The sequence below is a fragment of the Salvelinus alpinus genome, chromosome 26, assembly GCF_045679555.1.
Source record: "Salvelinus alpinus chromosome 26, SLU_Salpinus.1, whole genome shotgun sequence".
NCBI classification, from domain to species: domain Eukaryota; kingdom Metazoa; phylum Chordata; class Actinopteri; order Salmoniformes; family Salmonidae; genus Salvelinus; species Salvelinus alpinus.
In genome coordinates, this window is record NC_092111.1 from 10370626 (window position 1) to 10491498 (window position 120873).

At 43.3% G+C, this 120873-nt stretch overlaps 3 protein-coding genes and 1 long non-coding RNA gene across 15 annotated transcripts; 2 read left to right on the forward strand and 2 right to left on the reverse strand.

Moving 5' to 3' along the window:
• Positions 1-11821: 11821 nt before the first annotated feature.
• Positions 11822-17404, reverse strand: LOC139555400 (apolipoprotein A-I-like). Its single transcript, XM_071369147.1, has 2 exons — positions 17352-17404; positions 11822-12494 (listed from the first exon to the last, which is right to left on the reverse strand). Exons 1-2 carry the CDS (start codon positions 17402-17404, stop codon positions 11822-11824), a joined length of 726 nt encoding a protein of 241 aa, XP_071225248.1.
• Positions 17405-29763: 12359 nt separating this feature from the next.
• On the forward strand, positions 29764-44771 carry LOC139554658 (bromodomain-containing protein 2-like). Of its 5 annotated transcripts, none has more exons than XM_071367649.1 (12): positions 29764-32028; positions 35213-35519; positions 35842-35979; positions 36311-36458; positions 36805-36992; positions 37251-37718; positions 38046-38174; positions 38294-38509; positions 38874-39133; positions 39295-39620; positions 39864-39992; positions 41901-44771. In XM_071367649.1, the coding sequence occupies exons 1-12, from the start codon at positions 31997-31999 to the stop codon at positions 42020-42022; spliced, it is 2463 nt and encodes an 820-aa protein (XP_071223750.1). In that variant the 5' UTR covers positions 29764-31996; the 3' UTR covers positions 42023-44771. The 5 variants fall into 5 exon arrangements, with proteins under 5 accessions (XP_071223750.1, XP_071223755.1, XP_071223751.1 ...); XM_071367654.1 differs by having other exon boundaries at positions 29764-30298; XM_071367650.1 differs by having other exon boundaries at positions 29765-32028; positions 39867-39992.
• Positions 44772-49249: 4478 nt separating this feature from the next.
• On the forward strand, positions 49250-53689 carry LOC139554672 (uncharacterized). 3 transcript variants are annotated; one of them, XR_011670876.1, is made up of 6 exons: positions 49250-50818; positions 51227-51310; positions 51426-51502; positions 53146-53188; positions 53303-53380; positions 53491-53689. It is a non-coding gene; the product is annotated as an uncharacterized lncRNA (long non-coding RNA). The 3 variants fall into 3 exon arrangements; XR_011670877.1 differs by having other exon boundaries at positions 49250-50153; XR_011670875.1 differs by having other exon boundaries at positions 49250-51310.
• A 231-nt stretch (positions 53690-53920) lies between these two features.
• On the reverse strand, positions 53921-100321 carry LOC139554670 (collagen alpha-2(XI) chain-like). Of its 6 annotated transcripts, XM_071367682.1 has the most exons (65): positions 99477-100321; positions 88872-89033; positions 87738-87948; positions 86871-87033; positions 85864-85986; positions 80642-81850; positions 78745-78864; positions 77060-77263; positions 76068-76121; positions 75808-75849; positions 75648-75710; positions 75441-75515; positions 75145-75231; positions 74851-74907; positions 74613-74666; positions 74326-74379; positions 73948-74001; positions 73602-73655; positions 73285-73338; positions 72991-73035; positions 72761-72814; positions 71988-72032; positions 71805-71858; positions 71568-71612; positions 71217-71270; positions 70911-70955; positions 70685-70738; positions 70540-70584; positions 69740-69793; positions 69396-69503; positions 69127-69180; positions 68959-69012; positions 68754-68798; positions 68473-68526; positions 68223-68267; positions 68055-68108; positions 67886-67939; positions 67605-67658; positions 67290-67487; positions 67112-67165; positions 66877-66984; positions 66652-66759; positions 66470-66523; positions 66279-66332; positions 66048-66155; positions 65883-65936; positions 65686-65739; positions 65395-65448; positions 65237-65290; positions 65021-65128; positions 64874-64927; positions 64612-64665; positions 63998-64051; positions 63786-63839; positions 63429-63536; positions 63177-63230; positions 62846-63007; positions 61409-61462; positions 61117-61152; positions 60539-60592; positions 58396-58681; positions 58003-58115; positions 57827-57895; positions 57318-57554; positions 53921-56859 (listed from the first exon to the last, which is right to left on the reverse strand). In XM_071367682.1, exons 1-65 carry the CDS (start codon positions 99592-99594, stop codon positions 56713-56715), a joined length of 6519 nt encoding a protein of 2172 aa, XP_071223783.1. In that variant the 5' UTR covers positions 99595-100321; the 3' UTR covers positions 53921-56712. The 6 variants fall into 6 exon arrangements, with proteins under 6 accessions (XP_071223783.1, XP_071223784.1, XP_071223786.1 ...); XM_071367683.1 differs by lacking the exon at positions 78745-78864 and having other exon boundaries at positions 99477-100320; XM_071367685.1 differs by lacking the exon at positions 80642-81850 and having other exon boundaries at positions 99477-100312.
• Between the last annotated feature and the right edge of the window lie 20552 nt (positions 100322-120873).

The window sequence follows — 120873 nt, forward strand, 5'->3', positions numbered from 1 at the left end:
ACTGAACCATTACTGAATTTGTTGTAGCTGCAGCAGCCTCATTTGCCATAGTCTATTTCAGTAAGTAAGATAACTGAAAAGGGTTTCCAATGGATAATATCACCATGATATCACATGATATAGTGGACCTAGTGTGGTATCCAGCTATAGTATTTTGATTGTCCTGATTTCTGACTAAGACACAGTGGTATTGTGCATTATTATGGATTTGACACCAGCCTTTTCCACCTCCTGAGATGACAGAACTTAGTGTTACATGCTTGGGTGGTGTCAGGTAAACTCCCGTTGTCTTGTTGTGAATCCCCTAGACTACCCTGAGGACAGCACTATTTTATTGGCCCTTATTGGTTCATCATCTTACAAGATGAGATGCAGTTTCCTGTCTCGTTACAAAAAATGTGAATGTGGTCAACTGGAAAGTCCTTTTGAGTGTGTTGAATTAAGGATTACAGTAGTTAGGGAGTTGCGCCCCACAGAGGTACAATATCTCAGCACACTGCTCTCACCACGTGATTTCAAAGAATTGAAACTGGGATCTGGAATTAGGTCACTAATGTTGGAGACAAGGGAACAAAATTCAGGACAATCTCAAGGGATAGTCAACTGCTGTTTTGGCTAATAAAAGACGGTGTTGGCTACATGCAAGAGTTGTTCTGCTTCAGAAGATTCCTTAGTTGACGGTTTCCTTAATTCCAGGTTAATCAGAACCTGATCCTTCCTTACTCCCATAGTAACTGATTATGTAATAGCAGTCCAATCATAGAACACCCAAAACTAATGCCAGGAGTTAAGAGGAACAAATAGATTGTATTTTCTGCTTTCTAGTGGATGAGATTGGATTTAGGCAAACAACCACATTATTGGCAACATTCAGCTACTTTTTCGTGACACTAATTCCGAAACAATCATAGAAAACATTTTATGTCATAGGAAACACATTAAACTTTAAAAAAAATATATATTATATGGTTACACTTAAAAATATGAAGAGGTCAAATGGGCTCCCGAGTGGCACAGCGGTCTAAGGCACAGCGGTCTAAGGCACAGCGGTCTAAGGCACAGCGGTCTAAGGCACAGCGGTCTAAGGCACAGCGGTCTAAGGCACTGCATCTCAGTACTTGAGGTGTCACTACATACACCCTGGTTCAAATTCAGGCAGGATCACAACCGGCTGTGATTTGGAGTCCCATAAGGTGGCACACAATTGCCCCAGTGTCCGGTGTAGGCTGTAAATTGGCTAGTGTAGGCTGTCATTGTAAATAAGAATTTGTTCCTAACTGACTTGCCTAGTTAAATAAAGGTAATTGCAGACTGCAATTTGGGGGGTGTTTCTTGATGTCGGCATTCCTTGATATCAGGAAACGTCCATTGATACCTGCCATTGGTCAGTTCTCACACTGCCCCACACTGCTTATTTCGAGGAGACTTCCCGGATTTACGATGTCGAAAAAACACTTGTTTTAAAGGAATGCTTTACATATGATAGGAATTGCATAATTTGTTTATACAGTACTAAGCGTGAATGTCTAGAACCAAACTCCAGTGCTAGCCTCCCTACACTGGCTTCCTGTTAAGGCAATTTCAAGGTTTTACTGCTAACCTACAAAGCATTACATGGGCTTGCTCCTACCTATCTTTCCGATTTGGTCCTGCCGTACATACCTACACGTACACTACGGTCACAAGACGCAGGCCTCCTTATTGTCCCTAGAATTTCTAAGCAAACAGCTGGAGGCAGGGCTTTCTCCTATAGAGCTCCATTTTTATGGAATGGTCTGTCTACCCATGTGAGAGACGCAGACTTGGGTCTCAACCTTTAAGTCTTTACTGAAAACTCATCTCTTCAGTGGGTCATATGATTGAGTGTAGTCTGGCCCAGGAGTGTGAAGGTGAACGGAAAGGCTCTGGAGCAACGAACTGCCCTTGCTGTCTCTGCCTGGCCGGTTCCCCCCTCTCCACTGGGATTCTCTGCCTCTAACCCTATTACAGGGGCTGAGTCACTGGCTTACTGGTGCTCTTTCATGCCGTCCCTAGGAGGGGTGCGTCACTTGAGTGGGTTGAGTCACTGACGTGATCTTCCTGTCTGGGTTGGCACCCCCCCTTGGGTTGTGCCGTGGCGGAGATCTTTGTGGGCTATACTCGGCCTTGTCTCAGGATGGTAAGTTGGTGGTTGAAAATATCCCTCTAGTGGTTTGGGGGCTGTGCTTTGGCAAAGTGGGTGGGGTTATATCCTGCCTGTTTGGCCCTGTCCGGGGGTATCATCGGATGGGGCCACAGTGTCTCCTGACCCCTCCTGTCTCAGCCGCCAGTATTTATGCTGCAGTAGTTCATGTGTCGGGGGGCTAGGATCAGTCAGTCTGTTATATCTGGAGTACTTCTCCTGTCTTATCCAGTGTCCTGTGTGAATTGAAGTATGCTCTCTCTAATTCTCTCATTCTCTCTTTCTTTCTTTCTTTCTCTCTCTCGGAGGACCTGAGCCCTAGGACCATGCCTCAGGACTCTCTCTCGAGACAGCAGGAGCGGTAGAGATACTCTTAATGATAGGCTATGAAAAGCCAACTGACATTTACTCCTGAGGTGCTGACCTGTTGCACCCTCGACAACTACTGTGATTACTATTATTTGGCCATGCTGGTCATTTATGAACATTTGAGTATCTTGGCCATGTTCTGTTATAATCTCCACCCGGCACAGCCAGAAGAGGACTGGCCACCCCTCATAGCCTGGTTCCTCTCTAGGTTTCTTCCTAGGTTTTGGCCTTTCTAGGGAGTTTTTCCTAGCCACCGTGCTTCTACACCTGCATTGCTTGCTGTTTGGGGTTTTAGGCTGGGTTTCTGTACAGCACTTTGAGATATCAGCTGATGCAAGAAGGGCTAGTCAACTGCATTTGATTTGATTTGAATGTCTGTGGATGCAAAACTATGAGCATTTAACATGTTTTACCGCCATGAAACAGCACTAATCAACTTGACATTTACACTTGTCCAACACCTCAAAATTGTATTGCATAGCCTACAACTACGTTATGTTTGTCTAACACTGACACAACTAAACTAAGACTGTGTGAGTATGTGAATTTCCGGCGGAGTGAGAGGCTATAACTCTGGTGTCTTCAGCTATCCTCATCTAGAAACCTCAAAATCTTAAAGCAGGATCTCTACTGTATATAAATATACACTGAGTGGACAAAACATAAGGAACACCTTCCTAATATTGAGTTGCAACATTTTGTCCTCAATTCGTTGAGGCATGGACTCAACAAGGTGTTGAAAGAGTTCCACAGGGATGATGGCCCATGTTGACTCCAACGCTTCAGACAGTTGTGTAAAGTTGGCTGGATGTCCTTTGGGTGGTGGAACATTCTTGACACACACGGTAAATTGTTGAGCGTGAAAACCCAGCAGCGTTGCAGTTCTTGACACACTCAAACCGGTGCGCCTGGCTCCTACTACCATACCCCGTTCAAAGGCACTTAAATATTTTGTCTTGCATATTCACCCTCTGAATGGCACACATAAAGTTTGAAACCCTTGGCCTATACAGTGCATTCGGGAAAGTATTCAGACCCCTTGACTTTTTCCACATTTTGTTAAGTTACAGCCTTCTTCTAAAATTGATTAAATTATATTTTTTTCTCATCAATCTACACACAACACCATATAATGACAAAGCGAAAACAGGTTTTTAGAACATTTTGCAAACAAAAATACCTTATTTACATAAGTATTCAGACCCTTTGCTATGAGACTCGAAATTGAGCTCAGGTGCATCCTGGTTCCATTGATCATCTTTGAGATGTTTCTACAACTTGATTGGAGTCCACCTGTGGTAAATTCAATTGATTGGACATGATTTGGAAAGGCACACTCTTGTCTAAATAAGGTCCCACAGTTGACAGTGCATGTCAGAGCAAAAACCAAGCCACGAGGTTAAAGGAATTGTCCCTAGAGCTCAGAGACAGGATTGTGTCAAGGCACAGATCTGGGGAATGGTACCAAAGAATTTCTGCAGCATTAAAGGTCCCCAAGAACACAGTGGCCTCCATCATCATTAACTGGAATCAGGGGAGAAAGGCCTTGGTCGGGGAGGTGACCAAGAACCGACAGAGTTCCAGAGTTCCTCTGTGGAGTTGGGAGAACCTTCCAGAAGAACAACCATCTCAGCAGCACTCCACCAATCAGGCCTTTATGGTAGAGTAGTCAGACCGAAGCCACTCCTCAGTAAAAGGTACATGACAGCCCACTTGGAGTTTGCCAAAGGGCACCTAAAGACTCTCAGACCATGAGAAACAAGATTCTCTGGTCTAATGAAACCAAGATTGAACTCATTGGCCTGAATGCCAAGCATCATGTCTGGAGGAAACCTGGCAACATCCCTACGGTGAAGCATGGTGGTGGCAGCATCATGCTGTGGGGACGTTTTTCAGCGGCAGGGACTGGGAGACTAGTCGGATCGAGGGAAAGATGAATGGAGCAAAGTACAGACTGGAGCGTAGGTTCACCTTCCAACAGGACAATGACCCTAAGCACACAGCCAAGACTATGCAGGAGTGGCTTTGGGACAAGTCTCTGAATGTCATTGTGGCCTAGCCAGAGCCTGGACTTGAACCCGATCGAACATCTCTGGAGAGACATGAAAATAGCTGTGCATCCAACCTGACAGAGCTTGAGAGGACCTGCAGAGAAGAATGGGAGAAACTCCCCAAATATAGGTGTGCCAAGCTTGTAGCCTCATGCCCAATGAGACTCGAGGCTGTAATCACTGCCAAAGGTGCTTCAACAAAGTACTAAGTAAAGGGTCTGAATACTTATGTAAATGTGATATTTCAGTTTTTACTTGTAATAAATTTGCAAAGATTTCCCCCCAAAATGTTTACTTTGTCATTATGGGGTATTGTGTGTAGATTGATGAGGGGAAAAAACATTTAATACATTTTAGAATAAGCCTGTAACATTACAAAATGTGGAAAAATTCAAGGGGTCTGAATACTTTTCGAATGCAATGTATATAAAGTCTATTTTTAATTGAATTCTGGGTTGAATTGAAATAATAGCTGTTGAGGACTTTGCAAATGCAATATACTGTAGGCCTAAATAGTATAGATGATATATGACATAAAGTATGGTTACATTTTAGTTGCTCTGTTAAACCTACCCTTTGGAGTGACTTCGATAGCAACAGTCAATATATTTATACTGAACAAAACTATAAATGCAACATGCAACAATTTCAACTATTTTACTGAGTTACAGTTCATAAGGAAATCAGTCAATTTAAATATATTCATTAGACCCTAATCTATGGATTTCGCATGACTGTGCAGGGGCGCAGCCATCAGTGTGCCTGGTAGGGCATATGCCCACCCACTGGGGAGCCAGGCCCAGCCAATCAAATGTGTTTTTTCCCACAAAAGGGCTTAATTACAGACAGAAATACTCCTGAGTTTCATCAGCTGTCCGGGTGGCTGGTCTCAGACGATCCCGCAGGTGAAGAAGCCGGATGTGGAGGTCCTGGGCTAATGTGGTTACACATGGTTTACGGTTGTGAGGCCGGTAGGACATACTACCGAATTCTCTAAAACGACGTTGGAGGCGGCTTAAGTGGAGAAATTAACATTAAATGATCTGGCAACAGCTCTGGTGGACATTTCTGCGGTCAGCATGTTAATTGCACGTTCCTTCAATCTGTGGCATTGTGTTGTGTGACAAAACTGCACATTTTAGAGTATCCTTTAATTGCCCCCAGCACAAGGTGCACCTGTGTAATGATTATCACGTGGGAAAAAGTCCCTTCTGCCTTTGCTTTCACTTTCACTTTAATAGACTTCACCAAGCAAAACAAGCCAAGCCCTGGGTCTTGTGACTTCTATTGAAGCTGTTATACACAATATCGCTGTTCAACAAGGACACCTTATCTGATTAAAATAAACAATAGGCCGCATTAGATTACATTACACAGACTTGCTCTGGTGTAGATATTTGAGAATAGTCTCAGCAAATGAAGCACAACTTCCTAGCCTCATCATCAGCATCACCTTAGGTAACCCATGTTGATGGTGAGTCACCACGGCGACCTGACACAGAAGAGTATATCAAACATGCTGATAAACAAACAGCAGAAGTGAAGTGCAATGTGAAACTAGAGAAACCAGTTTGCAGGCACAGAGGATGTGTTACACACCAAACCAATCTGAAGTAGGCAGATGATCTAAGATTTCTTCCTGTTCGGCCAGAGTTCATCTAAGAATAACACTTACGGTTGCCCTGTGTTAAACTAGACTGGACCATTACTGAATTTGTTGTACCTGCAGCAGCCTCATTTGCCAAAGTCCATTTCATTAAGTAAGATTACTGAAAAGGTTTTACAATTTATGATACCATGATATCACATGATATAGTGGACCTAGTGTGGTATCCAGCTACACTATTTTGATTGTCCTGATTTCTGACTAAGACACAGTGGTATTATGCATTTTTCAGGATTTATACCAGCCTTCTCCTGACACCACAGAACTTAGTATTACATGCTTGGGGGGGTGTCAGGTAAACTCCCGTTGTCTTGTTGTGAATCCCCTAGACTACCCTGAGGACAGCACTTTTTACTGGCCCTTATTAATTCATCATTTTACAAGATGAGATGCAGTTTCCTGTCTCGTTACAAAATAATGTGAATGTGGTCAACTGGAAAGTCCTTTTGAGTGTGTTGAATTAAGGATTACAGTAGTTAGGGAGTTGCGCCCCACAGAGGTACAATATCTCAGCACACTGCTCTCACCACGTGATTTCAAAGAATTGAAACTCGGATCTGGAATTAGGTCAGTAATGTTGGAGACAAGGGAAGGGAATTGGCACAACAACAAAATTCAGGACAATCTCAAGGGATAGTCAACTGCTGTTTTGGCTAATAAAAGACGGTGTTGGCTACATGCAAGAATTGTAGATGCCTTAGTTGACGGTTTCCTTACTTCCAGGTTCATCAGAACCTGATCCTTCCTTTCTCCCATAGTAACTGATTATGTAATAGTGGTCCAATCAAAGAACACCCCAGACTACTGCCAAGAGTTAAGAGGAACAAACAGATGGTCTTTGCTGCTATCTAGTGGATGAGATTGGATTTAGGCAAACAACCACATTATTCATCTACTTTTTTGTGACACTAATTCCAAAACAATCATAGAAAAACTATTTTATGTCATAGGAAACACATTTAACTTTTTGAAATGGTTATAATACGCCTACTCTTAAAAATATGAAGATGTCAAGGGCTTTGTTGTCTGTGGGAAACCTACAGGAAGCCACGTGTTGTAAGAGGAAAGAGAGGCAGCACAGATGTGGCTATTATTTTAGGTCACACACATCCAGTATGGTCTAATTGCAGACTGCAATTTGGGGCGTTTCTTGATGTCGGCATTCCTTGATATCAGGAAACACCCATTGGGGCTTACCGTTGGTTAGTCTATTGATACCTGCCATTGGTCAGTTTCCGCACTGTCCCACGCAGTTCATTTCAAGAAGACTTCTAGATTTACAATGTCAAAAAAGCACCCGTTTTAAAGGAACGCTTTATATATGATAGGAATTGCATGATTTGTTTATACTAAGCGTGAATGTCTGTGGATGGCACATGATGCAAAACTATTTATCAGAATGAGCATTTAGCATTTTTTACCGCTATGAAACAGCACTAATAAACTTCACATTTACTCTTGTCCAACACCTCAAAATCATATTGCATAGCCAACAATAAACATATTAGACCGTAGAAATAGTAAATGACACAGTCAACATTACTAATGTTTATTGAATGACCATTTCAAGTTGAAAACATAACAGCAGTCTAACTTAAAGTAAACTTAACTTAGACTGTGTGTGTATATGAATTTCTGGCATAGTGAGAGGCTATAACTCTGGTGTCTTCAGCTAAGCTAGAAACTTCACAATCTTAAAACACAGCCTCAATTCGTTGAGGCATGGACTCTAAAAGATGTCGAAAATGTTCCACAGGGATGATGGCCCATGTTGACTCCAACGCTTCAGACAGTTGTGTCAAGTTGTCTGGATGTCCTTTGGGTGGAGAACCACTCTTGATACACACGGGAAACTGTTGAGCGTGAAAAACCTAGCAGCGTTGCAGTTCTTGACCCACTCAAACCGGTGCGCCTGGCACCTACTACCATACCCCGTTCAAAGGCACTTAAATGTTTTGTCTTGCCCATTTACCCTCTCAATGGCACACATACACAATCCATGTCTCAATTGTCTAAAGGGTTAAAAATCCTTATTTAACCTGTCTCCTACCCTTCATCTACACTGGTTGAAGTGGATTTAGCAAGTGACACCAATAAGGATCATAGTTTTCAGCTGATTAACCTGGTCAGTCTATGTCATGGATTAGAGAGAAATAGAACAATGGCGTTCCTAATTTTTTTATTTAACCTTTATTGAACTAGAACAAATTCTTATTACATACAATGATAGCCTGCCCCGGCCAAACCCTCCCCTAACCAGGGTGATCCTGGGCCAATTGTGCGCCGCCCTATGGGATTCCCGATCACGGATGGTTGTGATACAGCCTTGGATTGAACCAGGGTAGTGACTCCTCTAGCACTGAGATGCAGTACCTGAGACCGCTGTGCCACCCGGGAGCCCCAAATGACGTTGATGACGTTATGACTTGCAACGAGTGCTACTATAGGATCTGGGTCAGAGGAACATAATACATACACACAGTCATAAACCTTAAAAACAGAGAGACGTACTTGGTTTAACCCAGACCCCCCAGACACTCCCCAAACCAAGGGTGGCCAACCCTGATCCTGGAGAGCTATAGGGTGTGCAAGCTTGGCAGAGGTGTAAAGTAAATAAGTAAAAATACTTTAAAGTAATACTTAAGTAGTTTTTGGGGGGAATCTGTACTTTACTATTTATATTTCTGACAACTTTTACTTTTACTTCACTACATTCCTAAAGAAAATAATGTACTTTTTACATTTTCCCTGACACCCAAAAGGTACTCGTTACATTTTGAATGCTTAGCAGGACAGGAAAATGGTCCAATTCACACACTTCCCTGGTCATCGATACTGCCTCTGATCTGGCAGACTCAGAAACACAAATACTTTGTTTGTAAGTTATGTTGGAGTGTGCCCCTGGCTTTCCGTAAATAAATAAAAAACAAAATTGTACCGTCTAGTTTGCTTAATATAAAGAATTTGAAATGATTGATACTTTTGTGTGTGTGCGTGTGTGTGTGTGTGCGTGTACGTGTGTGTGTGTGTGTACCTTGATCTCCTCCAAAGAAACCATGTTATTGGATAGCATGTATTCCTTCAGCATAGTGATGATGGGGTCACTCTTACTGTGCACTTCCTGGACCTCCTTAGGGGTACGCTGGTTCTTTGGCTGTCCCCATATGGTAACTTTTTTTTGTTCCAGGTAGAACCCTTTTGGGTTTCATGCAGAACCCTCTGTGTAAAGGATTCTACCTGGAACCAAATAGGGTTATTCAAAGGGTTCTCCTATGGGGACAGATTAAGAACCCTTTTAGGTTCTAGATATACCTTTTTTTCTAAGAGTGTAGTTACAGGAAGTAAAAAAAAGAAGGGGGTTTGACCTGATTAGCAGGGTTCAGCTCCAGCTCCGGCTGATGAGAAAGAGAGACACATAGCCCTGGAAAGGAAGGGGTGCTAGACTATTGGGATGCATCCCAAAACAAAGCCACACTACACTGAGGGGTGTCTAGACAGACTAACATAGGGAGTGAGGGAGAGAGGCAACACAAAGAGGTGGGTAAGGCTAAAACGGAACAGATTAAGGGAGGAGAGAGAGAGAGGAGAGGAGGTGTGGGGAGGAGTGGGGGGGTGGAGAGAGACCAGGGGTCAGGTGATGGTCACAGGTTCAGGGGTCAGAGGTCAGAGATCACGTCACACCTAACCCCGGGGTCGCTTATGCTGTGTCCATAGTAATGGTAGATCTCCAGCTCCATGACAATTGGACCCTGCCAGAGAGGTTTCCAAACCAAGAGGCTCAAGGTAGCCAAGGTCATTACACTACTGAATTGCCTGATCAGGGATTTATATTGGAGCAGCAGTTCCTCAGCATCTTCCTATATTCATAATCTTGCAGCACACCAGGAGTACCAGGAGTGGTTAAACTGGGACCAGTCGCAGCTCTGTGCTGGAGTCTCTTCCACAGAGTGTCTCTATGCTGGTCACAATAGCCTCCCTGTCAGAGAAGAGACACTAGTATGACACTAGAAGCTGATTGTCACTCTGAGATTAGATTGTCTGAGATAAAGTGATTCTTCAAGCTCTATATTGGTCCGCTAACACGAGCAAGGCCGGCCTGCTCATTAGGCAGGATTAGGCGGCCGCCTATGGCGACAGATGGAAGAGGGTAACATTTTCAGATGTTACATTTTCAGAGCTAAACTAAGACGCACCTCCAACAAAACAAAAAACATCACATAATTCTGCCCAAAAAACATATTTTTTACGCACCTTTTTCTCATCGCTGCCACGCCCCAACACGCTCGGGAGAGGCAAAGGTGGAGTTAGGCGTCCTTGGCCTAACCGTGACAGATCCCCCCCGGAAGCCAGCCTCACCAATGTGTTGGAGGAAACACTGTTCAACTGGCGACCGGGGTCAGCCTGCAGGCACCCAGCTCGCCACAGGGCGTCGCTAGAGCGCAATGAGCCAAGTAAAGCCCCACGGCCAAGCCCTCCCTAACCCCGGACGATGCTGGGCCAATTGTGCGCCGTCCTATGGGACTCCCGGCCACGGCCAGTAGTGGCACAGCCCAGGAATGAACCCAGGTCTGTAGTAACGCCTCTAGAACTGCAATGCAGTGCCTTAGACTGCTGCGCCACTCAGGAGGCCCCAGGGGTGCAACTTTCACTGGGGACGGGGGGGACATGACCCCTTCCACATTCTAAAATAGCATTCTAAAATAGCATGCTGAGTTAGTAGTATAACTAACATTTAATGTTACATAATGTTTCAGCCCCTCTCGACTGTTCAGTTCTGTCTGAAATGAACCTTTAACCTTTAAATTAACTCGCTAGCTAGCTAGTAGCTACCACACAGCCAGTTCAGCTCTAGCCCCTAGCTATCTGTCAGGTAGCAGTATCTAACAGCTGTCGTGTGTATGGGAATGTTTTGTAGCCTTTTTGTCCTGTTTCAACAGAAGTAAATTAACTTGTCTGGTTTTCTCCAGTTGATGTACCATTAGAGCTAGCCAAGAGTTGGCTAACGTTAGTAGCTAGCTCACTAACTTCAGCTATTATTTTTGCCTCAATCACACTAGACCCGAATCAAATGATGAAACCAGCGGCCAAACGATTGAAGACCTATATTCTGATGTTTTTTTGACAGCGCAATGTGAGTTTCTATTACAGTCAGTATAGCAATGTAATGTTATTGATCTGTCAGTTTCCCTAGTTAATTCCCTACTTTTCACACTGACACGGTATAAACAGCTCTACAGGCTTCACTGCCATGGTGTACAGTCAGTACACAACACTATGCTCATCATGTCTTAGCGGGACCAGATGGTGACAGATCTGCCAGCAGGATCAGACAGCCAGAGAAGACCAGTCTACAGGTGAATTTTCTAGTATACTATAACAATCAGTGAATGGATACAAAGTTCCATATTGAGTTGATGGGTAGGCTAGAGTCTGGGATCTGGGAACAATGGTCATGTCAATTATTGAACCATTCATTCTATTCTTGGATAATATAATGTATAAATGTACACCAAGGTAATTCTTTGTCATGCCTCATCTGAGCAGGATCAGATGACGACAGGAGTCTCAGCGGGGTCAGGCAACCAGGGAAGAGTCTGTGACAGTGCTGAGGAGAACTTTTGCAGAGTCTGTGACAGCGCTGAGGAGAACTTTTGCAGAGTCTGTGACAGCGCTGAGGTGAACTTTTGCAGAGTCTGTGACAGCGCTGAGGAGAACTTTTGCAGAGTCTGTGACAGCGCTGAGGTGAACTTTTGCAGAGTCTGTGACAGCGCTGAGGTGAACTTTTGCAGAGTCTGTGACAGCGCTGAGGTGAACTTTTGCAGAGTCTGTGACAGCGCTGAGGTGAACTTTTGCAGAGTCTGTGACAGCGCTGAGGTGAACTTTTGCAGAGTCTGTGACAGTGCTGAGGTGAACTTTTGCAGAGTCTGTGACAGCGCTGAGGTGAACTTTTGCAGAGTCTGTGACAGTGCTGAGGGGAACTTTTGCAGAGTCTGTGACAGTGCTGAGGTGAACTTTTGCAGAGTCTGTGAGTGCTGAGGAGAACTTTTGCAGAGTCTGTGACAGCGCTGAGGTGAACTTTTGCAGAGTCTGTGACAGTGCTGAGGTGAACTTTTGCAGAGTCTGTGACAGTGCTGAGGTGAACTTTTGCAGAGTCTGTGACAGCGCTGAGGTGAACTTTTGCAGAGTCTGTGACAGTGCTGAGGTGAACTTTTGCAGATACAACACTATTATCTCGGTGCAGAAAACACTGGACAAGCCAGAAGCTTCAAAGATTGAAACTATTTTAAGAGAGCCTACAAACCCCTAAAGTGTATTTCCAAACTGTATCAAGGGTTGATAGAGGCTTTTCCCATTGACACAAAACATGTCAAACAAAAATGTGAGGAAGACCTGGGAGACACTATTAATGATGATGAATAGATACTGATATGTTAGAATTCCCAGTCATGTTCATATAATCTCAGACATAAATTACTGCAGTTTAAGACGATCCATAGAACGTACTATATGCTAGTGAAACGGAATATCATGCACTCAGAAATGTAATTTCTCTGCTGGAGGTTTCAGGTGTAAAACACAAAAGGAGACATATTTGCATGTTATGCTCTTGTGAAGGCTGGCTGAATTCTGGTTCTTTTATCTCTGCATGTCTAGAGACTCTCTTCTCCCAGTTTTTGATTGCTTGGAAATGTTGATACTGGAGACTGTTATCAGAAGAAACTGTGTAACCTAGAATTTACAGAGGCTAAGAAATGCATTGCCATTAATTGGAAGGTTGGTTATCCAACCTTTATCACAAAGAATAGCAGAAATGTCACGTTATGTATCATTCGAATTGATTTATTACAAGATTAAGGGTATACTGTGCAACTTTCATAAGGTCTGGATGACTTATATGGAATAGAGTACGACAAAAGTATTGAAAACATGCCTACGTCAGAGGAGATACTTATTTAGGCAATCCCTAGCTGCTGGTCTGCTCAGTCCTGGCCCTGGGGGTCTGCCGTACTGTTGGTTGTCACTCCGGCCTTGGCCAATTATGAATGTTTCACTAAGATCCTGAAGCTGAGTGGGGTGTGTTGGGTTGGGGCGTTGCAGGACGGTGGACTCCAGGGCAGGACCGGGCGATGATATTGTGTGCAAGTAAAAAGAGCTCTACTGTACTATTAGGCCTATGTTATGAATTACAGTGCCCTCCGTAATTATTGGGATAGTGAAGCATTTTTTTCCTCTTTTGGCTCTATACTTGGAATTGAAATTTGGAATTAAAATCAAGCAATGACTATGAACTGACTTGCCTAGTTAAAAGAAATATATATGTATATATATATTTTTTAAAGATGAAGTTAAAGTGCCTGTCACGATCGTCGTATTGTGAAAGAGAGGAGGACCAAGGCGCAGCGTGATAGCAATACATCTTCTTTATTTGAAGACGAAACGAAACAAACACTTTACACACTAAACAAAACAACAAACCGACGACCGTGAAGCTATACAAACAATAAGTGCAGACACAAGCAACTTACACATAGACAATCACCCACGAACTACCTAATGAATATGGCTGCCTAAATATGGTTCCCAATCAGAGTCAACGATAGACAGCTGTCTCTAATTGAGAACCAATCTAGGCAACCATAGACATACATAACCCTAGACTACACACTGCCCCATAAACATACAAAACCCCTAGACAATACAAAACACATACATCCCCCATGTCACACCCTGACCTAACTAAAATAATAAAGAAAACAAAGATAACTACGGCCAGGGCGTGACAGTGCCGACTGTCAGCTTTAATTTGGGGGTATTTTCATTCATATCGGGTGAACCGTTGAGAAATTACAGCACTTTTTGTTCATAGTCTCCCCATTTTAGGGGAGCAAAAGCATTGGGACAAATTCACTTGTATGTGTATTAAAGTAGTAAAAAGGTGAGAAATTGGTCCCACATTCATAGCACACAATGACTACGTCAAGCTTGTGACTATACACATTTGTTGGATGCATTTGCTGTTTGTTTTGATTGTGTTTCAGATTATTTAGTGCACAATAGAAATTAATGGTCAATTATTTATTGTGTCATTTTGGAGTCACTTTTATTGTAAATAAGAATAGAATATGTTTCTAAACACTTCTAAATTAATGTGGATGCTACCATGATTACGGATAATCCTGAATGAATCGTGAATAATGATGAGTGAGAAAGTTAGACAAACAAATATGACACCCTCAAGACATGCTAACCTCTCACCATTACAATAACAGGGGAGGTTAACATTTTTGGGGGTTATTATATTTGTGCGTCTAACTTTCTCACTCATCTTTATTCACGATTCATTCAGGATTGTTCATAATCATGGACTACGCACTGCCACATTAACATGTAGAAGCCCTAGTTAATACGAAACATATTTTATTCTTCATGTTACAACCTAAAAGTAACCCCTAGAATGACCCCAAAGAGGGTCATATATAGATTGTGTAGAAATGGGCGGGGCGGTGCCGAATGTCAGCTTTAGATTTGCCCAAAAATTCATTCATGATCGGAAGGACCCCCGAGACCCCCCAGCACAGGTTGTTCATAGTCTCCCTACTTCTAAAGGAGCCAAAGCTTGTGCCCCATGCCACAAATATGTACATTTCAGTCGTCAACCAGGTGAGCATATGGGTCTTATATTCAGGTGAGCGCACGATGACTACGCCAAGCTGTGATAAGCTAGTGCCCACTTTGTCAAAGGCATTTGCTGGGCGCAAAATATTTTGCTTGTCCATTCCCAGCACACCTCTCCAGAGTGCTGTTGGAGAGACTCATCGCTGCAATGTTCCGTCAAAAAAAGCATTAAAAAAATCTACATATAAAGAAAGAGAAGCTTAGGCCTATCCCAAGAGAGAGAGAGAGAGAGAGAGAGAGAGAGAGAGAGAGAGAGAGAGAGAGAGAGAGAGAGAGAGAGAGAGAGAGAGAGAGAGAGAGAGAGAGAGCGAGAGAGAGAGAGAGAGAGAGAGAGAGAGCGAGAGCGAGAGAGAGAGAGAGAGAGAGAGCGAGCGAGAGAGAGAGAGAGAGAGAGAGAGAGAGAGAGAGAGAGAGAGAGAGAGAGAGCGAGAGAGAGAGAGAGAGAGAGAGAGAGAGAGAGAGAGAGAGAGAGAGAGAGAGAGAGAGAGAGAGAGAGAGAGAGAGAGAGAGAGCGAGCGAGCGAGAGAGAGAGAGAGAGAGAGAGAGAGAGAGAGAGAGAGAGCGAGAGATAAAGATAGGTCGGCAGCATGCTACGACACCAACATGCATTTCTTTATCCTTGTCAGATAGGCTACTGCCTCTGCTATACAGAAGTGGGAGTACAGAAAGAGGCTAATTTGTGAATTTCGATCAGATTTGTAAAAGTAAAGATAATAATTGCATTCGATTAGAGGAGAAACTCTGGTTGCCATAAAACTTTCTTCCTCACCTCAAATTCAACTGCCAGATAGTTGGAGCGCCGGTGATCACTGCCTTCATATCATATGCCCTCAGAATAATAGGCTAAAGTGTATACATTTTATTAGGGTAATCAGGTTGTGATGGTGTGGGGGTGCTTTGCTGGTGACACTGTCTGTGATTTATTTAGAATTCAAGGCACACTTAACCAGCATGGCTACCACAGCATTCTGCAGCGATACGCCATCCCATCTGGTTTGCGCTTAGTGGGACTATCATTTGTTTTTCAACAGGACATTGATCCAACACACCTCCAGGCTGTGTAAGGGCTATTTGACCAAGAAGGAGAGTGCTGCATCAGATTACCTGGCCTCCACAATCACCCAACCTCAACCCAATTGAGATGGTTTGGGATGAGTTGGACCACAGAGTGAAGGAAAAGCAGCCAACAAGTGCTAAGCATATGTGGGAAGTCCTTTAAGATTGTTGGAAAAGTATTCCAGGTGACGCTGGTTGAGAGAATGCCAAGAGTGTGCAAAGCTGTCATCAAGGCAAAGGGTGGCTACTTTGAAGAATGTAATATATTAAATATTGATTTGTTTAACACTTTTTTGGTTACTACATGGATCCATGTGTGTTATTTCATAGTTTTGATGTCTTCACTGTTATTCTACAATGTAGAAAATAGTAAAAATAAGGAAAAACCCTTGAATGAGTAGGTGTGTCCAAACTTTTGACTGGTACGGTATATTGTGGCAAACACAACATTATGGCGCAACAGAATGAAACAAAACATTTGCGAACTGGTTTAAACCTTCATAAAAGTTTTTAACTGGCAAATTTGCAGCAATTACCAAGAAAGGCTAGTGCTTACCCTACCCAACAAATGACAGCAATAGGCTAATTATATTTATTTTACAAACGGCCTACTAATAATCTATTTTAAACTAAATACCAGCACACAATTAAAAAGACAGATCGAATTTAATTTACCCTACAAAAATGTCTCAACAGAATGAAACAAAACAAGTTTTGCATATTTAAAGTATTGGTTTAGATTAATAAATAATAATAATAATAATAATAACAATGAAATACAATAACAATAATAATAATAATAATAAAAATGAATATAGATATTAAAAAATAGATAAAATGGTATCCTACCTGAGTAGGGAGATGCACATTAGTCTGCATTTGTCCATTTGTGTGGTATTAAAACATATTCTGCTAATGTCTTCTATCATATAAATGAAGTAGAATTGAATGAAATGCTTTTACAAAAGGCTGATTTCTTTTCCAGATCCTGCTAAAAAATCTTCCCCATGTGGTGAAATCCCCAAAATGTTTCTGCTCAACTGTATGTGTCACGTTCCTGACCTGTTTTCTCTTGTTTTGTATGTCTTTATTGGTCAGGGCGTGAGTGTTGGGTGGGCAGTCTATGTTTTCTATTTCTATGTTGGGTTTTGTGTTCGGCCTGGTATGATTCTCAATTAGAGACAGGTGTGTATCGTTTGTCTCTGATTGAGAGTCATACTAAGGCAGCCAGGGTTTCACTGGTGTTTTGTGGGTGTTTGTTTCCTGTGTTAGCGTTTGGGCCACACAGGACTGTTGCAGGTTAGTCACGTTTGTTGTTTTGTTTATTTGTAGTGTTTGTTGGTTTGCCATTAAAATCATGAATACCTCCTACTCCGCATCTTGGTCCGATCCATGCTCCTCCTCGTCTGAGGAGGAGAACGACATTGACAGCCGTTACAGTATGCCAGTACGCAAATGGCAGAATGAACGAGTTGTGCGTTCCATCTGGCCTCCGCATTCAGCAGCGACTTTTGTGCCTCACATATCACCTACATACGTAGAGTGGAATCTTTTTGTGCTCATATAGTTGAAATCATTTTGGGATGGTGATTTTATGGTGATATGGGTGCGTCTATTGCTTCGTTCTTATTTGGGAACCCATTGATGGCATCATGGCAAAGGGCACGCGTTTGGCACTGGAAGGGCACGCGTTTGCCTTTTTAAAGTAGGTCTTAAATCCTTGCATAAATCCTATAAGATTGTTTTTTGGATATGGTGTCTGAAGTCCCACCTGTTCTGGTCCTGATGCATTACGACCCTGAACAGCCAGTGAAGTTGGCTTGTGATGCGTCCCCTTATGGCTTAGGGGCCGTCCTTTCACACACACTGAAAGATGGGTCAGAGGCCAGTTGCATTTGCGTCACGAACGTTGAATGATGCAGAGAAAATCGACAAATCGACAAAGAAGCACTGGCGCTAGTGTGGGGCATCAAGAAATTCCACGCATACCTATATGGCAAGCGTTTCACACTGGTTACGGATCACCAGCCGTTGCTTTCCATTTTCAGTCCAAAGAAAGGCATTCCGGCAATGACAGCAGCCAGGTTACAGCGATACGCCTTGTTCCTTGCCAGTCATATGTATGACATTGAGTTTAAGCCGTCATCCCTCCACACAAATGCAGATGGATTATCCAGACTGCCGTGTACAAGAGAAAGACAAAGGAGTGTGGATGCAGTGGACATTTTCCATACCGCTCAGTTCGAGGCACTACCGGTCACAAGCACAGTTATCAAACAGGAGACAAGGAAAGAAGTGACCATGTCAAAAGTGTACACCTACACAATGTCAGGATGGCCAGCTACTGGCAGAAAGGAGCTGACTCCTTATTTCCAGCGGAGAAACGAAATTACAACGTACCAAGGATGTGTGATGTGGGGAATGAGAGTCATGATACCCCAGAAATGCCAATATCAGGTTTTGCAGCAACTACATGAAGGTCATGTTGGAATTGTCAAAATGAAGCTGCTTGCAAGGAGCCACTTCTGGTGGCCCGGTCTGGATCAAAACATGGTGAAGAACTGTAGCGGATGTTTGGAAAACCTTCACATGCCTGCTCCTGTCCCAGTCCACCCATCAGAATGGCCCACAGAGCCATGGCAGAGAATTCATGTGGACTACGCTGGTCCCTTTGAAAAGCATATGTTTCTGGTTATAGTTGATGCCCATTCCAAATGGCCAGAGGGGTTTTGCACTGACTCCTCCACCTCAGACGATAGTGTCTCAGAACAACGTTTGCACGCTTCGGATTGCCGCTGCAGCTGGTAAGTGACAACTCGCAAGCTTTTGTAAGTGACGAGTTTACAAGAATCATGTCAGTAAATGGAATCAAACACTCAACCTCAGCTCCGTACCACCCTGCCACCAATGGGCTGGCAGAACGCTTTGTGCAAACCCTAAAGCAAGGACTCCGTGCAGCAAAACGAGACGAAGGGACTTTGCAAACAAAACTGGCCAAGTTACTGGCCTCCTACCGAAACACCCCACATGCCACGACAAATGAAAGCCCAGCCGCACTGATGTTCGGGAGGCCTCTCCGCACACAGCTGGACATCATGAAGCCAAACAGGTGTAATGAAGTGCTCAACAAACAAGCCAAGATGCTCTCCGGTGGCCGGGAGCGCCATCTCCAAACAGGACAGGAAGTGATGGTGCGAGACTACAGAAGGGGAGGGAAATGGACAAGAGACACATACATACACAAACGGGACCCAGAACTTACCAGGTTCAAGTGAGCCCAGACATAATGTGGCGGCGTCACATTAACCAAATGCATTCCACAGAAAACAGCACAACAATCGAGAGAGAACAGGCACAGAGAGCTCCTGAGAGTGACACACAAGGAACTGTAGAGGATGGTGGAGCAGTAAAGAGACCCCAGGCTGAAAGAAGGGAACGTGTTGATGAAGGTGCTGCTATAGCAGAAGCTATAAGGGAGCAAGCACACACTGAGGATGTTCAGGAGCCTCCAGACAATCCTAGGCGTTACCCAGAACGAAGGCACCGTCCACCAGACAGACTGGACTTATAAACAAACAAACAAAAACTAACTGTTCAAGTTCAAATCAAAAGATGCAAAATAACTACAACAAGTTCTGGGAAATGTTTCAGTTGTGGTTTGGTAGAATTAACTCTGATTGTATAAGAGAAGGAATGTTATGTTCTGTTAATTACTGATGTCCCCTTTAAGAATGGAGCACCCTTGGTCATGCGCAGTGTTGTTCTATGGTATTCTGGTACTAACTCGTTTTAGTAAATGTGAAGCTCCAGTTCAATTTCTTGTATTCAGAGTCTTTCTTATTATATAAATAAGTAATAAGAGCTAAGACACTACAGGAATGGCACGCGTTTGCCTTTTTAAAGTAGGTCTTAAATCCTTGCAAAAATCCTATAAGATTGTTTTTTGGATATGGTGTCTGAAGTCCCACCTGTTCCTAAAAACGCGCTCTCTGCGAAATGCCGTGTGTGGCAAATCTTCAAACAGGGCAAGATCAGCCATCTCTCATTTGATTTCCCATTATGTCTTTTATAATATTTCAACAATGTTTTCACTTTCACACGTGCCTCTAATTTAACAAATTACATTACTTTATATATATTATTATCGTAACAAATGCACTGATGTGGTCAAATGATATAGCATGCAAACAGGTGTTGCATGAATTCACAATGGAAATACAATGAAATCGATTTTTTTATTACACTCACAATTTCACACATTTTCAACATATACAGTATTTATTTCCCCCATTCTACGAAGGACAAGCAGTTCCCTTATTCCACCACTTGGCACTGTGTGTAAGCATGGCCATGGCTGTGCATGAAGCACACTCTCAAGCATAAGTTCATACATGCCATGTTCCAGAGCCTCAAAACCGTGATGTAGCATGGATAAATTATGACTGACTGATCTACAACTGATAATGAGTACTTATTTATGTTGCAAGGTGATTTGTAGATCAGTCAGTCAGCAGTTGCCTGCAGTCATCTCGATTCTGTCAAACACAGCCATTAATAAATCTCACACTTTGTGGGGAAATGATCCCATACATGGTTTAGCACAGATTTGTGCCTACACATGAGGCCCCAGGTCATTTGGTTGTGCTATTAGATGAAGCACAGTGTATAAATAAAGTTGTTGTCTAAATACGAAATATTTTACATTGTATTCCCATTTGAACTTTATTTATACACATTTATAAAATATATTTCATTAAATAACAAAAACAAAAAAAGACACTTATTTGTTTGCCTAAGCATGACCATCATCCACATACCATTTAAAAATAAAAAATTACCAAACACTTTTTTGGTGTCAGCAATTGGACATTGTTCATAGAAGGGGGCTATTACCCCACGTTACCCTATATCACTCAACCCATGCATCCATAGCATTGAAATTAGATGATCATAATACTTTTCTGTTGTAGAATCAGTAGTAGGCTATTGATTATTTGCCCACCTACCCCACATGGCAAAACCTGGTAGAATCAACGTTGTTTCCAACCCATTTCAACCCCCCCAAAATCAATATGATGACATATATAAAGATGAAAAACTCTAGACCACACTTAGTCCACACAGAGAGACGCGTACAAATCTCTCCCTCGCCCTCCATTTGGCAAATCTGACCATAATTATATCTTCCTGCTTACAAGCAAAAACTAAAGCAGGAAGTACCAGTGGCTGAGTCTGTAATAGCTACATGTTTCAAGCAGACCACCATAGTACCTGTGCCCAAGAACACCAAGGTAACCTGTCTAAATGACTACTGACCCGTAGCACTGTAGTCATGAAGTGCTTTGAAAGGCTGGTCATGGCTCACATCAACACCATCATCCCAGAAAGTCTAGACCCACTCCAATTTGCATACTGCCCCAACAGATCCACAGATGATGCAATCTCTATTGCACTCAACACTGCCCTTTCCCACCTGGACAAAAGGACCACCTACATGAGAATGCTGTTCATTGACTACAGCTCAGCGTTCAACACCATTGTGCCCTCAAAGCTCATCACTAAGGACCCTGGGACTAAACACCTCCCTCCGCAACTGGATCCTGGACTTCCTGACGGGCTGCCCCCGGGTGGTAAGGGTAGGCAACAACACATCTGCCACGCTGATCCTCAACACGGAGGCCCCTCAAGGGTGCGTGCTTAGTCCCCTCCTGTACTCCCTGTTCACCCATGACTGCGTGGCCAAGCACGACTCCAACACCATCATTAAGTTTGCCAACTACATAACGGTGGTAGGCCTGATCACTGACAATGATGAGACAGCCTATAGGGAGGGGGTCAGAGACCTGAAAGTGTGGTGCCAAGACAGCAACCTCTCCCTCAATGTAATCAAGACAAAGGAGATGATTGTGGACTACAGGAAAAGGAGGGCCAAGCACGCCCCCATTCTCCCCGACGGGGCTGTAGTGGAGCAGGTTGAGAGCTTCAAGTTCCTTGGTGTCCACATCACCAACAAACTATCATGGTCCAAACACACCAAGACGGTTGTGAAGAGGGGATGACAATGCCTATTCCCCCTCAGGAGACTGAAAAGTTTTGCCATGGGTCCTCAGATCCTCAAAAAGTTATACAGCTGCACCATCGAGAGTATCCTGACTGGTTGCATCACCACCTGGTATGGCAACTGCTTGGCCTCCAACTGCAAGGCGCTACAGAGGGTAGTGAGTACAGCCCTGTACATCACTGGGGCCAAGCTTCCTGCCAATCAGGACCACTACACCAGGCAGTGTCAGAGGAAGGCCCTAAACATTTCCAAAGACTCCAGCAATCCTAGTCATAGACTGTTCTCTCTGCAGCCGCACGGCAAGCGGTACCGGAGCGCCAAGTCTAGGTCCAAAAGGCTTCTGAACAGCTTCTACCCCCAAGCCATAAGACTGCTGACAGCTAATCAAATGGCTATCCGGACTATTTGCATTGACCCCCCTCTTTGTTTATGCCGCTGCTTCTCGCTGTTTATTATCTATGCATAGTCACTTTACCCCTACCTACATGTACATATTACCTCAATTACCTCGACTAACCTGTACACCCGCTAATTGACTCGGGTACTGGTACCTTCTGTATATAGCCTCGTTATTGTTATTTTATTGTTTACTTTAGTTTATTTATTTAAAAACAAATCTTAACTCTTACTTTCTTAACTGCATTGTTGGTTTAAGGGCTTGTAAGTAAGCATTTCACGGTAAGATCGACAGTTGTTGTATTCGGCGCATGTGACAAATACAATTGTATTTGATGTAACCAACGTGGAAAACTAATTGGGTTTTCAAAAAGTAATCAACATTTTTTTCACCCAACTTTTAAACTAAATTCAATGACATTGTGAAATGTTTTGTTGATTTCACGTGGAATTCACGTTAGTTGACAACTCAACCAAATGCAAATAAAAACTAAACGTTGAACTGATGTCTGTCTCCGGTGGGACATGTAATCCTTTTGGTATACAGAATGCAGCACGCTAATAATGACCACTAGATGACACTGTAGCACTGTGTAAACGGAGCATGTCATTATAATTGTTTCTAGATGGCCCTGCAGTACACAGTGACTTGAAATTGATCCGTTCATGTCAAATAAAAACTGTTAAAAAATGGTGACTGCAGGACAGGGTACCAAAGGTAACATGGTATATACACCATTGTGTATATCATTAATCTAGTAGAAGTATTAGCAAGGATGGTGGATAAATTAAGATATCTTACTACCGTTGAAAACAATTGTCACAATTCCGGTCTGCTTAAGGGGGTGGCTCTCCTATATGCACCAACGTGATAGCAGCTGGGTCTGGTCTGCTTAGTTCATTGACTGTATATGAACCAGACTGTATATGTCAATTTGGGACATCTCTTCTTTGTATTTTGACTAACCCACATGCATACATGACTGTCCAGTCTGGTCTCATAGACCAGACGTAACATAGTAAACGGAAATCCGAAACACTCCATTTAGCATGATACAGTATATTAAGTTTGGTTTGGTTACATAAGACAGAAGGTTAAGGCTAAAAGAAAGTAGAATGGTTGGTCAGGGAGGATAGGTAGGCGCGTAACCCGAACGTCTAGCAACTCAAAGGTTGCGTTTTTTAATCTCATCATAGACAACTTTAGCATTATATCTAATTAGCAACTTTGCAACTACTTACTAATTTTGAGCTACTTTGCAACTACTTAGCATGTTAGCTAACCCTTTCCCTAACCTTTTAACCTAACTCCTAACCTTAACCTTGATCCTAACCCTAGCTAATTTTAGCCACCTAGCTAAAGTCAGCCACCACAAATTGGAATTCGTAACATATTGTAAGAATTGCAATCCGTAACATATCATTCGAATTATGTCTAACATATCATAGAAAAGGATGATGGACATCCACAAATGAATACATACCATATGAAATGTAAGATTTGTACGACCCTGGATTTACGTTTACCATGTTACGTCTAGCCCTGAATCCAGGTTGCACTGTCTGGCAAGTACTGGTCAAATCAACAATGAAAGATGTTCAGAATCAACACTATCTCAGTGTATCTTCCCCTCTGAACTGGTACCTCAGAGGGAAACCAGATTTTCGGTTGATTCACAACAGTCAACAAAATAGGGCAAAGAACTTACTTACCTTTTGTGAAAGTATATAAACACAGCAGTAGGTATAGTTTAAAAAAAACATATCTGAAAAGTCTTCAGACTTCTACTTTGACTAAATCTAGACATCCACGATGAAAACACCACTTCCTTTCTACTTTGCATGTAGAAACGCCTGAATCCCAATGGTTGAATGAGATGAGAATTGTTAAGGGTTGTTTACCAGTGCATTTACAGGCTGCTCCCTTGGTTTCAGTTCATTCTGTGGAGCCGAAAAACAGGGAAGGTGACACAATAGGATGGCATACCAGCCATTCACACCTCCCAGCCTGTTTGTCAACCATCAAGTTGAAAGTACTATCTTTCTGCCTGTGGTTTCAGCTAGCAGATGGGGGATAAAATAGTGAGAACAACCCTGAGAATCACCAATTATCCCTGAGAATCACCCAAGAAATCAATCATTGACCAGACCAGTGCACTGATTCAAACACACAAGTGCTCTGACATCATTCAGTTGTGGCTGCTTTGTGTGATGTATTGTTGTCTCTACCTTCGTGCCCTTTGTGCTGTTGTCTGTACCCAGTAATGTTTGTACCATGTTTTGTGCTGCTACCATGTTGTGTTGCTACCATGTTGTTGTCATGTTGTGTTGCTACCATGCTGTGTTGTCATGTGTTGCTGCCTTGCTATGTTGTTGTCTTAGGTCTCTCTTTATGTATTTATGCTGCAGTAGTTTGTGTCGGGGGGCTAGGGTCAGTTTGTTATATCTGGAGTATTTCACCTGTCTTATCCGGTGTCCTGTGTGAATTTAAGTATGCTCGCTCTAATTCTCTCTTTCTCTTTTTCTCTCTCTCGGAGGACCTGAGCCCTAGGACCATGCCTCAGGACTACCTGGCATGATGACTCCTTGCTGTCCCCAGTCCACCTGGCCGTGCTGCTGCTTCAGTTTCAACTGTTCTGCCTGCGGCTATGGAACCCTGACTTGTTTACCGGACGTGCTACCTGTCCCAGACCTGCTGTTTTCAACTCTCTAGAGACAGCAGGAGCGGTAGAGATACTCTTAATGATCGGCTATGAAAAGCCAACTGACATTTACTCCTGAGGTGCTGACTTGTTGCACCCTCGACAACTACTGTGATTACTATTATTTGACCATGCTGGTCATTTATGAACATTTGAACATCTTGGCCATGTTCTGTTATAATCTCCACCCGGCACAGCCAGAAGAGGACTGGCCACCCCTCATAGCCTGGTTCCTCTCTAGGTTTCTTCCTAGGTTTTAGCCTTTCTAGGGAGTTTTTCCTAGCCACCGTGCTTTTACACCTGCATTGCTTGCTGTTTGGGGTTTTAGGCTGGTTTTCTGTACAGCACTTTGAGATATCAGCTGATGTAAGAAGGGCTATATAAATACATTTGATTTGATTAAATTTGATTTGATGTAGTGTTGTGTTGTCTCTCTTGCTGTGATGTGTGTTTTGTCCTATATTTATATTGCATTTATTTATTTATTTTAATCCCAGGCCCCCGTCCCCACAGGAGGCATTTTGCCTTTTGGTAGGCCATCATTGTAAGTAAGAATTTGTTCTTAACTGACTTGCCTAGTTAAATAAAGGTTAAATAAAAAATAAATAAATCAAATCAGAGCAAACTTGAACTGTCCCTGAAGGAAAACTTGAGCTCCCCTTGAAAAAAAGATGTACAAGTGAAACCAGTACAATAGCATATTGGTGCTTTTCTACATTACCAGGTATCTTACACTTATTTTGTATGCCTGTGTGTCTGAGACATACAGTATGCTGCAAAACAGAGGGCTATTATCCAAGCGGTTTACAGTAGTGAGTGCATACATTGTCATACTTTTTAGTACTGATCCCCCGTGGGAATCAAACCCAAAACCCCGCTGCAAGCGTCATGATTTACCAACTGAACCACACGAGAGAAATCCTAAAGCACCTTAATCTTAATCTCATTTCAATTTGGTGATCACTAATGCAGAGCTTATCTGTGGCTGCAGGTGTAACCAGGGTCCTTTAGATCTTCAGTAAAATCCTCTCCCAACTGAGCTATTTAGACCCAATAGAATAGCAATTGGGGAAGCTACTCTGAAAATATAGTTTACCAAGATACCAATTACTTCACACTGGAAGAAGTTAAGATACACTAAAGCTACCCTTAAGAAAAATATAGTTTTCTTAACATTGAAAAAGTAGTTCACTACATCCAAAATACTTTGTGATAAATGATCATATCTAAATCTGAAATGTCATAGATTACAAATTGCAAGAGTAGATCACTCGGGCGTCAATGTTAACATAATGTGTAATTTAGGCTATTTAACACAAAAGCTATGTTTCAAGGGAGAATTAGGCAGGTTTGATGCTGAAAAAGAAAGTAAATTCTGGTCTACTTATATTTTCTTTGCAAAAAAGAAAGGTAGTGTGTAGTTAGCTACATTGCTATATGGCAAAAAAAAGTTATTAACTACTGAAAACACTACAAAGATTTGATTTTAGTTCAACCACCACCAAGCTACTGCAAAATGTACTAAAATTACTAGTTGAACTAGACGTAGTTCACTACTACAACACTGTTAAATAGTTTGAAAAAGTTTTTTGAAAAAGCTTTAGTGAACTGTCTGTTCCAGATTTGATTTGATTAATAAAATTTGATTTGATTTTATTCGAACACTCCAAACCCTGAGTGTTCTACTCCTTGGAGTGACCTTCTGAGGGAAGCATTCCGATGCTAATCATCATTCTTAGATGCTGCCTTCCTTTTGAGAGCATGAATGCATAATTACACAGCTGTTTTAGAAGCCTGGACACATTTGTACAAACCGTGCAGCACTACATATATTTAATGTAATTTGAGTATCAATTAGTTCTAAATTAGAATTAGAGTTTGAGCCCATGTTTCAGACACATGGCTGGTTTTGGGGATCCAGGTTAAGTCTATTCCCGTACTTAAAATCACTTTCAATAGAGGTTTCTCCATTGGGCATGCTTTTTAAGAGTAAGTTTAATCTGCACTCGAGGCTTTTCAATTTGACAGGCACACTATTTGTGCTGGCATTAGGACAGAACCATGTTTTAAACACAGGGTTGTCAAAACAACACATAGAGCAGGGTCGACCAAACCTGGGCCTGTGGGTGTTTGGTTTGGCCCGCCAAGTAAAAAAATTATTTAGGAATTCAGTCGGAGTCTCAGTTTACTGTTAAAAGTTAGAAATTAGAATACACAAGTTGCAATTTCGAAGTGTTCCACTTATTATGTCAGTCATTGGCAGTCACTCAATTAGCCCATGTCAGCTAACATTTTTTAGATTGCTAGGTAAGGTAGTCTCGCCAGTTATCTAAATTGTTTTGCCTGTGAGGTTGCTGGGGCCCCCCCAACCAAATCTCGCTTAGGGTCTCTGTGATGAGGCAGCCTTAGACTGGCTTAATCACCATTTTAAAAGGTCTTTAAAATGTATTTCAATATTACCAAAAAATGTGTGTGGTTGTGTGGTTTGGACAAAGTGCACTATCTACACGTTTAGGTGTTCCTGATCTTAATTGTTTGCTACCGATTTGGTTGCGCAGGTGGAAGCTAGGTGTGGTGAGTTGCATAATTAGCATGTAGTTCACCCATGCGTTATGTTCTATTTGATGGTACTGTAGCTCTGTCTTTTTAAACTAAAGTATGACTAAATATGGCAATTTAAACTAATGAATGCAATTAACTTAAATCATGTTTTCCACAGTGTTACCTGGTCTAATTAATACATTGAAGTTATTGTAATCAAATGCTCATTCTCATTGGTTAATAAGTGTGGGCAGGGTTGAGGAGTAAAGGGATGAATCCTGTCCTTTTCTCTCAGCTCAGGGTTGAATATAATTTTACAATGTGCTCCACAGCAGTGTGTTTGTTGCGTCCTGTATGTACGGCAGAGGAGGCTGGTGGGAGGAGCTATAGGAGGATGGGCTAATTGTAATGGCTGGAATGGAATTAATGGAATGGTATAAAACATATGGAAACCACACAGTTGACTCCGCTCCATTAATTCCAATCCAGCCATTACAATGAGCCTGTCCTCCCATAGCTCCTCCCACCGGCCTCCTCTGACGTACAGGCAGTTGATATCAGCTGTCCTGGTATACTCTCTTTAGTCCCAGTAAGGAGATAGTTAGGCTCTGTCTAGAGCTGCAAAAGGGGTTATGCTGTTTAACATTTAGGCCTAGTCTTAGCTACAGTAGGAACCCTATTGAGAGGCTGGTCTTTAGACTCACCGTCATCTGTAATTCTTGTGAGTTTTCGCATCCTGAATGTTGGTGCTATGGACAACTGTTTTTGAGACAAGCTATGTTTCCTGAAATCCTACATCTGCAATACATTGTTTTTTTACAATCATGGGTCCTCTTTATTCCCACCTATCAACTCCCTTGGCCACTCTGGGTCTGCTATTCTACAGGCGCTTCTGCCTGATGAGCTTCCCTGATGAACATAGAGCACTGCAATTACAGTAGGTGGGTAGTAGGAAAAACATTGGTACAATGACAGTTGGCCAAATATTTCCATTCCAGCTATTTTATTATACACAGCCACAAACAGTCAGTTAATGCAAGGGAGCTGAGGGACCAAATAAATCAAGTTAGAAGGTCTATTCCAAGTTTTATTAGGTATTCAATCAAGTCATAACATTTATGCCATAATGCTAATTGTTCATGGTATACATAGAATGTGAAAGGAAGGAGAGAGGGTCTCGCTCAACAAATGCAAATTAGGAAAATCATTTTCCATAGTCATGAACTGGCGAGCCATACTGTACCTTCCCTTGTATTTCCACACTACTCTGCTTGCATCGTCAGTTGTCAAGGGGGATGTTGCCATGGATGGCTCTCCAGTCGTGGTGGGGAGAGCTTTCCTAGCAACCACTTCCCCTGCTGGCCAAATCATCATGTAACAGGGCTCATCCACCGAATGCTTTGGTGACTCAGAGACGTCTTACTCTTGAGTGAGCGCTGTGAACTGAGGGTGGGGTGTGAGCATACAACTTCAGCAGCTAGGCCTATCCATTTGTCAAGTCCTGAGAAAGCACAAAGGACAGCTTGTTCTCTGTTGGAAGCCTGATTAGATCATTAACTACCCAGCGATGGCCACCTCAAGTTGGCCATTATATCCCCCAAATATGTCAGTGTGTGGTGCATAGGCCTACTGAGCTGATATGCTATAGACGTGAGGTTGTGGCAAGATAGTGGCAAGATAACAATGAACATTTCTTTGTAGTTTGGAGATTAAATCAATTCCCATTATACTATATGATCATTGCACTTGTGTCTTAAACAACTACCCACAATCATTTTTCCAAAATGTTCTGATGTTTAGCCTACTGTTACTTGAATTCTAATTTTCTTTCTTTCAAACATTTTATTTGACATTTTCAATACATTACAAATACTAATCTTCTGATAATAATCTTCATAAGAGCTGAAGGTAGAAGTTGCATGAGTGACCACAGATCTAGAATCAGATACCATCTCCAGGTCCTAACGAAGCTTCTCTGCCTTCTCCAAATGGAAAACTGACCCTAGCACAGAGTCTACTGTGTATAGAGGCAATATCCCACTTTCCACTGGCTCGCCCATATTTTACGCATGCGCAGCAGCTTGCTTTTGCTGTCGCAGTGGAATCCACTATGCTGGCAACCAAAATATAAACTTTGTCAAGAGAAGACCTGCAGTTATAACAAATATAAGTTTCGTGTCGATGCTAGAAATGTATATTGTCCGCTTGCATGGATTACTGCAGTTTTGTCAAGGAAACGTTTCAATCAATCCAATACGCACCACGTGGTTTGGGTTTGTCCAATTGGAGCAACGGTTTGATACCCGAAAGCGTGCCCTTTGTTCAGGATTTCGCCAAGTTATCAACAATATGGTCGAATTAACTTTTATACAGCAACATGTGGACAACGAATATGATTTGTAACGGCAAGATGACAATTTCTGGATACATCAATATATATTTTTTTTCCTGGGGCAGTGAGTGTGTAGCCTACAACTTTTTGGCAAACATTTTGCCATGAGCTTATTCATCACATGACTTCCCTTCCCCCACCCAAAGAATGATGAAGAAGTCGGACATGTTTGAGGGAAATGTGTTGAAAAAAAAAGTATCGTGATGGAGGACAAGAAGAATTTTGAAGTAAAGTTTTTACTTTGCATAATGGATTTACAAATTGAGATTTTTAATAGTTACATTTTATGTAACCCTGGGAGTCAATTAGCAAACTCTTTGTTGGTATTTACTCAAGATTAAGATAAATATTAATGTATGGTTTAATTCAAGTTTCATTGTATTTAGAAGCTTTCAAATGTATACTTTTTGTCCGTATATATTGAAAATCGCGAGGATTTAGTGGAGTGACATTGAAGAGAACGTGTAACCTTGGTGTGGGGGATGGGTATTATCGTTTGGGAACCATTTTGTAGAGCTTTTAAAACTACCTTTACGAGTTTTTTTTGTCGAAGGTTGGCATTGTGCTGATAATTCAGTATACTCTAGTTTGTTGCACGTGGACTTCGTCGAATGAATATCTTGGTATGATAGGAAATGGTTGGGGATTTAGTTGTCTATGTTAAATGTAGATATAACTAACGTTAAGTTTGGATTCTCTGGACAGCTAATGTTGACGACTTGTAAGGTTTATAGTTATGATTTAGTTGAACTGTTCAAATCGTGAATGCGGCCTACTTGGGTGTTATTGAAGTTGAGCAACTTTTCTCTAAAATTCTTAACAGATGCGACCTTTGCTAGAAGGTTCTCTTATAGTAATTGTTAAGTGGTTGTGTGTATATCCGAAATTCTTATCTGATTTGATAACCATTTCAGCAAGAGTTGAGAGAATTGCTGTGTCATACAATGGAGGGCAATTTCCTTTGCCACTTTAGCTTAGTTTGCTTTGTCCTCCCTAAGACATTTAAAACCTCAGCTTCAGTGTGTGTTAAGCTATTGTGTCCATCAAATGTTGTGCTATTAATAGTGTCAGGCCTTGGTTGAGTTATGACATTAGTAGGCCTCGGATAATGGTAGCCTTTCTTGTAGTTGTCAGAAATAATTATTCCTGGTAAAATATGTAGTTAGGTCAGACAGCACGTGGTTTGAAACTAGGCGTTATGATCATCGCCCTTTTGATCCAACGCAGGGAGTGGTATTACTTGTACATTTTGTGACACCATCATGTATGCACATGTATGCACAGTCAAGCTCGTGTGCACTTCAAGATGGCGCTCCGTCAACACAACTAAAATGCGGCTACTCGGAAAGAAATGTGTTTAAGCGCTCGGCCTACGTTTGGCATCTGATAGATACGTGTGACTGAACTCGCTAACCAATGGCTTGCTTTCTGTTTACTCTGGAAGTTCGCGCTGGAGCTCCAGCGACCAATCATTATCGTTGCATTGCCCACGCTGACGTAATGTAATTTGATAAGCGAAAGGGCGGGTTGTTGGATGTCGCATTTCGTAATCGACTACGTAAAATAACCAATCAAAGTATACATTTTGAGTGCTGGGAGGTCTAGCCAGTAATATTGCTATTGTAGTTTGATTGATAATAACAATATACAAATCGGTTGGATGGGAAGCATATAGGAAAACAAATGGTGTTTGGAGGTGTGGTTACCCTGGTTGACATGTTCAACTGCGAATAGAAAATCATAGGGCGTAGTCTTATAATTCGTATCCAATAGAATGCATGGTTGGTCTATAAATTGTCGGGCATAGACGCGAGATGCCATTTCGCTGAAGCAGTGATCAGTTGGATTCGGTGAGAGCTGGAGGAAAGCACGGGCAAAACAGGAACTTGAATATTGGTATTTAAACAGAATCCGGATCCATCGCGATGGAGACGGCCATAAACCCGCCCCATGACAGGTACCGATCGGACTAATTGAATTTAAATTTGCGATCTGAAAGCGTATTGTTGCATTAGGAGTAGTATTCACTTATAAACAGATGCTTTCTGATTACCGACATGTTCACCGAAAGTGTTAAACCAAGACTGCTCAATCGGCATAGAGCGTTTGTATAATTTTGCAACAAAAAACAATATTGGACAATTGTCAGGATGTGATCACTCGTCAATCTGCAAAATAGGACAATAATTATTTGGGACGCCTGTCGTTTAAATCGTACTGCACCGACGCCATCTTCCCAGCGTCTCGGGTAGCTAGTCCTTGCGTTAGTAGGATTGCCTAGCCCATCTGGCATGATAACAAGCGAACTAACGTTAGTTGGTGATATCGCTAAACTGGATTTACACGAGCATAACTGTCCTTCGCTTTTTATTTTCTCTTCCTGTTGGTTAACTGTTAATGGCTGGGTGAATGTTGGCATGTTAGCGAAGTTCTTTCACATTGTGATTGTTTGGTGGGTATATTATTGCTCGGTAACTGGCTACCATGGGATAAGTTTGCTGTGTCAGTTAAGTTAGTAGCCGTAAGTTAGCTAGCTAACTAGCAGACGGTCATTGCTCGCCGGGAAGTCTACTTTGTTACTTAGCTCTTTCCCGTTAACTCGAACTTGGCAAACTAATAGATATAAGTATATAGAATAGCCATGATTGTTTTCCTTACGTTAGCCATTGAAAGCTCGTCTAGTGAAAGCCAACTAAGTTAACTGAGCTGTTTTGGTAGTCACAACAAACAGTAAGTTACTTGTTAACGTTAGCAAGCTAATGTAGCTGCATCACCAATGTATTTGAGTAGAACGAGGTAAGCTGGGTTGGTAGCTAACTACTGGTTTGAAGTATTTGGTGAGTCTCGTTCTCCTGTATATGGATGGGGTGGGATATATTTGGCAAACAGGGTGGTAAACGTTACATGTCATGGCTGCATTACGGTTATGGATAGTGCTGATCATTTAGCCGTCATATAATTGCAGCCTAACGCCGGGTCATTGCAATGGTATTTATTTTATCAGCATGTGCAAGTCAAGTATCTAACTGTTGGATGGGAATAGTTTCCCATCAGGTCCTTGCAATGGTCTCACAATCCACCCACTACCTTTCCACTCACCAAACCTGGAAAATATTAATAGACATCTATTTTTTTTTGTAACCATTAGAGTAAAATGTAAATTGGATAATGTTCTGTGGTTAGTACGGTCTTCCCTTTCACAAATAATTATTTTTAAAGGAAATGTAGCTCATGTTGATGTTTGTTGCTGATAAGTGTCAGTGATGTAAGTTTTATGTATTTGAAAGCTTTTTACTTTTATAATAAAGTACACTAAATGTCAAATGTGTTTTCCAACTTGTATCATTTGAATACCAGCTGATATTAAGCTATGAGTAGAAGGGATATCTGTGACTTGGATTGTCATGGTCATCATAGGCTACAAAACCCATGTTTTTCTTCAAGAAACTGAAACAGTCTTCATTTTGTAGAGTTGGTAATGGGGCAAGTCACTACAGCATGGCTTCCACGTAGGTTACGTAATGGTCACGGTTTGCATCAGTTATTTGTTTGTGTCAAGGTAAGTTACAGGTGAATATAAAATTCTGTTCTAGTAGTCTTCTCTGGTGTTCACTTATGAGGAAGATGCAGCTCTACTGATCTAGTCTGATTGAAGGCGACATGTAGACACAGCCTACAGTATAGAATGGTTGGTAATGGCCTCTTTTTGATATTAACTTTTTCGAAATTGGTCAGTTCATCTTGATAATTTGAGTAGTGGGGATTGATCGTAAACATTTAACCCCTACTTTCCTGTTTTCAGAGGACCGGGCCCTGTTCCCTATCTTATGTAAGCACAAGACATGTCACCCAGTTGCATCACTGGCAACTTTTCCATATTATTTTAGATTGTCCCTATAGAGGAAGTTAATTCCTGGTAGCAATTATGAAGAGACCTAGAGTATTTGTCCATAAGTGGCTTCTAATTGCCAACTAACAGTGCACCTTTCAATACACATAGTTAATGTTCACAAGGCATGGAATATGAATACAAGCTATTTGCACAGTTTTACTAGTCTATACAAACTCATTCAGGGTTATGGTGTATAAATAAATCAGCTCAATTTTGTCAATGGTGCATTTGAACGGGGTCACCTGTGATCTGAGTGACTTGATCACTGCACTCTTTAACCCCTCCATTTATGAATCCCGTTAAAACACGCATTGTATCTGTATCACAATGCTAGATGCACAAACCAACTTTGTTGGTGGGGGGGTAGGTTCTAGTTACCATGTTTTATAACCTTCCAGCCAATGGAATGGAGTTGTTAGCTTTGTTGCCAGGGAGATGAGAAATGTGCAGTTAAAAGCATGGAGGTGTTGTCTTCCCTCATTTCTATAACACTGCTCCCCTCTAAGCCTCTGGGTGTTTTAATGGCAGGACTATGGGATCGTATCACCAGTATAATGGTCACTGCATTCCATTAAATCCACTGTTTCATTTAACAGGCTGCTTTTATGTAACATGTTATGTCACTTTATGTTCGGTATGAGTATAACTGTTGCTGTGTATGTCCAGCCAGGCTCTTATCACAGTTTCAACAGATAAAACTGTTTCTATTGAGACTACTTCTAACCCACAGATATTATCAGCCAGGGGCACTAAACCACAGTCAACAGAAAGGTTTCAACAGTCAAAGGGTTCATGGTGTAACAATGCAAACTGCTCAAAGCTAAATATACCCGTACATCCTTGTCATGGTGTATTGCGAAAGCTTTTGGCTACTTGGTGAACCTCACAAATGCCTGCCTGAGGCCAGCTGTCCAAGAACTCCTGAAACCACACCCATATGTATATTTTCTACAGTCTGTGACAGTACTGGTGGTCTGGCTAATCCTTTAGTTTCTGTCAATGCCAATGAGGCAGTTGTGACTCAAAGCTCAACTGAAACGTAATCATGGTGAGAGGGGGAATTAGTCACTATTGACTGGATATTTTTTGCTTACCTGTCATCTAAGACGTTTCGAGTGGGCTAGCTAAGTAGAAGGCTTGTTCAATGAGGACTGCTGATTCATCCAATACCTTCTCCTTTCTCCACCTCCCCATTTGTCTTTGTGCCCTATTGCTCTATGCTTATTCCCTCCTCCCTTTCCGTCAACAGCTCCCTGGGCGGGGTCGACGTAGGCCTGCATGGCGTCATGGCGATGGAGCAGGGCCCGCCGGGCCCCGGAAAGCGCATCCGGAAACCATCACTGCTGTTCGAGGGATTCGAGGGCCCGCCGTTGCTCCCCCACGGGCAAGCTCCCCCCTCTGGGTCACCACGGCCCCTAGTGCACGACACGAACCGGCAGGGCCGCGCCACCAACCAGCTGCAGTTCCTCCAGAGAGCCATGATGAAGTACCTGTGGAGGCACCACTTCGCATGGCCCTTCCATGAGCCTGTGGACGCCTCCAAGCTCAGCCTGCCTGTGAGTGTCCCTGCAAGCCACTGTTCCAGAGAGCCCAGTCACATTGTACCTTAGCCAAACTCAGACGGACAGCGGATATTTCTCGATAGATATTCAAATAGTGTTATTTAATCCTATTTGCGTATTAGGATGTCTCAGTTTTCAGACCTAATAGAACTAAGGAATTTAGAATATTCTTATGTTAGGTTGGGGACTTTTCAAAGTTTTCTAAAAGCCTTTCTTCCAAGCTTACAGACAATACAGCGCTGAATAGGCGTGGAGAGCGCCGTTTATTTATTATTAGCACGGCAGCGTTAAGTAAACGTGCTCCTCTCTGTCTCAGGACTATCACAAGATCATCAAGCAGCCCATGGACATGGGGACCATCAAGCGGCGCCTGGAGAGCAACTACTACCGCAGCGCCAGCGAGTGCATGCAGGACTTCAACACCATGTTCACCAACTGCTACATCTACAACAAGGTGTGTGTGTGAGACACAAATGCTGTAACCACAGTTAACATTTTCACTGTCATAAATGAGCCATTGACCAACTGCGGCTACTGGCTGGACACTAGAGGGAGTCAAAACGCCGTTTGAGTTTAAAAAGCTCAACATCGTATTATCTATTTATATTTGACGTCTCTGGAAACTGTCAGAGATACGGCACTAATAAACCCAGTCTTATAAACTGTCTAAAGATATCATCTATCTGATAGAGATGACGCTGATCTCACATCCTATTTTGAGAAGTTATGTGCCCTACATGTAATCTCCAGCCGGGTAACGCTTTTCCATGGTGACTGTCTCCCAGCCAACAGATGATATTGTTCTGATGGCCCAGTCCCTGGAGAAAGCGTTCCTTCAGAAGGTTGCCCAGATGCCCCAGGAGGAGATAGAACTGCCCCCTCCTCCACCACGGGGCAAACCGGGCAAGCCAGGCAGAGGACGCAGGGCCACAGGTGAGCACCAGGAGAGCATGTGGGGGTTTGTGTGATTCTGTTTGTGTGTGGTTAATGAATGTGTTTGATATTGACTCTTTCTGTCAGATAATGTGAATATGAATAATATCTACGTGTATATCTATCTATATTTCTATCTATATATCATATAATATGCAATTTAGCAGATGTTTATTAAAGCAACCTAGTGATGCATACATTTTTCTTATGGGCGGCTCCATCGGGAGTCAAACCCACAATCCTTGATGTTACAAGCGCCATGTTTTACCAACTTGGCGACACAGGACCACATGAATACGTGTAAACTCCCATGCGTAACCACTTTTTCCCCCTTAATTTGTCTCAGTACCAGGAGGAGTGACGACTGCTCACCAGGTCCCGGCAGTGTCCCAGTCCGCGTACTCTCCCCCCACGCCGGACACCCCAGAGTCGCTCTCAACCCCCCCACAGACGCTCCTGGCCAAGAGCCTACCTCTCACCCTCCACAGTACTCCTGCTATGCTAGGCTTATCCCCCACACAGCCCACAGCCAAGGTAAGGGCAGCAGGCCATACACAAATCTGTCTGTGCAGTGTTCACTTACCCCTAAACTACAAAGTTGTTAAACAATTTACCTGATGGCCTTAACTGTTTGTGCTACTTTAGAGTACCTACTGCAACAATGTTATGCGGAAATTGGCGACATCATCTGACATCGTCGTTTACTATTTTTAAAATATTTCTTGGCCCGTTATCCGAAATGGTAAGCTTTCAGCCAATGACAAGAGCCCCTGTGTCTCTGTCTCCCAACAGAAAAAGGGAGTGAAGCGGAAAGCAGACACCACCACCCCCACCACCATGGCCATGCCCATCACCGTGGGCGTTGGCGGGATTGGCATGGGCATGGCCGGCGGGCCCGACTCACCATTGACACTCACCTCGCTGGGGGTAGGCCATGGCCTGGGGCTCGGGATGGGTATTGGTATGGGCCGCGGCAGAGGCACGGCGGGCACCAAAGCACCTGCAGGGAGGCGGGGAGTCAGCGGGCGCCCTATCAAGCCCCCGAAGAAGGACCTGCCAGATTCTGTGCAGCTCCAGCCGGTGCGACGGGGCAAACTGGGCCAGCAGCTCCGGTACTGCAACGGGATTCTCAAAGAGCTGCTGTCCAAGAAACACGCGGCGTACGCCTGGCCCTTTTACAAACCAGTGGACGCCTCCATGCTGGGCCTACACGACTACCACGACATCATCAAGCAGCCCATGGACCTCAGCACCATCAAGGTACATGCCTCGCCACCACAGGAGGTCGGTGGCACCTTATTGGGGAGGATGGGCTCGTGGTAATGTCTGGAGCGGCATTAGTGGAACGGTATCAAATACATCAAACATGATTTCCAGGTGTTTGATTCCGTTCCATTTGCTCTGTTCTGGCCATGACTATGAGCCGTCCTCCCCTCAGCAGCCTCCTTTGCTCCACCACACAGTCTGTTTGTAAACCTCACACAATGGACCCTTGGCAAGGGCTGTATATCAGAGCTGCATCAAGCACCATGAAATTAGACTGTCAGTAATTCTGTGACGTTATCCTCCTCCCATCTCCCTCTGCAGAGGAAAATGGACAGTCGAGAGTACCGGGACGCCCAGCAGTTTGCCGGCGACGTCAGGATAATGTACTCTAACTGCTACAAGTACAACCCTCCAGACCATGACGTGGTAGCCATGGCACGCAAACTACAGGTACGGGTCAACACATTTTAAGCATGGAGATGTGTCTTTTCTTGTCTGAGATTTTATGCCTTTGAGCAGTAGTATCGTACAGCTGAGTGCACTGATCTGATGTCCTCCTCTCTCTCCAGGACGTCTTTGAGTTCTGCTTTGCCAAGATGCCTGACGAGCCCGCGGCCCCTCCTGCTTCCATGGGTGGGCACTCCTCATCTTCTTCATCTTCCTCCTCGTCCTCGTCTGAGAGCGACCCCAGCAGCGAGAGCGAGAGCGACAGCAGCCCCAGCTCGGACAGCGAGGAGGAGCGAGCACACCGCCTGGCCGAGCTGCAGGAACAGGTGTGTACACAGGTAGACTGACCCAGCCCTGCGCCCACCGCAACACCACACACACATCAACATTCAGACTACGTTACATCACAAAATTCCATTACATTTTAGTCATTTAGCAGACGCTCTTATCCAGAGCGACTTACTGTTAGTGCGTTCATCTTAATCCAGCTAGATGAGACAACCACATATCTGTTGTAGTAATACATTTTTCTTCAATAATGTAGTTGTCAGAAAAATCAAGAAAGTGCAGGTAATTAAAAAATATGTACAGTATATATATATATATATTTTAATTTTTAAATACAAAAGTATTTATGTAAACCTGAGCTGGAAGTGTTTGCCACAACAGTCACTGACCGTGTCCTCTCCACGGTCCCATCAGCTGAAAGCAGTTCATGAGCAACTGGCAGCACTCTCCCAGGGCCCCATCGTCAAGCCTAAGAGGAAGAAGGACAAGAAGAAGAAGAAGAAGCCCGAGAAGCATCGGGGAAGCCGGGTGCCAGTCGAAGAGGATATACCCATCCGGCCGGCTAAAACGCCCAAGGTCACCAAGATGCCGAAGATGTCGAAGACACCCAAGAGCAGCAAAGGGGGCTCCACACAGGGCAAGAGGAGCACTGGCAAGAAGAGCAACAAGAGCAAGTGAGTTCCCTCTACTGGCAAGCGGTGTCTATCGATTTTAACATCTCTGTCATGATATGATTTATTTACTCCATACTATAACCATTCCCAAAAACTATTCCTGACAAAAGCAAACTGTTAACCTTTAGGATTGAATCATTAAATCACACTCTCACACTCAGGTCCTCCAAGAAGTCTCAGGCAGTGACGCTCAGCATGCACCAGATGAGCGCTGCCGCCATGCTCCCCCACTACGACTCCGAGGAGGAAGACGAGGTATCGCCCATGAGCTACGACGAGAAGCGGCAGCTCAGCCTGGACATCAACAAGCTGCCCGGGGAGAAGCTGGGCCGCGTGGTTCACATCATCCAGGCACGCGAGCCGTCGCTGCGCGACACCAACCCAGAGGAGATCGAGATCGACTTTGAGACGCTCAAGCCGTCCACGCTGCGCGAGCTGGAACGTTACGTCATGACCTGCCTCCGCAAGAAGCCTCGCAAACCCTATGGTGAGGGAACTTTCCTGTGTAGCGCCGGACCCCCCCCCCCCCCCCCCGAATGTTCTCTGGCCCCTGTTACGTGTCCCGGATGGGCGCTAACCATAGGGCTTTTCTGTTTTAATTTCATTCAAATGTCATGCAAATTTCAAGGGTTTCACTGGGTAGCATCATAGTGACTTAGTCTCTGTTTACTGGATCAGTTGGTGAATGCAGACATTGCATCACCTAACCCCCTGGTCTCCTCTCTGTTAGCAGGGAAGAAAGGTGGAGCAGGGAAGTCCCGGGAGGAGCTGGCTCTGGAGAAGCAGTTGGAACTGGAGCAGAGGTTGCTGGATGTCAGCGGCCAGCTCAACTCTGGCAAGAAGCCTCAGAAAACCAAAGGTGAGTCAGAATAAATCTGCATCAGTGCCCAAAGAATAGACACAGCAGACATGACAACTACCCTGAACAAAAATATAAACACATCATGCAAAGTGTTGGTCCCATGTTTCACGAGCTGAAATAAAAGATCCCAGATCTGTGCCATAAGCACAAAAAGCTTATTTATCTTAAATGTTGTACACACATGCGTTTGCATTCCTGCTCGTGAGGATTTCTCCTTTGCCAAGATAATCTATCCACCCCACCTGACAGATGTGGTGTATCAAGAAGCTGTTTAAACAGCATGATCATTACACAGGTGCACCTTGTGTTGGGGACAATAAAAGGCCACTCTAAAATGTGCAGTTTGTCACACAACACAATGCCACAGATGTCTCAAGTTTTTAGACCCCGTGCAGTTGGCATGCTGACTGTAGGAATGTCCACCAGAGCTGTTGCCAGAGAATTGAATGTTCATTTCTCTACCATAATGTCACGGTGGTGTTGTTGAGAGACGGACCAAAACGCAGCATTTGGAAAATAAGCCATCTTCTTTTATTAACACCACGAAGATGAACACGACACAAAACACTATACAAACTAACCAAAACAATGAACGACCGTGAAGCTATGAACGTAGTGCACATACAGGCTACAAACGTATAACATAGACAATTTCCCACAAATACCTAAAGCCTATGGCTCCCTTAAATATGGCTCCCAATCAGAGACAACTATGACCAGCTGTCTCTGATTGAGAACCAAATCAGGCAGCCATAGACTTTTCTAAACACCTACACTCAACCATAGACTATACTAGACACATACACTAAACTATAGACTATTCTAGACACATCCACTCAACACAAACCCATACACTCTAACAAATCCCCCTAGACACTCCAAACCACCCAAGACAATACAAAAACACAAACCTAACCCCATGTCACACCCTGACCTAACTAAAATAATAAAGAAAACAAAGAATACTAAGGCCAGGGCGTGACACATAAAGCCGCCTTCAACGTCGTTTTAGAGAACTTGGTAGTATGTCCAACCGGCCTCTCTACCTCAGACCACGTGTATGGCGTCGTGTGGGCGAGCGGTTTGCTGATGTCAGCGTTGTGAACAGAGTGCCCCATGGTGGGGTTATGGTATGGACAGGCATAAGCTGACAACAAGCACAATTGCATTTTATCGGTGGGAACCTGAATGCGCAGAGATACAGTGACGAGATCCTGAGGCCATTGTCATGCCATTCATCACCCCATGTTTCAGCATGATAATGCACGGCTCCTTGTTGTAAGGATCTGTACACAATTCCTGGAAGCTGAAAATGTCCCAGTTCTTCCATGGCCTGCATAGTCACCAGACATGTTTGGGATGCTCTGGATCGACGTGTATGACAGCATGATCCAGTTCCCACCAATATCCAGCAACAACACATAGTAATTGAAGAGGAGTGGGACAACATTCCACAGGCCACAAGCAACAGCCTGATCAACTCTATGTGAAGGAGATTTCTCACTGCATGAGGCAAATGGTGGTCCCTCCAGATATGGTCTGGTTTTCAGATTTGTTTTTCAAGATATCTGACCAACAGATGCATATCTATTTGTATATAAGTCAGGAAATCCATAGATTAGGGCCCAATGAATTCATTTAAATTGCCTGATTTCCTTACATGAACTTTATCTCAAGTCTTGTTGCATTTGATATTTTTGTTCAGTATACTTTCAGAGCATTCACAGAGATGTGGAACTACAAGCCAAAATGTATTTAAAATACATTTTCTCTAATGTATGGCCCTATCCACCTTCATAGTGTTTCATGAAAGAGATCAGCTCAGGTCTTTGCAAAATGTGTAGGTTGTCTTTTCAACATTATATTCCAAGTATTTGACCTTGTGTGTATCGTTCTCTCTCTCAGCAGAGAAGCCCAGTGCAGTGGAGCCCCACGCCGTAGCGTCTCGCCTCAGCGCCAGCAGCTCCAGCTCAGACTCTTCCTCATCTTCTTCCTCGTCCTCCTCTGACACCAGTGACTCGGACTGAAAGCTCCAGATGGATGGGCATTGAGCCCACGAACCCCAGACAGGACAGAGCAGGACTGCCAACAGAGCTGCAGGAGGGTCAGACTATAGTCAGAACTGACCCGGAATTAAAAAAGATAGAGAAGAATCCAGTCCCAACAGAAAGAGTGGATGGAGAGAGAGTGGGTTTTTTCATTGCTCTAGAAACCTAGAGGCTTGACAGAGATGATGTGCCGTCTCATAGGAAAAAGAGCCAATGGCAGGATCTCTACTGGCTCTAGAAAGATGGCAGGATCTCTCCTGGCTCTAGAAGGCAGGATCTCAAGATGGCAGGATCTCTACTGGCTCTAGAAAGATGGCAGGATCTCTCCTGGCTCTAGAAGGCAGGATCTCAAGATGGCAGGATCTCTACTGGCTCTAGAAAGATGGCAGGATCTCTCCTGGCTCTAGAAGGCAGGATCTCAAGATGGCAGGATCTCTACTGGCTCTAGAAAGATGTCAGGATCTCAAGATGGCAGGATCTCTACTGGCTCTAGAAGGCAGGATCTCAAGATGGCAGGATCTCTATTGGCTCTAGAAAGATGGCAGGATCTCTACTGGCTCTAGAGAAAGATGGCAGGATCTCAAGATGGCAGGATCCCTACTGGCTCTAGAAAGATGGCAGGATCTCAAGATGGCAGGATCTCTACTGGCTCTAGAGAAAGATAGCAGGATCTCAAGATGGCAAGATCTCTACTGGCTCTAGAGAAAGATGGCAGGATCTCTACTGGCTCTAGAGAAAGATAGCAGGATCTCAAGATGGCAAGATCTCGACTGGCTCTAGAGAAAGATGGCAGGATCTCTACTGGCTCTGGAAAGATGGCAGGATCTCAAGATGGCAGGATCTCTACTGGCTCTAGAGAAAGATGGCAGGATCTCTACTGGCTCTAGAAAGATGGCAGGATCTCAAGATGGCAGGATCTCTACTGGCTCTAGAAAGATGGCAGGATCTCAAGATGGCAGGATCTCTACTGGCTCTAGAGAAAGATAGCAGGATCTCAAGATGGCAAGATCTCTACTGGCTCTAGAGAAAGATGGCAGGATCTCTACTGGCTCTAGAGAAAGATAGCAGGATCTCAAGATGGCAAGATCTCTACTGGCTCTAGAGAAAGATGGCAGGATCTCTACTGGCTCTGGAAAGATGGCAGGATCTCAAGATGGCAGGATCTCTACTGGCTCTAGAGAAAGATGGCAGGATCTCTACTGGCTCTGGAAAGATGGCAGGATCTCTACAAGCTCTAGAAAGATGGCAGGATCTCTCCTGGCTCTAGAAAAATGGCAGGACCTCAAGATGGCAGGATCTCTACAAGCTCTAGAAAGCGAGGAGGATAGATAGTACGAGATGATCCCAGAGTTCTGGACTATGTCTTTCTCTCCACGCTTTGTGTATATAGTATGTACAAATATATAAATATCTATTTTTCTTTTATAAAGAAGAATTTTAAGGAATCCCCAAATGTGGGGAGAAAGTAAAGGTGTGGACAGGCTGTCTTTAGTTTAACTGTTTTATGACAAGGAATTAGAAGGTAAAGTGTGTGTGTGTGTGTGAGAGAGAGGGGCACGGCCTCTCACAGTAAACACAGCCCTGCTTAGTTTCTCATCTTGTTGATGCAGGCGTTTGAAATAATTCTGCATTGTAAAGCACCTTGTTTCAGTATACATGAAGAAACTGAAGAGCATCAAGACTGCAACATACGCATGTACTTCTACAGCTTGAGAGGGGTGTCCATGGTACACAAATGGTTTAAGTGAACTAACTTTTTCCTACTTTTCACTCTGTAAATGACCTGTTTCTATCTTGTGACCAATCTGCAAATAAATTGTGAGGACATCTCTCCACTCAGCATTACCCACACGCAAACAGATTCTTCCCTTGTTTTGTTTTCTGTCAATTGGATATGTCCAGAATGTGTCAAGTGAAGTCTACAGACTACTGAAATGGTCACATCTCTCTTGCAAGACATTTTAACTTGCATGAGTAATGTATAATGACTAGATTTTGAGACTTCATTTTATCTGTGGAAAAAATCTATTTTTCTAGATGGTATCTTAGTAAGGTTCAGTGGGGTGGTTAAATGCCGTCCTTGTGTCCCCCAGGTCTGATTCCCATAGCGTTGCAATACCAATGCTTTATGGCACAAAACCACACTATTTATTTGAACAACTTGGCCTTTTAACATTTTGGCAGCTGAATGTTTTTTTTGTCTTCAATTTAGCTAAATCTGATTTGGGAAGAAGATTGTGGTGACCATTTCCTTGCTCATAGTTTGTTTAGCAGAAGTGGTATACGTACTTCATGATATTCCGAGGTACTAAACTGATTTAGTGATTTAGTTAAGAAGTCAAGCTTTTTTAAAATATAATTGTTTGAGAATTTAGATTTTGTACGTGTGATCAGTTATTTATTTGAGTGGACACTGAGACCAAATCGTTATTGCATTTACTTGAAGTCAATGGAGAAAGTTGCATATTGGTAATAATGACAAACTACTCAAACAAAAATGTGTACAGCTGTAAGGAGAAAAGGCACGGTTGAAAAAAGTTTACATTTTACAGTCACAACTTTGGAGCAGGTTTCTACCACTGAGGTTTCTTGTTTTGCTTTTGTTCTTAGTCATGTTCTTTCACCCCCTACAATTGTGAGATGGTTGTTTCTTGCTCTGTTTATTTTAGAAGAAAAAAACTTTGAACTGTCTGACTACAAATAAAGAGAGAGAGGTCTTTAACACTCACTCTGTGTCTGTTTTGAGCAATTAAAGTGGGCCCATGTAATGATTCAAAAGGAGGATGATAAGCTGTCACTGAAAATGGTCCTTAGTTCCAGTGAAGTGAAATCTACAGCATACAATGATATTCAAGACGATTCTGTGCTTCCAACTTTGTGGCAACAGTTTGAGGAAGGCCCTGACCTGTTTCAGCATGACAATGCCCCCGTACACCAAAAGAGGTCCATACAGAAATGGTTTCAAGATCGGTGTGGAAGAACTTGACTGGCCTGCACAGAGCCCTGACCTCAACCCCACCTCAACCCACACCTTTGGGATGAATTGGAACGTTGACTGCGAGCCAGGCCTAATCGCCCAACATTAGTGCCCAACCTCACTAATGCTCATATGGCTGAACGGAAGCAAGTCCCCGCAGCAATGTTCCCACATCTAGTGGAAATCCTTCCCAGAAGAGTGGAGGCTGCCCATGATTTTGGAATGAGATGTTTGACGAGCAGGTGTCCACATACTTTTGGTAATTTAGTGTATGTCTGGCAATTTCAATAAGGGAACATGTTCGAGACTCCATTTTGAGTAAATGGGCTATAGTAAATGTTGGCAGTAACTTTCATAAAGCAGCACAAAGTATGATTTGCCAGCCGGTCAGGTCTGACGTGAGATCCGAGAAGCCTCTGGAACGTCGGGGGGAAAGGGAAGTGTAGAACTGTGGAGAAAACGATGTTCATTAGAGGACTTTCAGATAAACCCTTTTTTTTCTAATTTGTTTGATTTCCAATGTACTTGGAACACACACAGCATTGTCTGACAACTCCAGCATTCACCTATTCCACTTCTATGAGTGACAAGTGAATGGTAATTAAACATGTTATTAATTAAACCACTCTGCATTTTATATCCCATTTTCCCACATATTTGCCCAGGTTGAACAGATCAGACAGAGAAGTCTTCAATGTATTCACAATCCTCCAACTCCTGTACCACGACGTACCCGTCTAAAAGACAGAGGAAACAAAACCTCGACCTCAGCAGGTTGCTCAAATGTCATGCCCAGTCTACTTAGGATATTAGAGCGTGTAGGTGGTCATGAGGCATTGTGCTGAGGTTGAGGTGTAGCTTGCTCTGTCTTTTAAAGGGGTACAGGAGTTAGAGGATGTTGGTTAAGAGACATTTTTGTATATTATCTGAGCATATTACCGTAAATATATGGTGTTATTTGGACTTATGGTTCATGAGAATACGTTTTTGAAAGGTTTTCCAAAATGTCCAAGATGGAGGAAAATCTATCCTGACGGACCTTATGGGTGGGTCCTCAGGGAAAATTTGTTTAGTGTAAAGAAAGACACCTACATACAAAGTTTCAAGTCTCTATGTCAAATGGGGCAACGGATATGAGGGTTTAAGTGAGACTGCTTATAACAGAGACCCCTATAGGCCAATTGTTGCCATTCTTTTTGACCAAGTTACTCATGGCCTCTTGTTTCTGTGGACTGAATTAGAAAAAAAGTTACCAATCTATGCTTGAGTTATTTGAACATCTCAAGAAAAAACCAACAAGAACAATTCAGGCAATAACAATAGGTGTTCACATATTCGCATTAAAAATCTGAAAATATTTGCGGACCATCTGCATTATCCCCGTGAACCGCGGGACACAGGTTGAAACCCACTGATATATGGTTGGCCTATTGACGTTGAATTGCGTTGTCTGAATGTTTGTGCCTAGGTTAAAATATAGGATTATATCTGTATTACCTGCTGCAATTAAAGTATAAATGGTGTAATGGTGTATTTTTGTCGTCACTAACTCTGCCATGGCTGGTTGGCCAAAGTCTATGGGGATACAAATGGGGTTTATGGAAGATTTTGGGATAAGCTCCCAATAAATAAGGTCTGTGGTAAAGACAGGCTTAGGAGATCTCATATGTTTTATTCAATGAGATTTTGGTGTATTTGAAGTATTTATGTCATCAAAACAAGCACATAAAGCACATGAAAGGTAATGTTAACAGTGATCTCATAGAACTAAACGTATAATATCTCCTAAGCCTTTGTTCTCCTAACCCCATTATTTTCCCATTAATTTCCCCCATAAGAATGGCTGAACGAATCAGAGGAAACTCATTTCCCTTTTTTAGCACTGCAATATGAGGACTCATACTACAAGCTGACGAGTCACAGAGATGAGAGGAAAGATGGCGGAAACTGATGTGGATTGTGAATCTAAGGGCGGTAGAATCAATGAGAATTGGAATATTGTAAAAACAAAATGGGAAAACGGAGCAAAGTAGTGTACAGTGCTGAGAATGTCCCAACGTGTCTTGTAGGATCGGATTACCAATATTGGAGAATCTCTTACAAAAAAAGATTGCAGTTTTGAAACTGCAGTAAAAGTGCAGTAACTGCAGTCACCTGTGGTATTTTGCACTCTAACTGCATTTACACTGCAAAATTTCAGAACTAAAAAAATGGTGTTATATTGGACGCAGAATTTGCTGCATACTGCAGTTATACTGCATTGTACTGCAGTTATAACTCTGACCGGAATTTTTTCCCCGTAAGGGATCCATTTGAGATATCCAAACTGGTGGAGGGAGTTCTGGGTAAAGTGAAGGCTGTAAGGATCACAAGAGAAGCGGGCTTGTTTAGATTCTTTGTACTTCAGAAGGAACGTGTGTTGCATCTCACGCGATTTGAGAAGTTTGACGTTTCGTGTGTGCCTCTTCGGTACAGGGCACCCCTCAATGGGGTAATATCTGGCGGCTCGTGGGAAGTCGGTGTTGAAAGATATTCCAGGAGGTATTGATGCATGTCGGATGAATCGTGTGGTGAATGATTCAAAAGTGAAGAGTATCTGTTCTTGTGTTGTTTGATATGGAGTCTCTCACTACTCAAGTGCAGTTGGGATATACACTGCTCAAAAAAATAAAGGGAACACTTAAACATCACAATGTAACTCCAAGTCAATCACACTTCTGTGAAATCAAACTGTCCACTTAGGAAGCAACACTGATTGACAATAAATTTCACATGCTGTTGTGCAAATGGAATAGACAAAAGGTGGAAATTATAGGCAATTAGTAAGACACCCCCAAAAAAGGAATGGTTCTGCAGGTGGTGACCACAGACCACTTCTCAGTTCCTATGCTTCCTGGCTGATGTTTTGGTCACTTTTGAATGGTGGCGGTGCTTTCACTCTAGTGGTAGCATGAGACGGAGTCTACAACCCACACAAGTGGCTCAGGTAGTGCAGTTCATCCAGGATGGCACATCAATGCGAGCTGTGGCAAAAAGGTTTGCTGTGTCTGTCAGCGTAGTGTCCAGAGCATGGAGGCGCTACCAGGAGACAGGCCAGTACATCAGGAGACGTGGAGGAGGCCGTAGGAGGGCAACAACCCAGCGGCAGGACCGCTACCTCCGCCTTTGTGCAAGGAGGTGCACTGCCAGAGCCCTGCAAAATGACCTCCAGCAGGCCACAAATGTGCATGTGTCTGCTCAAACGGTCAGAAACAGACTCCATGAGGGTGGTATGAGGGCCCGACGTCCACAGGTGGGGGTTGTGCTTACAGCCCAACACCGTGCAGGACGTTTGGCATTTGCCAGAGAACACCAAGATTGGCAAATTCGCCACTGGCGCCCTGTGCTCTTCACAGATGAAAGCAGGTTCACACTGAGCACATGAGCACATGTGACAGACGTGACAGAGTCTGGAGACGCCGTGGAGAACGTTCTGCTGCCTGCAACATCCTCCAGCATGACCGGTTTGGCGGTGGGTCAGTCATGGTGTGGGGTGGCATTTCTTTGTGGGGCCGCACAGCCCTCCATGTGCTCGCCAGAGGTAGCCTGACTGCCATTAGGTACCGAGATGAGATCCTCAGACCCCTTGTGAGACCATATGCTGACACATGCACATTTGTGGCCTGCTGGAGGTCATTTTGCAGGGCTCTGGCAGTGCACCTCCTTGCACAAAGGCGGAGGTAGCGGTCCTGCTGCTGGGTTGTTGCCCTCCTACGGCCTCCTCCACGTCTCCTGATGTACTGGCCTGTCTCCTGGTAGCGCCTCCATGCTCTGGACACTACGCTGACAGACACAGCAAACCTTTTTGCCACAGCTCGCATTGATGTGCCATCCTGGATGAACTGCACTACCTGAGCCACTTGTGTGGGTTGTAGACTCCGTCTCATGCTACCACTAGAGTGAAAGCACCGCCACCATTCAAAAGTGACCAAAACATCAGCCAGGAAGCATAGGAACTGAGAAGTGGTCTGTGGTCACCACCTGCAGAACCATTCCTTTTTTGGGGGTGTCTTACTAATTGCCTATAATTTCCACCTTTTGTCTATTCCATTTGCACAACAGCATGTGAAATTTATTGTCAATCAGTGTTGCTTCCTAAGTGGACAGTTTGATTTCACAGAAGTGTGATTGACTTGGAGTTACATTGTGTTGTTTAAGTGTTCCCTTTATTTTTTTGAGCAGTGTACAAACTACAGAGTCAGAGCATTTATCCCAAGACCAATGCAGTGTGATCTCTGTAAAGCTATTGGACATGTTTCAAGTGTTTGCAGAACGGAGAAGCCAAGATGTCCAAGTTGTGGATAAGATCATGTCATGTTTTAAAATGGATGAAAATGTGGCATGTTGCAACTGTGGTGAGAACCATGAAGCCACGTCTTTGGAACGCCCAACCAGGGTAAAAGAGAACGAGGTGGCCAAAGTCAGGGCTGTCCAGAGAATTTCATATGCAGCGGCTATTTAAAGGGTTGAGGGTTTGAATGGTGCTCCTGAGGAATCCATGGCGGTGGATAGGCCTTCACTGCAGGCTGCAGGGGTTTCCTTTCACCAGCAGGACCCTGATATTTTAAAGGTTAAGAAGGTGGACTTTGTGGCCTTTATAGCTATGGTGATTAATGGCACTGCCAAGGTGGAGAGGATGTCCAGGAAAATTAATATCAATGTGGATGTGGCAGAGCGGTTCCTGGGACTGAAAGATTTCTCGGCGGAGTTGCATGGAGTTGCATGGAGTATTGTCACAAGTAGTACCACCCTCTGAGGCCCTAGAGCCCGAGAAGGGAGATTTGAAGGAAGGAATAAGTGGGAGTTTTGGTTTGGATTTGTAAGTATATCATTATTATTTGGGTGGATTAAGTTAGTTTTCCGTATCACATATGGGTTTTCTTTTTACCTTGTTTTTCAACCCATCCAGTTGGTGGCGGCAAAATACACCTTTTTCGGTTGTAGTTCGCCATTAAACCAACAGAAGAAGAGGAGTCACAGAAATGATGGCGAACAAAACCTGTCCTGTGGCTCCCTCTCCTGGATCAAGAGAGAACGACTCAATCTTCATGCCGGCCACAACACGGCTCATATCAAGGTTGACAGTTATCATGGGTTAGTGTCGTCTTTCACGCCTCGTCGGCCTTTATATGCAACTTAATACATATGTAAAGTATGTAAATATAACTGCAGTTCTCTGTAGGGAATTAGTAGGGTAGATGTGCTTATCTAGGCGCACTATCTTGTGGTTGCTGTAGCTAAACCTTGGGCTAGTTGTTGGGCATGAATCGTTTTATTTCGCTGCAGTGCAATATTGTAGCTAACGTTCTTTGTAACATTGCAACATTATAACATTGTTTCAGCTATGCTACATCACCGTTACGGTGTATCATCTTGCAGACATTTGTGAGCATGTTTGCTTTGAAAATGTTTTGTTTCTGTCCTGTGGTAATTCAAGAGCAACATAGCAAACTGATTTTAGACGGCTAATGAAACCTTAATGACAATATCCCATTTAAATTCACTTTAACATACACTCTCATTTTCTTTATAGTAGGCAATATTTATTGGACATAAATGCAGTTGTCTTCACCTTCCCTTTTGATGAGGGACAAAACAATTGAATACATTTTAGAAGAAGGCTGTAACGTAATAAAATGTGGAAAAAGTCAAGGGGTCTGAATACTTTCTGAATGCACTGTAGATATATATGTAGATATGTAGATATTCCTGAAAATGGAGGACGAGGACTTTGACAAGGTTATCCAAGTCATCTAAAGGTATGACCCTTTGTTCTTATTGTCCTGACCGGAATCTATTGATACTGAACAAAAATATAAACACAACATGCAATCATTTCAAAGAGTTACATTTCATAGAAGGAAATCAGTCAGTTGAAATAAATTCATTAGGCCCTAATCTATGGATTTCACATGACTGACTGGGCAGAGGTGCGGCCATAGATGGGCCTGGGAGGGCATAGGCACACCCACTGGGGAGCCAGGCCCAGCCAATCAGAATTTGTTTTTCCTCACAAATGGTATTTATTACAGACAGAAATACTCTCTTTAGGTTCAGTGACACTTATGTTGATACACCCCGAAATCAGAGAGTTAAAATGTTAAAGTAAATAGTGTTTCTTACCCTCGTATTCTACAAATCCTTCTATCTTTCCCTCTATCTCCCAGGCTACATTTCTCCTGACTCAGGCTGTTGGAAAGGCTCTGGTTGCCAGTGGAGCTCCTAAACGCTCCATCATTACTGTGGGCAAGGTAAGTCTGACAATTTAACTATTGGCCCTCCAGGCATAGGTTATTAACTTTCAACAGACTTACATTCATTCTTGCCATTCTTTAATTTTCTCTTTGTGTTTCTGCCTGTTACCAGGTGGGCAATATTGATATCCAAATATCCAAAGCAGTTGTGGAGGGCCTGACCAGAACTGCAGCCAACTAGCTGAGCAGGTGAGGCACATTTTGGTTGTGTTCATTAGGGCAAACCGTAACAAAATGTTTTGAAACAGAAACAAAAATGTGCGTTTCATATTAAGTTGAGATGCTACTTACCCTTTTTGGGCAGTTTTCTTCTGTGTTGTGCCTACTGAACACAACCCTGCATTTGATTTCAACACCCCAAAACTGACCCATTCACCAATAGAGAGAAGATAAATAGGCTATAAACATTCTGTAGTGAACAGAGCCCGGTTTCCCGAAAGCGATGGAACTTAGGCTTACGAGTGTTTTAGCAATCCATCGTTCCTACGGCTGAAGATGTAACATGCGTTTCCCAAAACACCAGGCAGAAATAAAGTTTGCTAAGTACTTTGTTGGAGCATGTGTCCATCTGATAGGATGGAAGAAAGGCAGCGCTGCTCTCGGATCAGTTTTCTCCATTCAAATCTTACCTTAACATTAGAATTAGTCCACAATACTGACGATGGATCAGCTCCTAGAGATATATTATCACCTATATGGCTGCAAATATTGAGTTGGCTTATTGTAATGCTTACACTATAATAACTTAATCACAGATTTGGCACATCATTGCGCACATGTTGTAACCATCATGAAATTATAGACAGTGGGGCCTACAATTAGCAAAATAGAACTCAATTGATTAAAATATACAGGCCTATGTAGCCTTTAAGCCTCCTGTATGTTTTTTATGCCGTCATCTCGGTGTTAATTTGAAGCATCTTTTATCCTTTACTCGTTTGTAACAATTGCAAAGACATTGGCAACTTTGTATTTGTAGCCAACTCCGTTCTGAAGTTATTGGCGTTCACAGAGAGACACAATCAAGCGGTTTATTTATGTTTAGCGGAGATCTTCTGTGTTAAAAGTGACTCAGAAGGGGGCAAAGAAGGCATCCAACAACCACTTATCTGTTCTATGAGTGGTCTGAGGCAGTCGGTAGATAACAAGTGTTTTAGAGTGCAACTTCAGTAGCGAAGCTGTTTTGGGAAACAGCTCGGAGATTTAACAATGCTCCTATGAAGGTTCTAATGAACTTAGTCTTAAGATGTGTTTGGGGAACCGGGCCCAGGGTGGATGGAAGTATGGGATGTGTTTGGGGAACCGGGTCCAGGGTGGATTGAAGTATGGGATGTGTTTGGGGAACCGGGCCCAGGGTGGATGGAAGTATGGGATGTGTTTGGGGAACCGGGTCCAGGGTGGATTGAAGTATGGGATGTGTTTGGGGAACCGGGTCCAGGGTGGATTGAAGTATGGGATGTATTTGGGGAACCGGGTCCAGGGTGGATTGAAGTATGGGATGTATTTGGGGAACCGGGTCCAGGGTGGATTGAAGTATGGGATGTGTTTGGGGAACCGGGTCCAGGGTGGATTGAAGTATGGGATGTATTTGGGGAACCGGGCCCAGGGTGGATATGATCTATAACTGCTCTCTTTCTCCAGATGTGGGATCCGGTGTGACTGTGTTTACCAGGGTTCAGAACCACACCCATGACTGATAAAATGCCAGAGAAAGTAATCAGTCAGCTACGACTGAGTTCTCCTTTTATATCAGATATAGAAAGTCACCCCCTGAAATGTTTTTTGTATAGAAGTGTGTATTTAACTTGCTGTGTTTTGTTTTGTGTCTGCAGCTTACGTCCATGGTGCCACTGGGGAGGATGGGAGAGCCTGCAGGTAGGAATACTGTATACACAACCCTCTATGCTATAGATCACATCACAAATGCAGAACTCGGTACCTTTTATAGTCAAGCTGTAAGACCTAACCATTCTCCCTCTCTGTGTATAGAGGAAGCTGATGGATCCTAATGCATATTTCCAGTAGAGGACTCTGGCTACATCACTGGAACCAGTATTGAAGTAACAGGTAATGGACCCACCTGAAATACATTATAATGATTCATGTTTAACAGGAAATGCCTTTTACGTTACCCGCTGCTGTCCTGTTAACACTTTTTTCCCCCTTCTCATCTTCAGAGGCCTTTTCATTGGCTGAGACAACTTTCCATCATCCTCATGAAGATCCCATCTAGGTCCAGTAATTGTATATTGATTCAACGTTCACACTGTGCCTTCGCGTGTGATAATACAACTGATTGGGGATTAATCTTGTTTTGTAAATCTAGTCAATATCTTAGTGTAAATGTGTTTGTGCAATAAATTAAAACCTGTGTAACTTTTGTTGTGGCGAGAGTTCACGAGACGGAGTTGAGTGGTTTCCCAATGTAACCGAGTTACGTCTCTTAACCCTCTACATTTAGGTGCAGTTACTATCATTTCGCTAGTGAAACTTATACCAGTCATTACTAACACGGTTGGATTTAGATGTTTGAAAACAGTAAAGACTGACGTCACACATACAAAGACACAGGAATACAGTATGAATACAGTATGCACACAGAGAAAATGCGTTGGCATGTGGTTTAATTGGAGACGTTGAACAGAAAACAACAAGCCAAGAACAAACCAAGACAGTGAAACTAAAGCAAAACAAAAACTAACAGAAAACAGAAGGAAAACAACACTGAGCAGTGGACGGTAGAGGGGAAAAGGGTAGGGAGAGGGAGCCAGCCATAGATCAGAATCAAACAGGTGTAAACACTAGAAGTGATTTTTTGGGGGGGGCTGGTGAGGTGATATAGTGGAAATAAGGTTGGGATCTGACTGGTTCTGTGTTCACACACAGGTGGTAAGTTCACTGGAGATTGTGAATGATGTGGTTATATTCAGCTGTCTGAGCTGCTGTATGCAGAATGAAGAGAGAAATAAAATCATTACTAGCTATTGTGTAGCTCTGGGTAACATGCAACACCAGCCAGTTGAGAGAGGATGAAACAGAGGGACTAGGAAAAAACACAAGGGAGTCAAGAAGCTATTTTTAAAAAGATGATATATTACAGAAACAAAACATTTAAAATTACTTACATTATAAAATAATACTTTTTGTCTTTTCAGCACCATATTTTGTTGAAATATTTGTTTGTCTTTAACAAAAAAACAAACCAATCGATGTAATTTTCTCTCGAGAATCACCTCAGGTTTTAGTTTGTCAATCCCCCCTTCTCTACAATATCAAAAGAAAAACCCAACCAAAACAGACAAACCAAAATACCCATAATGATATACAACCCCATAGCCACATTACATTACTTCTAAACAAAATATTTGTAATATTTCCCCAGGTGGTTGCTAGAATTTTCCATCCCTCCCGCTAGCTGTCCCCTGCCCGCTGTATTCTCACAACCGTAGAATCCTGGTGTCTGTTTGTCGCCCTCGCCATACTCCTGCAGCACAGCTCAGCCAAGCAGTGGCAAACCGCAAAAGAGAGTCACCATTTAATCATTACAATAGAAGCAATCATAACAGCACAGTACAGTCGATGAATGCTAAATGGTTACAATGAGATATGGCCACATATGTTCGTTTTTCCCCCCACCAGAACTGTTGACATTCATACACCAAGGGGGGTGTGCACAGATAACTCGGTTTAGTGTTAGTTTAATATGTATTTAATTGTTTTAAGACCGTCAAGTGAGAACTACGGGAAATAAATACAAAATGAAATACCACATTCGACTGTCATATTTGGTTTGTCGTTGTTTGAAGCACCCTGCTTGTTTTCAATAAATACAATAGAATATCACTATGTCTGTACAAATGGATTCGATTGCACATTTCCAGTCGGAGAACTGGTGACAACATCGTGTGGCTGTGATGGAGACAAACTTGAATTATTCACGCTGAATATATTAACGCTTTGGTATAATTAGCACCTTGCCACAGTTTTTGAAAGCATGCATTTATTCACCGCTGTAAGAGAGAACGTTTGGTCGTCATCTATTGAGCTCATATACACATTTAACCCTGATACCTTCCCTGCTTGAAAAGAGACGGAATGTCACAAATCCTGGGATGTAACCCTGTGTTCTACATAAAACAATAATGAAATTCCAGGCATCACACCTGTAAGTACTGGACTGGTTTGATGGCATTCTGGCCTATTCGCTTGTCTAGGAACTACAGTTCTGGCCTGTCTGACAGCTGTGACAATGATTACAAATAAATGTTCCACACATCAAGTTCAGTACAATTTACAAGGTTAATGGCTTTTGATTCATTGATACTTGGAGAAGGCATAGACACCCTTCCGTCCCATTGCATGCAACATTATTGGCCCAATAATAAACAGCCATACAGTTCAGAGACAGTACGTTGCTGTTAGGACTATATTATTACAGTATTGAGTAAAGAGCTGTTCATAGTCACACCTTAGGTTAAAGCCGCGTTAAAGCTAGAGATCTCACAGCTTTGCTTCCACTCCATCTCCACAAAGCACCGTAACGTTTCTATTCATCCGCCTGTATTGTATTTGACCTGCTTTAGGATAACTGTGATGTTAGTCGGCATGGTTGGTTTGTTTGGTATAGAATTTCCTTGTGGAGATGATGAAGAGAACATTCACTTCGCTAGACAACATGGACGTACAGTAGACTTTCCTGGTCGTCTCTGATCCGCCAGGCCTTCGTGGAACTCCCATTCCTTCATTGGTTTCCCCTTAATGCGGCGAGGCAGAAAATGAGGCGTAGGATGGGGTGGGGCTTGGATGCAGGAGAGGTACAAGTGTGTGGTGAGGGCGAAGCAGAGAGGTAGAGTGGCTGAGACAACTCGGTAGAGAGACAGCGGGAAGGAGAGAGGAGTGAGAGGGGGGTCCGCGACAGGGGGCTCTGGCGTGTACGGAAAGAGGAGACGGGTCTTTGACCCAGCTGTTCGTTGGAAAAGAACACTGTTTTATTCTGTTGACGGTCTGAACGCCATCTCTCATTCTTGCAATCGATCTTTGGTCTCCTCTTTGCGAGAATGTTTGCGTTCTACTTTTCTCTTGTCGTCCATTTCTAATTGGGAGATGTTATCCCCTGGGCATGTACTTGAGTGAGTGCATGTCCGTTTCACAACAGTATTTGTGTGTGTGTGTGTGTGTGTGTGTTTGTGTATGTGAGTGTGCTTGATGTCCTGAAATAAATGTTCAAATTACTGGGCATGTACTGTATATTGCCATGTCTATGTAAATGTGTCAATGTTTGTGTTAAGTGCATGAGTGTGTGTGTGACAGAGTGTGTGTGTATGACAGAGTGTGTGTGTGCATCAGTGTAAGTGTATATTCTATATGTGTAGGTGTTTCTCATTTCTCTGCACGGTGTTTTAGCCCAGGAAACAGACAGGTCCCACTTCAAAGCCGAATTTCTGGTTGCTCTCCCCAAAGTCTGTGATCTTGAGGTCCCGCAGAGGAAGCTGCTCCACCTGGGGTGTGTTCACCTCCACCACTGTCCTGTCGAAGCCCTTACGATACTGCAGACAGACAGAAACAGAGAGACAGGTGAGATCACTACATCTGAGGCAAGAGTATCTGCCTAGGATTCGATATTTCACTTTTATTGTGTGTAATGGAAAAATACAGTTCCATTGTAATACTTTTTGTATGGGCATTTATTCTTATTGACTGCTGAGATTAAAAATATTAAATTAGCCTACATCAGATTGAAAATAGAGCAACATTCAGAGAATTCTGACAAATGTTCCTTTAAAGAAAACTAAGGGGGGGATATACCCCCAGAGACCCAAAATCTCAGGTTTCTTAGTTTATTTTTGAGATACTCGAGGTACACATCCATAACTTGAATGTCCGCGCACAGAGAGGTGAGTAAACTAGAGAGATTACTTTTGGTTCCCATGATTCCCTGAAAAACACTGCCGATTTTTACTGAGTGGACCACACTGTTTAAATAAACCAATTCAATAAGACTCACAGAGCAGCCGTCGACCAGGGCCTTGATGTATGGGCTGGTCTCGTAGCTGAGGTCCTCATCGTTGGCGCCCTGGAAGTGCAGCGCCCTCTTGTGGCCGTTATTGGCTGTGCGGTCGGCCCAGGCCACGGAGCGGTGGCAGTGGTAGGTGAAGTTCTGGCGGGCCTGGACACTCAGCAACCGCAGGAAGCCCAACTGGACCACGCCGATCGGCTCGCCATTAGAGTCCACGTACGAAAGCTGGGGGGAAAGAGGATATCCCATGAGATATAAACTCTGATGAAGCTGGTAGAGGTGAACTCTATTATAAGCAGAGAGTTAGATATGTCCGCATGACGTTAAATAAACACTTTCCTTAGTGGCAGAGCGTTATGATAATGCATTGATAATTTTTCTGATTGACCTTTATCTTCACGCATTTGTTGATATCCAGGTCAAACATTGCACACATATGGACCATAATGAATGTCCCTCTGGGATTCTGCACGGTGGTGTAATGAACCCATACTAACCTTGCTGCCAGTTGTAAACTCACTGTACCAGGAGCCTGGTTTCTCCGTGGTCCAAGAGTTGAGCTTTACCTAGGAAGAGAAATAGAGACAATTAGATGTATAGATGTTTAAACACAGCTACTTCAGGGTAGAGTTAGTGTGTACATTATTGACTGATGAGCTCAGTCTCTTCTCACCGTGTCCACGGTCTTACTGGGGTACAGACACGTCTCCCCACCGGCGGTGAAGTTGCAGAACACCCTGAGAGAGTCGCGAGAGCAACCCTGGTTGGGGTCGATCCAGTACTCTCCTACAGTGGGGAGCAGAGAGATAAGGCACGATTTAAACACCAAGAAATTCAAATGCTTTTAAAAATTTTTTATGGGTGATGAGCTTTAATATTGCAGATAGATTTTAAAACAATTGTTTATGTCAGCTTAGTAGAAACCCAGCCCCGGCCCGTAGACTTTAGTTAAAAGTGAACCTCATGAATGTCTTCGTAAGAGTTCCTCTGTCTCTAACAAAATCCTTGTGTAAAGTCAGAATTGCCACATTTTTTGTGAATAGTTTTACGCCTGAAAGCGTCGTACCGTCTTTGAGCTCTGGCTGGCTGAGTTTGAGGTCCTGGCAGGTGCGTGCGGGGCTCTCCTTGGTGCCCAGAGGGAAGCGCATGGTCTCGATCTCCTGTCTCAGCGAGTTCAGTGAGCCGAAGATCTCCTCCATGCCCTCACTGCCTGTCAGGAACTCTGTGCCTGTGGCGTCGGCTGCAGCCGACTCTGCGTCTGTCTCAAACAGCATCCGGCTGGCGTCGATGGAGCGCTTGGACTTCTTGGAGATTTGGATGGGCATTGGCTGGATGACTTCACCTGGAGGACCCTGATTGGAGGAGGATCACAGAGAAAGATTATTATTGGTTGATAATGATTAATGAGATTCATAGGTTTATGAAACATTGAACTTATTTATGTTTGAACTGAAAACTTTTAATATACATACAGGGCATTCAGAAAGTATTCAGACTCCTTCACTTTTTCCACATTTTGTTACGTTAGAGCCTTGCTCTAAAATGGCTTAAATAATTCCCCACCCCCCTCATCAATCTACACACAATACCCCACATTGACGAAGCAAAAACAGGTTTGTAGAAATTTTTGTAAATGTATAAAAAAACAAAAAACAGAAATATCTTATTTGCATAAGTATTCAGGCCCTTTGCTATGAGACTCAACATTGAGCTCAGGTGCATCCTGTTTCCATTGATCATCATTGAGATGTTTCCACAATTTGATTGGAGTCTATCTACGATATACTCAATTGATTGGACATGATTTGGAAAGGCACACACCTGTCTATATAAGGTCCCACAGTTGACAATGCATGTCAGAGCAAAAACCAAGCCATGAGGTGGAAATAATTGTCCGTCGAGCTCAGAGACAGGATTGTGTCGAGGCACAGATCTGGGGAAGGGTACCAAAACATTTCTGCAGCATTGAAGCTCCCCAAGAACACAGTGGCCTCCATCATTCTTAAATGGAAGAAGTTTTGAACCATCAAGACTCTTCCTAGGGCTGGCCACCTGGCCAAACTGAGCAACCGGGGGAGAAGGGCCTTCGTCAGGGAGGTGACCAAGAACCCGATGGTCACTCTGACAGAGCTCCAGAGTTCCTCTGTAGAGATGGGAGAACCTTCCAGAAGGACATCCCTCTCTGCAGCACTCAACCAATCAGGCCTTTATGGTAGAGTGGCCAGACGGAAGCCACTCCTCAGTAAAAGGCACACGACATCCTGCTTTGAGTTTGCCAAAAGGCACCTAAAGGACTCTCAGACCATGAGAAACAAGATTCTCTGGTCGGATGAAACCAAGATTGAACTCTTTGGCCTGAATGCAAGACATCATGTCTGGAGGAAACCTGGCACCATCCATACGGTGAAGCATGGTGGTGGCAGCATCATAACGTGGGGATGTTTTTCAGCAGCAGGAACTGGAAGACTAGTCAGGATTGAGGGAAAGATGAATGGAGCAAAGTATAGAAAGAGCCTTGATAAAAACCTGTTCCAGAGCGCTCAGGATCTCAGACTGGGGTGAAGGTTCACCTTCCAACAGGACAACAAACCTAAACACACAGCCAAGACAACGCAGGACTGACTTGGGGACAAGTCTCTGAATATCCTTGAGTGGCCCAACCAGAGCCAGAACCCGATCAAACATCTCTGGAGAGACCTGAACATAGCTGCGTAGCGACGCTCCCCATCCAACCTGACAGAGCTTGAGAGGATCTGCAGATGAGAATGGGCGAAACTCCCCAAATACAGGTGTGCCAAGCTTGTAGCGTCATACCCAAGAAGACTCAAGGGTGTAATCGCTGCCGAAGGTGCTTCAACAAAATACTGAATAAAGGGTCTGAATACTTATGTAAATGTGATTTATTTTATTTTATTACATTTGCAAAAATGTAATTTTTCTTTTATTGCTTTGTCATGATGGTGTTTTGTGTGTAAATTGATGACCGAAAAAAAACGATTTAATACATTTTAGAAGAAAGCTGTAACGTAACAGAATGTGGAAAAAGTCAAGGGGTCTGAATACTTTCCGAATGCACTGTAGATATATGCTATGCTCTGAAATGATGTAAGCAACTGCACATAGATCTAAACTGGACTAAACTGAAAAATGGGGGTAAAATTTAATTGGTTTCATGGAGTAAACTGATTACGCAAAGGATGGGTACTCACTGGAGATCCGGGGGGTCCTGAGACACCCTTCTCTCCCTTGGGACCAGCTCCTCCCTGGAACACAGAGACAGGAGGCATTAGAGATTAAACAATACACTGCACATGGAACTCAATACACTGCACATGGGACTCAATACACTGCACATGGGACTCAATACACTGCACATGGGACTCAATACACTGCACATGGGACTCAATACACTGTACATGGAACTCAATACACTGCACATGGGACTCAATACACTGCACATGGGACTCAATACACTGCACATGGGACTCAATACACTGCACATGGAACTCAATACACTGCACATGGAACTCAATACACTGTACATGGAACTCAATACACTGCACATGGGACTCAATACACTGCACATGGAACTCAATACACTGCACATGGGACTCAATACACTACACATGGGACTCAATACACTGCACATGGAACTCAATACACTGTACATGGAACTCAATACACTGCACATGGGACTCAATACACTGCACATGGAACTCAATACGCATTATAATATTGAAGCAGATAGTACACTACAAAGAGTGTTTGAGGAAAGGGTTCTACTCACTGTAGAACCCTTAGCTCCCTTCACACCTTCGGGACCCTGTGGAAGAGGAACAGGAAATGAATGATTATCATTCAATAGAAGATAAGTATTACCATTGTTATAAAACCATTGAAAAAAAGGAGAATCTAATTACTAGTGACATAACAGAGTTATGTAAAGTATAAAAGGCATGGATATGTTCATGCTGAAATCTTTCTATGTTACAGGTTCTGTTTTGAGAATACCAGAAGCTTGATAGAGGATGTTACATGATATACTGATGAAAGAACCAGGATGTAGAACTGGTACTCACGGGCATACCAGCAGGGCCACCAGGACCGATGGGCCCAGTGCCTCCAGAAACACCCTAAAAACACAGTTAACACACAACAAATTCATCAGCATTGAACTGTTTGTTGAAGGGTGACATAGAATACAAATCAAATCCAATTGTATTTGTCAATTGAGCCGAACCTTACCGTGAAATGCTTACTTACAAGCCCTTAACCAACAATGCAGATCAAGAAATACAGTTAAGAAAATATTGACTAAATAAACGAAAGAAAATAAAAAACAAGTAACATAATAGAATTACATAACAATAACGAGGCTATATGCAGGGGGTACCGGTACCGAGTAAATGTGCGGTGGTACAGGTTAGTCGAGGTCATTTGTACATGTAGGCTAGGGGTAAAGTGACTATACATTGATAATAAACAGCGAGTAGCAGCAGTGTAAAAACAAAGTGGGGTGGGGGTCAATGTAAATAGTCTGGGTGGCTTGGGGGTAGAAGCTGTTAAGGAGCATTTTGGACCTAGACTTGACGCTCCGGTTCCGCTTGCCGTGCGGTAGCAGAGAGAACAGTCCATGACTTGGGTGACTGAAGTCTTTAACATTTTTTGATCCTTCCTCTGACACCGCCTGGTATATAGGTCCTGGATGGCAGGAGGCTTGGCCCCAGTGATGTACTAGGCCATACGCAGTGTATGTGTGGAGTGCGATTGAGATTGCGTCATCTGTGGATCTGTTGGGGCGGTATGATAATTGGAGTGGGTCTAGGGTTTCCGGGATGATGGTGTTGATGTGAGCCATAACCAGCCTTTCAAAGCACTTCATGGCTACCGACGTGAGTTCTACAGGGCGGTAGTCATTTAGGCAGGTTACCTTCGCATTCTTGGGCGCAGGGACCATGGTGGTCTGCTTGAAACGTGGGTATTACAGACTCGGTCAGGGAGAGGTTGAAAATGTCAGTGAAGCGACTTGCCAGTTGGTCCGTGCCTGCTCTGAGTACAAGCCCTGGTAATCCGTATGGCCCCGCGGCCTTGTGAATGTTGACCTGTTTAAAGGTCTTGCTCACATCGGCTATGGAAAGCGGGATCACACATGTTCAATAGGGATGTGTCGTACTGACAGAATAACAGTATTTCCAGTGTGTGTGTGTGTGTGTGTGTGTGTGTGTGTGTGTGTGTGTGTGTGTGTGTGTGTGTGTGTGTGTGTGTGTGTGTGTGTGTGTGTGTGTGTGTGTGTGTGTGTGTGTGTGTGTGTATATCCTTAGAGAAAATATACGGTATCTTTACATTTGAGTCATTTAGCAGACGCTCTTAGAGTGACTTAGAGGAGCAATTAGGGTTAAGTGCCTTGCTCAAGGGCACATCGACAGATTTTGGACCTAGTCGGCTTGGGATTCGAACCCGCGACCTTTCTTTCAAAGCTCTATAATGTCAGCTAAGGAGAGACAGGTGTCACTCACAGTCTCTCCCTTGGATCCGTGTGTCCCCTGTGGACCTGGCAGTCCCCTGTCTCCCTTCTCTCCCTGCTCTCCGGTGGGCCCAATCAGACCAATCAGACCCGAGTGGCCCTTCTCTCCCTTGTCACCGCCCTCGCCACGCAGTCCTGGCAAACCTGGCGGTCCCTTGAAGTTAGAGAAAGAGAGAGAGATGGTACTCCAGCTTTATCGATTAAGGACGTGAGTATCTTCACTTGAAGCATCAATATAGCCCTGTATGCCAATAGATCAACACGGTGTGGAAGATACAATCTATTATAGATATATTCATGTAGATATCAGTGTCTTATCTCACCAGCGGTCCGGGTGGTCCCTTCTGGCCGGAAAGGCCCGGAGAACCTTGCTCACCCTTGAAGAGATCATCAGAAGCAAGTTAGTGACAAACGCATCAAACAGCTCCGTTACACTGAAGCTCATGGTAGTAGTGAGCAGCCTAAATTAGGCCCTATAGAGCAGACAGGCAGACAGACAGACTCTACAACAGTAGACTGAACCACAGACTGAATAGCTCAGTCTGTCCATGGAAGAGTGGGCTCATCTCCCTCACCACTGATCCAGGGAGTCCTCTCAGACCCTCAGTTCCTGGTTTGCCTGGTTGACCCTGAGGTCCGACGGGGCCTGTCTTTCCTGGAGGTCCGTTGGCACCTGGATCTCCCTGGGAAAAAAAGAGAGCAGAAAAAAACCATCAGACATTGATAAACTCCAATATTCCAAATCCCCAATGAGTGTCGTGAGCGGAGCAAATTAATATATTTGGAAAATGATTGACAGCAGAGAGAGCTATGTACATTTGGTTTCAGGTCTGTCTGGCATGGCCTGTGACTCACTATCACTAGGATAGATAACGATCCACAGGGTTAACTGCCAGTGCCAACACATTGAACGATGACCTTTGAACTCTTACCTTAGTTCCCTTCTCTCCCTGTCGTCCCTCTGGTCCTCTCGTTCCAGCAAGACCCTAGGAAAGATGCGATGTGTAATATTATCAACGTTATAACGTTTTTATGATTGGTTATAGGCCACCTGTAGCATCTATCAAAATGTATACATTGAAAACCAACAGATATGACTGTGGATGATAGTTGCAGTTTGGCCTGGTGCGGTGAACGATCTTACCCTCTTTCCTGGTCCACCAGGAGGTCCGTTCTCACCAGTGGGTCCAGGAGATCCCTACAGCAGAGAGCATGAGCATGATTAGAACACTTCAGTGACCTTAATGGGTCAATATTAACTATAAAGAACTGAACCAAAATATACATACGGGTAGCTGTTTTTTTGAAGTTACATAATAATCTATATTCTAGACAGGCCCTAAGGGCGATCTGCTAGGAAGGACATTAACTTTAATCTCGCAGTGTCATCTTATGTTTCAACAGGTGCTTCAAGATGGAAAATACACTTATCTAGGGCTTTAACTGAGATGGTTTAGATTTGGGATTTGCATACTTATGGCCACGATGTCCCCTAAACTCTGACCCCGTTACATTGCCTAAGTTTGAATTATTTTGGGAACATCTTAAGAGGATGTGCTCGACATTACAAACACTACTCTTGAATGCTGCAGGGAGCCATTTCGCATAGGAGCGATCGTGAACAGACAATATATGACCCAGTAACATCCAATTCATCAAAGCACTTGATGAAGGAGAGTCCTGGAAGAGCCCATGTAGTAACTATAGCAACAGTGAAGGAATAAAATGAAATAGATGTTGGAGTACTAGGCCACCTACAGCTTGTCCTTGTTCACCGTCCTCTCCTCTCTCTCCCTTTGCTCCGTCCTGACCCTGAAGAAGACAAACAGAGTTATCAGAGATATGGTAATTGCTAAGATGGTGTAAAAGTAGATACTTCTTGGGGTTTGTTAATAGAACAAGACACTCAATCATAGAAACACCAGCGGTCTGAAACGCTATGAACACACAAATTGGAATATATGTTACCACAACAAAACAGATCAAATGAAACGTGTGTGATAAGCGTTTAGATACTCACTCCGGGACCGAGTTCACCAGGGGGACCGGGGTCGCCAGGGAAACCAACAGGGCCCTAGGAGAGAGACACAATGGCATAAAGTCAGACACAAAAACATTTAGTGTGGTCAGTATTACTAGATTTATCTGTTGAGTATATTTGACATACAGGGTTTCCCTTGGGCCCGTCGTCTCCAGGGCCTCCTCTTCCACCAGCAGGGCCAGAAGTACCAGGTTGTCCCGCCTCTCCCTTGTCTCCGTGTTCTCCACGTGGGCCCTGCCATTGGACAACAACACTGTCACTCGCAGTACAATGCATCCACGTATAGAAACAAATACGTGCGTATGGGACAATACAGTTTGAACCAAAAGATCTATGTCTCACCTTCTTTCCTGGCTCTCCTCCGATTCCAGGTGGTCCAGCTTCGCCAGGCTCTCCCTGTCAACACAATGTTTTCAGTTCTCAGAACATGTACACACAAACGCATATTCTAACGATTACAATTGAACATTTCAATCAAGTTAATGTGAATTTATGTATACCTTATCTCCCAGGTTTCCAGGGTTACCCACACCACCAGGAGGACCTTGAGGACCCTGAATAAAAAAACAAATAAACATAATTGCATCAATAATATCAAAACAACAAGAGTCATACCCATAATAACATATATGACTTCAAATCAACAGGGAGACTACAGTAGGTCTTCATGTGGGATGGCTTCATAATATCACCAAGAGCATAAAAACTCCATTACAATGAAATAATTCAATATGATTATTCTACGGCGAGGAGAAACTTCTGGAAAGTTTTGAGAAAAGATTGGGACTCACGTCAGCGCCGCTTGAACCAGCAGGGCCACGGGGTCCTGGGGGTCCAGGTGGACCCTAAAGAGACGGATAGGATGAGATTAGCAATATCCTAGTGTGATTCATGCTAACAATACCTCTTCCTGAACTATTACGATTGGCTTCATAATGATGAGATCCAATCATCTGTTGGGTTGCTCCAATTTGTCGTCGACTCTCACCATTGGTCCGACATCTCCCGTCTCTCCCTTCTCTCCTGATGGGCCTGGCAATCCCTACAAGATACATTCACGGTTAGAGATGCCATTGACCTATTGAGTCACAATCACAAGACTATTGTAATGAGGCTAAAATCATGTAGTCACAACAGAAATCCGTCATCATACCTGCAGTCCAATGGGACCTGGGGCCCCTGGGAATCCTCTTGATCCTTCATCTCCCTTGGCCCCAAATGGCCCCTGCTGACCTCTGGCTCCTAGTTCTCCATCAGCTCCCTGAACAATGGAGACAGAGGGGAATAGTGAAGGCAACACCTCCGAGGGGCACCATGCTATGAATTCCTATGTGTCCAATGCAATATTGATAACACACTGTCTGTTGATGGAGTTTCTACTTACAGCAACGCCGGGTTGACCGAGTGGACCCATTGGCCCTGGTGGACCGGGAGGACCCTGTTGACACACAATGTTTTATCGTGAGCAAATGGCGTCACTGCACTTTAGCAGAGACAATCACACTTACAGTATCTTGTTCAGACACAATAGATATAAGGAACAGACAGTAAAAGAATGGCGGTAATGTCTCTCACATGCTCTCCTTTGCCGCCCTTCGCTCCCTTCTGGCCGTGCTCTCCAACCTCACCCTGTAATCCCAAAAATCCACCACAAAAGCTTTTGTTACGAGAGGTTTGAAATGAGCATTGTGATATCGTTTCACGTGGTAAACACAGTAATTAGAATATGTGATGGAGATATCATGGTGGTTACTGGCCTTGTCTCCGTCCTCTCCTGGAACTCCGATGGATCCGGCAGCACCTGGCAGACCCACTGGGCCCTGGACACCGTCACGACCAGCCGGGCCGATCGGACCTTTCTCACCCTGAGAGGGAAGGTGGTGGGGGGAGAGAACATATAAGACATAGAGAATAGAGAAGAACAATGACTCGGTCTGAAATCACAGCTCTGTACATTGGATATGTTTTGTTAAAGTACTCACAGGCACTCCCTTCTCTCCTGATGGTCCTGGAGGCCCCTGGGGGCCAGGTCTTCCTGGGGGTCCGATGGGGCCTCCGCTGCCTGCCTGTCCTCTCTCACCTGGGGATCCCTGCACAGGTATGATTACAGACATGATTAAAGCCAGGGTGACGTGGACGTCAACAAATACTGTACATTACATTATTTCCCATATTTTCACAACGATTCATTTCAGATGGAATTATTGTCAGACGTACAGCTGTTCCGGGAGGTCCTGCTGGGCCTTCGCTTCCTTTTAGTCCGCCGCCTCCCTAAAAAGCAGACAGGAACATGTTAAAACACAAAATGTGGAATCTATATACTATATGACATCTCACCCTGGGACATAGAGAATAGGGTATCAGACGCAGAAAGTGTATTGGTCAGACTGCTAACCGGGGTGCCAGGCATTCCTCTCTCTCCGGGGAAGCCTCTCAGTCCTGGGGGTCCATCTTTGCCGGGGCCGCCTTGGGGACCAGGGTCTCCCTTAGTTCCTTCCTTGCCAGAGGGTCCGGAGAGTCCTTGCTCGCCTGGTGGTCCTGGAGGCCCGGGGTGACCGCGCTCGCCCAGGGGGCCTGTCTCTCCTGAGGGACCCTGGGACAATGAAGAGGAGGAAGAGGAGGGGAATGAGTAATGAAGATGGAAAGGTTAGGTGAATCCATACATTGGACACTGGACAATGTTAATAAAGAAATGTTGCATTAATCTTACTTGAGGTCCAACAACACCTGGAGGTCCGGGTGGCCCAGTCTTTCCTTGGAATCCCTGTGGAAGAGAAAACAAAATGAATTGGGACTTGAATAGAGCCTTGCGTAACCCCTAATGCAATTAGCTTAGGTAAATGTGTTTATCGTGTGAGGAAGTAACGGTAGATTTTTTTTTTTTAAAGAACACAATTGAGCAAAAGACATGGCACTGTTTATGAGATTCATATATTCCTGATAACTTGTACCCCACATGGCCGCATGTTCCAGACAAGAAAACAGACTTACAACTTCTCCTCTCTGTCCAGGGTGTCCGGGCAGTCCATCCTTTCCTGGTGGTCCCTGGGTAGGAAATAGAAAGGGTTAAGGGAAAGAAGGTACTTACAGTTTCAAACGATACTAATAAAAATACATCTTAAATGAATCTAGCTATATAGAGTGTATATAATAGCCTTACGGGAGGTCCCTTTGGCCCTGGGAAACCGTTTGCTCCTTGAGGTCCGGGCAGTCCCTGAAAGATACAATGGGAGGAGGACAGGTATAAGTCTCTCAACAACATGTGTGCTATAGCGGCACGACAAAGTGTCTACCAGTAAACAAATAAACGATAGCTCAAACAACCTACCCTCTCTCCTGGTGGACCAGATGGGCCGTCACTTCCTGATGTACCCTAGTAAAAAGAGAGAGATAGAAGCTCAGAATTATTACCATCGATGCAGCTAACCAATATTACAGCCTTATTATGACACGTGACTGCCCTGGTGGCCTGTAGGTGAACTGACAGTGCTGTTGAGCGTTAACCTCCATAAATCTCTTTTGTCATAATTGTCTGTGATGGATGTATTGTTGATATTGTATTGTAGATATTGTCTTACTTTGGCTCCTGGTTTGCCAGTAGATCCTCTCGATCCTCTCTGACCTCTGGGGCCCTATTGGAGAGAGTTGGAGAATCAATTAGGAATAATAAGGGCATTTGGTTGAGTGGTTCTGATCCACTTCTCGTTGGTTCATCTCAGTAAACTAACCAAACTGTTGTTTGCTCCTTATCCAATACGAGCCCTGGTGTAATCAGTGGTGGATGAGCTATAAAGAGAGACTTTGATAATCGACAGTGTTATAGATACGTGGAATTGAGTGGAGTAGAGTTGAACTGTACCGTTGGTCCTCTTTGTCCTCTGGGTCCCAACTTTCCAATCAGGCCCTGAAGAAACACAGACTCCGTAAGACAGACACACAGGCAACATCAGTGTCAACTTCAGTGCAGTTGACTTTATACATGGATTACATCATGCATAGTACATAGAGTGACAATTTGACTGACAGCGGAACAGAGTTTTAATTCCCGTCGTTAGCAACCTTACCCTTGTTCCTTTCTCGCCGTTGGTTCCAGGGAATCCTGGGAAACCGAGGGAGCCCTGAAAACACATGACGCATTGGTTGATCCAGCTTCCATATTGTCAGTCCCTTTAATAAGCTAACATGTAATTGTTACCTGTAAACTATTAGAAGGAAACCAGGGTTGTTGTTACCTTAGGTCCAAGTCTTCCAGGATAGCCAGGAAGTCCAGGAACACCAAGTTTACCCTGCAATCAGATATAGTCATCAATGACCCTATGACAAACCAATCAAAATGACAAAAATCCAACAACATCGAACCACCGTCATGTAAAAGTTTGTCAAACTGTTATGAGTGTACACTAGCCAACCAGGTAGATGTGTTATGAGATACATTTAAACAGTGTTCTTTTAATCAAGATAAACCAACTTCTGTTATACGGAATATGAACCATCCTCTCACCTTCTCTCCGACCAGACCGATGGGTCCGAGCTCGCCAGGGGGGCCAACACGGCCCTTTGGCCCCTCAGGACCGTCCTCTCCCCTGGGGCCGGGCACTCCACCCTCTCCCTGTCAGCAGGGACACACATGGAAACAATCAACAATGGTACAGAAAACACATTTGCATCAATTAAAGGCAAATCAATCCATAAACCTAACATTTTAATTAAATTGTATGCAAATAACCACAAGGTAAAAAACATGCCAAATAACTGTACAAAATTTAACATGAGCTTGTAAAACAAGACATAATACCTGAATACAATTATTTAGAGGAATCATTTAATAAACAAAATGAATCTTACTCTCTCCCCCTTGACACCAAAGTCTCCTTTGATTCCAGGGAAGCCATCTTCTCCCTAAAAATAACAACTGTGGTTAAGCTAAAGGCTTTATATTTATGGTCAATCAAGTGTTTCATATGTGGCGACTCAAATGCACAAATTCAAATAAAGTCTTTCTGTGAACTCTTACAACATAAAGAATGATGAAAATGTTTGTGAAATAATATGAAAAGTACTAAAAGCAGTATCAATATCTTCTCATGTTTAGGTCGGAGAGAGAGACAAATAACGTGACACCTGTGTGGCTTTGCTGTCTGAAAGTCTTTCACAGTACGCCCCCTAGTGGTCCTAAACTAAAAGTACTGGGGCTGATATCTTAAACTACAATGACTTTGTTGTTCACAAAATAAACGTTTGTGGGCTGAGAGTCACAACTTTACAACATTTCTAAAGGTATGTCCATTAATCAAACCCAAATTCTACCATACATGTTTAAGAGGTGTTAGCCCACGGCATTGCTGTCATCTTAACACAAGACCAACATTGTACATCACTTTTAAGACGCCAGCATCAGTTCTCAAAGTGAGGCTACTTCTTTGACTCTTAATCGATGTAGTTCTGTCCTTGAACTGTTCTTGTCTATTAATCTCCAGTATTATGTCACGTTTCATGTTGTGTGTGGACCCCAGGAAGAGTAGCTGCTGCTTTTACAACAGCTAACGGGGATCCTAATAAAATACCAAATACCAAAATAAAATAGGATGTTTGATTGTCACATATACTATTCGTCAATCATTGATACACTGGATGAGGTCACCTACCTTCTCTCCTTTGTGACCCTTCAGTCCCCGGATACCTTGAGTTCCCTGCAATTACAGCACGATTAGGAGGTCAGTCATTAATCAGGCATTATCGTCACAAATTAATAACATTGAATGACGATTTTAGCCACAACACTAATCTCACCTTAATGCCACGAGGGCCAGGATAGCCAATAGTTCCCTGAGGACCGTTGGGACCCTGTATAAAGATAGAAGAGAGGGTTAATGATGCACTACCTCACACAAGACACAACGTGTAAGACACAACAATTAGGCAGCCATCTTGCATATGACGCGGTGGGGATTTTGGTGGGGAGGTTGACTACATTCTATGAATACTGTACAGGAGAAAGATGACTAGAGGAACTCACCTGGTTTCCTTTGGTGCCAACAGGTCCCTCCTTTCCTGGGTGACCCTGTGAGGGGAAGAGAGTAGCAGAGGTCAAGAAAGGCATGAGGGCAACTTCAATTCAACATGTGCTGATCATTTATTCTTACCACTGTTCTCCAGGAAAATGCAATAAAGTGCTTTACCTTTTAGACCAGTGACATTCTGTGCAATGCATTTAGGTCATCTCATGTTAAAACAACTGCAGATCACCAGTAATGTTTTCATTGTTCTATTATAACATACGGTACTGATAAATCCAATATAAACTAATGAGATTGTGACTTACAGGGGGTCCGTCGGCTCCGGGCATGCCTGGCAGACCGGGTTTTCCTGTGGGGCCCTGGGAGAGGAGACGAGAGGAAAGTCATGAGCTTACCTGCTTACTGACGACAATACGGATAACAACATTATCATCAACTAAGAAACAAAGTATACCATACACTTTCAAAATGTGATATTTTGTCTCCTTAAACATTCCTGGCTAAATTCCTATTCTGAATATGACGCGTCATGGCGCTTCACTGGTTGTGACACGTTATGGAGACAAAGGTCAAGCCTGTCGGACACTGAATATCTTTATGGAGGTTCATAACATAGTAATTACACATCACAGTCATGGATCACTTGGTTCTCTTACCTTTTCTCCTGGGGGCCCATGGGCTCCCTGTGGTCCTGGCATTCCCTGAAACAATCACATGTCATACGGTCAGATCTGGTCAGAGATCAGATTGGGCAATACCACAGATTACAGTTGTAATCCCACATCATTGTCAGGAGGAGAAAATGAGAATAGTATATTGAGTTATTTTCAAGTGTTTCAATTGGCTAAAATCTGTCCCCAATAACGTGGCCCCTTCTCTATGGCATCTCTCACCTGGGTTCCTGAGGTACCCTGCTGCCCTGGGGGGCCTGGCTCTCCTTGGGGACCCTGAGAGAGAAAAGGGGAGCGAGGAGGAAGAGATGGTTTGAGACTTTAAGAATCGTTTGCTCTCAATGGGAATAAATCAATGTGTCCCCCGAGGACAAAAGGACGGGAAAACATTCACTGGTCACTGACCAGGTTTCCTTTAGGACCGTGGGGCCCGTCGTTTCCACGCACACCCTGAGAGAGGAAAAAGAAAATAACACATTGAATAAATAGAAAAGATTACTAGTTATCAATTCAGGGTAAACAACACACATGACCTTAAATGGCCTGCTACAAAATGACTGTCTAGATGTGTACAAGTGATATGAACACGATCCTATACTGTAGGGCTGTTTTAGGAAGTGGCATGAGGGTGATGTGGTCTACTGACACTGTTCCACTGTGGTTCCGGGTTATATAGTTGCCTACTTTAGGGGTGCTTAGTACTTCCAGGGGTAGTATGAGGGTAAATGAGTCATTCTGGGTGATAGTGAAACTATCCCAGCGCAGGGTTTGCTTGGTCATGGTCATGTTTTAGGGGGCACTGTCATTGGCATAATTTTGCATAATTTTTGCTTATTTTAACCTAAAAAAAGTCTTAATACTAGTAATTGATCTTATTTCAAAATATTTACCTTAATACGATGATTAATACAAAATATATTTAGTTTTATCTTGAAATAAGATACATTACTGTATTAAGCCTTTTGTAGGTTAAAATAAGCAAAATGATCTACCAATGATGTTAGTTAATTTAGTTTGTTACAAATAAATAAGAAAATAACACAAATGTTAAGTTAATTATCACTCAATATAAGATATTTAGGCTTGCTTAGATTTTACTTTTTGCAGTGTAGCTTCACAGCCAAGTGGTTTTTGAGTAAACTGACATTCCAGTGTGGTGCACCAATGTGTGTACTTACAGGAGGTCCGGAGATTCCGTTGGGACCTTTAGGACCGAGCAAACCACGAGGTCCCTAAAGACAAGAGCAAATCAACACACTAACACAGAGAGAAGGAGCCTGGAACTGGTCAATAACAAGCAAGCTAAAACAGCTAGTCACTATAAACAACATAATACACCCAAAACATTTTATGGTGATGGTAGTGAGGAAGGAGCCAATGTCAACAGTAGTGTCAGAAACACACTCACTGGTTCACCTGGAAGTCCTCTGGGTCCGATGTCTCCGTCGTCTCCCTGGGAACAACAGACACAGACAGACAAAGGTGAACGACAGAGACAGAATGTGAGGAAGGAGGAAGGAGTTTGACAGATAAACAGGATCACGTTTAAAAGACTATGGTGGGAAATGAAGGTAAACTCAGTGTGTGAAGTTCTAGGTTAAGTGGCCACTGTAGTTCTGGCTGATAGACTCATAGGTGTACAGATCTCTATGGGGACATGGGACTGATAAGTCAATGTCTGAAGTTTCGCCAAACTACTTACCCTCTCTCCGTCCTCTCCAGGACCTCCGTGGGGTCCCAATCCTCCGGTATCACCCTAGAATGGTGGAACAGAGAGGGAGGGAAAACAACTAAAACAACAGCATGCTTAACCACACTTCTATTTCACTCTGTTTCCTTTGATTTGATTGGACAGGATCCTCCTTCCTGGTTCATAATCTTGAGTCACAATAGATCCAGACCGAGTCGGTTGGTTTTCCCAATCGATTTCCTTTCATTTGATAATCAACCTCTCTTTGATGATTCCTCTACTATATTTCTCTGGTGGTGTACTGTGTTGACCTTTGACCTTGAACTCACCCTGTGTCCTTTGTCCCCAGGCAATCCAGGCAGGCCATCGAAACCGCGGTCACCCTGCCAGAGACAGACACATCGTGTGAGGTGGCGGAGAAAACGGATTAGAACACAGTAGCAACAACACAATACTGTGGCACGTTCGAGATGCAGTTGGAAGTCTGAGCATCACATAAAATCCACACTGAGAACGGAAAGATATAAATGTGACCTGAACAATGTTTAAAAAGCAGCACACATGCAAAGTGCTGACCATACGGACAGTTTCAGAGAAACACGTGATCATAGAACAGAACTGGGAAGGAAAAGACACAAATTATGTTTACAACAAAACTAGCAGCTGAGAGCTTACCTTAGGCCCACCCTCTCCTGGCATGCCTCTGGCTCCATCAGCTCCAGCACGACCCTGAGGAGAGAGGGAACCACGGCGCTCACATCTTTTGTCACAGAATCTAATCTGCATGGCTGTAGACATAGCATACCACTTAGCGTGAAGTAATGTATTGGCATGCATACAAGCAGTATGCTCGTATTAACAATGGAATGTAGTCATAGAGGGCATCCCAAATGGCGCATTATTCCCTATATAGTGCACTACTTTTGACCAGAGCCCTATAGAACCCTATTCCCTATATAGTGTACTACTTTTGACCAGGGCGCATACGGAATAGGTTGCCATTTCAGACGCATCCATAAAGACAGTCGCGGGGATCCGATGGCGCTCACTTACCCTTCTTCCTGATTTGCCGGGAGGTCCGCTCAAACCCTGTGGTCCTCTGGGGCCCTGAAGAACAAAATAGATGTCTGTGATGAATGCCTGTCTGAATTGAGTATCAATCATAAACACATATAGAGAAATAGTCTCTACTACTACATTTCAGTTGAGGAAAATCAACCGTCTCTTTGGAACTGACCAGCACTACTGTGGTATAAAGGAACCTACATAAAGCCAGTCTGTGGTCAGAGACAGACATAGGGAAAGAGGTCCACGGACGTGGTTCTGGGATATCTCTTTACCTGAGGTCCATGATCCCCACCTTCACCCTTCAGACCAGAACTTCCAGGGGTACCCTGAGATAGAACAGAAACAATCATTACTGCGGAGAAACACACAGACGTCAATCAAATAGCCCAGCCACTCTGTTTCCTTCATCTCCTTGACGATCTGGGGACCATCCATACATGGTCAATATTCTGATACGTCGTCAGATTGGGAATGAGGGAAATGCGATGGAGGAAGGGTGACGGTACACACCAGGGGTCCTGTGCGTCCAGTGTAGCCCATTGGTCCGGGTGGTCCCTTCAGAGCCAGCTAAGAGAAAGGAGAAACAACGAGATGTCAGCACTTACCCATTACTCAGACCATTTTTGAACACATGCTGAAGAACAACATGAGAACCGCTTAAGAACACTGCCCGAAAGAGATTGCGTTCAACCTGCATGTTGTCCTGATGTTGTGTTTGTTAAATCAATTGGGGTGTTTTGTCGAGCGCGCTAAAGCTGTGTGATAAACCAGTGGGACGGACAGTGTTAAACTCTCGTCACTCACCCTGGCCTGAGACAGAATGGCCTGAGCCTGGGCCTCCTGCGCTGAGACCATGGGACCCTTGTCACCTCCACTGCTTCCGAAACGGAACTACAGAGAGGGGAAAAATGGTCACCAAATACATCATCTTCAACCCATTGTCCTAATAGGAGGAGTAAACATACTGAGGTGGAGCATGGGAGGGAGGGTCGAAGGTCGATGAGAGAAAACAGAGAGTGAGAGAAGGAGAGGGTCAGAAACAGAGGTCAAGAAGTGATGTAAGGGTGGGTCTTGGAGACGATTGACAGGAGGGCACTCACGGGCAGCATGACGGACGTTCCAGGGGGGCCTGGCACACCATCGGCACCAGCGATACCAGCCTTTCCAGGGAGGCCCTACAGGAGGAGAAACCAGCACAGCACAGTCAGCCTCTACAACAAGACAACTAGAATCTCAACCACAGACAAACCGTATAGGAAATAGAACTTCATCAGAACCACAGATATAAATATAAGATTAAGACTCACCCTCTCGCCAGAATCACCGACAGAGCCAGGAGGGCCAGATGGGCCATTAGGTCCGGGGAGACCCTAAGAGAGAAGAAGAGGATGGTGGGATGAGTAGGGTAAATAAAGGTGTTCTATTAAGACACAATTCAGTAGAAAGAGGCGGATGAAATGCACTTACTGCCTGTCCCTCTGGTCCCGGAGGTCCCTCAATCAACATACCCTGTGAAGAATGCAAAAACATGGAGAGTGTGAGATAGTGGTAGCATTTCAATGTTAGACGTTGCTAATTCTGTCCATAGAAATCCCAATGGAACTCTAAACTGCTTCTTGTGAAGCTTATGTTGACTACTGACTGTGGTGGTGCCCCCTGTAGATGAGGAGGTCACAGTGCACAGGAGTAGCTAATATAACTAAACAACAACATGAATGGCAACTCACAGGCTCAAGGACAGCAGGCTCTCCCTTCTCGCCTTTTACGGCACTCACTGAGGCCTGAGGAAAACACACATGTAACCCACAATACAGCACAGTCAATGCATATGCTTACAGACCCGACACACACTCAACCAAGAGCTTTTGTCAAACCTGTCGGCATGACGTGCAGCCAACAGAGTAAGGTAGAAATAATCATAGAGGTGGGAAATAGTCATAAAAGCAACAACATGAAGACAGTGGATTCACACGTGACCCAAAGGTAGCTCAAAATTGTTCTATGGCACGGCCTTGGAGAAATGAGGTGTTGTAGCGTTTGTTTGTAAAAGCAAGGGGACTATTTAATGGGTTAACCATTTCTCAATGGCACCGTTACATAGAACATTTTGTAGCTCCTTATCAAACTGAATAAATGAATGGATCGTAATCAAGTTACAGGAAACATACCTGCAAATGATGTGTGCTGGGTTGATAATACCAACATAGTATTCATGAGAGATACATTCAGTGCAGACAGAATATATACCGTGGTCTTTACTACTAAAGGCAAAACGAACAGAGTGGGTTTGAATCATAAAATGACTGCCTAAAATATAGCTTTTTACAAGGTTGTACAAGCAATAAAGTTCACCTGTTTTTATGTCTGAAGTATTGTAATCGTAAGAGTAGTCTAAAGAGACCACAGTGTCTAAGTGTAGAAACAAATCATGTAAGTAAGTCCAGCCCCTCGTTGGGCGCCAACTTTTCTCACTAAAAAGTCTTCAGGGAATCCTTCCCTCGGGGCGACCTATAACCTCAAGCTTAATAGCAAGTCCAAATCAAGCCATACACATAGAGAGGCATTAAAAACAAATGAGATCCGAGCCAGATCATTTGCTGCGCCTTTAGTACCTCTTTGTGTATGCATACTAACTAGAGTATACACCCAGTATACACAAATCATATTTCAATTCCTGTTAGAATTGAAATGAAGACTTAGTGGAAGCGGAGTGACTTACGCCTCCCTCGTCTCTCACAGCAGACAGGGCGGGGCCCATGTTGCCCTCGGTCTCTCCCTCGGGCAGGGGCTCGTTGTAGTCCTTGTAGGAATAATCGTATTCCTTCATGCCCAGGTCTCCAGTCACATACTCCTCAGTAAAGGCCTCGACCTCACCCCCTGCCTTGGCCAACTCTACCTCCTCTGCCACCAACGTTCCCTCCACCTGGGGCAGAGCGATGACGGAATGGAGGTGCCAAAAGAGAGAAAAAGAGGAGAGATAGAGAAAGAGAGAAGGGATAGTAAGAGAAAGAGAGGAAGACGAAGAGGATGATAGAAAAGAAATCCAAGATATTGATGAAAAGTAAAGTGACAGTAATGTCAATAGAAGGAAAAGGATGACAGTGAATGACAGATGAAGAAGCAGAGAGATACCGGGAGAAAAGGAGACGGCAGAGAGCGTAGTAAGTCTTACCTTTTGCGAAACACATACACTGACAAAGGGACATAGAGCATAGTGACACCTGGTGGACATCAAAAGAACAGCCAGTTCTTCAGGTAATTTCCTCACCAAAGCATGGAAAGCTTAAGGCTTCATGAATTCATTAAGGGCCTTCTGGTCTTTCTGGGGCCATCATCTCTTACACATGTAGGCATACTTGTGTTGATTCTTAAGCTTATAATAATGGCATGTTTCCACAAAAGATTTTATGGTTTTTCACCAGCTTGTGTGTTTGTGTCTAATGATTGAGTGACAGAAAAGAAAGTAGAATAATTGTGGGCTAGCAATACCCTAATAGGTCATACAGTTTAATAGTTTAGTTTATAAGACTCACTGACACAAACACACAGGAACGAGGTGAAGCACCCCACTTTGTGAAAACAAAAGCTGCTGCTATTTTGCAAAGCTATTAATACGTTCTTTTTTCTATTCAACTTACCACTGCTGGTTATGTAAAACATGTTGTAAAAGGTCCGACATTGGTTATATAGATACACATGACTGAATAGAATGATGGCTATTGAAATAAAGTAACCTATTTATTTCTAAAAAGAAAAAAAAAAATCTAATTCAAATGAATTTTTTTCAATGATTTACCATTTCTTTGAAGATAACAATAAAACAAATATTCCTATAAAATAAAGAGGACATACGACAGAACTGTGAGGAAAGAATCACACATTCAGGCTGATAGGGCTGAGGATAGCCACTATAATTCACTCTCAAAATGCAGTTAGATATGCTGTCAAACAAGAATGCATGACATCCATTCCTTTGTTGTGTGTATCAAACATTCTTATGCGACTCCCATTTTCTCAAGATTTTTGTTCTCATTTCAAGACGAAATGTGTTATCAAATAGAATCTTGATATGAGAACTACAAATGATCTTGGGTTTAGGGAAAATGAGAGCCACGTGAAAATGTTTGATAGGCCAAAATGAATGTGGTGCATTCCTCTTTGAAAAAGTGTGGCATGTCTCATAGCAATGGGGGCAATTTTTGGTTAGGATTGTTATAGTACGTGACAACTTGATACACTAGTTTGTTAAACTACTGGATGGCTGGGCTCACCTCCACATAGAAATTATAGGAAGTATATAATAGTAACTAATAATGAATATGTGTATTAACTTTAGCTGGGGAGTCTTTTGAACTAGTGTGATATCGTTGGCCTTCTCCCACTGTTTCGCTACGTGCGGTTTACCTGGCCAGTGGTCACTTCTTGTCCAATCACCTCACTCTCTGGCTGTAGGACCGCCTCCTCATAATAATAATCCGACTCTGTAGGGGTGTGGCCAGCCTCAGAATTTGCAGTTTCTACATCCTGATTGGTCAGTTCAAGAAGAGGTGGGGGGGACCAAGTTGGAGGTAGGCAGGTTTGAATGAGAAAGGGTGGTTAGCTTAAAGATGGTCAGGATCATGACTGATATGTTTCAAGAAAGGATGAGACACATTACAGGGGATGTTTGTCAGGTAAAAAGACAAACAACGAGTTTTGCCAAATAGTTCTCTGGCAAAACATGTTTTCAAAGTGTAGAAAATTCACTTTGAGTTAGAAAGACATTTTAGCAGTTACAAAATCTTGACGACTATAAATGTTGCCATCCGCAAGATTTAGGAAATCATCGAGATCAACTGTCCATGCTAAAATGTCTTTCTTGAATTCCCTGAACAATTTTGACTGTAAAAAGAAAGCCACAATGCCATGACAGGTTCATTAGGCCAAGTCTGCTCTTCTGCCGATGTCAGAAGGTTAGAGAAGGCCTAAACTTGACAAATCCTGGTGAGAATCGATGATCACTGTTATTAATAGTGGATGCATATTTTGTTTGGTATCCTCTGTGAAGTGGGACAGACTTTAACCAAAGACACGGGAAAAAGTTTGTCCCACAAAAAGCAGCCTCACAGAACAAGTTCAACTATTTCCAGAGGTATTCGTAATGACTAAATACTTACTCGTTTTTCAATCAGTGTGCACTTATCTGAGAATTGTAATACACATGGTTTTGACATTTCACCTTCTCTGTTGAGAAACCATCTTAGAGCTTCATTACATTAACATACTCACCCATGTGAATAGTAATCGAGCCAGAGGTCTACGGTGTACACTTAATGAAGTTGAACTGATACCAAAGCATGTTTAGCGTGCTTAGTTTCCGTGAGACTGCTTCATTCATATTTCATTCAAATATGATCAGGACAAAGACGACTCTTTGAGAGAACACACGTTTTGAGAGAAGAAAAGACAGAGAGAAATGGGAAACATGTTGTTGTGCGGTTGTGTGGGTATATATGTTTTCTGTCTTCAATTTTCTGTGTAAGAAAGACATGCACACAGCTCGTTCACTTGATTAGTGCACCACTCGTTATTATTTCATGATTTAAAAAAAGACAACAGGCCTTGTGTGAACGTTGAGAACAGATTCTGAGTTTCAGGAGCTTTGAAGGGGAGTTTGTAAGGAAACGGAGAGGAGACTGTACAGATAGCCATGCTTCAATATGACAGTCTGTTACACCGCTATATCATATAGGTTCTCACCATCATATAGATATATAAACGGAAGAGAGGGTCCAGGTTGGTATGGGCCAACTTCCTTTCTGAGGTCCAGGTAGTCCACCACCTAGGTTTTACACTAACTTCTATAGTGGTTGGTGGTTCAGTTGAAAAAGCATTGCAGTCACAAAACCGTCAAACTGTGCAGTTTTAGCTTTATAGATGGTAAATCCAAGATTGGTAAATGATATGTATAATTTAGACAACAAGTATAAATCAGGTAGTTATTATATAGATATGAATTTGAAACAGATAAGTCACAGCTTTTTAGTACTACTGTAATCTATGTAAGTAATATACCCATGGTGAAGGTATGTATCGTTGTATAAAAAAAATATTATCTGCACATCAAAAGTATCTAAAAAATTAAAAAAACTCTTACACCTAAAACTTGGCACTAAAACTATTATCAATTTTAAGCAGACACTACAAGTCTGCTTGTTGATGGACATTTGCAGTAAAATCTGGATGGAGAACGACCTGGTCCCCAGAAGGGATAGGTGGAAGATACAGCACTGGACTGCCACCATGGGCTCTTTGTTTGTACCTGTTGATAACCGTTGCCCTGTTTCTTCTTTGGTTTTTCCGGCACAGGGACGACGGTGCCACTGAGTGCAGTCTTGCCAAAGGGAGGCATTTTTTTGGTCATCGATTTGATGTTATTTACATCAAGCACCACCTTGGTTTTCTCTGGCAGCTCTTTCTTTGGTGCAGGTTTGAAGGGAGGAACTTTGATGACAACTGACACTGTTGGTTTGGCTTTAGTGATCTCAGTTTTTACTACTTTAACTTTGACTTCGGTTTCTGGTTTTGCTGGTTTCACTTTGGTGACCACAGTGTTTTCTATTTTAACTTTAGTGACTTTTTTTTCTGGCCGGGCTTTAGTGGTTTCAGGTTTTGCTGCTTCTACACCATTGCCATTAGCTTTTTTGTAACTGCCGCTTTTTCCATTACCATTAACTTTCTTATCCTCAGCAGTTTTACCGTTGCCATTAACTTTGGCCTCACCTTTTACTTTCTTCTCAACTACAGGTTTGGCATTGCCATTGACCTTGGAATTACCATTTAGTTTCTTCTCTACTACAGGTTTGGCATTGCCATTGACCTTGGAATTACCATTTAGTTTCTTCCCTACTACAGGTTTGGCATTGCCATTGACCTTGGAATTACCATTTAGTTTCTTCTCAACTACAGGTTTGGCATTGCCATTGACCTTGGAATTACCATTTAGTTTCTTCTCTACTACAGGTTTGCCATTGACTTTTTTTTCACCGCCATTTTTTGTGGCAGGTGTGGGCTTGGCCACTGGTGTGACTGCAGTGGGTTTGATCTTGGCCAGGAGGACTTCAATTGCAGTTGGTTTGGCTTTGGCTTGTTTGGCCGGGGAAGGCTTGGCTTTGGTGGGCTTGGCGGCAGCAGGTTTGGTTTTAGCTAGTTTGGCTGTGGCAGGTGCGGCAGCTTTGGCCTCAAGCCTGGCAATCTCTGCTTTCGCAGGTTTGGAGGGGGCAGGTTTTGCCGCTTTAACTACTACAGGTTTTGCCGCCTTTACTACAGGTTTTCCCGCCTTAACTACTACAGGTTTTGCCGCCTTAACTACTACAGGTTTTGCCGCCTTAACTACTACAGGTTTTGCAGCCTTAACTACTACAGGTTTTGCAGCCTTAACTACTACAGGTTTTGCAGCCTTAACTACTACAGGTTTATCTGCCTTAACCACTACAGGTTTGCGTTTGTCAGCATTGCCATTGGCATCCTTCTGTTGTTTATGCATATTGGTTGTGTTGTGTTGTAGTTTGTGTGGGTGTTGAGAGAGGAGAGGTAGAGAGATACATTGGGGGTGGGAGGGGGTGAAGGAACAAGGGATGGATAGATGGAGAGGGAAAGACAAGGGTGGATGTTTTGAGACACAGTGATTTAAAGATGGCTTAGGCTTTTGGGTGATTTACTGAGACTGTTCTGGCATTACTGGATACAGCAGAAAGTGCGCACCTTTAAAAATACTTTGTGTCAATGTAGCACAGGAAAGATGGGAAGTAAGCATTTTATAGCCAATTGAAACCTTGACTAATCGGAACAAGGTAGGGATGTAGTTATTTGCCAATGACAACACTCAAATTACAACAGGGGTCAGTGTAGAATGATCTTTTGGCAGTCAATTTAATACAGTGTGTAGCCTAATACTCAGCACGTACGGTGCAATGGATGCTGATCTCTCCAGTAATGCCATTCTCCATATTAAAAAAGCAGCATCTCTGTGCTAATGAAAACTGGAACCTGTGGCTGGCAGAGGCACTGGGGATATAACAGTCAGGTAAAGCTGTAGCCAAGGACACACTGAGAAGCCTCTGATGCACTGAGCCGTCCAACTGCAAGAGAGCGGTGAGCTCATAGCCACAGAGAAGCAGCAGCACTGCACAAAAGTTAGTTTTACTGGGGCGTGATCTGATCTTAACTAGATGAAGAAAATACACAGATGGGAACAGATATATTCAAATTAAAGGCAAATACAAAAATATGTACAGTTTGTATGCATATATGTAGAGAATAGCTCATTGGACATGCTATGGGAAACATGTATATTATACATAATGAGATATTGACAACTAAGGGATCAAATATCATAAAAAAGGGACATTAACAAACACAAGTATTTAGACAGGCAGTGAAACCGAGACACAGAGAGATTGACAGACAAATGGGCAGACAGGGGCATATTTAGACTCACAGACAGACTCATTGATACCTTAAATTGACCAAAAGACAGGTAGACCCGATAACACAGTCAAATATGTGGACGCATGCGATTACCTTTAAACATACGACAAGCAGAAGTGCAGTTGTTAATCCCATAATGAATCAGACATGCCAATGATATGTTAATGCAGACACACCTGATGCATAGCAGCCCTTTCTCACCCACTGCTGTCTGAGTTGAATAATCCTTCCCCATCCTCAACTAGTCATTTTATACAAATGCTCTACTGTTTTGTCATAAGAATTTGCTTAAACTGAGACTCAGACCCAGTGATATGACGCTATCACTGAGTCTACCTTTAATGTTTATTTTGGCACAAAACATGTACTGCATTAAGTTGTTATTTCCAAGTTGAGGGTAATAATCATATGAGCAACTGCAAATAAGGATATCAAAATATATCGCCCATTGTTTTGTATTCATTAATTTTCCTTCCTTCTCTTGACAGTTGGTCCAGCCCAGTGTGGCCAGAGAATAAGGGAGAGAGGGGCAGTGTGGCCAGAGAATAAGGAAGAGAGGGGCAGTGTGGCCAGAGAATAAGGGAGAGAGGGGCAGTGTGGCCAGAGAATAAAGAAGAGAGGGGCAGTGTGGCCAGAGAATAAAGAAGAGAGGGGCAGTGTGGCCAGAGAATAAGGGAGAGAGGGGCAGTGTGGCCAGAGAATAAAGAAGAGAGGGACAGTGTGGCCAGAGAATAAGGGAGAGAGGGGCAGTGTGGCCAGAGAATAAGGGAGAGATGGGCAGTGTGGCCAGAGAATAAGGGAGAGATGGGCAGTGTGGCCAGAGAATAAGGGAGAGAGCGGCAGTGTGGCCAGAGAATAAGGGAGAGAGGGGCAGTGTGGCCAGAGAATAAGGGAGAGATGGGCAGTGTGGCCAGAGAATAAGGGAGAGAGGGGCAGTGTGGCCAGAGAATAAGGGAGAGAGCGGCAGTGTGGCCAGAGAATAAGGGAGAGAGCGGCAGTGTGGCCAGAGAATAAGGGAGAGAGGGGCAGTGTGGCCAGAGAATAAGGGAGAGAGGGGCAGTGTGGCCAGAGAATAAGGGAGAGATGGGCAGTGTGGCCAGAGAATAAGGGAGAGATGGGCAGTGTGGCCAGAGAATAAGGGAGAGAGCGGCAGTGTGGCCAGAGAATAAGGGAGAGAGGGGCAGTGTGGCCAGAGAATAAGGGAGAGATGGGCAGTGTGGCCAGAGAATAAGGGAGAGAGGGGCAGTGTGGCCAGAGAATAAGGGAGAGAGCGGCAGTGTGGCCAGAGAATAAGGGAGAGAGCGGCAGTGTGGCCAGAGAATAAGGGAGAGAGGGGCAGTGTGTGTGCTGTACCTGAACCCCCAGTGCCCCACGTTGTAAACATACCTACACATCCTCATATATACCACAATGACAACATGTAAATTACATTCCTGCAACATCAATAACACAATGTTAATTCAATGCGATAGGTGAGGTGAAACGAGGTGATGTAAGAGGATGAGTGGTCGTGTGAATGACATCATGAGAATGACATCAACAGTATTACAGATGGGAAATAGAGTGACAGGGAGAGAGGCATGGCGACCTAAACTTTCACAATGCTATAAGGGATTTCTTACAGTAACAAGTCCCTCTCATTGCAAAACATGTACAAAATGATGTACAAAAATGATGTCATTCTATTTTCATGTACTGAGCCTGAAACGTATATATTTGCCTTCATACCTCTTTCTCTGTGCCTCTATCTCTCCCTCATTTCCCTCTATTTTGATTCTCTTCCTCCCTCTTGACCTGTTGAGTGGGGCCCCCTGGTTGGGGGGGGGGGGGTCTGTTGTTTCCCCATAATAATAGAGGTACTCATGGTCATCTTGCTCCTCATCAAAGTACTGAGAGAGATGGGGGTGTGGGCAAGAGGGTCGTACAGGCAGAGGAATGGAGGCAGTGGAATGAAGGACAGGAGGGGCGAAGGGTGAGTTTGAAAGGGAGAGAAAGGTAGAGGGGGTGGAGAGGAATGCATGAAAGGAGAGAGGGAGGGGGGAAATATGGTGGGGATGAGTGCATTGATTGGAGAAGTAAATAAAAGCAATGTTTTACGATTCATTAGGACTCCATGTGTCGATTAATGTCTGGAGCGCTTGTAATGGAGACACATGGAGAGTCTAGATGAATGAGAAAACAAACGCAAATGAATAAAACCACGCCGATTTATATTCATTCAACAGCACTCATTTCAGTAGCATCTCTAAAACTTCTGGGATTGGTGCATCCAAAGCGATACTTTCTCCATAGTCATGAAATGAAATGACGAAGAGTAGAGAAGCAGTCTGATTGTATCATCCTCTTTCCCCAACCTCTCTGTCTTCCATTTTGTTCTAAAAAAAACATTTTATTCAAGTTGAGTTCAAATCAACTCTGATTCAATGCGTGTGTGTCTTTATTGCAATAAGTCTTGCATCAGGATTTCAACAAACCCAAACAAATGAAAAACTACATTTGACATGACTTGACTTTTGCTCCGTTTCTCATCAGTTTGCCTGTATTACTGAAGTACAACAGCACTGTTTCTATTGTGTATGGTTTGTGGTGGTAAACAAAGGGCTCTCCTTTCATTTAATTCCCTCAGAACACACGTAGGTGAGGTGGAAAGTGGATAGATACAAATTCACAATGCGAGAGGACAGAGCAGCACTTTGATGACTTCCTGGAGCTGTCGATGTCTGGGGATGACGAGGCCTCACTGCCTTTAGTGAGCAGAGGAGTTTGTGTGGACATGCCACCATATCAGTGAATATTGGGTTTAGGATGGCGGTATTGTACTGCAATATGCTATAATGTGTTCTGTTGCATGAACTTGTGTGGGACGAAGTTGTTTTATGCTGTGGTTGTGATGCTTGAAGTAGCTGGACTGCATAGATAGACTGTAGTGAAGTGAGTTGCATTGATATTGAGTGGTACTTTCAAAGAACGCTGTGACTTAGCGGTGTAATGGTGAATCCTAATTCACTTCCAGGTTACTGTTCAGTGTATGTGGTGTTTTGTTGTGTTACTCACGTATGTGTTGGGGTCCTGGGACTGGGTTTTGGGTAGAGGGGAGTCACAGTCAGGGCTGTAGTGTTCACAGAAGTCATAAGCAGCCTGAGGGTTGGATGCGATTAGCAGCTGTTGGATATCACCCTGTGTGGGAATTAGAAAACAAACAGAAAACCTTGTTGAAAGGCAACGTAATTGAATTGGAATCAGTTCCTGAGCTGAAAGCAGAGTTGTACTTTGTCAGCTTAAGGATTTGAACTTGCAACCTTTCGGTTACAAGTCCAACGCTCTAACCACTAGGCTACTCTGCCGCCCCGTAATGACATAACATGGTAGCCTATTTAGTGAAGCAGATTGAACACCTCAATAAAAATGCTACCACTACAACAGACGGAAAAGGAAGCAATCTAATAATATTAGGACACGTATATCTCTATGGCATTAGTGTCATATATACTGAGTGTACAAAACATTAGGAACACCTGCTCTTTCCATGACAGACTGACCAGGTGAAAGCTACGATCCCTTATTGATGTCACTTGTTAAATCCACTTCAATCAGCATAGATGAAGGGGAGGAGAGAGGTTAAATAATGATTTTTAATTCTTCGAACATCGATACTGTATGTGTGCCATTCAGAGGGTGAATGGGCAAGACAAAATATTTAAGTGCCTTTATACGGGGTATGGTAGTAGGTGCCAGGCGCACCGTTTTGTGTCAAGAACTGCAACGCTGCTGGGTTTTTCATGCTCAACAGTTTCCCGTGTGTATCAAGAATGGTCCACCACCCAAACGATATCCAGCCAACTTGACACAACTGTGGGAAGCATTGGAGTCAACATGGGCCAGCATCCTTGTGGAACACTTTCGACACCTTGTAGACTCCATGACCCGACGTATTGAGGCTGTTCTGAGGGCAACTCAAGGGGGTGCAACTCAATATTAGGAAGATTGTTCCTAATGTTCTGTATACTCAGTGTTTAGCTCTATGGCACTGGGGACTAGTGCCTGCATGTGTGACCTCTGACCTGGAAGACCTCCTCGTCCAGCAGGCGTGCTCCGAACACGGTGATGCCCTTGGTGTCCACCACAGGGTTTTTGCTGCGGGGCAGGGCCCTGGTCATGCGCTTCTTACAGTCCAGGAGCAGGGTGACGTTCTTCTTCGACACGGAGATAGCGATGCGGTGCCACCTACAGGCAGGGAAGAGGTAAAGCACAACTGTGTAATATGTTGGAGGGGGTTGCTTAAAGGAAACTCCAATGTACACAGTTTAAGTTATATATGTGTGTGTGTGTGTGTGTGTGTGTGTGTGTGTGTGTGTGTGTGTGTGTGTGTGTGTGTGTGTGTGTGTGTGTGTGTGTGTGTGTGTGTGTGTGTGTGTGTGTGTGTGTGCACGTGTGTGCGCGTGCGTGTGCGTGTGTGTGTGTAAGACTTATGGGACTTCACACGATTGAAACCTGTTCTGGGACAGGGGTTTTCAAACTTCTCCTCTGGGACCCCTGGCCGATCCACACATTTAAACTATCCCAGAGCTAACATACCAAAGTTTGACTTGTCAACTAACTATCAAGCCATTGATAAGTTGAATCAGTGACTGAGTTCAGGGCTACAACAAAATTGTGAAATGTCTGGGAGTCCTTGTGGAGAGGTTTGAAAACCACTATTCTGGGACACTGAGGGAAAATGAGTCAAATCTCAGAACAACCCTACAAAATCTGACTAATGAAGAAGATGATGTCATTTGTATGAAACATGTGTATGAAACAAAAACAACCATGCATGGAACCCCCCCCCCCCCCCCCCCCCCACAAAAACACACACACACACACACACACACACACACACACACACACACACACACAAACACAGAGCCGCGGGACGCGTTGTTACTGACTTGCCGTCGGCCAGGTTGACGCCGCTGAAGAGGGGGTAGTCCTCGGGCGCGGGCCTGCCGGTCTGGTCCTCGTACAGGAAGACAGGGGAGCGTCCCAGCTCCACACCCAGCTGCTGGACACCCTGCTCACTGTAGATGGACAACAGGAAGGCCTGGAGGCCCGCATGGGCCTTGACCAGAGCCATGATGGAGAAGTTCTCTGGGAAACGACCTGGAGGAGACGGGGGGAGGAGGAGGCATGAAGAGAAGAAAAGAGGAGGAATAAAGAAGAAAGGGGAGAAAGGGAGGCATTGGGGGAAGAAGGATATTAGATACAGTGGCTGGGCAGACGATTAATGAGATGTGATGAAATTCAAATTAGAGTTAGGGCTGTCTAAGAGTAGACAGTTGCATGTTTTATTTGAATGTAAAAGCGAGGGTTTGAAGGATTGAAGTGTGAACAGACAGGTGGGTGTAGAGAAATCGAGAACCCAAACAAACAAAAAAGCTTAAATGAGCGTTTTGACTTTTCAGGATATCTTTCATCCACTGAAGTGCTACTTACAATCCTAACGCGCTTCAGGGTCTCAGACGGTAGTTAGTTGCTTAATGTGTTCAGGCTCTTCCAAAGGCATTTACATTTCACATGCTCTTGCACGAAATAATGATATGCCTAACGCAAAAGCAATCTAGCACTAAAGCTGCAAAGTTATGGTCCAACTAACCTCCTTAAGGTAATTGTAAGATGAAAATAAACCCTAAAACTGAACAACAATGAAAAGAAACACAAAAAAGAGACACAAATAGCAATCATGACACATTACAAAAAATTTATTCACCGAACGCACGAGGCATGAATTGTACGCCCCAGTCTGTTTCCATTATTTCAGCAATCCATCCTATTTACAGGTTATGTCGACCACATCTTTCCAAGTCAACCTGAGGGATGAGGTATGTTGTAGCTTTAGTTCATTTGAGGCCTGGGTCGTGTTCATTAGCGCACGCATCGGAAGACGTTTTAAATGTTTTGCAACGGAAAACGAAAATGAACGTTTCTTATTGGGAAAGTACAGGCAGTCCATCACTGTTTCAGTTTGTTTTCATCCGTTTGGTGCCTAATGTACATGACCCAGTTAGACATGAATATAGAGGTACCTGAGAAGAGTTGATTGGTAGGGGCAGAGATCTGGGCCTTCTTGGAGATGCGGTAGGCATGGTCAGCGGTGCCGGCACGGCGGGAGGTGCAGAAGCCTGGAACCTTCCGCACCCCCTCGGGGAGAGAGGGCAGCTGCAGCATCCGCAACACATCCACTGGATCTGAGGAGAGACGGCGAGCGAGAGAGGTTTAATAGATTGAAAAACCATCGCTCATTCATATATTTTTATGTACATATTCTTATTCATTCCTTTACACTTGTGTGTATAAGGTAGTTGTTGTGGAATTGTTAGGTTAGATTACTTGTTAGATATTACTACACGGTCGGAACTAGAAGCACAAGCATTTCGCTACACTCGCATTAACATCTGCTTACCATGTGTATGTGACAAAAAACATTTGACTTGATTTGACATATCACAATAGTTTCTGTATATACCTTGGTCTGAGACCCACCACCATGGACAATAACCATTCCAGTTAGATTTGTAGATTCAATATTAGGCCTGTATCCTAAAGTTACACTCCAAGTATCACAGACATAATTATTGCTGTAAACTTTCACGGTAATAGAAAGTCCCCATGCCAAGTCCACCATCTTCTACACTCCATCTAACCCCAGGAACAGCCTACTCTATTCGACCAGTGTCTGTCAAGCAAATATAACAAGCGCCATATATGTGATAGTGCTGAGTCATGGAAGCCTGTGCAAACAGAATACACCCATCGCTGACATCACCGCCAATCTCACATCCTGCCTCCAGACCAGGTATGACTGTCTGTCAATCTGAAGGCGAAAGAAACGCACACCTGTTGAGGCGAGGTGCTGGCTAGCGGAGTAGAACACTTGAAAATGAAAGGCAGAGCCGCACACTCTAGGAGCTCAAGATGCAATAATTGAAATACCGACGTTTCGACAGGCACGCTGTCTTCATCAGGGTATAATGACTGTCCCTCATACTTTGCTTGGCTGAACCAATCGGCTGACTCCTCAGGGCAGGTTTCCCAGGCCCACATTAAACCTACTTCTGGGCAGCAACAAAAAATCCCTTTCAAATGGGGATTCTCAATTGAGCGTGCATTTTAGCTAAGATCTGGATCCAGGAAACTGGTCTGTTCTGCCCAAGTAAGACTTGGGTTGGATAAGATGTGGAATGCTATAGCTTTACTCAATCAAACCAGGAAACAGAGTTCCAGCGATAAGTAAAACAACTTCTTGCGATGCGAGAAGGCATGCTTGAATTCATGTACTCAACAGAGCAAGTATTACTTCAAAACATACTCTATTACCGAGCAGGAAGAATAATTTTGACTCCACCCAGTTACCAATTTAGCCGGAATGGGGCCCTTGGTTGGTTCAGGAATGTGACAAAGTTCCTGGACACTCCAACAAGACACCCGTGTGCAGCCTAAGGAAGCCAGGTACTCCCATCTTTCTTCACTATGTTTCAGTGGATGGTCTTTTCTCTAAGTTGTATTATTTTTCAGAGTTGGTCTTGGCTGCCCTGTCTGTGTTCGAGATGCTAGGTGGGTTTTTCTATACTGTTAGTGGGGTGGCAAAGATGAATTTATCGTGCGACCTGCAGCGACACTAGTCCTAATATCCTTAGGATGCCAGTCAAGCGTTTTAAAGGCAGGAATTATGGGAATGACTGAATTACCGCAGACCTTTAATATGAATTCAAATGACATCTTTGCTTTAATGTCGCCATTACAATGAAAAACAGTAAGCCATATGTATTATGGTTACTCCCAGTTATTCCCAGAGAAAAGCAATCACAGTAATGTACCTTTTGATTAACTGAAAGATCACAGTCATATGTAACGATATGGTACGATTATTCCCATAGGAAAGTCTGTACTCTGTATTGTAGTGTAAATACCACTGAATTAGAACATACGGTATTACATCATTTTTAGCACAATGATCCAATCCAGGCTCATTGTGTTTAGGTGACACCCAGAGTTAACAACCAGTTTGAAGGCCTCAGGTGACAATATTTGGGGAACTCTCAAATGGTGCGTTAATATTGACTCAGAGAATCGTGACCACAGTCTATTACCAGCACACTAACTCTGAGAGACAGAGAGAGGGATGAGGACGGGGCAAGGGTCTATGAGAGAGGGAATTCTTTATAAACAGAGAGAGAGAGAGAGAGTGATATTGTAATGCCCCATTAACTCTCCAAAACAGTAACCTGGAGAACAAGACAGGGGGGAGAGAGGGAGAGGAAGAGAGAGAAGGGGGTAGAAACAGGGAGAGAGAGAGAGTGAGAAAGAGAGGGGGGATTGAGAGAGAAAGGGGGTAGAAAGAAGAGAGAGAGACACACACAGAGAGAAAGAGAGACACAGAGAGAGAGAAACAGAGAGAGAGAGAGAGAGGACGAGAGGGACGAGAGCGAAAGAAAGGAAGAGAGAGGGAGAAGGAGAGAAACTGCAGACAGCACAGCCCTGTGATGCTGGATACTGTATCAGATTCCACCGCAGGATCACACACACAATGAGCACCTCTGTTTCGGCCTGCTCACAGCTGCCCTGCTCAATGAGCCCTTCCTGCCAGGAGGTCTTGGGAGAGGAGGACGAACGAATAAAATGACAAACACACACCCACAAAAAAAACATACACGCGGGACAAATATGGAGCCAGCCGGGGGTAGACAAGCCACCTCTCTCTCTCTTTGCCCACTTTCTTTCTCCTGTCTCCCTCTCCTTTAAGTCACACATTTGATCACAGAGTAGAGACCACCCTGTACACCGTGTCTTAAAGGGGAGTACCGGGTGTGTAAAAGGAGTAAACGCCCTGTACTGTAAATGATAATCATTCTTTTATCCCTCACGTTGCTTTATTCACAGCAGCCCAGCAGTGAGCTACAGTAATGATGAAATCACATTAACCAATCACATAGAAATTGAACTAGGCTATCTATATATTTCATGCAAATAGCCAACATACAGTAGTACTATTGTGTAGTATGTTCCATCCATTATCCACCAGGATGTTAGACATTGTTCTTGGAGCCTTTTATATGTAGGCCTTATTATCATCAACAAAACGTTTTCACATATAGCACTAAGCCCAATCAAAACAATCCTAAATGTAAGACCATTGGAAAATGTAGTGTAATGTAATGTAAACAAATAGGAGTGGCACAGCTGCTTTAATGTAATTAACTTAATTGACCACTAGATGGGGCCAGGTCAGACACAGAACTCTCCTGACAGCTGTCAGAACAGGAGCCTGTTCAAGAGGGTCAGACGTTACAGAACGCTCAGATAGAAAAGTACTGAGGAGAGCAGATGTGATTGTCTGTCAGGTAGAATAAGGTCTCCTGTTAGCTCTATTCATTACATTTCTATCTGCACTTCCATGGTTTATTTCACCCACAATTCTTTCCAGATGTATAATTAACATTAATATACAAACGATATATTGTGGCCATAACTGATCACAGTTTAAACACTGAGTCCATACATCCAGGCCAATACATATTTGAACATAAAACAGCTAACTGACCCAAAACCAACCGAGTGAAACACACAACCCTGTTGTCCAAACACAAACTGTCCAAACACAGAGACTGTGAACAGACACTGTTGGAGGAGACTAGGTGACTAGACACACACACACACACACACACACACACACACACACACACACACACACACACACACACACACACACACACACACACACACACACACACACACACACACACACACACACACACACACACACACACACACACACACACTAAACAGAGTGCTGTGAGACCACTGCACACCAGAGCCGTCACGCTCCAGATGAGCCTATAGACTGGTGCACTGGTGCCCAATAAAACTGCAGAGCTTTTGTAACACTGTCCAACGTTAAACAAGGAGAATGAGAATCAGTGCTGAGGAGCTTTCTTCACTTCACCCCGTGGGTAACCTCGCGTTTCCCGCCTCCACCCTCGCACCTTTCACTCTTTCTTCAGGGGCATCCTTGTACAGTGGCGCCAAATACCAGACAGGCACACCACCTGACACCTTGACCCCCTCACCTCTCACCTTCACTGTCACACAAAGCTGACATTGTTAGAGAGAGACAGAGAGAAAAACAGGGAGGGACAACATGAAAGTGTTGCAGACAGGATGGAATGAGAAGGAGACTAAAACAGGAAGTGAAAACGGCTAAAACATAGAGGAGATGGGAGATGATTGGAGAACACACAACACTTTAAAAAAGGCAAGAATCCAGACCAAAACCAAGTTTGTCCTCAATTTCCTCTCTTTCGTTCTCTTTCGTTCTATCGCTCTCTCTCTCTCTCTCTCTGCAATAGTAAGGCATGTGTTCAGCTCAGACTGGAGGCCTATAATTTACATCAGTATTCTCTATAGTTATAATGTATTTATAATCCTCCATGTACACAGACAGAAAATCCATTATAACCACCCACACTATAAAAATGAGCTATTGAGGCATATGATATATATATTTATATACAATTAGGACTTAATATGAAAGAATGCACAACTTCAAAGTGAGGTAAGATGTTTGGAAGGGTTGCCTGGGGTAAGTACAAGAGACTACTGAAGATTGACGAACTCAACCTCAAGTCGAGAAACTTCGAACGACTTCTAACCATCAAACATTCCACAAAACCACTGATGAAACCTCGCCATATCATATAATGTAAGAATACACTTGTCGTTTGACATGTACATACAGAGCTCAGTAAAAAGGACGTTTTCAGAAAGCCTAGCTAACACACCTCAATGTCTAGTCCTAACATGGTTATGAATATCTCCAAATGTGTTTTGATTGACAGAGACATCACAAGACACCGGATCACATGATCGCACAATCTATCGTAGCCCGTGACTACAGCTCAGGCCTAACCTCGTAACGGTTGCATTGTTTGTTGTTGTCCTAGACCTGCAGCCTCAAAAACATGAGGCAGAGTAGAAGATCACAACAGGTCAATGTGCACAGGTCAATGCTGTAGAAAACCCACAGGAAAGCACTCGTTCTCCTATGCAAGGGATCGTACCCTCAAGCAATGATAAGTGAATGGTAGGATGAGACAAGCAGGACAGTATGGTGGACAGCAGTGAATCACAGTTCATTCTTTACATTATAAAGTCAATGAGGAGGTGGGTTAACTACAGCCTGGTTAAACCAGACTGAGTGCTACGTTCACTAATGTTTTACTTAGAGTGTAGTGTTTAGTCTGGTTTAACCAGGCTAGGAAGATTTAAACCTAACCATTGCCCTATGCTACAAAAGTAGGCCAATCCCCGATTGGCAGTTCTACTGCAGAGTGCCAACGTGGACCGTGAGGCATGTGGTTCAGTTCAGTCAGTGACTCAGTTGGGCCGTGGATAGGACTAGCCATAAGGGAGGATACGTGGACCACAAGGTCTCTATAGGACCACTAGGCCTCAATGTGAGAGGCTTTGATGCCTTACTAAAGCGTACAGCCCAAACAGCCAGTGGCAAATAAAGAATCTTAACTGAGGCATAGTTGGAAGGCTAAGATACTGCACGTCTTCTTGGCAGTTAGGCCTAGTATCCAACAGAAGCGCAAGCAAGAATCCAACTCAGGGAGTAACAAGTTAGTGCCCTTCCATGTTAAACACATGGCTTAAATAGTCCCACATCATAACCAGGTGCTCCACAACTCTGTTTTACATGTAGGCCTAAACGTCTAAATTCAATGCCATATACAGATATACAACAAACTGTGTTGGCACTTTTTAATGCAGCATAGCTGCCATGTAGCTTTACAGCACTCTGCCCAACCAGGAAGGAGTCTGACTGGAAAACAGTGAAATCAAACCAGACTGAGGCCTAAGCAAAGTATACCGAAGAGCTTCCAGCCTATTTACCACTGAGCCTAGGAATGGTGACTAAGTCAGGCTCGTTAAATAGTGCTGCGGAACGATGCAGATTACAGAACAATAAGGTATCATCATCATTGTTTGTGGAGGCACTTGGCGACGTTCCATCCGAGCCTGGAAATACCCTTCAGAATACCCAACATTCTGAAATCTTTATAGGTGAGCACTACCTTGAATTGGAACATCATTTGAGGTGGGGAGATGATGGCAGGCGATGGTTTTTCATCTCTAAATGGCCCACTATGTTATATGAAGGGGGCAGCGGTTGCATAGACCATACAAGCAGCCAAAGAGCCGTCTGACTCTCTTGCGCCGGGGGCTCTGCAACCATACAATGTGGAAATCACTGGTCTCTAAAACATTTACCGTGCTCATAAAATGAAGAGAATTCTAGATGACTAGGACCATAAATTATAACTTCAGTTCAGTTCCTGAGTAAGACTGAAATAACAGAATGCTATTTATATGCAATTTATAGTCTTACATCTCATGCATGTCCACTCATGGACAGCTGATGCCTTCAAATGTATAAAATATTGCCTGTCTGAAATAATTGATACAAATCTACATGTAAAAGTACCCATCTAAGTTTCCGGACACGCCTACACACACTTCCTACAACCAGGAAAATAACAGTGACTGGTTTACCAGGAACATGAGGCCTAGGCTGACAGTGTATGATTATGCTCTGGCATGTCAATTTTCAGAAAACCGCTTGAAGATGTCTAACTATCTCTCTCGCAAAACCCAAATCACCTCCCTCAAAAGCAGAGCGCTGAAAGAGCCTCTAGTCTGATGGGCTCTAGTCTGATGGGCCCTAGTCTGATGGGCTACTGCGGTTAGTCTGAAACGTGACTATGACATTTATGGTTGGCAGTGGCATGAACTAGTTAGGCCCTTTTTAACACGGCAAGATTTCAGATTTACAGCTTTACACGGTTGATATGCAGTTAGGGCCTTCGGTTGTGCATGTTTCACATCTACAGTACGACCGCAGTCTGGGCCAAGCCAAAAGTCTATCTCCGGGTGTGCAGAGTGGGATGTGGGCAACCGGGGGTGTCGGTTCATGACCCATCGTGGATGCTTGGATGCCCCTTTGGTTTTCCTTTGTATTGATGGTTCTTGACCCACCATACACCACTCCTCAACTCTCATGATAAGTGAATAGAGGAGACGGACACCTCTCATGATAAGTGAATAGAGGAGACGGACACCTCTCATGATAAGTGGTACACTAACACTAGGCCCTTGTGACTGAACAGTATCTGCTATCTAGTGTGCTGGTCTGATGAGCTCTCCACCACTGCTGCTAACTGTTGGAGGCAGCTAAAGTAGCTATGGTACTGCTCAACTTCAGAGACAACATGGAACTGGACAAAAGCAACACACATGCCAAGATGAAGGAGAGAAAGAAGGAGAGGGGAAGAGAGTGTGAGAGAGAGAGAGAGAGAGAGAGAGAGAGAGAGAGAGAGAGAGAGAGAGAGAGAGAGAGAGAGAGAGAGAGAGAGAAAGAAAGAAAGAAAGAAAGAAAGAAAGAAAGAAAGAAAGAAAGAAAGGGAGGGAGGGAGGGAGGTGGAGAGAGTGAGAGAGAGAGAGAGAGCGAGAGAGAGGTGGAGGGAGGGAGGGAGTGAGAGAGAGAGAGAGGTGGAGGGAGTGAGAGAGAACAATAAATATGGGAATAATTAATCCCACAGGACATGTGAAAAAAGACAAGACAAGGGAAAATCACGGGGACATCAGTTCAGGGATCCAGTTCACATAGATACATACTCACACTTACATACACCAAAAAGCATGCCTGTGGCATAGGCTGAGGACAAATAGCCAGGGCCCTACTGCTCGACCACACAGTGGCTCTATTCACTACCTCTGTGACTGCTAGGGGAGAACGAGTGAGAGAGCGCAGGGGAAAGAGGGTGTAAGTGAGGGAGGGTGTTTTGGTTAGAATAAGTGAGACTGTTCTTTGAAATGAGGTTAAGGAATATCCATGTTAAGAAAATATTGCCGACCTATTTTGTTCATTTACAAAACCCTGCTTTCATTCCTTTGACCCTCTGTGTGTGTCATGCTATAATATGCACACTCTCTTTTTCCCAGCGGGATGAGAACAAACCGTGGGGGCAGACTTTCTGAGGGAGCCACAGCACAGTCCGCCTCTAATTCGGGCTTTCATTGCCTGGGTGGGGACCTGTTTAGTCTTTAGTTTGTAGCCCATATCCACATGTCATCTGTGAACGTCATAAACCAAGGAGCTATCACGCTGTAGCATGGGCAGTAGCAGGGGTTTGAAGGAACGTTTAGATACTGTCTTGTCGTACTGATGTGCGCAAGTTCACACCCGCGCAATAACGCACGAGTGCGCACGCAGGGCACCCAACTACGGAAATAAGATAATATTCTATGGATTCATATACTGCTCGTTAAGTTTGAACTATAATAAAGAGAAATCACTTCTGAACTTTAAAATGATCTGATGCATTTATGCAAGCGCACTCCATAACGTTCATAACGTCAGAAAAACAGTCCGAGGTGTTAGACACAGAGGCGCACATTCATTTTAAAGGGGCACTTCCACACCCAAAATGAAACAATCCATAGGTTTCACCGCCGCATATACACAAAACTGTTAAAGCGAACATACACTCGGAGACACTTATACGTTCACTCTCCACACCCTTCTCTCTCTTCCACTCGGTCTCGCAGAAGCGCACACTCCCGTATAATAACCTAGTCATAAAAAGCAAAAATGTTCAGACTTCCTCCTCCGAAACACATACAGGAGTCAGACGACGGGAAATTGCAATCGGCTCTGCAATCTGAAATAGGAACTCGAGCCAAAGAACACAGTAGAGCGCACACATTTCTTTAGAAACCCCCATCCGTACACACTAGCATCTATTCCCACCAGAACGCCTATGCCATTAAAGCATAATTAACCAAAACCGCAGAATAAAGTCGCATTTATCCAATGTCGCACCCGAAGAGAACAACAAAGTATTTTGGAAGTATAGCCTATATTAATATATTACATTGCCAATATCTTGCAAGAGGTTTCCCATACAGGCACTACAAGCAGTGCTCTTTTTACGTGGGCCTCATACATTTGGGATAAAGCTCAATTTGCAATTGCTATATAAAACTGTAGGATATTATTGTTATGTTATAATACAATTATATGAGTGCCTATGGTATTAGTATAATAAGGTGTCACCTTAAATGGTTCAATTGTAGGCCTTTTCAAATTGGTCAAGTGTGTCATTAGTTACCAATGTTCAACTGAATAAATAAATAATTAATACAAGTTTAATCCTATAGAAGTCATATTTAACTAAGAGCATAGCTTGTAGAGTTGAGGGAATGAATGGTACCACTGTGTTAAAAATAACGTGAAAGATCCAAATGCGCATGTTATAATCTAGTGGTCAGTCACGGAATTACCATCCAGCCTTGAAGACATTCTTGACACCAAATTCTTCGAAAAACAATTACGCATTGACGCTGTTGAAGCTTAAAATAAAACGTCATCCATATATAAATTAAAAGTATTGTAATCATAATGACAATTGATTATAAAAGCGTAATTGTTAATCGTCTAATTCAAATTATTGATCGGCTATTGTCAATTAGGCTATTATTAAGCACAAACTTCTGTTCGCTTTAAACTGTTTCTTGTTAAAAAGCATCATATAAATCAATAATATGATTCAATCATGATACAGTAACTTCATAAAAACAATGGTAACTATTTTTTGAAACTTCAAAAAAACAATAGAGGCGACCAATGTCAAACAATGTAAGTTAAAGGCTTTCACAAGTAGGCCTAAAGACAGGATGGAACACAAAAAAAACCTGTCTCTATTGTCACAGTACTAACATCCATTCCTAGTGCAAAACCCTCCTCACAAAGAGAGAGAGTGATGAGAGGTGACAGTGATGGGCAGGGGCGGGTGCACGGGGTGAACTGGTAAACATCTAATCAAGTCCCCATAAAATGTCCACAGTCATTACTCTGACTTTGCCACTGTATATCCACGTACGCACAGGCCTACATCCAGTAGCAAGAAATATACAGGTAAAGAGAACGATAAATCAGACGTGAACTCTCTTGGTAAAGTATCTCAGTATAACTTTGGCTGCTAAACGCACCGTCCTATCCCATGGCCCCGTCTGGAATGAATGCGCGTCCATGCGCAATGGCGCACGAGCTCCAAAACGTCACTTAATTCATCTAACAAAGCCATTATCTTTTACAACTATTGTCAAATGTAGAAGAAAACATTACATTCACAACTTCCACAGAAATCGTCTAAATATCTGGAATGGTTGAGCTGTTGGGCTAAATGCAATGGGGAACTGACTGACACCTGTCAGGGCAGCGTCTTTCACCACGACCTCTTGAGGAAGGAGAGATACAAACCCATGAAAACGTCAAAATATTATTTCAGTAGAACATTAAATGAATTAGAAACCCTGTTCCCTGTACTGTTTTGGAGTAATGTAGGCTAGCAGTAAAGCACCACGGGTCACCTATAAACCTAGGCTACAATCATAGGAAATACTGTCAAGCAACATTACTTTTCAAAAGCAAATACGCACGGTGCGGGCAGTCAGTGCTTGACAATTCGGAGATTTGGTACAATTTACATCGCATTTCAGACAATTATTTAGCTGCAAAGTCTCACTGGAACGCTCAGCGTAATTATTCAAAAGAAAAGGCATCTTACCTGCTCGAGCCACGGGTAGTTGGCACAGCGCGAGCACCAGAGTTACCAAGGCAAAAGAGGAAAGGTCCACGCGCCATGGTCTCCGCTTCTTCCGAAAAGGGCAATCTCGAATATCCATTGTTTTGTAGTTGTTTGACGCTGGACTTTAAGATCGGATATGTTCAAATTAGATATCGTCTCTCACAGAAAGACAGTGGAAGAGAATTTCGACTGGACCTTCTGTGAGGCAAAAAAAACAACGTATTTTACCTCTTCTTAACGCTTATTTAATAAGTTACCTATATCTACCTATGCTATGTACAACATTTAAATAGTAAAAGGGGTACGATCAATAAATATTTGATGTTATATTCCAAGTGCTAAAGCCCCATTGAGTCAGCGGAGTGGATATGAGTGCCCACAGCGGAGAGAGCAGAGAGAGACCTGAATTCACTCCCTCTCCTTTCTCTCTCGTTCTCTCTCCCCCTTCCTACTTTCTCCCACGAAAAGTGAGAGAGCGCGTGTGTGCGTACGGAGAGAGAGAGTGGGTGAATGACTGAGTGGCAGAAGGGAAGGAGGGAGGGAGAGATTGTGAGCAATTACGCGCGAGGCAGACGTGTGAGAAAAATGTAGAGTTGCGAGAGGAAGAGAGCATGCGATAAATGGAACGTTTATAATAAATATTCACCCCTTACTAGGCTATGTTTCTATTGCATGTGGGTTATTATTATTGCCTAAGGGAACCATGCATAATCCTGAATGTAAACCTGTCACTGTCTTCTTATTATGGGCACCTTCTCTCTATTTCCTAATTTCCATCCTTGTCTTAGTATCCGTGGCACTGTGTTGCGCTCTTTCCAGGCATATGCTCGCTTTTTAAAATATGAGCGTCTGTCTGTCTGTCAAACTGATTTTTTTCTGTCCCGGTATATCCCAATAAAAGAGCTGGACAGTGTAAATCTGTATAGGAGTTGCCGCAGCCAATCAGTTCGCCGTCCGAACTCGCAAACGAATGTAATCCACGCCCATATTAAAATGCCTTCGAGCGTTCCCGTACTCCTTTAAGGTCTGATTGGTCAGTCCCACGTGGCGTCAGAAGCTACCCAGGTGCGACAGTGAGGATGTTAATTTTAGAGCAGGCACATTTCTCATGATCATAACTTGAATGCATCAATTTTCATTCGGGTTTACATGAGTGGGCTAGATATGACAGGGTTAGGGTTCAGAGTTGGGGTCAGTTCCTTTTTATTAAAAACATTGAATAGCAATCGATCCGCTGAATTGACCACTTGAAGCCTACAGGTAGGTATAATGTCTTAGTTATGATACATGTATGACCCCTTTATAATGTCTTATAACAATCTCATAATGAGCAGGACTAAATAACAGAAGTTTGAGACATTGAAAAGGGTATGCATAAAAATACATAACATATTACATGTCTTGTTATAAGACATTATAAAGGCTCATACATGATTATAAGAAGTTATAAATCTGTCTGGAGGATTTAAGTAAAGTGTTACCTAATATAATTATATACAGTGCCTTCAGAAAGTATTCAGACCCCATGACTTTTTCCACATTTTGTTATGTTACAGCCTTATCCTAAAATGGATAATTAAAAAAAAAAACTCAGCAATCTACACACAATACCCCATAACGAAGAAGCGAAAACAGGTTTTTAGACATTTTGCGAATAAAAAATAAAAAACAGAAATACGTATTTACATAAGTATTCAAACCCTTTGCTATGAGACTCGATATTGAACTCAGGTGCTTCCTGTTTCTATTGATCATCCTTGAGATTTTTATACAACTTTATTGGAGTCCACATGTGGTGAATTCAATTGCTTGGACATGATTTGGAAGGAAAACACCTGTCTATATAAGGTCCCACAATTGACAGTGCATGTCAGAGCAAAAACCAAGCCACGAGTTTGAAGGAATTGTCTGTAGAGCGCTGAGACAAGATTGTGTCAAGGCACAGATCTGAGAAAGGATACCAAAACATTTCCGCAGCATTGAAGATCCCCAAGAACCTCTATCACTCTTAAATGGAAGAAGTTTGGAACCACCAAGACTCTTCCTAGAGCTGGCCACCCGGCTAAACTGAGCAATCGGGGGAGAAGGGCCTTGGTCAGGGAGGTGACCAAGAACCAAATGGTCACTCTGACAGAGCTCTAGAGTTCCTCTGTGGAGATGGGAGAACCTTCCAGAAGGACAACCATCTCTGCAGCACTCCACCAATCGGGCCTTTGTGGTGGCCAGATGGAAGCCATTCCTCAGTAAAAGGCACAGGACAGTCCGCTTGGAGTTTGCCAAAAGGAACCTAAAGACTCAAGAAACAAGATTCTCTGGTCTGATGAAACCAAGCTTGAACTCTTTGGCCTGAATGCCAAGCATCACGTCTGGAGTAAACTTGGCACCATTCCTACGGTGAAGCATGGCGGTGGCAGCACCATGCTGTTGGGATGTTTTTCAGGAGACTAGTCAGGATCGAGGCAAAGATGAACGGAGCAAAGTACAGAGATCCTTAATGAAAACCTGCTCCATAGCGCTCAGGATCTCAGACTGGGGAGAAGGTTCACCTTCCAACAGGACAACAACCCTAAGCACACAGTCAAGACAATGTAGAAGTGGCTTCGGGACAAGTCTCTGAATGTCCTTGAGTGGCCCAGCCAGAGCCCGGACTTGAACCCAATCGAACGTCTCTGGAGAGACCTGAAAATGGCTGTGCAGCAACGCTCCCCATCCAACCTGACAGAGTTTGTGAGGATCTGCTGAGAAGAATGTGATAAATTCCCCAAATACAGGTGTGCCAAGCTTGTCGTGTCATACCCAAGAAGACCCGAAGCTGTAATCGCTGCCAAAGGTGTTTCAACAAAGTACTGAGTAAAGGGTCTGAATATTTATGTAAATGTGATATTTCAGTTTATTTATTTTTTATAAATGAGCAAAAGTATCTAAAAACCTGTTTTTGCTTTGTCATTATGGGCTATTGTGTGTAGATTGAGGAAAAAATCAAATGTAATGAATTTTAGAATAAGGCTGTAACGTAACAAAATGTGGAAAAAAGTGTCTGAACACTTTCCGAAGGCAATGTATCTTTTATAATTATTAATTATTAAGTATTCAAACTCAAGTCCATTATATCCTCTATTTCAAAGGTATCATAAGAATAGCTGTACCTGTGTGGCTCTTTGCTTTGTGACTTGCTGTACAGCGAAACAACCAGTGTTTAGTCCGTCTTTTTCAAAAGCAGACTGAAGAGCCAGAAGGCCATCATTCAGTATAATCATCTTCTGATGTTCTTTCTTTGCCTCTTACTCTTTCTCATTCCCTCTCATTTCTCCCTTTATTTTTTACTTGGATTCTCTGAAGGCAAAAAAGTTAGCATTTTGTGGTATTTTGACCATCCCTCCCCTCAGTCTCAATCGCTTTTGTGTCTCGACTGCACATATAGATGCCCGTCTGCAGTTCAGAGGACTAAGTAAGGGATCATTTAGAAGTAGAAAGAACTAAGGTCCTTTTTTTAGGGTCCCGCACCTTGGCACTGTCCAGGCTTTTGCATGAAAGGCCACTTAGGAAAATCATGCTTCCTTTCATAAGAAACTATAGGGATAAGTATACAAAAATATAATGAAAGGAATAATTAACCAGCAATTGTAATACACTACTCAAGAGTCACCAAAAATCAACTATTGCATCCACCAATTATGAATCAGGGATTATATGGCAACAGCACTCAGGCAATATTTATAGCTACCAGCAAGACTACTATTGGAAAACCAAAAGAGACAACCAGAACTCATACACTACATGACCAAAAGTATGTGGATACCTGGTCCCCCCTTTGCTGCTATAACAGCCTCCACTCTTCTGGGAAGGCTTTCCACAAGAGCATTAGTGAGGTCGAGCATTGATGTTGGCCGATTAGGCCTGGCTCGCTGTCGGTGTTCCAATTCATCCCAAAGGTGTTCGATGCTGTTGAGGTCAGGGCTCTGTACAGACCAGTCAAGTTTTTCCACACCGATCTCAACTAACCATTTCTGTCGTAATGGAACTTGCTTTGTGCACAGGGGCATTGTCATGCTGAAACAGGAAAGGGCCTTCCCGAAACTGTTGCCACAAAGTTGGAAGCACAGAATTGTGTAGAATGTCATTGTATGCTGTAGCGTTAAGATTTCCCTTCACTGTAACAAAGGGGCCTAGCCCGAACCATGAAAATCAGCCCCAGATCAATATCCCTCCTCCACCAAACTTTACAGTTGGCACTATGCATTGGGACAGGTAGCGTTCTCCCGGCATTCACCAAACCCAATATCAATGCCCCTGTGCAATGCCCCTCACCTTTGGGATGACTGCCAGATGGTGAAGCGTGATTCATCACTCCAGAGAACGCGTTTCCACTGCTCCGGAGTCCAATGGCGGCGAGCTTTACATCACTCCAGCCGACGCTTGGCATTGAGCATGGTGATCTTAGGCTTGTGTGTGGCTGCTCGACCATGGAAACCAACTTCATGAAGCTCCCGACGAACAGTTCTTGTGATGATGTTGCTTCCAGAGGCAGTTTGGAACTCGGTAGTGAGTGTTGCAATCGAGGACAGATGATTTTTATGCGCTACACGATTCAGCACTCGGCAGTCCCGTTCTGTGAGCTTGTGTGGCCTACCACTTCGCGGCTGAGCTGTTGTTGCTCCTAGACGTTTCCACTTCACAATAACAGCACTTATAGTTGACTGGGGCAGCTCTAGCAGGGCAGAAATTTGACAAACTGACTTGTTGGAAAGGTGGCATCTTATGACGGTCACTGTGCTCTTCAGAAAGGCCATTCTAATACCAATGTTTGTCTATGGAGATTGCATTGCTGTGTGCTCGATTTTATACACTTGTCAGCAAAGGGTGTGGCTGAAATAGCCAAATCCAATCATTTGAAGGGGTGTCCACATACTTTTGTAAATATAGTGTATGTCGATTGGGAAAAAAACTCTAGAATCTCTGTTTGTGGCCAACTGAGCGAACACAATGGGGTAAAAGCAATTGAAAATATTTCAGAATGAGAATTTTATGGATTTATTTTGGACTGTAGAACACATTGGACACTCTGTGGGCCAAATGTTTTTGCCCCGTAAGGTCAGAGCTGCCGCAGGCTGTAAAAAGAGACACCCTTGCTATGTGTTTGTGCCGTGCTTGTGCACTGTAACCTTAGGTTGTTTCCATATTAAAGGCCCAGTGCAGTCAAAATTCTGTTTTCCTGTGTTTTATATCATATTGTACAATAGCTGATGAAAATAACACTGTAAAAGTGTGAAAACATTTGATCTGTGTTATTTCTTGATAACCTCTACACAGGAGCTTCTAATCAGCAGGTTTGCATGGGTGGGAGTTTCGGCTTTCCAAGGTGACATCACCATGCGGTAAATTGGTTAATAGACGAATGACAAAGAGAGTTCCAAACCTCTCTGCCAATAACAGAAGTTTTCATTTTTCCCCTTCCCAATTCCTAGCAAAAATTCTTGCTTGAGAAATATTTTCTTGCTAAAAAGCTATTATTGCCCATTTTAATAGAAATTTATTAAAGTAAGATATTTAATTGTTACCCAGAAATTATTTGATATTGATATAAAAATGGCTGCATTGGTCCTTTAAAATGACTTTAATCACAGCTTTTGTTGAACCTGTGGTTCCCAGATAAACAGTGGCAGGGAAAGGAGAGAGGTGGGCAGAAAAGGACAGATAAGAATGATGATTGGATGAAAGAGTGAAGGGGAAATTATGTGTTGTGCCGTCATAGGCCAAGCAAGAATATCTTTGAAAATCTTTGATTATGAACAGCAAAAATAAGTTGCCTAACATTGGAGAGAATACACTGGGCATTCACACACTCATAGCAACGGTAGTCATAAGCACAACCAGGTGAATATCTATCACTCTAGGAATGTACCACAGCTTATGAACATACCAAAATGGGCAAAATGACTGACTTCACTCACCCTGAATAAGTTTTTGGCACAATGTAAAGGAGAGATTTTACCATGAGAATTGACTGTAAAAACATTATTACAGTGTACAATCTGCTGATAAAACAAGCAGATGCTCTTACTAAATCTGGGCAGCAGGTTTTAGGGTTAAGTCTAAACTATCAATTACGGAATTTACCTTGAATGTCAGCCTCTTTAAATTAATAAAGCCTAGTAATTTGCCGGCAGTAATTTTAGGGTTAAGACAAAGACCGCAAGGCTCTGTGGTTCATCGTGGTCAGGGTTGGCCTCCCACGTGCCAGATTTTCAACACTCAGCTAGTGAGAACCAATTACATTTCATTGGCTATGATGATGTCACTTGATTTACTGACGGGCTTCTGCGTTGCTGTGCCAAATAATAATAAACCAAAAGAGAGCTGGCCGGGGGAGTTGAGGGGGGTGCAAAAGAATAGCAACGAGTGTCCCGTAGAGACAGACACAGCAAGTGCTTGTGGGTAGCCTGGCTATTTCCAAAACTGGAACCTTGTAATTACAATAAAGCGACCATATTATATTGTTGACTTCCTTGAAAAGTCTGTATTTTACTGGGCAGGGCTGCAAACCGAGCACACACACCCTACTCGCCACATAACACAAAAATAGATCAGAGAAGGGGTGGGAGGAAATGGGGCGAGGGAGGGGTTGGGGTATTAATGTAGGATGTTAGCACAGAGTGAATGTGTGTGTGTGTGTGTGTGTTTGACACATGCATGGCCTGGGCACACTGATAGAGGTGATGCAGGTAAAGAAGAAGGAATTGAACGAGAGAATGGGTCACTGATGACCGTGAACACGCCCAACTAACCACATGCACTCGAAATAGGCATTCAGAGGAGAGAGAGAGAGAGAGAGAGAGAAAAGAGAGCAAGAGGGAGGGAATAGAGGGGCAGAGAGAGACAGGCCTACACAGAGAGAGGGTATGCATATGTGGGTGTATTTATCTATGTGTGGGGTGGGTGTCTGTGAGGTCTGGAGTTTGTATGCCACCTGTGTATACCACCCTGTGTATGCCACCCTGTGTATGCAACCCTGTGTATGCAACCCTGTGTACCCTGTGTATGATGGCTGTGTATGATGGCTGTGTGTGCATGGAGTGGTGAGGTGGATCTGTCGATATCAATGGATGCTGCTTAGCGTTGCATTTTAGTAGGCCAATACTGGGCAGCAGGTAGTCTGGGCAGCAGGTAGCAGGTAGTCTGGGCAGCAGGTAGTCTGGAACTGAAAGGTCGCTGGTTTGAATACCCAAGCCGACAAGTTTAAAAATCGCTCGACGTGCCCTTGAGCAAGGCACTTAACCTTAATTTGCTCCAGGGGCGCCGTACTACTATGGCTGACCCTGTAAAACAACGCATTTGACTGCACCTGTCTGGTGTATGTGACAATAGAACATATTTTATTTACTGAGTGTGATTGCCTCTATAGGCATGTCTTTACAATGGGTTAATACGCGTGCGTTGAAATACTTCAAGCCATGGAAAGGTACAGGCAGGAAAAATCATAGGAATGAATAGTGAAGGAGGGAAGGGGGTACAGAGGCATGCAGAGGTAGAGGGGGAATGAATGAGGGCCATTGATGAAGCGAGAGAGAGAGAGAGAGAGAGAGAGAGAGAGAGAGAGAGAGAGAGAGAGAGAGAGAGAGAGAGAGAGAGAGAGAGAGAGAGAGAGAGAGAGAGAGAGAGAGAGAGAGCGGGATCAAACACTATTTACACAGGGAGATTCTAGAAAAAAATGGAGGTGGGGAGGGGAGGGGCAGTCGACCAGGGGGTTCACTTCATCTGACCTACTGTCCAACAACATGACTAAACTGTGTATTTCGGAATCAGTAAACCTACAATGGTTTCATGTTAGAATCATTTAAACAACCCATTCCTCACTGTCAAAAGGGAACAGTTCACTTTTTTAAAGTTGTATCTTATTCTATGTCCAGACCGAAACACAAGCACTGGAAGATTCCAGATGAAATATGCCATAAACCACACCCTCATGAAATTAGGTAGCATCCTTCTCCATTATGGCTTTAAGGTGATTGGTGCATCTTGCAGCTTTCCTCGAGAATATACACGATATATACAAAGAGTATGTGGACACGCCTTCAATTTAGTGGATTCGGCTATTTCAGCCACACCCGTTGCTGACAGGTGAATAAAATTGAACACACAGCCATGCAATCTCCATAGACAAACATTGGCAGTAGAATAGCCTCACTGAAGAGCTCAGTGACTTTCAACGTGGCACCGTCATAGGATGCCACCTTTCCAACAAGTCAGTTCATCAAATCTCTGCCCTGCTAGAGCTGCCCCGGTCAACTGTAAGTGCTGTTATTATGAAGTGTCAATGTCTAGGAGCAACAATGGCTCAGCTGCGAGGTGGCAGGCCACACAAGCTCACAGAACACGTCCGCAGAGTGATGAAGCGTGTAGCAGGTAAAAATCGCCTGTTCTCGGTTGCAATACTCACTACCGAGTGCAGAAATGCCTCTGGAAGCAACGTCAGCAAAAGAAGTGTTCGTTGGCAGCTTCATGAAATGGGTTTCCATGGCCGAGCAGCCGCACACAAGCCTAAGATCAACATGCTCAATGCCAAGTGTCAGCTGGAGTGGTGTAAAGCTTGCCGCCATTGGACTCTGCAGCAGTGGAAATGCGTTCTCTGGAGTGATGAATCACGCTTCACCATCCAGCAGTCTGACAGACGAATCTGAGTTTGGCGGATGTCAGGAAAACGCTACCTGCCCCAACGCATAGTGTCAACTGTAAAGTTTGGCGGAGGAGGGATAATGGTCTGGGGTTGTTTTTCATGGTTCGGGCTAGACCCCTTTGTTCCAATGAAAGGAAATCTTAACCCTACAGCATACAATGACATTCTAGACAATTCTGTGCTTCCAACTTTGTGGCAACAGTTTGGGGAAGGCCCTTTCCTGTTTCAGCATGACAATGCCCCCGTGCACATAGCAAGGTCCATACAGAAATGGTTTGTCGAGATCGGTGTGGAAGAACTTGACTAGCCTGCACAGAGCCCAGACCATCGAACACCTTTGGGATGAACGGAACGCCGACTGCGAACCAGGCCTAATCACCCAAAATCAGTGCCAGACCTCACTAATGCTCTTGCGGCTGAACGGAAGCAAGTCCCCGCAGCGACCTTTCGGTTACTGGCCCAACACTCTAACCGCTACGCTACGCTACCTGCCTCGCCCAGCTCTCATGCGCTGCTTGCATAATTCAGGTGTTTAAGAAGTGGCAAAACCACTGTCAGGTATATACAAATAAGCATATTATGGACTTGCTCAGACGCTCATCTGAGTCTACTCAACATACAAACAGCAAACCATGTATACTGAACAAAAATATAAACACAACCATTTCAAATATGTTACTGAGTTACAGTTCATATAAGGAAATCAGTCAATTGAAATGAATTCATTAGGCCCTAATCTATGGATTTCACATGACTGGGAATACAGATATGCATCTGTTGGTCACAGATACCTTGAAAATAAAAGTTAGGGGCGTGGATCAGAAAACCAGTCAGTATCTGGTGTGACCACCATTTGCTTCATGCAGCGCGATACATCTCCTTCACATAGAGTTGATCAGGCTGCTGATTGTGGCCTGTGGAATGTTGTCCCACTCCTCTTCAATGGTAGTGCGAAGTTGCTGGATATTGGTGGAATCTGGAACACGCTGTTTTACAGGATCTCGTTACGGTATCTCTGTGCATTCAAATGAACATCGATAAAATGCAATTGTGTTCGTTGTCCGTAGCTTATGCCTGCCCATACCATAACCCCACCACCACCATTGGGCACTCTGTTCACAACGTTGACATCAGCAAACCGCTCGCCCACAAGACGCCATACACGTAGTCTGCGGTTGTGAGGCCAATGGACGTACTGACAAATTCTCTAAAACGACGGCTTACGGTAGAGAAATGAACATTAAATTCTCTGGCAACAGCTCTGGTGGACATTCCTGCAGTCAGCATGCCAATTGCACTCTCCCTCAAAACTTGAGACATCTGTGGCATTGTGTTGTGTGACAAAACTGCACATTTTAGTGGCCTTTTATTGTCTCCACACAAGGTGCACCTGTGTAATGATCATGCTGTTTAATCAGCTTCTTGATATGCCACACCTGTCAGGTGGATTGTTTATCTTTTTGTGTTTATATTTGTATTTAGTATAGAATAGATGTGACCTTTTTAGTCCCGAAGTTACTCAATAGTTTATTATGATAGTCTAGCATGAGTATATCTTTATATCTTTGTGTATGTAACAAAGATCACACATGACAGCCACTAAGATCAATTTGTTTATGTATTCTAAATCTATGATGAATATATTATAATTCTGACCAGATTTCGCTTGTACACATAATGATTCAGACATTTATTAATTAACTTGTGACTTAAGGAACTCAGTTGGTGACCCCTGCTCCACAGGGTCCATTCGCACGGTCAGAGCAGGTAGAGCACAGCGTCACGCTAACGTCAAAATGACCCACCTAACCTTCCCTCTATCCACAGAAGCCAGCTGCCCACTGAAGTTCCGGCCTGGCTGCTGTTTCATACCCTCACCACCAGCAACAAATGGAATAGTTTACATACTTGCTGCCTCTCATCTTTCATCCTTCACAATGGAAACCCCTACAACAGGATTGTTTTTCAGTACAGCATCATTTAATTCTAAAATGCTACATTCATGTTGGGAACATGAAAGGGTCTCCCGTGCTACAAAATGTAAGTCCACACCAATGACAACACAAACGACACAAATGACAAAAGCAAAGTAACAACATAGCTATCAAACACCACACCCAGGCAGTAACATAAATGACTCAGAATTAGGCCCTATCCCCAGTCACCAAATAGCTACTCGGAATATCAGCATTGACCCTTTCTGCACAACAGTTTTTGACTAATCACATACGCTGCTGCTACTGATTACTATCTATCTTGTTGCGTAGTCACTCTATTCCTAGTTAGAGTGCATTCAGAAAGTATTCATACCCCTTGACTTATTCCATATTTTGTTGTGTTACAGGCTGAATTCAAAACGGATTAAATTCATTATTTTCCTCACCCATCTACACAAAATACCCCATAATGACAAAGTGAAAACATGTTTTAAGAAGTTTTTGCAAATGTATTGAAATTGAAACACAGAAATATCTAATTTACATAAGTATTCACACCCCTTTGCTATGACACTCCAAATTGAGCTCAGGTGCATCCAATTTCCTTTGATCATCCTTGAGATATCATTACAACTTGATGAGTCCACCTGTGTCTCATTCAATTGTTTGGACATTATTTAAAAAGAAACCCACCTGTCTTTATAAGGTCCCACAGTTGACAGCGCATGTCAGAGCAGAAACGACACCATGAAGTCCAAGGAACTGTCTGTAGATCTCTGAGATTTATGAGGAGGCATATATCTGGAGAAGGGTATAAAACAATTTCTAGTGTGTTGAAAGTTTCTCAAAGGCACAATGGTCTCCGTCATTGGGAAAAAACCAAGCCATGAGTTCGAAGGAATTGTCTGTTGAGCTCTGAGAAAAGATTGTGTGGAGGCACAGATCTGGGGAAGGGTACCAAAAGATTTCTGCAGCATTGAAGATCCCCAAAAACACAACACAATTAAATTGAAGAAGTTTGGAACCACCAAGACTCTTCCTAGAGCTGGCCACCCGGCTAAACTGAGCAACCGGGCCATGAAGGACCTTGATCAAGGAGGTGACCAAGAAACCAATGACCACTCTGACCGAACTACAGTTTCTTGGCTGTGATGGGAGAACCTGCCAGATGGACAGCAGTCTCTACAGCACTTCACTAATCTGTGCTTTATGGGAGAGTGGCCAGATGAAAGCCACTTCTGAGAAAAAGGCACATGACAGCACGTCTGGAGTTTGCAAAAAAAGACACATGAAAGATAGAGAGCATAAGGTAAAAGGTAAAAGACTCTATGGTCTGATGAAACACCCGTCTAGCACCATCCCTACTGGGAAGCATGGTGGTGGCAGCATCATGCTATGGGGATGCTTTTCAGCGGCAGGGACTGGGAGACTGGTAAGGATAGAGGGAATAATGAATGGAGCTAAATACAGGCAAATCCTTGACGATAACCTGCTAAGAGAGTGCAAACAACCTTAGACCGGGGCGAAGATTTAGTTCCAGCAGGACAATGTCCCCAAGCATACAGCCAAATCAATGCTGGAATGGCTTCAGAACAAGAATGTGAAATTCCTTGAGTGGGTCAGCCAAAGTCCAGAGTTAAATCCCATTGAAAATCTGTGGAAAGACTTGAAGATTGCTGTTCACCGCTGCTCCCCATCTAACTTAACAGAGCTTGAGTGAATCTGCAAGGAAGAATGGGAGAAAATCCCCAAATCAAGATGTGCAAAGCTGATACAGACATACCCAAGACGAGTCAAAGCTGTAATCGCTGCTAAAGGTGCTTCTATAAAGTATTGACTTAGGGGTGTGAATACTTATGTAACTGAGATATTTCTGTATTTTATTTTCAATACATTTGCAAAAATGTATATTGTGTGTAGATAGGTGAGAGAAAACATTTATTTAATTATAACAAAATGTGGAATAATTCAAGGGGTATGAATACTATCTGAAGGCACTGTATGTGTACATTTGTACCTCAATTACCTTATGCCCCTGCACATCGACTCAGCACTGGTACCCCGTGTATCTAGTCACGTTATCGTACTTATTGTGTATTTATTATTAATTGTATTACGTGTTATTACTTCCCTATTATTTCGCCACTTTTTTTCTCTCTGCATTGTTGGGAAGGACCTGTAAGTAAGCATTTCACTGTTCGTCTATACCTGTTGTTTACGAAGCATGTGCCGAATAACATTTTATTTGTGTATGTTGGGACAATAATCAAGGAAACAACTGAGGGCCACAGTTTACAGGAACAGGTACTAGGCCTGTGTTAAGTCTACCTGAGACACTCTAAAGGTCCACCATACTCAAGAGTGGACCTCTATGGTTCTGTTCTCATTGAGGTGAAATAGGTACTTCCCAATGGGACTGGTCAATATGGAATGCGATAGGGGAGGAGAGGGAATGTACCACTGGGGTGTTGTGGAAGGGGGTGGGGTGGCAGGGGAAAGGCAGGGAAAACAGAAGGGCCTTTTGTGAGGCAGGGCGCAGCAGAGACGGACCCAGTGGTACAGTAGAACCTTGGAGGAAGGGGAATGTAGAGGAGGAGAGTGACGAGAACTGTGGAGTCTTCATCCCATACAGCCTTACCCAAGACCAGCTGTACACTGGAAGTGTTCATGATTATTCAGGTGAACAACGTATATTGTTTAATATATGCCACATATTAAACAGCCTGATAAATTAACTTTAAGGGTCATTCCACCCACAGTCTACAACTTAATAACTTAACAGTGTTTCCCAAAGTGCCGGAGTGGGGGGGGGGGGGGGGGGGTGTTAAATAGTCTTCAATTCCCCCTTCACACATGATTTGAGGCTATACAGTCGAGCAAAAATTCTAAAATATTGGCAAAACAGGGACAACAAAGCAACTGTGAACAACGGATGAAATAGTATATAAAAACCCGATAAAATATGAGGAGACCGGTGCAATTCCCACAGAAAAAAGCAAATGTACTCAGCACCACAAGCAGCCAAAGTTCGTTGGTTTCAACACTCCATTCAAATCTAAATGAGATTCCACCTCCCCATTCAGTTTTGATCCTGCAAGGCCTGTTGGCAGCATTTGACAAATTAAACCATCAAATATCATTATTTTATTAATTAAAATAGGAAGCCGCTGAGACGGGCCCAGTGATCATGCTTGATGATTAGTTAATTATTTGAATCAGCTGTGTAGTGCTAGTGCAAAAAACTACATGTTTGAGAAACACTGATCTAAATGAAGTCCCTGGAGGCTATGGGTTGTTTTTGGACTGGGACTTATCTAGCTCTTAATAGGTGGCCAAGGGCAGGAATATTTCCTTACAATCAATGCATTTGACGATTGGAGTCCCTCAGGGCTCAGTGCTTGGTACCTCGTTGTGCTCTGTTCACATTCCTATGGTCACGTCATCAATGTTTATTACAAAATAATAACCAATCAGCAACCAGGCAGAGCCTGGCTGTGTGATACTAGTCACGGCACCACAGTAACAGATTATGTCCCATCCCTGGCCCCACCTGGGCACGAACTCGGGACCTTCTGCACAACAATACTTCACACTCACGAAGCAGCGGTCTAACCAATCATTCTACCAAAGCCATGGTTTTGGTTGAGCAAGGGCGACACTACAAGTCTCAGACAGGGTGATGTCCTCGCTTAATGCTCGCTCTGGTGCTCAGCTAAACTGCTAGCAATACTACATCTGCTACACATACCTTCATAGCCTCAACTGAGCTTTTCATACCACAAAGGCCTATCCATTCAAATAACTCTCCAATGCAAAGAACCTGAGCTTGATCTTGGACAACTACATTTCAGGGGATATCACTGACTTGATGTCATGCACATTCTTTCACTACAAAATCAATTGAATTTGACCAATCCTGACACAAACAGTACTCCTTCTGACTGGACCACCAACAAAACCCATTTTACCTTTGGAGCTAATCCAGCTGCTGCCAGTCTGGTCCTGACAAGTCCTGCCTCCCGGTTCCAGCTTGTGTCAAAGTAAAGCTATCTACAGTCCTGCACACGGTGATCCGATCTTACAACCTAGAAAGACCAAAGTATAAATATAAATGAATTGAAGTGTACTGAAATAAATGGGTAACACAATGAAGCCACTTGAATTAATAAGACATTCATAATCATCACTCATTCCCTAATAGAATGTAAACTATACATATCTTATGAGCGCTTTGTCATTAAAGTTACCAAACAGCAGGCAAATTATTGGCCTATAAAATATCTCCTCAGTGATCCAAAGTGGTGAAACCCACAGTAACAAGAAATAGAGATTGGGTATGTAGTTAATCAGGTCAGGGAAAGAGCACAATAAAAACAATCCCAAAATTAAAGGAACGTTTGAGGTCAGCAATTCCTCCTAATGTTTGCCTTTGGAAAGCCATCAAAGCAGTTCCTTGCTTGGTCTCTGTTTGATTTTTGTTTGGCCGCATCCGGCCTAGGCTAACACACACAGAGAGCCAGTTAGATGAATACATAACTATGATGATACAGAATAATAATCCCTCACTTTCTTCCTTCCTTCCTGTTTGTCCTCTTCCCTTCCTTTCCCCATTTCCCCTCTGTGACACATTTCACCCCTCTCACATTCACTCCTGGCAAGGATCGATGTACTGATATCCTAGTGTTCTTTGCGGTGACAGTGCAATACATGATAGGCCTTATTTTACTGCCTTACAGTTCATATGAGGAAATCATATTTTATAGGCCAAATTAACATTTCATTCTCTGGCAACAGCTCTGGTGGACATTCCTACAGTCAGCATGCCAATTGCATGCTCCCTCAAAACTTGAGGCATCTGTGGCATTGTGTTGTGTGACCAAACTGCACGTTTTAGAGTGGCCTTTTATTGTCCCCCAGCACAAGGTGCACCTGTGAAATGATCATGCTGTTTAATCAGCTTCTTGATATGACACAACTGTCAGGTGGATGTATTATCTTGACAAAGGAGAAATGCTTACTAACAGGGATGTAAACAAATTTGTGCACAAAATTTAAGAGAAATAAGCTTTTTGTGCTTATGGAACAGGATCTTTTATTTCAGCTCATGAAACATGGGACCAGCACTTCACATGTTGCGTTTATATTTCTGTTCAGTGTATATTTTAGTCTACACCAGAATCTCATTGTTATTTTGTATAATGGGATGTTCATCAAGACAAATTCAATGTCGGTCTCTATGAAGTTTTCTGGTATTACTTAAAAAATATACATCATCACCCCATGGGCTCATTTCGGCAACTTCATCACATTGGATGGTATAGCCCCTAACTACGGCTGGCTTTGTGATGTGTGTACTTTTCTTTTTGGAGCAGAACGGTATTCTCTCAGATCTAGAATTATACAGGAGCAATTAGGGTTAAGTGACTTGCTCAAGGGCACATCGACAGATGTTTCACCTAGTCGGCTAAGGGATTCAAACCAGTGACCTTTCAGGCGCTGGCTACCTGCTGTTCCCCATGCTTTAACATATCATTAATTAAATGGTAAGTGGCAAAGGAAACATTGTTCAGTCCCTATCACTGTGCTGAAAGTGTTCCTACTCTTTCCAAGTATACTAAACAAAAACATAAATGCAACATGCAACAATTTCAAAGATTTTACTGAGTTACAGTTCATATAAGGACATTTAAATAAATTCATTAGCCCCCCCCCCCCCCAGGATGATGACTCTGGCGTGGTCTGCGGTTGTGAGGCCGGTTGGACGTACTGCCAAATTCTCTAAAACAACGTTGGAGGCAGCTTATGATTGAGAAATGAACATTCAATTCTCTGGCAACTGCTCTGGTGGACATTCCTGCAGTCGGAATGCCAAATGCACACTCCCGCAAAACATGAGACATCTGTGGAATTTCTGTTGTGTGATAAAACTGCACATTTTAAAGTGTCCATTTCTAGTCCCCAGCACAAGGTGCACCTGTGTAATGATCATGCTGTTTAAACAGCTTCTTGAAATGCCACACCTGTCAGGTGGATGGATTATCTTGGCAAAGGAGAAAAGCTCACTAACAGGGATGTAATCAAATTTGCGCACAACATTTGAGAGAAATAAACTTTTTGTGCCAATAGAACATGGAGTATTTTTTTTTATTTCAGCTCCTGAAACATGGGACCAACACTGTACATGTTGTGTTTATATTTTTTGTTCAGTAGAAAAATCCAAGTCACTAAAGGATACTCCTTACATGAAACCAAAAGCTACTATAAAACCCACTTTACTGCTTCAATTGTGGATTTACATTTGACTTCTGCGCCCAACTAAGTGATCAAACAACATCAAAACAACTACAACCTTTACATGGGTATTTCTTTCAATAAAGATCGCATGTCTTTCTGTGCAACTGTTATAACAAACGCCTACTGCGTCATACTCCACAGCAATAACGGAGTATTAACAATAAAATACTCCATAATAACAAAGTCATAACTTGTCACAAAATATATATTATTTTTTTTAAAGGACTATGATTTCAGATCACAGAGCTTGTTCTGAATCTAGGAAACAATTTCCCGTTACTCATTTTAGTTGAAGTTCATTTTGTTTTGGGATTTAGGGATCGTGTAAATATGTGTAATTGCACAAATCTCACAAACATGGAGAAGTGACAGGGTGTTCTGTAACAAACTGACCTACCAACTCTGTGAACTGTGACAGAGTGACAGAGACATGCCATCAAACACCCTAAAACACAATACATACTTGGCCTCATCATCACCTTATAAAGCATAATGCATACAGGACCTTCAGAAAGTATTCACACCCCTTGACTTTTTCCACACATTTCCACACAATCCAGGTGTGCAAAGCTCTTAGAGACTTACCCAGAACAACTCACAGCTGTAATCATTGCCAAAAGTGAATATATCACGTATTGACTCAACGTGTGTGAATACTTATGCAAATCAGATATTTCTGTTTTTCATTTTCAAAACATTTGCAAACAATTCTAAAAACAAGTTTTCACTTTATCATTGTTGGGTATTGTCTGTAGATGGGTGAGGAAAAATATATTTTTTATCCATTCTGAATTCATATTGTAACACAACAAAGTGTCGAATAAGTCAAAGGGGTATGAATACTTTCTGAAGGCACTGTACCTTCTCCAGGTCTACCTGCATCTTTCACTTTTGACCATATATAGTCATAGAAAGAAACAGGATGGTACCGAAAGAAGAAAAAAACATGTAGGTTATGTGACCAATAACTGGATAGAATGAAGGAGGGGTTAATACTGACAGGAGAGGAACGGAGCCAGTGTCTTAAAATCGGATTATTTAGACAAGATGGAAAGGAACATGGGGTGATAACAGAAAAAAAAAGATTTTAAAAGACACAGACACGCTGATTAAAATAGATTAGAGCATGACCTTCGAACCAAGTTCTTCAGTGATAGCGTGTATAACATGCAAATACATGCTTTAATATCTTAAAAGTGAGTAAAGTGTTTCTTAATTGCACTGTGATTAAAGCAATCAAACAGTACAGAAATCTGAAGCCTTTCCATATGTTAATAGTCTAAGTGATCAGTTCACAAGTTCAATAAAGTTCTGTCTGCATGCAGCTAGGTGTGGGAGTTCTTTAACCACACATTGCCCACCAAACAAAAACATTTGATTTAATACTCAGCAATAATATTAATTTACAGAAATCAAACATTTGAGGCATGAGAGTTTAAAAAGAACGTGGAATTTTGTCCCTGCATAAAGGCCCCATTATGCCACCCCTAACACATAGGGGAATTGGACAAGGAGGAGACGAGAGAGATGGGTGGGAGGAGAGGAACAGGATTGGGGAGGGACTGGGAGTTGGAAAGGAAAAGTGTTAAAACCTTTATTTAACTAGGCAAGTCAGTTAGGAACAAATTCTTATTTACAAAGACAGCCTACACCGGCCAAACCCGGACGACGCTGGGCCAATTGTGCGCCGCCCTATGGGACTCCTAATCACAGATTAGGAGTCCCATAGGTACAGCCTGAGGAATGATTCACTGGACTTAACAGCCTTGTATACATTTCCATCATGCAATCATTTCAGCCAATGCATGTCAAATGTGACTAAACGTGAGTCAAAGATACATGGAGGTTCACACATAGGCCTACAATACAATTGAACCACTGCTTGACATCAAGCTCATCATGTCTCTGTATCAGGAGGTCAAGGTACGTACTCCCTCTGCTGGACACAATTGGAACAACAGACGCAACATCCTCGGCGTTACTGTGCATCTTTGTTGTCGGTACTGAGTACTACTGACTGAGGACAGGTTCCACTTCAATCAAAATCCAATGACTCACAATAAAGCTGTACATCTGTATTGCTTGTGTAACGTAACGTTTGACTCGGTATAGTGCAGAAATAACGCGAAAATAAAAAGTACAGAGCAGAAGGAATTTTTACAATTTCAGTCATAGCTGCTGTATGACAAAGTACTTTTTTTGGTATTTTATTGGGATCCCAATTAGCTGCTGCGAATGCCAAAGCTACTCTTCCTGGTGTCCCCACTAGACTTGACTCCATTGCCTAAGACGTTTACACTAACCTACCGCCATTTTTCATTAGGCTACTGGTTGTTACACTGACCAAGCCTGCAAAACGTGACTTTGAACAAGACATGTTAGAAACTATAATTTATTTTAATGGGGAAATCAATTATAATACTGTCGATACATCTGAAGAGAGGCTGTAGCCTCAATAACTGTGGACGATTACTGAATATGAGTTGTAGAAAGTTGGCCGGCTGTATAGGCCGAGAACTAGTTTAAGTAGTTAGGCTATTGACTTGGTCTGTGATTTAAATTCGCCATTTTACCAACCAATGAGTCAAAATCGAGGGAGGAGACAGGGGCGGGGGGAGAGAACAGAAAATATAACTTGTACAGAGAAGCGGTCATTACCAAACAGCGATGAGAGAAGGACGGACACACTTTCCGCGGCTGGGCAGTTTGTTACAGCAGGCCGGGGTAGAAAGGACACAGGTCGGCGCTCCCTCTGGTGGATTCATGGCTAAACTACAGCGCCACTGGGCACTCGAGGCCCGGGGGTCCTGCTGGACTGAGGACCATACCATCCCATTTCTTGACACGGGGGAGGCCAATAAAGAGATTCAATTTATTAGACAACCAGTTACTTTCTCTAAGAAGCCTGTTGAAAATGCTTAAACTGATTCATATCAAATCAGAACATCAGAATGTATAATTGATCTACAGTTGAAGTCGGAAGTTTACATACACCTTAGCCAAATACATTTAAACTCAGTTTTTCACAATTCCTGACATTTAATCAGAGTAAAAAGTCCCTGTTAGTATAGGATCAGTTAGGATCACCACTTTATTTTAAGAATGTGAAACGTCAGAATAATAGTAGAGAATTATTTATTTCAGCTTTTATTTCTTTCATCACATTCCCAGTGGGTCAGAAGTTTACATACTCAATTAGTATTTGGTAGCATTGCCTTTAAATTGTTTAACTTGAGTCAAACGTTTCAGGTAGCCTTCCACAAGCTTCCCACAATAAGTTGGGTTAATTTTGGCCCATTCCTCCTGACAGAGCTGGTGTAACAGTCAGGTTTGTAGGCCTTGCTCGCACACGCTTTTTCAGTTCTGCCCACAATCTATGGGATTGAGTTCAGGGCTTTGTGATGGCCACTCCAATACCTTGACTTTGTTGTCCTTAAGCCATTTTGCCACAACTTTGGAAGTATGTTTGTGGGTCATTGTCCATTTGGAAGACGCATTTGTGACCAAGCTTTAACTTCCTGACTGATGTCTTGAGATGTTGCTTCAATATATCCACATCATTTTCCTACCTCATGATGGCATCTATTTTGTGAAGTGCACCAGTCCCTCCTGCAGCAAAGCACCCCCACAACATGATGCTGCCACCTCCGTGCTTCACGGTTGAGATGTTCTTCGGCTTGCAAGCCTCCCCCCTTTTCCTCCAAACAGAACGATGGTCATTATGGCCGAACAGTTCTATTTTTGTTTCATCAGACCAGAGGACATTTCTCCAAAAAGTATGATCTTTGTCCCCATGTGCAGTTGCAAACCGTAGTCTGGCATTTTTATGGCGGTTTTGGAGCAGTGGCTTCTTCCTTGCTGAGCGGCCTTCCAGGTTATGTTGTTAAATAACTCATTTTACTGTGGATATATACTATTGTACCTCTTTCTCCAGCATCTTCACAAGGTCCTTTGATGTTGTTCTGGGATTGATTTGCACCTTTCGCACCAAAGTACGTTCATCTCTAGGAGACACAACGCATCTCCTTCCTGAGCGGTATGATGGCTGCATGCTGTTTATACTTAAGTACTATTGTTTGTACAGATGAACGTGGCACCTTCAGGTGTTTGGAAATTGCTCCCAAGGATGAACCAGACTTGTGGAGGTCTACAATTTGTTTTCTAAGGTCTTGGCTGATTTCTTTTGATTTTCCCATGATGTCAAGCAAAGAGGCACTGAGTTTGAAGGCAGGCCTTGAAATACATCCACAGGCACACCTCCAATTGACTCAAATGATGTCAATTAGCCTATCAGAAGCTTCTAAAGCCATGACATCATTTTTTTGAATTTTCCAAACTGTTTAAAGGCACAGTCAACTTTGTGTCTGTAAACTTCTGACCCACTGGAATTGTGATAGAATGAACTGTATCTGTAAACAATTGTTGGGAAAATTACTTGTGTTATGCACAAAGTAGATGTCCTAACCAACTT

What these genes read in the sequence shown, in the direction of transcription:
- LOC139555400 (XM_071369147.1), bottom strand. Translation starts at nt 17,404, where the DNA reads ATGTCGTTCTCCTCCTCAGACGAGGAGGAGCATGGATCGGACCAAGAT. An exon ending in GGATCGGACCAAGATGCGGA is followed by an intron (nt 12,495 to 17,351) that starts GTAGGAGGTATT and finishes TGGCTTGTCCAG; the next exon opens with TGTTTTCTGCACCGAGATAA.
- LOC139554658 (XM_071367649.1), top strand. Translation starts at nt 31,997, where the DNA reads ATGGAGACGGCCATAAACCCGCCCCATGACAG. An exon ending in CCATGGCACGCAAACTACAG is followed by an intron (nt 38,175 to 38,293) that starts GTACGGGTCAAC and finishes CTCTCTCTCCAG; the next exon opens with GACGTCTTTGAGTTCTGCTT. An exon ending in AAGAAGAGCAACAAGAGCAA is followed by an intron (nt 39,134 to 39,294) that starts GTGAGTTCCCTC and finishes TCTCACACTCAG; the next exon opens with GTCCTCCAAGAAGTCTCAGG.
- LOC139554670 (XM_071367682.1), bottom strand. Translation starts at nt 99,594, where the DNA reads ATGGATATTCGAGATTGCCCTTTTCGGAAGAAGCGGAGACCATGGCGC. An exon ending in CTGGTCCACCAGGAGAGAGG is followed by an intron (nt 68,109 to 68,222) that starts GTAGGTTGTTTG and finishes TGTATCTTTCAG; the next exon opens with GGACTGCCCGGACCTCAAGG. An exon ending in CAGGGCCAAAGGGACCTCCC is followed by an intron (nt 67,940 to 68,054) that starts GTAAGGCTATTA and finishes TTTCCTACCCAG; the next exon opens with GGACCACCAGGAAAGGATGG.